The 143,848-nt window shown below is 45.7% G+C and overlaps 9 protein-coding genes across 11 annotated transcripts; 3 read left to right on the top strand and 6 right to left on the bottom strand.

Annotated features, from left to right (window-relative positions):
* Nucleotides 1-16,352: 16,352 nt before the first annotated feature.
* LOC135385182 (uncharacterized) lies at nt 16,353-18,395 on the bottom strand. Its single transcript, XM_064614375.1, has one exon. It carries the CDS (start codon nt 18,393-18,395, stop codon nt 16,353-16,355), a length of 2,043 nt encoding a protein of 680 aa, XP_064470445.1.
* A 14,705-nt stretch (nt 18,396-33,100) lies between these two features.
* Nucleotides 33,101-33,598, top strand: LOC135385174 (hemoglobin-3-like). The gene has a single exon (XM_064614362.1). It carries the CDS (start codon nt 33,101-33,103, stop codon nt 33,596-33,598), a length of 498 nt encoding a protein of 165 aa, XP_064470432.1.
* A 16,392-nt stretch (nt 33,599-49,990) lies between these two features.
* Nucleotides 49,991-52,141, top strand: LOC135385166 (uncharacterized). The gene has a single exon (XM_064614352.1). It carries the CDS (start codon nt 49,991-49,993, stop codon nt 52,139-52,141), a length of 2,151 nt encoding a protein of 716 aa, XP_064470422.1.
* A 6,019-nt stretch (nt 52,142-58,160) lies between these two features.
* Nucleotides 58,161-58,910, bottom strand: LOC135385160 (uncharacterized). Its single transcript, XM_064614340.1, has one exon. It carries the CDS (start codon nt 58,908-58,910, stop codon nt 58,161-58,163), a length of 750 nt encoding a protein of 249 aa, XP_064470410.1.
* Nucleotides 58,911-90,752: 31,842 nt separating this feature from the next.
* Nucleotides 90,753-92,418, top strand: LOC135368782 (uncharacterized). Its single transcript, XM_064602301.1, has 3 exons — nt 90,753-91,159; nt 91,232-91,453; nt 92,266-92,418. The coding sequence occupies exons 1-3, from the start codon at nt 90,930-90,932 to the stop codon at nt 92,411-92,413; spliced, it is 600 nt and encodes a 199-aa protein (XP_064458371.1). The 5' UTR covers nt 90,753-90,929; the 3' UTR covers nt 92,414-92,418.
* Nucleotides 92,419-106,988: 14,570 nt separating this feature from the next.
* On the bottom strand, nt 106,989-110,810 carry LOC135385146 (uncharacterized protein K02A2.6-like). Its single transcript, XM_064614323.1, has one exon. It carries the CDS (start codon nt 110,808-110,810, stop codon nt 106,989-106,991), a length of 3,822 nt encoding a protein of 1,273 aa, XP_064470393.1.
* Nucleotides 110,811-118,732: 7,922 nt separating this feature from the next.
* On the bottom strand, nt 118,733-124,138 carry LOC135378584 (uncharacterized). Of its 3 annotated transcripts, XM_064611644.1 has the most exons (9): nt 123,650-124,138; nt 123,473-123,559; nt 123,232-123,290; nt 122,750-122,905; nt 122,308-122,653; nt 122,048-122,251; nt 121,766-121,937; nt 120,772-120,857; nt 118,733-119,753 (listed from the first exon to the last, which is right to left on the bottom strand). In XM_064611644.1, the coding sequence occupies exons 5-9, from the start codon at nt 122,404-122,406 to the stop codon at nt 119,472-119,474; spliced, it is 843 nt and encodes a 280-aa protein (XP_064467714.1). In that variant the 5' UTR covers nt 122,407-122,653; nt 122,750-122,905; nt 123,232-123,290; nt 123,473-123,559; nt 123,650-124,138; the 3' UTR covers nt 118,733-119,471. The 3 variants fall into 3 exon arrangements, with proteins under 3 accessions (XP_064467714.1, XP_064467715.1, XP_064467716.1); XM_064611645.1 differs by having other exon boundaries at nt 122,308-122,905; XM_064611646.1 differs by lacking the exons at nt 118,733-119,753; nt 120,772-120,857; nt 121,766-121,937; nt 122,048-122,251 and having other exon boundaries at nt 122,454-122,653.
* A 6,826-nt stretch (nt 124,139-130,964) lies between these two features.
* On the bottom strand, nt 130,965-133,116 carry LOC135385140 (uncharacterized). The gene is made up of 5 exons (XM_064614316.1): nt 132,904-133,116; nt 132,644-132,847; nt 132,362-132,533; nt 131,368-131,453; nt 130,965-131,117 (listed from the first exon to the last, which is right to left on the bottom strand). Exons 1-5 carry the CDS (start codon nt 133,000-133,002, stop codon nt 130,965-130,967), a joined length of 714 nt encoding a protein of 237 aa, XP_064470386.1. The 5' UTR covers nt 133,003-133,116.
* Nucleotides 133,111-134,735, bottom strand: LOC135378585 (uncharacterized). The gene is made up of 4 exons (XM_064611647.1): nt 134,247-134,735; nt 134,070-134,156; nt 133,829-133,887; nt 133,111-133,502 (listed from the first exon to the last, which is right to left on the bottom strand). Exons 1-4 carry the CDS (start codon nt 134,469-134,471, stop codon nt 133,295-133,297), a joined length of 579 nt encoding a protein of 192 aa, XP_064467717.1. The 5' UTR covers nt 134,472-134,735; the 3' UTR covers nt 133,111-133,294.
* Between the last annotated feature and the right edge of the window lie 9,113 nt (nt 134,736-143,848).

The following is a 143,848-nucleotide window of genomic DNA, read 5'->3' as shown; positions in this document are numbered from 1 at the left end:
CTCCGGAATTCTCGTGATTAAATGTACTCCTTCAGATGTTCTGCATGGAGATACACGTATGTTTTCAACAAGAAACGATTATGAGGAAGACGAATCTTTAGTAAAAACACGCATGAGTCTCTACGAAATGACTCAGTATTCCACAATAATTTGCACGAAGCTCCGGAATTCGTGTGATTAAATGTACTCCTTCAGCTGTTCTGCATGGAGATACACGCATGTTTTCAACAAGAAACCATTATGAGGGAGACGAATCTCTAGTAAAGACACGCGTGAGCCTCTACGAAATGACTGAATATTCCGCATTAATTTTCACGAAGCTCCGGAATTCTCGTGATTAAATGTACTCCTTCAGCTGTTATGCATGGAGATACGCGCATGTTTTCAACAAGAAACCATTATGAGGGAGACGAATCTTTAGTAAAGACACGCGTGAGTCTCTACGAAATGACTCAATATTCCACATTAATTTTCACGAAGCTGCGGAATTCTCGTGATTAAATGTACTCCTTCAGCTGTTCTGCATAGAGGTACACGCATGTTTTCAACAAGAAACCATTATGAGGGAGACGAATCTCTAGTAAATACACGCGTCTCTAGGAAATGACTCAATATTCTGCATTAATTTGCACGAAGCACCGGAATTCTTGTGATTAAATGTACTCCTTCAGCTGTTCTGCATGGAGATACACGCATGTTTTCATCAAGAAACCATTATGAGGGAGACGAATCTCTAGTAAAGACACGCGTGAGTCTCTACGAAATGACTGAATATTCCACATTAATTTTCACGAAGCTCCGGAATTCTCGTGATTAAATGTACTCCTTCAGATGTTCTGCATGGAGATACACGTATGTTTTCAACAAGAAACGATTATGAGGAAGACGAATCTTTAGTAAAAACACGCATGAGCCTCTACGAAATGACTCAGTATTCCACAATAATTTGCACGAAGCTCCGGAATTCGTGTGATTAAATGTACTCCTTCAGCTGTTCTGCATGGAGATACACGCATGTTTTCAACAAGAAACCATTATGAGGGAGACGAATCTCTAGTAAAGACACGCGTGAGCCTCTACGAAATGACTGAATATTCCGCATTAATTTTCACGAAGCTCCGGAATTCTCGTGATTAAATGTACTCCTTCAGCTGTTCTGCATAGAGGTACACGCATGTTTTCAACAAGAAACCATTATGAGGGAGACGAATCTCTAGTAAATACACGCGTCTCTAGGAAATGACTCAATATTCTGCATTAATTTGCACGAAGCACCGGAATTCTTGTGATTAAATGTACTCCTTCAGCTGTTCTGCATGGAGATACACGCATGTTTTCAACAAGAAACCATTATGAGGGAGACGAATCTCTAGTAAAGACACGCGTGAGTCTCTACGAAATGACTGAATATTCCACATTATATTTCACGAAGCCTGGAATTCTTGTGGTTAAATGTACTCCTTCAGCTGTCCTGCATGGAGATACACGCATGTTTTCAACAAGAAACCAATATGAGGGAAACAGATCTCTAGTAAAGACACGCGTGAGTCTCTACGAAATGACTGAATATTCCACATTATATTTCACGAAGCTCCGGAATTCTTGTGGTTAAATGTACTCCTTCAGCTGTCCTGCATGGAGATACACGCATGTTTTCAACAAGAAACCATTATAAGTAAGACGAATCTCTAGTAAAGACACGCATGAGTCTCTACGAAATTACTCAATATTCCACATTAATTTACACGAGCTATGGAACTCTTCTGATTAAATGTACTCCTTCAGCTGTTCTGCATGGAGAATCACGCATGTTTTGAACAAGAAACCAATATGAGGAAGACGAATCTCCAGTAAAGACACGCGTGAGTCTCTACGAAGTGACTCAATATGTCACATTAATTTTCACGAAACTCCGGAATTCGTGTGATTAAATGTACTCCTTCAGCTGTTATGCATGGAGATACGCGCATGTTTTCAACAAGAAACCATTATGAGGGAGACGAATCTTTAGTAAAGACACGCGTGAGTCTCTACGAAATGACTCAATATTCCACATTAATTTTCACGAAGCTGCGGAATTCTCGTGATTAAATGTACTCCTTCAGCTGTTCTGCATAGAGGTACACGCATGTTTTCAACAAGAAACCATTATGAGGGTGACGAATCTCTAGTAAATACACGCGTCTCTAGGAAATGACTCAATATTCTGCATTAATTTGCACGAAGCACCGGAATTCTTGTGATTAAATGTACTCCTTCAGCTGTTCTGCATGGAGATACACATATGTTTTCATCAAGAAACCATTATGAGGGAGACGAATCTCTAGTAAAGACACGCGTGAGTCTCTACGAAATGACTGAATATTCCACATTAATTTTCACGAAGCTCCGGAATTCTCGTGATTAAATGTACTCCTTCAGATGTTCTGCATGGAGATACACGTATGTTTTCAACAAGAAACGATTATGAGGAAGACGAATCTTTAGTAAAAACACGCATGAGCCTCTACGAAATGACTCAGTATTCCACAATAATTTGCACGAAGCTCCGGAATTCGTGTGATTAAATGTACTCCTTCAGCTGTTCTGCATGGAGATACACGCATGTTTTCAACAAGAAACCATTATGAGGGAGACGAATCTCTAGTAAAGACACGCGTGAGCCTCTACGAAATGACTGAATATTCCGCATTAATTTTCACGAAGCTCCGGAATTCTCGTGATTAAATGTACTCCTTCAGCTGTTCTGCATAGAGGTACACGCATGTTTTCAACAAGAAACCATTATGAGGGAGACGAATCTCTAGTAAATACACGCGTCTCTAGGAAATGACTCAATATTCTGCATTAATTTGCACGAAGCACCGGAATTCTTGTGATTAAATGTACTCCTTCAGCTGTTCTGCATGGAGATACACGCATGTTTTCAACAAGAAACCATTATGAGGGAGACGAATCTCTAGTAAAGACACGCGTGAGTCTCTACGAAATGACTGAATATTCCACATTATATTTCACGAAGCCTGGAATTCTTGTGGTTAAATGTACTCCTTCAGCTGTCCTGCATGGAGATACACGCATGTTTTCAACAAGAAACCAATATGAGGGAAACAGATCTCTAGTAAAGACACGCGTGAGTCTCTACGAAATGACTGAATATTCCACATTATATTTCACGAAGCTCCGGAATTCTTGTGGTTAAATGTACTCCTTCAGCTGTCCTGCATGGAGATACACGCATGTTTTCAACAAGAAACCATTATAAGTAAGACGAATCTCTAGTAAAGACACGCGTGAGTCTCTACGAAATTACTCAATATTCCACATTAATTTACACGAGCTATGGAACTCTTCTGATTAAATGTACTCCTTCAGCTGTTCTGCATGGAGAATCACGCATGTTTTGAACAAGAAACCAATATGAGGAAGACGAATCTCCAGTAAAGACACGCGTGAGTCTCTACGAAGTGACTCAATATGTCACATTAATTTTCACGAAACTCCGGAATTCGTGTGATTAAATGTACTCCTTCAGCTGTTATGCATGGAGATACGCGCATGTTTTCAACAAGAGACCATTATGAGGGAAACGAATCTCTAGTAAAGACACGCGTGAGTCTCTACGAAATGACTCAATATTCCGCATTAATGTTCACGAAGCTCCGGATTTCTCGTGATTAAATGTACTCCTCCGGCTGTTCTGCATGGAGATACACTCATGTTTTCAACAAGAAACCATTATGAGTAAGACGAATCTTTAGTAAAAACACGCATGAGTCTCTACGAAATGACTCAGTATTCCACAATAATTTGCACGAAGCTCCGGAGGTCTTCTGATTAAATGTACTCCTTCAGCTGTTCTGCATGGTGATACACGCATGTTTTCAACAAGAAACCTTTATGAGTAAGACGGAGCTTTAGTAAAGACACGCATGTATCTCTACGAAATGACTCAATATTCCACATTAATTTTCAGGAAGCTCCGGAATTCTTGTGATTAAATGTACTCCTTCAGCTGTTCTGCATGGAGATACACGCATGTTTTCAACAAGAAATCATTATGAGGAAAACAAATCTCTAGTAAAGACACGCGTGAGTCTCTACGAAATGACTCAATATTCCACATTAATTTTCACGAAGCTCCGGAATTCGTGTGATTAAATGTACTCCTTCAGCTGTTCTGCATGGAGATACACGCGTGTTTTCAACAAGAAACGATTATGAGGAAGACAAATCTCTAGTAAATACACGCGTCTCTACGAAATGACTCAATATAGCACATTATATTTTACGAAGCTGCGGAATTCTTGTGATTAAATGTACTCCTTCAGCTGTTCTGCATGCATGTTTTCAGCAAGAAACCATTATGAGGGAGACGAATCTCTAGTAAATACACGCGTCTCTACGAAATGACTCAATATACCACATTATATTTCACGAAGCTGCGGAACTCTTGTGATTAAATGTACTCCTTCAGCTGTTCTGTATGGAGATACACGCATGTTTTCAACAAGAAACCATTATGAGGGAGACGAATCTCTAGTAAATACACGCGTCTCTACGAAATGACTCAATATTCTACATTAATTTTCACGAAGCTCTGGAACTCTTCTGACTAAATGTACTCCTTCAGCTGTTGTGCATGGAGATACACGCATGTTTTCAACAAGAAACCATTATAAGATGGAGACGAATTTCCAGTAAAGTCACGCGTGTGTCTCTACGAAATGACTCAATATTCCACATTAATTTTCATGAAGCTCCGGTATTCTAAATGTACTCCTTCAGCTGTTCTGCATGGAGATACACGCATGTTTTCAACAAGAAACGATTATGAGGAAGACAAATCTCTAGTAAATACACGCGTCTCTACGAAATGACTCAATATACCACATTATATTTCACGAAGCTGCGGAATTCTTGTGATTAAATGTACTCCTTCAGCTGTTCTGTATGGAGATACACGCGTGTTTTCAACAAGAAACCATTAGGAGGGAGACGAATCTCTAGTAAATACACGCGTCTCTACAAAATGACTCAATATTCTACATTAATTTTCACGAAGCTCTGGAACTCTTCTGATTAAATGTACTCCTTCAGCTGTTGTGCATGGAGATACACTCATGTTTTCAACAAGAAACCATTATAAGATGGAGACGAATTTCCAGTAAAGTCACGCGTGTGTCTCTACGAAATGACTCAATATTCCACATTAATTTTCATGAAGCTCCGGTATTCTAAATGTACTCCTTCAGCTGTTCTGCATGGAGATACACGGATGTTTTGAACAAAAAACCATAATACGATGAAGACGAATCTCCAGTTACGACACGCGTGAGTCTCTACGAAATGACTCAATATTGCACATTAATTTTCAAGACGCTCCGCAATTCTTCTGGTTAAATATACTCCTTCATCTCTTCTGCATGGAGATACACGCATGTTTTCAACAAGAAACGATTATGAGGAGGCGAATCTCAAGTAAAGAGACGCGTGAGTCTCTAGGAAATGATTCAATATTCCACATTAATTTGCACGAGCTCTGGAACTCTTCTGATTAAATGTACTCCTTCAGCTGTTCTGCATGGAGATACACGGATGTTTTCAACAAGAAACCATTATGGTTAACGTTTCAGTAATGATAACTCCTCTAGTGAAGCAGAGAGTTTAATGACCGTTCATTTTAGTTCAGATGGTGAAAAAGTTGGTGAAACTGGGTCATAATGTAGCCTTTGTGTTCTTGTGCTGTGCAATGGTTTTTCAAGGGATTCAAACTACAAAAACGTTAATAAAAATATTGACATAACTATTTATACCTACCTACATACATGTCTCGGACAACACATAGGAAGCTTAACAGAATATAAATGTTAAGAACAACAAGAATAACAGAATATAAATATTAAGTCATCATGATGTATGTAGACAGACTGAAACTGAAACAAATCCGAAGGGGAGGGCTGCGTTCCATGAATGGGCACTTGTTCGTTGCCTCCTCTTGAAACAAAAGTAGGACCGAAAGTCGCGTGCCCTTTCAGAGAGCACCGTAATCCCCTCAAGACCGTGCCATTTAGGCGCGCCCTTGTGTACCTCCATACAGAAGAACAGAAGGAGTACATTTTGTACAGAAGAATTCCGGAGCTTCGTGAAACTTAATGGGGAATATCGAATCATTTCGTAAAGACTCACGCGTGTCTTTACTAGAGATTCGTCTTCCTCATAATCGTTCCTTGTTGAAAACATGCGTGCATCTCCATGCAGATGAGCTGAAGGAGTACATTTAATCTGAAGAGTTCCGGACCTTCGTGAAAATTAATGTCGAATATTAAGTCATTTCGTAGAGACTCATGCGTGTCTTTACTAGAGATTCGTCTCCCTCATAAGGGTTTCTTGTTGAAAACATGCGTGTTTCTCCATGCGGAACAGCTGAAGGAGTACATTTAACCGCAAGAATTCCGGAGCTTCGTGAAAATTAATGTGGAATATTGAGTCATTTCGTAGAGACTTACGCGTGTATTTACTAGAGATTCGTCTTTCTCGTAATCGTTTCTTGTTGAAAACATGCGTGTATCTCCATGCAGAACAGCTCAAGGAGTACATTTAATCAGAAAAGTTCCCGAGCTCGTGCAAATTAATGTGGAATATTGAGTCATTTCGTAGAGACTCACGCGTGTCTTTACTAGATATTCGTCTTACTCATATCACCAATGAAAAAAAAAAAAAAAGAAAAGAACTGTGTGTTAAGTTCAAGAATTGGCAACCCTTGATCTTGGTTCAGTTTACCAGAGTTGGTGAAACCGGGCCTACGGAAGTCACCGAAACATTCATCACATCACAAACCAAAGTTGTAAAAAGAATTGAGTGCTGGCATGAAGTTTTGTCAATTGTGCGTAGCGTTTTAACTGCTGCCTATGTAGCTGCAGCACAATTACAACTAATTCAGAAAAAGTAGTACAAAATTTGAAGGTACCCTACTGTATCTTCCTCTGCATTGTACTAAAAACTGTGATCATTCCAAGTGCCCATCCTCTCGGCCCACATTCTGTAGCAGATTTATCAGCCATTTGTGTTCCTATTGGTGGTACTGTGGCAAACTAGCCACTTCACCTACATACGAACATTCCTAGGTTACACAGAACACGTAGTTATAATAGTGGGTTAAACCACCGTGCAGAAGTTGCAGGTGCTGTTCAGTAACATTATAAGAAATGGAGTGAATCGTTGCAACATCAACTTTATTTTGAGATGGACAGGGAGTTTCGTCGCCAGGGGCGATACTCTACCCCGTAGCATCCGGTGGTGTGAGGAAGGAAATAATGTCCCATGGAGTCCAAAATTGTCAAAAGAGCTTGGAGCGCAGGCATTCGTGGGCTCGGTTTAGCTATAGGCCAAGCAATTTTAGAGGGAGGGGCAGGAGTCCAGATTATTTAGAGATGCTGAATCTGATAATGCTGAAAGACCAAGAAAAGTGTGGACAAAAGAGTGGCTGCTGAAGAAGCAGTTTGGAACGCAAAGCCACCTTATAAAGTGCTTGTCAGATACGGACGCTTCATCCTTCCGTTCGCTATTGAGAATGAATGAGGATACATTCAACTTTATTTTGGAACGTGTGAGACACCGCATCGTGAGGCAGGACACCACAATGAGGCCCAGTATACCGCCTCAGGACCGGCAAATAGTTACCTTGAGATTTTTGCAACAGGTAAACACTGCATTAAAAAAAAGTGAGAGAAAAAATAATATGTTGTGTTTTGAGCGGACCCCATACAAGAGGAGGTCTGCACAAAACATGCTCGTAGCAGATTTAACACGCGGTTTAACATACAATTTATTTTTTCATAATACATTAAGCAAATTCAATAGTAACGAATATTTTCCAGGTGAAAGTCAGAAGTCTCAAAGCTTTCAGTTTAGGCTCGGCCACACAACTGTTGGCGAAATGATTTGGGATACCTGCAATGTCATATATTGAGGAGATCGGATACTTCATTAGGACTCCAGCTACAGAGCAAGAATGGAAGGAAAAGGCCGAGGAGTTCGAACTGCGATGGCAGTTTCCCAATTGTGTAGCAGCAATAGATGACAAACACATCAGAATCATGAAGCCAGACAACTCAGGATCACTCTACTTCAACTATAAAAAGACATTTAGTCTCGTGCTTTTGGCACTGGTGGATGCACATTATAGATTTTTGTACGTTGACACTGACTTTTTGTGCGTTTTTTCGGTAGGGTATCCAGACTGCGGTAGGCTCATGTCTACCTCTGGTGAGCTGGAAAACCACTTCAAGATTGTTCATCAACCACGCGGAAAAGCTAAGTGAGGAAAAGTGGAAGCAGGTCTTCAGGCTCTTGCCAAGAAGAGTAAGGAGTGGTGAAGGGCAAGACAATCATAGGCTTATCAACACGACAAAAAAGCATTTGTCAGACAATGCTAGGGTTTTGCTCGGGCTCGGGCCGAAGTTCGCGATTCAACCGAAGGTGAACGTTGTCGATGTACTGGGAATGGTCCACAGTGTGGCACAAAAAGCTGAAGAGAGAACCCGGCCGTCATGCGTCGAGGAGATCCTGTCCGGCTTAGGAGGGACCCCGGAGGATGAAAGGCTGGTCCGTGAAGTGTCTGGCACAGTGAGAGCTCTTAGGGAGAGAGGTGTGAAGCTCCTGCAGTCGGACAAGACCGGTGCCTTTGTGATCACAGAGGAAGCGGAGTACAACGAAAAGGCCAATGTTGCTCTGCAAAATAATTTTGTGCGCAGGGCTGATGCAGATCGCAGTGCAAGGGGCGCCAAGACTGCCGCGGTCAGGCTCTGCACGGAGCTTGGGCTTAAGAGGCTTTCTGCTAGGATTAAGGAGTCAGAGAGCCTGGCACCTCGGCGGTTTTTCACTGTGAAGGCTCATAAGGAAGGTCTTCCTTTTAGAACGATCGTTGAGGATAAGGGCTCCTGGCAGAGGGGCCTGGCGGTTTTTCTCCAAGGAATACTGAAGCTGCTGCCGGTAGACGACCCTTTTAGCGTCCATACATCGGATGAGGTTGTGGCGTTTGTGTCTACGAGCCAACCGGTCATGTGCTTCTCTATCGACGTTGTGGACCTTTTTTACAGCGTGCCACAAGGCGAGATCATCAGAGGTGTGGAACATTGTATCGACTCCTATGGTTCAGTGAGATTCATGAATGACTGTGCTTTAAGCGTGAGTGGTTTTTGACTCTTTTACGAACATACTTGGACTCTTTGTTTGTGGTGCACGGGGATGAAGTGTACACTTAGAGGGATGGGATCTGCATAGGTTTAAATATAGCTCCTGTGCTTTGCAACATGATGCTAGCTATGGGAGACAGGAGGCTGGCTGCCGCATTGGGGTCAGCGGGGGTCGTGAGATGTTTCCGATATGTGGGTGATTTTTCGGTTTGTTTCCCACACGACAGGTTTGAAAAAGGCTGCGTTGACCTGGTACTAAATATGTTTGGGGAAGCCCACCTGGGTTTACAGTTCACTCATGAGATGCCGTGCAACGGCGTCATTAAGTTCCTGGACATTGAGCTCGATTGTCAGGAAGGGCATACTTGCTGGATGTATAAGCCTAGGGTGGAAAAGGGCCTGTTGCCCTACTCGTCGAGGCACGCAAAACTTGTTAAGAGGGGAATTGCTGAGGGATGCATACTTCATGCCTTAAAGAAGTCATGTTTTCACAAAGTGCGTGTTAGTGTGTACTCCCAATGTGAGAGATTACAGAGGGCCGGGTATCCAGGGAGTCTTCTCATAGCGGTTTCGGAGAAGCTTTTAAAAAAGCTTCCTGGCAATAGACAAGAGGCACCCATTGAGCCAGAGGAGAGGAAGAAGCATGTTGTGTTGCCGTATACTCATGGGTTCACACACAGAGTTAAGAAAGTGGCTAGTAAATATGGAGTGTCGGTTCTGTGCTCAGCGCCATTTAGGCTCAAAGGATTGTGTAAAATTGTGAACGGCCGGGGGGCAGCGGGAGAAAAGGGTTCTGGTTGTGGACTCAAGCACAGGGACCTGTTTTTGCAATGTGTGATGAATGTGGTGTACCGCATCCCGCTGACATGTGGTAAGGCATATGTTGGGCAAACGGGGCGTCGAGTTAATGCGAGGTTAAGGGAACATTGTTATGCCTATTCAAAGACTCCTATCTGCGGCCACCTAGCTGCCCACTGCAGCGCCTGCAAATGCAAACCGTTGTTCGGTGACGCGACCATTTTGGGTAAGGCGAGAGATAGGTTAAAGAGGGAAGTGATAGAAGCTTATCATATCTGGCCACTTGGTAGCGAGCGGTGTGTGAGTCAGCCTTCCGTTGCACTGAGCGGGAGGGAGCTAGATAAGTTGCACGCGTTTTGGTCTCGCTAAGAGATAGTGGGGTGGGCGTGCCCACCAGGGTGAGCTGTGGTTGCCCCGGCGCCCTAGTGTGTGTTCTTTTCTTCATTGCATTAAAGTTGTTAGTGGCGCATGTTACTGTTTCGCCTACCTCTGTTCGTTTTGTAATACTTTGCAGCGTTTGTTGCTACTTGCTATGGAATACCAACTAGCCCAACGGTCTGCGTTATTTGACTTCCAAACTCACGTAAAACAGCACCAGCTGTGATTGTAGGAGATAATGCCTTCCCTCTGACAGAGTTCCTTATGAAACCATATGTACACATATCTCTTACACCGGAGGAGGAAACCTTCAATTACAGACTTTCACGGGCAAGGAATATTGTGGAAAGTACATTTGGCATTTTAGCAAGTCGTTTTCGGGTTTTTCAAACACCTATTTATGCAGCGCCTGAACATGTAAAGCTAGTTGTGAAGTCCCGCTGCATCTTGCACAACATTTGAATGAAGCACGAATCACCCGCAACACGGTACGTTGATGCTTCACTAGCAACAGGATCAGAGGGACAGCGACACTTCACTTCGATGCAGGCAACTCGTGTGCGGCACAGTGCAAGGGCTACTGCGGTTCGTGACGTGCTAGAGGAGTACTTCTCAACAAAATGAGCCATTCATCGTGATAGTGCAAATGTTGAGTAAAGAGTAAATGAATATTCGAATGTACGCCATCATAAAAATTGGATTGTTATAATTGTATCCGAATACACAACTTTTTTGTACGACTGCGAAGTGAATACATATTTTTTTTTGTAATTGCTCTTAGCCACTTTTTAAACTCTTCGACGCATTGTTGATTTAAGACTTAAGCCACTAGCTACATAAACTCTCATGCCGAAACATTTTACTCAGACATTACTTCTTCGTGTTTGCAGTTTAAAAAATAGTGCTTATTTCAAGGTCGAATAATCAGAGAACAGTCAAAGCTACAGTTCACTTTTTATTAGAAACAGACCTATTACACTTTTGTGGCCTAACACTGTTTAACTTCATTGGTGGCAACATGCCACACAAACAAAAACAAAAGACAACTATGCAGATAGAGCACTGCCCTTTTGCCCATACGACTTTGAAGTGGTCTAAGTTGTAACTGCAGTTCCTGAGCTGAAATGCTGAGTAGCTAAGTTTATTTCAAAGCTGCTCTCGGGAACGTATGTGGGAAATGTGCAAGTCCAAATTCTGTATTCATCTGTATTACATAGTAAAAAGCAAATGAGATCATGTAGTAACCTGAACACTATCAACTGTGCACAATAATTTGTGTTTCAGTGTTCACACAGAGGAAGACATACGTGGAATGTGGCATCTTTCTCAGGTAACGCAGTAGTGGATGAGGCAACAGATGGATGAAAACAACATGAGCCTCACAACTTATTTTCCGAATCATCTCTACTACATTACTTGAGAAAGATTCCGCCAGCCACGTATGTCTTCATCTGTGTGAACGTGAGAGCGGCTGGCAGCAGTGTAAGAGAGAATGTGTTGATGGGTGAATGCATGTCACCATCTTTCCTTGCATGGCTTGGTAATTTGAAAGGGAGGCTAATGTGGTTTATCTTGTAGCATCTCTGACCGCAAATCAGGGGGTGTGGGTTACAGTCCCAGCTGCCTTTATTCAATTGTTTCATGCTGTTGGGCGTTATGAGGCATGCGTGTTATTTGTCCCTCTATATTTAATTGCTGAAAGATGCATGTATATATTTGTCCTTTCTATGTGTTCCAGCCTCAGAACATCAATTGTTTCACATTTAATTGCCTCTGCCATTACTATGTAACTGGTTTAGTTCTGAAGCACGTTGTGAAAGGAGTCGATGCAGCGTAATATGATATTGTGGGTTGGGACAATGTTTTATCTGCATTATGTCTTACTGCGTGCAACCACAGAGGATTTGTTCAGATTAGAATAGGTTTATGCTATGTGGATGACTATGCATTGTTTCTGTCCAATTCTTCTTCTAATTCATTGATCGTTGGTGATCGTATACCAGAGGTCCAAGTGCACATATTGGTTTTTAATGTGGAGGAAAAGCTGTTCCGTAGCCTTCCTCAAGGTGACTTCCTAGAGTGTGTAAAAGTGCATCCTACCGCAGAGACACGGGTTGTGAGTGCAGAGTACCTCGAGAAGTGCATTTGTCTGAACATCGCAGATTCTATTTACCTGTGTGCAGTTTATGAAAATAGGGTGTTCGAATCTGTGTAACGCATTTGCGGATGCCCACGACATTGGAGGTTCAGTTCATTTACAAAACCTAGAACCTGCACCTCAAACCAACTGTGTAGCTTGCTGGGAATCTTTCGCATACGGCACTCCATCAGCTTTCCAAATGTCGCACACTCATCTGGCTGCTGTGCAAGTGCTTCCGCAATTCCGGAAAGGGCACCTGTTCTTTCATTTTGTTCAGTAGTACTTCTTCCAGTTTTCTTCTGCCTCCGTGGAACAGGTGGTGCAGGCTGGGAGGATGATGGCACCATTTTGGGCTCCTCCAGTGTACGGTCTGCTGTCGACGTGGCTTCACTTTCCACGGGAAGCAGATCAGTCAATGCCTGCCCGTCCTCCTTAGTGGGACACTCATTCTCTGTGCTCTCAGTCTGATCAACAGCGTGTGGCTGCAAAAAATAGTAGTGACAAAGCTTGCATGAGAGAAATATCACGATTTTGGTCTCCAAAAACAGAGTGTACTTCTCACTCAACTGAATAGTGTATAAATGTCTGAAACAGCAGCAACCGTGACAGAAGCAAGTTACAGTTTGCCATTTTGGTCTCCAAAAACAGAGTGTACTTCTCACTCAACTGAATAGTGTATAAATGTTTGAAACAGCAGCAACCGTGACAGAAGCAAGTTACAGTTTGCTCAGCCTAGTCTCGTTACCTGCTGCAGACCAAGAACACTGTGACGAACATCCGGGCAGCGGTTATCCAGGAAAGACAGTGCTTCAAAGTATTTCCACTTGCCGATGTACGTCACTCCTGCCTGTCCGCTTTTCGTAGCCATTTTCTTCTCTCCCTCCCTTCCCTCTTTCTTTTTTTTTGCAATAAACCTATATCCCCCCCCATTTTCTTCTTTCTTTCATCGCAATACTGCTTTATAGCAAAGTATCTCCTTACGTCACGTAAGAAAAACATATCGCTTGATAATGTTGCCTTGCAGGCGAGCTACCGACGCTAACATTAAACATGATAAAATGGTACTACAACGACAACGCGATTTGCTTAAAAGTATATCGTCAGCCACGACTCCGTTTTTAGGGTTGTGTGCTTCAGCAGCAGCGATAGCAAACATACTTTGAAAGACAATTTTATGACACCGACAAAGACCGTATAGTGCATATACGTTTTCGAGAAATCAAAGAAACGGATACTTATCTCCTGTAACTTTGCCGCCGTGCTTTCGCTGCAGATCCGTCGCTATGCTTTCCCAGGTAGCTGTCTTCAGTCGTACGTTCTTGTAGTCTGGTGAGTCAAGCTTCCAAAGACACACGTTCATCTCAACAGCGCTAAACAGGTCGTAAAAAAACGATCACTCCTGAACAGCTCCTGGGCAGCCGCCATGTCTTCTCCGCAGAGATCGGAAGAGATTCTGTGGGGAGCCGAGAGAATCTCTGAGGGGGCCCTCCGGCGTGAAGGATTCCGCAAGAAGCCATGACGTCAAGTCACGTGCACTCCGTTTGCTCTTGCGTAACTTCTGTCACCCTCGCGTCTCCGCGGAGACCTCGCCTCGAAAAGTCGCTCGTGCGTATACCCGGTGAAAAGTAGGAATACCAAGGGCACGGCTATCGCCGACGAATAAATGTATCTAATTCCGTGTGGTTCTCACGGTTTGGGGGTGCATGGGAGGTTCTTTATTTCTCAAGTACCCATTTCATAAAGTTGGCGCTGGGGTGGTCATAGTCGGCGGGGTGTTCAAGTATATCATGCTTCATTGCACAATCTCCGTTCGCCACCAGGAGTAGCCATTCGGACGGTAGAAGTCATTGTGTGCACACTAACGCCGAGGTTACCAAACGTTACGCTGTTGCATGCGCCACATGAGGATGCCGAAGGGCTCATGAAAGCGAAAACGGAGAGCGAGTGGTCCGCTGTCCGTCCTGTTCCCAGACTGCGATCTTCATATACCTGGACAAGAGTTGGGAGCGTCGTACGTTGCGAAGAGCTATAATTGCGGCAGTCTTTTAGGACAGATCCAATAAACAGAAACGTTCAATGCTCCTTGGGAATGATGTATATTGTAAGCGGTTGGTTCTGGGGCTACCACAGTAAGACGATAACAATAAATATATGTTTGCAGTAACTATCTCTGATCGATCCTTGGGTGCGCGTCAATCAATCTTATCAGCCCGTAATGTACTATTATTCAGCAAGAAAAAAAAAAAGAATAAGGGCACCATTGTGAGTACCACTTCGAATTAAAAGCTTCTGATCCCGAGATCGCGGGTTCGAATCCGGCGGGAACGCCAGCAACTTCGTGGCAGGTAAAGGTTGCTTTGACACGCCGTCTTCCGCGAGGGATGTTAAATGTGGGGTGCCGTGTGGGGAGCTTTCATCGCACGTTAAAGAACCCTAAGGTGGGCAAAAGCAATCCACAGACCGACCTCTGTGGCGTCGCTCACGATCTCAGTTGTCTCGCGACGTAAACCCCCAATTATTGTTATTGGATTAAACGCGACCAGGGCGACGAAAAAAAGTTCGGGCGCCCTGAAGTAATAAAATAAGCAAAAATTTTATTTTATAATATCAAAGAGCGGTGTCCAAAGCATGTCTCCACAAAATATAAACGATATTAAAGATGCCCTCTTTGAGAAAAACGGCCCTGAAAACAGCGATTTTCTGGCACCCCTTCGCGACTACGGCGTCACTGTAGACGGATGTTTCAAGGTATGATAACGCGCTATATACTGCCACGAATCATCATCGCGAAACTTTCGGGGCAGGCACGAAACGGTACATCTCATCCCGGCACATGCTGAAGAAGAAGCAAGAAGCTTCCAGACACATCGCCTACTCTCTGGCAAACGCACGTGCTGTTTCTAGTCTTGTCGGCGCGACGCTTAAATGCTTGTGCGCTCCGAGCTGGAGCATTCATTCTTTGGACTCAGTTGTGTTCAGAGAGCTATCACTCTTGTGTTTTGCTACCAAGTAGTCTAATAAACCGTTCGCTGTTTATTCGACGACTCGTCGACCCATTTCGCTTCGTGACATTTCTGGTGGAGATGCAGGGTATCCCTTGTCCAACGGCCTGGAAGACCAACTGCGACAAAGCAGAGGACAGCTTGGTCTGCCTGCAGAATTCGGTCCATTAGAACCCTCTAAACGCAAGAATAAGACGACTGCGGAGACCAGTACCCAAGTGGAGCAACCTGTTGTCACGCCCATAGCCCCTGCACGGTCGCCGAAGACATTCAGCGGGGAGTATTACGACGACGTGGACGATTGGGTCGACCACTACGAGCGGATCGCCAAGTTCAACAACTGGAGTGACGACCAGAAGCTCGTCAACGTCTATTTCTCCCTGGAAGGCACCGCGAAGACATGGTTCGAGAACCGGGAGACTTCGCTCACGTCCCGGGACGTCTTCAAAAGCAAACTCCGCGAGGCGTTCGCTTTTCAACAACGAGCTGAACGCGCTGAACATCTGCTCCAGAGACGGATCCAGCTGCCAAACGAAAGCCTTACAGGCTTCGTCGAAGATGTGTTGCGGCTCTTCCGGCGAGCTGACCCCAAAGCATCCGAGGAGAGAGAGAGAGAGAGAGAGATAATACCTGTTTATTTACAAACATTGGAACTGAGTGACACCCTTGAGGGGTCTGCTGCTCCATTTCTTGAAAGCGTTTCAATAACGCATGAATAAAATATACACACAGAACAGAAAACACATGCGACGACACACGCATACACACAATAAATATATACATGACATGGGATGTGAGGTACATCCCGGTGCTGTTGTGATTTGATTTATATAAGGGTTAGTAACGGGTGATAATACGGGAGTCTTTTAAATAGTTGCAGAATGCTGTTAATGCTGTCGTCTGATGCGATTCATTTTGCCAGGCTCCAATGATCTTCACGAAAGAGAGAGGTCGATCATCCAGCTTAGCGAGCGTGCTCTCAAGCCTTGATCGTTCTGTAGAGTACTTTTGGCACTGCATTATTATGTGTAGTGTGTCTTCAGTGGTGCCACACGTGGGGCAGTCAGTGGAGGCCGATGGTCTGTAGCGATTCACAACACTGTTGGTTAGTAGCACACCCAGGCGAGTTCGGTGGAGGGCTGTCTGTAAGCTTCGTGGTACGTTCCGTGGAGGCGTAAAGGCTAGGTCTGGGTCTATGAAGGTTAAGTAGTCTGATGAACGAAGATAGGATTTCCACAGTTTGACTGATTTTTCCTTAGTAGTTTGAGTGAGGAGACATTTCGCATCCTCTGGTGTGAACGGTATGGACGACACAGTTGCTTGGCTATGAGCCATTCTTGCTGTGGCGTCCGCAGTTTCGTTTCCTGGTATGCCACAATGGGAGGGAACCCACTGGAGCGTAACTGTTTTTCCACTATTAACTATATCTTGATGGGCAACATAAATTTTGTAGACTAGGGAGTTGTTCATGTCCGGGAATTGTAGCGATTGGATTGCAGGTTTCGAGTCTGTGCAGGTTATCCAGATGGGGTTGTCTGTTGTGCTGATATGTTTGAATGCCTTGTATATAGCGTAGAGCTCTGCGTTTGTTGAGGAGGTCCTGTGTGAGAGCCTATAGCCTTCTGTGAAAGACGCACAGTGTATGGCACTAGAGGATCCTGTGTCGGTACATGACCCGTCCGTAAACATCTCCTCAGCCTCTGAGTAAAAGTCGTGAAGATAGGCGATCGTTGACATCTTCAGAACAACTGCCGGTGTGTCCATTTTCTTTTTGATCCCAGGGATATCTAGAGCTGTTGGGACAGGTTGAAGTGTCCAAGGAGGAAAGGGTCGGTGGAAGTCCTTCATTCGATGTCTGGGGAGATTCTGAGCAAGGTCGTGAAAGCATGTGTGTAATGTTGAACGGTTTCGCTGTTGAAGCTTGGATACTAGAGGATGAGAACTATGTCTGGTGATCAGTCGAATGATGTGTCTTTGAGACTCCTGGTCGCGGAGAACTTTTATTGGAGGTTCCCTAGCTTCTGCAAGGACCAGATTTGTTCGCGTCAGTCTTGGTAGCCCAAGTATGGTGCGCTGACTTTGAGCGATGATAGACTGAAGCTTCTTCTCTTGAAAGGGCGAGAGACCATGTATGACAGGGAGGCCGTATGACAAGGTTTGTCTGATTAGGGAACGGTGAAGAGTGCGAAGAGCTGTGGTGTTTCCTGATCGGTATCCTCCCAGTGCTCGTATGATATTAAGATATGGTTTGGTCCGGATACGTATGCGCTCTATTTCGTCTGTCCAGGTTAGATTTCTATTAAGTTGTATGCCGAGGAACTTGTGTTTTGTTACACGCTTGACTGGCTTCCCTTGAAGTGTTAATTCAAACTTTGGCAGTCGTTTAGCAGTGAATGGCAGGTACACTGTTTTCTCCGGAGATACATCCATCGCTCTCTCTTCAAGGAAGAGCTCAATCGATGTCAGGGCGTACTGGAGCTTGCTCTTCAGGTGTCTTGCCTGTATACCACTTGCCCAGAAGCAGATATCATCTGCATATACCGTGCACTGTACTGTAGACGGCAGCACTTTGATAATCTGAGCCATCAGGACGTTAAAGAGAGTGGGGCTGAGAACTCCACCTTGAGGAACCCCCTGAGATGTCTGGTGGCGGTGAGAATCTCCCTTATTCGTTCTCATGAAGATTGTTCTCCCGGTCAGGTAGTGCTCAATCCATCGGATAGTTTTGCCATCGACTCCCAGCTCCAGTAGGGCTGCGAGTATGTGCGCGTGGCTGGCTGTGTCGAAGGCCCTTCGAATATCTAGGAAAACTGCTATTACAATAAGCTTATTGGCTTTTGCTTGTTGAACGTATGTGACTAAGTCTATCACGCAATCCATTGTGCACCGCGCTCGACGAAATCCAGCAAGTTGTTCTGGTAAGCTTTTGTTTTCTTCAAGGTACCATTTGAGTCGGTTATTAATGATGCGTTCCATGGTTTTTAGTAAACAGCTGCTGAGGCATATGGGGCGATATGATTCTGTCAGACCTTGCTGCTTCAGTGGCTTGAGGATGGGGATGACTGTTGCCTCGTTCCACTGTGGTGGAATAATGGAAGTCTCCCAGCTGGTGTTAAATATTCGCAAAAGTACTTTTGTGGCCTTGGGGCCCAGATTTGCTATACACTGATAGGTGATGCCGTCTGGTCCAGGGGATGTTTTCTTATTCAGTGATTGTCTAATTGCTTCTTGGGTTCTAATTGCTTCTTCTAATTGAAGTTCTTGGAATGTAAAGGGACAATCTAAGTCTTGATTTGGTTGTCCTGCTTCAATCCGTAGTTTTATCAGTGCCATCCTCTGTGAATGTTGATGAAGTATACTTGTATAATTTTTTGATTTGGCTGTAATGTCCGCGAGGAACCTGTCTGCAACCTCCACGTCTGATAAATTGTTGAGTATAGCAATTGATTTGAAGGGGTTCGTTTGAAGAGGTATTGAGCGCAGGCTCTTGACGACCTGCCACATGCGGGTAATGGGTGTCGAAACTGTGAGGCTGGAGCACATTTCTTTCCAATGAATGTTTGCGAGGCGTTTGAGATGCTTCTTGACGCGGGCCTGGGTAGCACACGCTTCTCTCCAGTGTTCGATGTCTCCTGTTCGCCGATATTTCCGTTCTGCGCGTCTTCTTATTGCTCGGAGCTTTTCAAATTGTGTATCAATTTTTGAGTATTTCATGGGGATAATTGTGGCCTTGGAGGTAGCTTTTAGATTTTCCTTGATGGTTTCTGTAAAATCAGAAGCGGTTGTCTCAGTCTTCAACGTCGATGTGTTCATCTTCCTGAAGGCCTGCCAGTTATATAGCATGGTGGTGCGTCGCAGTGTAGAGCGATGCACCTTAATATGGCTAATTAGGATCGGGATATGATCGCTACCTCGATGTTCCAGGTCAGTTGACCAGGTCAGATCATTTGCTAGATCCCGTGAGCATATGGAAAGATCCAAGACACTGGAGTATGAGGTGCCTCGACGGTAAGTCGGTGACCCATCGTTTAATATGCACATGTCGTACTCTGATGTTATGGCGTCAATAATTCTACCTCTCTGACTGGTTTTTGATCCTCCCCACAGTGGCGAGTGAGCATTAAAGTCTCCGCAGAGCAGATACGGTTCTGTGAGGCGGCTAAGAAGAATGTCTATACAAGATTTGTCTACCTTAGCTTTGGGATGTATGTAGATGCTCACAATAGTGAAGGTATTTCCCATTAGTGTGATTTTACAGGCAACATAATGAATTCCATTTGTTGAGTTAGAAGTAATCAGTACTTGAGGGATATCCCTCCGAATGGCCAGTATTGCTTTTGATGATGCCGGTGCCGAGAGGTGGATTTGATACTGTGATAGGCGGCAAGATGGGCCTACATCGGCTTCAGAAAGTGCTAATATTGGAATAGGTTGTCTGTAGAGAAAGTTTCTTATGTCACCAATTTTGTCTTTGAGGCCGTTACAATTCCACTGCAGGATACTTGTTTTGGTGTAGATGCTACTCATTCCGCAGTCTTCTAAGAATTTGCATTAGCTGTGTCTCAAATGAGAGCATCTGTTTTATTTATTTATTTTATTTATTTCATGATACTGCGGGCACTGCCCAAGCAGGAGGGGAATAACAAGAATATACAAAACTATCATTGTTAATCACACAACACGGAAACAGCGTCCTCAAATTGGTTAATTGTACAGTTGGCAACATCAAAAGACAACGAGTTCCATTCAGGTATCGTTTTCACAAAAAACGAGTTTTTAAAAATATTCGTACGAGCAAATAACGGCTTAAAGGAGTAAGGATGATGATGACGTGAGGAGCGCGCTTGCAAGGGAAGCAGAAACGATCCGGAATCTAATCTGATATTGCCCTTAAATATCTGAAACAAATATTTTAAACGAGCAATTTTTCTCCTTTTCAGTAAGGTTGGAATATTTGCGTTCGACATAAGGATGGAAGGAGAGTCCCGCCTTGAGTACTTCCCGAAAATAAATCGCACTGCTTTACGTTGAACCATTTCCAATTTTGCAATATCGGATTTCGTGTGCGGATCCCACACAATGCTAGCGTATTCAAGTTTTGATCTAATTAAGGAGCTAAAAGATAACATCTTCACTTCAGACGGAGCCTGTCGTAATTTTCGCTTCAAATATCCGAGCTTTCGCATAGCTGCAGAACACGTTAAAGATATATGTTTGGACCATTTTAAATCTGACGTAAAAGTGACGCCTAAGTATTTATATTCAGAGACCTGAGCAACTGTGGTGTTACCAATAGTGTAGTTGAATGGAATGGGTTGCCTTTTGTTGGTTACACGTAACAAAACACTCTTATTATAATTCAGCATCATACCCCATTCATCACACCACAAGGATACTGCCTTCAAACTACGATCGAGCAAAGCCTGGTCATCCATAGAATGAACAGAACAATATAATAAACAATCATCGGCAAATAATCTAATTTGGATACCTGGTTCAACCACATCAACAATATCATTTATATAAATTAAAAATAATAATGGGCCTATAACACTGCCCTGTGGAACCCCTGATGAGACAAGTAGACGCTCAGAAAAACTACCAGAAATATCTACAAATTGCATACGATCACTCAGGTAGGTCTGCACCCATTTGATGATCCATATAGGCAAACCAATGCGTATCAATTTAACAATAAGTCGGTCATGAGGCACCCTATCAAACGCTTTACTAAAATCAAGAAATAAAGCATCAGTTTGACCACCTTGGTCCATAACAGAAGCAAAGTCGTGCGCAATGTTAACAAGTTGAGATGTTGTAGAAAGTCCCTTTCGGAAACCATGCTGATAAGGGGTCAAAATGCAATTTTCATCAAGAAAAGCAGTGATGTATTTCACTAAAATGTGTTCTAATAGCTTACAAGAAGTGCACGTCAGCGAAATTGGACGGTAATTGTCCATACACAACGAATCACCCTTCTTAAAAACCGGTATAACACGCGCAATTCGCCAATCATCAGGAACAACAGAAAACTGAAGTGAAGCAGAAAAAATTTTGTATAAGAAACGACCCAGAGATTCGGCATACCTTCGTAGAAAGGCATTCGGTATATTATCTGGCCCAGAAGAAGTCTTATCTTTAAGATTAAGAAGTAGGGCAACAATGCCTTCGTAGGAGATAAAGTCAGGGGCAACAGCAACAGGTGATAGAGGTACGCTAGACAAAACCATAGGAGGAGTAAACACGCTCTGAAAGTGACTGTTAAAAGCATTCGCTATCTCCCTGCGATTAGTAACAATTCTACTATCAGCCTTTACTGATTCAACCACATTTTTCGACACTCCAATGTACCTCCAGAACTTCTGGGGGTCATTCTTAATAAAACTAGAAAGAGTACATGAAAAAAAGTTCTGCTTCGCCTCAGCCAGACGATTTCGAAACTCAGTTTCTAGTGGACGTAGGAGTGCTTCATTAACAGGTGATCTCCGACGGCACCGCCCTATCTTTCTTTTCAGGTGAATCAACTCACGATTCATCCAAGGATAGGGACTGTTTGACTTCTGGTAGGTTTTGAGAGTTGGGGATTGCTGCTACGACTGCCTTGAGCGCTGCCATGAGGAATGGAATGATCGATAGGACTAGTGATGCCTCTGATTGCTCTTGTGAGGCGAACGGTGGTGGCGGTGGTGGTGGTGTTTTGGGGGGCGGCCTTCGTGGAAGTGGAGGTGGAACTTCCTTTGGGGCATGGCCGGGCTGTGCGTCCAGTGTGAGTTGAGATGACTTTGTGGTCCTCTTCTTGGGGAAACGTTGGGGGAGTGGTGGATAGTCCTTGTAGTATGTGTGAGGCGCTGGTGCTGACTTTGGCACTGAGACAGATGACTTTGGCACTGAGACAGATGGCACTGAGATAGATGACACTGCTCGCGGTGCTTCAAGTTGATCTTTGAACACGGGAACTGTATCCCTCCTTTTCCAGTGGTCTTCTTCGCATGCTCCAGCCCTGACTGCTTGAACAGCTACGCGACGTTTAGGGCAGCCCCCATATGTGGCAGCGTGCGGCCCATTGCAGTTGGCGCATTTTCTTTCTCTTCGATTGGTGCATGTCTTGTGCACATGGGGCCCGGAGCAAATTTTGCACCTTTGTGATCCCCGGCAGTTCTTTGCTAGGTGATCATATCGAAGGCACTTGAAGCATTGTGTGGGACTGAAGAATTCCGACACTTGGTAAGTGTCGAACCCCAGTGTAACTGAGTCTGGCATTTGCATATCGGACCTGAACGTTATGATAACGTTCTGTGTATTCCTTGCAACGGAGGATCCATCCTCATTAATCTTGAAAAGCCGTTGCCTATGTACTTCAACGGCCCCCGCATCCCTCAGGAACTCTAGAAGTTGTTCATCTGTGTACGGTGTGCGAACTCCGGTTATCTTCCCGATGTTCCGCGCATATGAGTCTGGAACTCTCGTCGTGACCGCGACACCAGCGATGCTTGTTAATGCCAAGAGGCTTTTGGCTGCAGGTAATGATGATACTGTGATAATAAGCGAGCCATCTGTCGCGATCCTATGCGTCTTGATCTTTTCTTGGGCTGCCATCATGACCTCTTTCGCTATGGAGTTGGGGTTTACACGGATGAAAGAGTCGTCTGAGCGGACTGGTCTTAATATTACAGGGATTCCTGGCTTCCTGGATTTCTTATAGATTACTGTTGTGAATGGCTCATCAGCGTTCTTGTAGTCTGGTGAGTCAAGCTTCCAAAGACACACGTTCATCTCAACAGCGCTAAACAGGTCGTAAAAAAACGATCACTCCTGAACAGCTCCTGGGCAGCCGCCATGTCTTCTCCGCAGAGATCGGAAGAGATTCTGTGGGGAGCCGAGAGAATCTCTGAGGGGGCCCTCCGGCGTGAAGGATTCCGCAAGAAGCCATGACGTCAAGTCACGTGCACTCCGTTTGCTCTTGCGTAACTTCTGTCACCCTCGCGTCTCCGCGGAGACCTCGCCTCGAAAAGTCGCTCGTGCGTATACCCGGTGAAAAGTAGGAATACCAAGGGCACGGCTATCGCCGACGAATAAATGTATCTAATTCCGTGTGGTTCTCACGGTTTGGGGGTGCATGGGAGGTTCTTTATTTCTCAAGTACCCATTTCATAAAGTTGGCGCTGGGGTGGTCATAGTCGGCGGGGTGTTCAAGTATATCATGCTTCATTGCACAATCTCCGTTCGCCACCAGGAGTAGCCATTCGGACGGTAGAAGTCATTGTGTGCACACTAACGCCGAGGTTACCAAACGTTACGCTGTTGCATGCGCCACATGAGGATGCCGAAGGGCTCATGAAAGCGAAAACGGAGAGCGAGTGGTCCGCTGTCCGTCCTGTTCCCAGACTGCGATCTTCATATACCTGGACAAGAGTTGGGAGCGTCGTACGTTGCGAAGAGCTATAATTGCGGCAGTCTTTTAGGACAGATCCAATAAACAGAAACGTTCAATGCTCCTTGGGAATGATGTATATTGTAAGCGGTTGGTTCTGGGGCTACCACAGTAAGACGATAACAATAAATATATGTTTGCAGTAACTATCTCTGATCGATCCTTGGGTGCGCGTCAATCAATCTTATCAGCCCGTAATGTACTATTATTCAGCAAGAAAAAAAAAAGAATAAGGGCACCATTGTGAGTACCACTTCGAATTAAAAGCTTCTGATCCCGAGATCGCGGGTTCGAACCCGGCGGGAACGCCAGCAACTTCGTGGCAGGTAAAGGTTGCTTTGACACGCCGTCTTCCGCGAGGGATGTTAAATGTGGGGTGCCGTGTGGGGAGCTTTCATCGCACGTTAAAGAACCCTAAGGTGGGCAAAAGCAATCCACAGACCGACCGCTGTGGCGTCGCTCATGATCTCAGTTGTCTCGCGACGTAAACCCCCAATTATTGTTATTGGATTAAACGCGACCAGGGCGACGAAAAAAAGTTCGGGCGCCCTGAAGTAATAAAATAAGCAAAAATTTTATTTTATAATATCAAAGAGCGGTGTCCAAAGCATGTCTCCACAAAATATAAACGATATTAAAGATGCCCTCTTTGAGAAAAACGGCCCTGAAAACAGCGATTTTCTGGCACCCCTTCGCGACTACGGCGTCACTGTAGACGGATGTTTCAAGGTATGATAACGCGCTATATACTGCCACGAATCATCATCGCGAAACTTTCGGGGCAGGCACGAAACGGTACATCTCATCCCGGCACATGCTGAAGAAGAAGCAAGAAGCTTCCAGACACATCGCCTACTCTCTGGCAAACGCACGTGCTGTTTCTAGTCTTGTCGGCGCGACGCTTAAATGCTTGTCCGCTCCGAGCTGGAGCATTCATTCTTTGGACTCAGTTGTGTTCAGAGAGCTATCACTCTTGTGTTTTGCTACCAAGTAGTCTAATAAACCGTTCGCTGTTTATTCGACGACTCGCCGACCCATTTCGCTTCGTGACATTTCTGGTGGAGATGCAGGGTATCCCTTGTCCAACGGCCTGGAAGACCAACTGCGACAAAGCAGAGGACAGCTTGGTCTGCCTGCAGAATTCGGTCCATTAGAACCCTCTAAACGCAAGAATAAGACGACTGCGGAGACCAGTACCCAAGTGGAGCAACCTGTTGCCACGCCCATAGCCCCTGCACGGTCGCCGAAGACATTCAGCGGGGAGTATTACGACGACGTGGACGATTGGGTCGACCACTACGAGCGGATCGCCAAGTTCAACAACTGGAGTGACGACCAGAAGCTCGTCAACGTCTATTTCTCCCTGGAAGGCACCGCGAAGACATGGTTCGAGAACCGGGAGACTTCGCTCACGTCCCGGGACGTCTTCAAAAGCAAACTCCGCGAGGCGTTCGCTTTTCAACAACGAGCTGAACGCGCTGAACATCTGCTCCAGAGACGGATCCAGCTGCCAAACGAAAGCGTTACAGGCTTCGTCGCAGATGTGTTGCGGCTCTTCCGGCGAGCTGACCCCAAAGCATCCGAGGAGAAGAAGGCAGGCACGAAACGGTACATCTCATCCCGGCGCATGCTGAAGAAGAAGCAAGAAGCTTCCAGACACATCGCCTACTCTCTGGCAAACGCACGTGCTGTTTCTAGTCTTTTCGGCGCGACGCTTAAATGCTTGTGCGCTCCAAGCTGGAGCATTCATTCTTTGGACTCAGTTGTGTTCAGAGAGCTATCACTCTTGTGTTTTGCTACCAAGTAGTCTAATAAACCGTTCGCTGTTTATTCGACGACTCGCCGACCCATTTCGCTTCGTAACAATACTAAACGAAAGAATAAAAAAATCTCTTTCATCTCATATAAGTTTCGTCATATTCGGAAATTGAGGGACCCCGTAAGAAAGTGGCAAATTTGCTCTACGTACGTCTCGGGGGCGTTTTCGAACTTTCTTCGGGCTTTGCCACCGAATTTAATTGTCTTAAGCAAATTCTCACTACCCATTCTGCCAATGAAAAAAAAAAGATTTCAGAAGAGAGCAGCCGTTCGGAGGATCCAGCGCCACATTTGGAAAAGCTGGAACAAATCGCACTCATTTGTTTGGAGCCTCGCAAACCGAGAACGAAAACAGGTACATAATGAGCCTGACTCCCACGTGGGAAATGTGGAGACTACCAAGATCATTATCAGACATTGCAGATTGGAAGGTGTCTGACTGGAGAAGCTGGATGATTTTCTACTCTCCATCTGTACTAAAGGACCGCATTCCAAGACGACACGATGAGCGCTGGATGCAGTCTGTTGGCGTGATGCATTATCTGCTGGGACCTTCTGTTGCTTCGAACAACTTTCTAAAATTCGGGAGCAAATGACAACGTTTCTCATTGAATATGAACAGTTGTACGGGACTGAGTACATGAGCTACAGCGCACATCTTTTGTTGCACATTGTTGACAGCGTCCAAAACTGGGGTCCACTTTGGGGATATTCACTTTTTCCTTTTGAATCGATGAACGGCACTCTGGTACGATTTGTTCAAGGTACACGGTATGTACACTATCAAACTGTACAAAAATATTCCATTTTGCAAGCACTTTCACGATTGTGAACAAAGAAATCTGTAAAGACAAAGGATTGTGCTCTGGGAAGTGAGTTCAGAAACTTGGACAAGAGCTACGAACTCTGAAGAAATGTTGTACAAGTAAAATTCGTTCACCTTCTTGGTAAAGGTAAACAACATGCACAGGGAAGACTTCCAGAAAATGATAATCGGAGCTTCACGATTTTCTACAGCGCGTTTGGACAAACCGCAAAGAAAAAAAACTCTTATGTTTGTGCGAACGGAGTGTTTGGGCAGATTTTGTCTGTTGGTGATCGTATACCAGAGGTCCAAGTGCACATATTGGTTTTTAATATGGAGGAAAAGCTGTTCCGTAGCGTTCCTCAAGGTGTCTTCCTAGAGTGTGTAAAAGTGCATCCTACCGCAGAGACATGTGTTGTGAGTGCAGAGTACCTCGAGAAGTGCATTTGTCTGAACATCGCAGATTATATTTGCCTGTGTACAGTTTATGAAAATATAGTGTTCGACTCTGTGTAACGCATTTGCGGATGCCCACGACATTGGAGGTTCAGTTCTGGTATTTAAGGTGTACCCAAAAATAACCAGGAACTCTGCACATTTTGTAGTTACTGGAAAATGATGTTCTGAGCCTGGAACACCAGGTGAGAGGACAAGTACACTTTCATTGTAGTTACAGGTTGTACTGACAGCCTACCGAATGGCACTGTTTGACTTAAAGGAGCAATGAGGTGACATTTAACATAGCACGAAATCCTGCCTCCTCTGTCAAGCACCAGGGGTTACCATGCAAAATATTTTTACTCTGCATTGCGTTATAGCTCACAAGTAAATGTACAAAAAAAACTGTCAGAGGAAGCACTCGTGGAGGGATGGCACGATAATATCGTGACATAGTGGAGGCTCCGTGCCAGTGATGGGCAAAGTACCTCAAAATTATACTTAAAGTAAAGTACCAAGTACCTGGCATCATTAGTACTTCAAGTACAGTATAAAGTACCCAATTCCTAATGTACTTCAAGTAAAGTACAAAGTACGAGGCAAAGTACTTCAAGTACTCATCAAGTACATTGCCAATTTAATTTGTATCACTTTGCATTTCGCTGTTTAGTATCTGTGTCTTGCTTTTTTTGGCAAAACTTTAGCGAGCATTCTTGAAAAAAATTTCTGAAGCCATAAAGTCCTAGGTACCTGCGAATATGAACTTAATCAGATGGCATAATTTGCAGTTACATGTAGAGGGGTAATCAGCCAGCTCTGCTGTGATTATACAAAATAGTATTACACCCTCACTGATACAAGATCACCCGCGTAGTGTGGTGTGCGGTACTAATCCTGTGCTATAACAGGCTCGGAAATTTCAAGGGAAAAAAAAACTACAAGCCAACAGATATTATATATTTCTGGGCATTCCTAGCTGCTTTTTGAAATACAGAATGTTAAAAAATAATATGAAGAAAGTAAAAAGGATGAAGCACAATCTAAGCCTTAATTTTTATACGACTGTGGAATGTTCATCATGTAATGCAATCACACATTGTGATATAAAATGATTATTAATTGCCAATGAAGGAAACAATATAAAACAAGCATAGAACCCTGCATTGGGAGAACTGAAATGACATCTGACCTAGTCAAAATAAATAAATATATATTCCCCCCTCATTGTGCTACCGGTTGCAGAGTCATAATGTGTGCGTGTCTTTGCATTCCATTCGTATTACATAATCATAGAAGCAATGATACTTTTTCAACATTTCAAGCCTCTCAACAATAGATTTGCTTAAACAAATACGCTCTTTAAAAGCACAAAAATCCTTTTTGGTAAAATGTCAGACTGGGACTGTTGGTACTGCATCCCACTAAAAGCGCTAAAGTGATGGCATATTATCATTTTTGCGCTTTTAGTAGGGTGCATTTTTTGGGTACTTGAGTACTTGATGGGAAAGTACTCGAAAAAAGTACTCGAAGTACGGTACAACGTAGAAAGCTGTCCAATGCTGGTGTGGCGACGTTTGGGACTTATAAACATATGTTCAACGTGCAGCCAAAGAGCGTATGCTATTTTTCTTCATTTAATACTTTACTGGCTTCGCACTGGGCTTTCAGGGGTGAGTCACTCACCCTGACGGGAGGACATCACGTTCCACGTGACCTTCCGACGCCACTCGCTTAAACGTCGCCCACCTACGCATTGCTGATGAAGGTCCAATAAGGCCGAAACAGCTGTCCAATGCTGGTGTGGCGACGTTTGGGACTTATAAACATATGTTCAACGTGCAGCCAAAGAGCGTATGCTATTTTTCTTCATTTAATACTTTACTGGCTTCGCACTGGGCTTTCAAAGGTGAGTCACTCACCCTGACGGGAGGACATCACGTTCCACGTGACCTTCCGACGCCACTCGCTCAAACGTCGCCCACCTACGCATTGCTGATGAAGGCCCAATAAGGCCGAAACAGCTGTCCAATGCTGGTGTGGGGACGTTTGGGACTTATAAACATATGTTCAACGTGCAGCCAAAGAGCGTATGCTATTTTTCTTCATTTAATACTTTACTGGCTTCGCACTGGGCTTTCAGAGGTGAGTCACTCACCCTGACGGGAGGACATCACGTTCCACGTGACCTTCCGACGCCACTCGCTCAAACGTCGCCCACCTACGCATTGCTGATAAAGGTCCAATAAGGCCGAAACAGCTGTCCAATGCTGGTGTGGCGACGTTTGGGACTTATAAACATATGTTCAACGTGCAGCCAAAGAGCGTATGCTATTTTTCTTCATTTAATACTTTACTGGCTTCGCACTGGGCTTTCAAAGGTGAGTCACTCACAATGACGGGAGGACATCACGTTCCACGTGACCTTCCGACGCCACTCGCTCAAACGTCGCCCACCTACGCATTACTGATGAAGGCCCAATAAGGCCGAAACAGCCTGTCCAGTGCTGGTGTGGCGACGTTTGGGACTTATAAACATATGTTCAACGTGCAGCCAAAGAGCGTATGCTATTTTTCTTCATTTAATACTTTACTGGCTTCGCACTGGGCTTTCAGAGGTGAGTCACTCACCCTGACTGGAGGACATCACGTTCCACGTGACCTACCGACGCCACTCGCTCAGACGTCGCCCACCTACGCATTGCTGATGAAGGCCCAATAAGGCCGAAACAGCTGTCCAATGCTGGTGTGGTGACGTTTGGGACTTATAAACAATACTTGAGTACTTGGTACTTCAAGTACTGCCCATCACTGCTCCGTGCCTTAATTGTTTCTGTGTTTTTTCTTCGTTGTTCACACACTGGTTATACATGCTTGAGCTGTGCCACTGTCTGTGCTTGGTCACCTGAGGGGAGTAGCATACGTCATTAAGTCCCCTCGTTCCGCGATGCACTCTTTTCACAAGCAGCAGAATTTTTCAAAGGTTCGTTGTACAGAGCCCTTGCGCTCACTCTGTAGTGACCTACACTCATCGTTCTTTCGCAGGAACTCATTTTATCCGTTGGAGAACGCTCTGCACTTGAAAGCAAACATTTTGGGGGTCACCTCAGTGCTCCTTTAAGCAAGGTACACTTGAGGAAGATTTGAGTGTCCACTGCAAAAAAATTACATGACATACTTGTGGTTGTCCCTGGGTACACCTTGTATGGCACGATCTCAGGCCACCTTCTTTGTGCCCAAGGACTGAAAGCACATATGTCGACGAAGCGTGCAATAGAGACTTGTCAGTTTTGCAGTTTTTGATGTTGCATTATTTATATTTAAGCAAGTGTTTTCGGTTGACTGCGCTGTCTCAGTTTCAGTTTATCTTCATCTTTGGGGCCACCGTTAGAACTTTTGCTGTGAAAGGAGAAAAAGACATAGTACAGTAAGAGGTTGTTCACCTCAGAAGGTAGTTTGACGTGTGCAGGTCACAATGCATTGTAGAGAGTGTACACCAGGCATCCCAGTGTGTATAGGATAAGTATAAAGTTTTACTCATAGGTGTTCGATATTAAGCGAGGTTCTATATGCAGAGTGAAAGACTTGCTTTGGTCTGTTTAGTAAACTATGGTAAACTGTCTAACGACAAGCAGCATCAGTTTCTATCTATTTCCTATAAGCTGTTCACACGACTAATGTGCATTAACCTGTTCGTAATACGATATAAATAAAAGTTTTATATATGTGTGTGTACCATGGAAAGATGTACTGTTGCGTGCACGCGTCGCTTAAGTTGCACTTGTAAATGCCAGTGTATACAAAATAGATGAAATAGCTACTCTGAAATTTATCACAGAGGGATATACAGGCAGACAAACAAATTTTGTATTGAAAAATTTTGATGGGAAACGTGTTAAATTTCTGAAAAGTAAACTCAACACATTAAATATTCAACAGAAATTTTGCAGACATTTCTCAACAGAATATCTGTGAAGAGCTACACAATAGAAATTCTGTTGAGATCAAATTGAGAAAACGCAATTCAATTTGAAATTCTGTTGAATTTATGTTGACTCAACAGAAAATCAATAGGAGCTCAACAGAAAATCAAATGTAATTTTTGTAAGTAAGTAAACTTTTAGTCATACCGTGTGTTCAGCGGAACCCTTGGTATGAGTAAAAGTTTACTTATAGCACAGAAACGTGTTGTCCGAATTATAGCCGATGCCCCTTATGACAGCCACACCAAATAACTATTAGTAGACTCAATATCATTAAAGCAAGAAGCCTATATAATTACTTTTCGCTAAAAAGTGATATGGTTGCCATCAAGGGAAATAATATATTTCTTTTGTCGCTTTTTTCACTTCATCCCTTCACCAAGCGTACGCGCCGCACCGCAAGGTAGAACGACCCTAATGATTACGTACGCCAGTTACTAATTTACACTCTACCACACACAATAAACAGCTGGCGGTCAACTGATAAATGTGATTGGGTTTCCGTTGTCGTTAAGGAAATTATTGCCAAGTGGTGTATCCTCGTAATTCGCGCAAAGAATTGTATAATTAGTATAGTGCCAGTTGAGAACTTTCAGTTAATTTCTAATTATTTGTCGCTATACAGTTTCAATGTGCATGCATGCGTTTCCTCATTTTCTTTATGTGAGCTTGTTTTGTAATAGCTGTCGTTGACGTATGATAGGAGAGTTGTGCACTAGTCGAGCGCCTTTCTGCTGCTGTTTGGCCGCTCGACTCCATGCAATCCTGCGTATAATGACGGAATAAACATAAACACCTGTGATATATGTTTTTAAAAATGCTTAGTAACCATGCTACGTTGCGTAAACAATATTTCGTCAAATCTGTGAAGCTGGTATACGCGCCTTCATTCGCATTATCCATCTCGCCCAACGGGATTGTTTGCTTGCGTTATTTCTTCGTAGAGACAACCACATGCAGTAGGGTCCAAATAAATACCAGTTGCTCACTGAGAGGGATAACTACACGAATATGCCATAGACCAATACCGCTCCCACAGGAACTAACAATCCTACAGCTTCTCCCGCAGTCCCCTCCCTGCACGTGGATGCAGGGGGTGTCCAGTATTGAGAGTAAGGAAGGATCTGGTGCGCAGCTAAAATTATTGTCTGTATAAACGAAATACAACTCGCTCATGACAATCAAGAACTGAGATAGGAGTGCTACCTGCAGAAAGTACTATATGTGGAAAATAAAAGCAGTGCTGTATAACCGCAAATACCGACGCCGTGACCGCAGCGTTTATACGGTTTAGCTGTGACCGGCTTCTTTCGTGAAACTACATTGAGTTTACCTTCCGGTCTACATAGAAAAGATCCACTGACTTATCACGCGACAAGTTCTTTGCGTCAATATCTGCTACCTCGGTCACAAATGCAGTGGCTTCTGCTTGTTGTAATATGCGACCTTTATGTGGAAGTCTTCTAGCAGTGACAGTGGCTCAATGCACAGGGCATAAACGTTTTTATTTTTGCTATGGCCTATGAAAGTATGCTAAACAACAGAAAAGGCAAGATCACGGGTTTCATCCCCACCGAGGATTGTAGCAATGTGGAGAAGGTAACTATTGCTTCCAGCAACGTGTGTGGGGGATTTAAGGCACACTTAAGACATATGTCGGCCAAGTTCTCTTCGTCGGCCCAGGACGCAAATTCGCCCAGGGCGTCAGTCGTGACGTTGCCCACCTCTGTGAGGCCGATAACGGCGAGCCCCTTCACCACCACCACCACCAAGTCACACTTAAAAACAAACCAAAACAGGTGGTCGAGATTACACGCAGTCCTACCCCGCGGCACGCGTAGCATGTACGCACACAAGTGTGGGCTGACTCACACGTAAGTATATTCCTAGCTATTATTTAAATTAACAGAAAGGCCAAGGAATCTACAGCCCGAACAGTGAAACCGAAACTACAGCTTTGATATTCCTGGAATGGCCCAGCGCGTGCTCGCGCCACGCAGTCATGCTTGTCGCCACGAATATGCAGTTAACATCGTCATTCTCATATTGATGCAAACAGTGCAACCTTCTACTGCAGCCGGACCATACGGAGTCACGCACCTGCCAATAGTCTATGGGAAACTCTTTCTCCAGTGACATCAGCCAACTCATGGATCCCGATACTGGAATGACCATGGCGGAGAAGATGAGTGTGCGTTCTACATGGCTTCGATTCCGTTCCCGCCGGGAGAACGGCATCGACTTCTTCCTGGAGCTGTTCGCACTATACCCCGTTACCCTTCAACTGTTCCCTTTCGCCAACGACCCAGTGGATACACTGGCCAGAAATCCCAAATTGGTCGCCCACTCTGTGGCTGTGGTCGGTCAGGTGACTGCTATGGTGGATGCTCTGGACAACGCCGACCTTCTTCGACAGCTAATCAAGAAGAATGCCCGAATGCACCGCTATCGACGTGGCGTTCTTCCTGAGCATTTCGCCATCCTTGTTAAAGTGATGAAGACTGTGATGTGTAGACACGTGGACGGCTTCACGAAACCAAACTCTGCCAATGGCTGGGAGAAATTCTTTCGCCTTCTGATCGACATCACGGAAGACGTGTATGACAACTAGCCGTTTTCGAGAAACTAACTCTTACTCAGTATACTCTTTATGGGGAACTCATCGAGGAATAACCCACCGGACTCCTTGATCATACATGTTATTAAAGTGCACTTTGTTGATATGGATTTGAATCATGATGTCATTATAATGATAAGGCTTGTTGTCTTTGTGAACTGAAAATCCCATAGCGCTAAAACCACAGTGACTACCTAAAACATGTATCAGTGTTCAAATTGAAAGCTATGAAAGTTCTTAAAGTCTTTCCCTCGAGCGACGTCAAACGCTTTAGCCCTAAAGCCCCTAAGCCCTAAAAGTACCCGTTGTGTAGGGCCCAGTAAACAACAACCGATGTCCCCAAGATGTCCACATAATGTTGTACTCAGGACCATGTAAACATCCTAAGGACATCATGAGACATTTTTTACATAGTTGAGATAAACTCAAACAACAAAATAACTTCCGCGCGGGTCCCGAAAAAGTCCTTCGTACGTCAGAGCCGACTGTTAAAGGAACTGTAAAGTGAAGTTCAGTCTAGGGTAACCTTATGATTTTATGAAGCCTAGGAAGAGTACGTCTCAGTTACGAAATATTTCTTTTGGAATCCCTTTTTCTTTTAGTAATCGAATTTCAAATATTGCATTCGAGCGCAAGGCTGAATATTCCATAAGCAACAACGCGGGGTGCCCCTGTCTGCTATGGCTAGTCTCGCCTTTCTCATCCGCGTTCCGGTTTGTGGCGAAACCGTAATGGCCGAAATGTTTTGGCATGTGCTTTGGGGTACACGGCGTGTGATGTCGAATTTACCAAACCTGAATGCCCTCGAGAGCTTCGGATAGTCAGCAGTCCCGCCGGCAAAACTCATGTTCTTACGAGGGCACGCCGGAGACACAGCGTGACACGATGCCATCCGCAGAATCGTCGACGGAGGATGAATTGCCGTCATCATCGTCGCCTGGTCGCGTGGAAAACAGGCTTCATGTGTAATGAAAAGGTTGTCAGCCTCACAGCTGCAATATTGTATTGCTCCTTCAGTTCAGGTGTCCTTGCGGCAAATGCATGCCGAAGCCGACGGCAGAGGAATGATTTTGTTGCCGCGATATGAGACGTTACTGAAGCAGCGCAGCGGTTGCATAAATACTGTGGCTGGACACTGAGGTGCTCCAGGCGTCCTACTGCTACGTGAGAGAAAGCGACGACTACGCCCTTATCAGTAACAGCGAAGTAAAGAAGTCAGTTCATTAACGTGTGCCTTCAGTTTGTTATCCGTAAAATTACATATCATAATTATAATTTTACGCGGCCCATGGTACATGCAGGAAGTTTTTGTACGTTGCCTACAAACAATTTACCAGGTGGCTCTGGGGATCATCAGGAAAGCACTGCAGCAAAGTCCTGAAAGCATGTGCTGGACATGCGATAACGGAAAACTTTCCTCCTGGAGCATACAAAAGTCTTTTTTTTTGCCTTTTTGACGTTTGATGCAGTAGGTGCTGTCTAGCCATGTGTATGTTTATTCGCTTTTATTGAAGTGAAGCTCTCACTTTTCTTTCAGATGTTTGTTGGCAGCATTTAATGCCTGCCATCTTGACAGAGGTACACTGGATGGTTTGGTCGTGAACACTGCAAGATCACAACAGTATCCATTTCATGCACAATAAAGGTCTGGTATATACCCTTCTGGAGTAACCAGACAGCCTCTACACAGTAAAATACATTCTACAGATATCCGAGCTGGTATATATTGCTTTATTGATCACTGAGGTTATGAGTGAACATATGAGTGATATCAGTATACAAACAAGGAAGGAAGGAGAACATCCCCGTAGTGTGTTCATATCAATTTGCAGGTGCTTCACGTCCCACCAACCAGAAACGTAATGTATGCATGCTTCTTTTTCCTTTTCAGTGCACAGGTGTTTGCTACAAACGCGTTCCAGTTCATAAGCTCTAAGAGAACATAGGCTATCACCTTGCCTATCAAACATCCCATGGGCTCATGACTTCATCACTATAAGAAAGGCCTCAATTGGGTTCTCACTAGGGCTCGGGATCTAACACGTTTTTTTTTTTTCGAATTTCGTTCAAAACGTTTCCAGTTAAACGTTTTATACGCCGTTTAGATTAACGTATAGTTTAGAAAACGTTTCCTTATGAAACGTTTGTTTAATGCGAAACGTTTAAACGTTTTGTTAATGCGAAGCGGTTGAACGTCATGTCAAGGTCGTTTAAACGTCTTGCTAATACGAAAGGCAACGCCTTCCTAAACGGATAGCTATGTAAGCAACTTCTTATCTTTATTAATAGGAAACATGGACGCGCCAGGCATTACGGGGAGAGAGACAGAAGTTGTCCCCGTTATGCCTGGCGCGTCCATGGTTCCCATCAGTAATTACCAACTACGCCACTTTCTCACTGTCTTGTAATCAGCTTACTACTTCAGTTCATATCTGGCTTTCAAGCAACCCCCTATTTGTGTTATTTTCGTCGTACATTTCATTAGGAACCGACGTGTTTCACTATGGTTTTAAACATGTCGAGCTCGTAATGGAGGTGATGACGTTTGAATCTTTTGGGTAGTTTATACTAAAATTCCTTATTTATCTTCTTTACGCGAGTAGTATTTTGGTGAAAAGACCAACGCGGAAGATTGTCACCTTGAGCGACTACTTTAGCCTGAAGCATCTAACTTTTCTCTTTCCTGTTGGTTCCCACTATTACACTCTAAAACCAGAACATTTGCCAATTACACGTTAAGACCTATTCACTGTCCCGAATGATATCATTCTTGCGCCAGAGTGGGAAAAAAGAGATGAGCACGACGTTTGGACATGATGCGCTGACGCGAATTCCCACAAAGAGCCGTACACCTCTCGTTATGAACAAATTGGGATGGAGACAAGGATAACACCCACAATTGTAATTCTGCCGGACGATGTCGATGAGATAGAGCTCCGTTTTTGGAGTGTCAGCGATCCCAATGAAATGAGTGCACGCGGAGCGGAGTTGGGTGTACGCGCTGCGAACGGGGTCGTGGCAACTCTCTATTAACCACCAAGAAACGGAATAAAATGCCCCCTGCGCTGTGACTGTTCTTTATTAAACATAAGACGGTCACAAATGAGCGGGACAAAGTAACATGCCACTTTAACGATACCTTAAGGAGAGTAAGGTGTAGTGTTTAGAGGAGGAAAGAAAACGATTGAAAACGATTATGTAAAAGAAAACGATTAAGCGTCTCCTAGAAAAACGTTTATATACGTATACGTGCCGCCGTACGTTTATGCAAACGAAAACGTTTCAATACGTATACGTGTTGTTGAACGTATATCTAACAGAACACGTTTAGACATGTTTTAAGAAAACGTTTAATTTGTGAAACGTGTTACAAAACGCGTTTCTTAAGAAAACGTTTAAATGTTTAACATAGAGCTCTAGTTCTCACGCTGTTTTCAACAGAGGCTTCTCTACAGAGGCATGCCTATCATGGACTCCATGGCATGTGAAGAAAAATTTGAGACCTTTTCTGTGCACATCAATCTTTGTAACCCTTTCTCAATTTCTGGTTATAAATTTCCCATGTTTTTCCTCGTATCAGTTCAATTGCAGTCAATGGTGCGGGCCCAGGGCTTTTGCGCTTTGCTACTGTTTCACTTTAGCTCGTATGTTTGCAAGTTGTCGGTGCTTCACTCAGGACATCATCTACATCCTTGCCAAGAAATGATAATATGGTCACGACTAAGTGTCTTCCCTATGCTCTTTATATCGAAAAGTGGTTCCCCATGGCTGTCATGGATGTTGATAGCGTGCTGGGTCAAACCTAGACACATTATCCCGAAGTTAGTATACACTGTTTCCTGAATGACAGCTCGTTTGCATACGCAAGCTGGTACTTCTCCACATGCTAAGCAGAAGCTCTGTATTTCCCTCAGAATTTGGAATTTGGAACCAGTAAAGCACGGGACTTGGCTGCAGTTTCAAGCTTTATCTTAACCCTCTGTTACAAGATCCTCTTGTGTGCTACATGGCCCATAAGCATTTCCAAGCATGGGAATTGCATATAGCAATTGGTTATTATAAGTAACTACAAGCTAGTTCTTTTTACCTTCAGAACGGTAAAAAGGACTGCCAGGCACACAAAACACGAGAGTAAAAACCAGGACTAGCGTACTAAAAGAGGAAAGGACTGGGAAATCTATACTTGACATTTCGAGCGGACGCTCTTTATCAGGAAAAGGGGATAATCAGAAAGGGGATCATAGTTTTCTGTTGCCCCTTTGTCTAATGGAGAGCGTCGGCTCGAAACCTCAAGTACAATCTTCCCACTTTTTCCCCTTTTAGTACATTAGCCCCGGTTCTTACTTTCGTTTTTACCTTTTACGACATGTACACTCTCAGAAGAAAAAAAAAACGGATAGTAAGTGTAAAAAAACGATCAAATTCTTGACCTTTATTCTATGCGTCATTGGCTTCCACTTAGCGCTTTTGACTAGAGCTCTATTTTGAACGTTTTCTTAAGAAACGCGTTTTGTAACACGTTTCAGATTAAACGTTTTCTTAAAACACGTTTAAACGTGTTCTGTTAGATATACGTTCAACAGTGTTCAAATTGTAAATACCGTATTTAAAGGTACTGTAAAGCAGCACCGATCAAATGTCATTTAGTGTGGCTATTCGATAGTCCAAGCCACCAGGACAAAAACTGCGCATGTTTCATTCCAATCGACGCTGCAATTAATTAGAAAATTACAATTAAAGATTACGGGCAACACTGTACTAGGTATTCGAAATGAATCCGTACTCCTGACACATACGGCGGCAACCACATTGCATGCGTATAACTCTGGGCCCGACATAACAATCCACCATAAAATCCGCCCCTGCAACCACACAACGATCCGCATCTAAGGCTAAACGGATAAGCCAACTGAAATGAAATGCAGAGCCGTTGAAAAAAAAATGTGTCAGACGTTCAAGAAGCCAGACAGCGTCGGGACTTGTTTGTTCACAGAGGTTCACAGAGAGAGTTTGTTCGTTCGAAAGAGGCCGCGAACTGAAGGAGCGCGCAGGTGCAGCAGAGAAGTAGGGAGAGCCTCCATCGAACAGCGGCCAGCGCTGGGTTACTTCGCAAAAACATGGGTTAACAGGTTCAACTGTTAACAGGGGTTTCAGAATGCATAGGTAAACAGGAAAACTAATAATGTGATTACTAAAATAACGAAGTTCCAATGTAATAGTGTGTAATACCAATTTTCAGTGTTGCCGGCTGTACAGGGGGTTCTTTGACACCAGGCGTCGCACCGCTCCACTACGCCGCATCTTTCATGGCAAATTAAAAATATTTATAGCGCGTTGTCGGTCGTATGGTTCCGCATATGGTATTTAGAAGCAACAAAGTCTCTAGTAACATCACCTGCATATCATGCTTGTCTACTGCTTTACAGTACCTTTAAACGTTTTCCCAGGATACGTTTAAACGTTTTCGTTCGCATAAACGTACAGCGGGACGAATACACATATAGACGTTTTCTTCCTTAATCGTTTTCTTTCCTCCTCTAAACACTACAGCTTACTTGCCTTGATAGACAGTGGAGGGTATCGTTGAAGTGGCATGTTACTTTGTCCCACTCATTTGTGATCGTCCAATGTTTAATAAAGAACAGTCACAGCGCAAGGCGCATTTTATTCCGTTTCTTGGTGGTTAATAGAGCGTTGCCACGAGCCCGTTCGCAGCGTACACCGAATTCAGCTCTGCGTGCATTCAGGGCATTGGGATAGCTGACACTCCAAAAACGGAACTTTATCTCATCGACATCGTCCGGCAGAATTACAATTCTGGTTGTTACCCTTTTCCCCATCCCAATTTGTTCTTAACGGGAGGTGTACGGCTCTTTGTGGGAATTCGCGTCAGCGCATCATGCCCCTCACGAAGCGCGACGCACTGGTGAACTCGAGCACGTGGTGTATGACGCGCTCTTTTCGTTAACGTGACAAGGACGTAATCTCTCGGTCCAGTAACGATCACAGGAGATCGTTTGCCTTACGAGTGGGTCTACCCACTCGTTAGAATGTTAAACATCTTCGTTTGGAAATTTGCAGAAACAGAATTTCTACAGAAATGGATATGTATTGCTACACGACTGTGTACAAAAGAACATTGAAAAAAATGTCCTTTTGTCTGTCCCTTTCTGTCTTTCCCTTCGTGTACAGACAGAAAAAACGTCTGTCCCTTTCATGGTATTCACACCAGTCGTTGCATGAGCACTGTGAGATATTGTCGAGGAGATGCAGACCTAAGACGGGAAAGAAGACGAAGAAGTGACGACGACAAGCCATAGACAAACCATAGATAAACTATGCGAGCTATCCAAACAAAATTAAACAACCCAGTTGTTCGATGTTCGCCCGAAGCCTTCGTCGCTGCGTTGGCGTTCCAAGAATGGCTGAAACACGGCAAGTCCTTGCTGAAGCTGATGATCTCCCGGTGGACGTCGTCCGTAAGCGGGAAACAGTTCGACACTTTCTACGTTTGCGTGCGAACGTTCCCCGTCACCCACTCCTCCGGAAAATTCGATACCGTCCTGAAAGTGATTTACATTGCGTGGCGCAGAGAACACGCCACGCTCTCATCGGCTTCACACCTAGGACTGTCACACCGCCGAACGCCCCCTGGTCTCTGCCTTCACACGTTTTCCTGACCTCCAGGTCTGCAGTGCCCAGGCTCCCCCTCAAGTCCTTGGAGCCCATTTTTATGCGTATGCTCTCGTAGACGCGAAGTTTTCCACCTCTATGCCGCTTACATCGATGGCGCATCTCGAAATGGCAAGTCTGCGTCAGCATTTGTCATCCCCGGCGAAGGCGTTGTTCAAGGACGTCGCCTTTCGCATTGTACATCATCCACAGCTGCAGAACTCTACGCCATACTTTTCTTTTTGCAGCGCATCGTTCCATGCCCCCCCCCCCCTCGGAATTGGGTGGTATTTACTGACTCAGCATCTGCGCTGCAAGCAATTGAAAATTCTGGCGTCCGAGGCTCCTCCGCACCGTTGGTTATGGATATGTTAACCGCTTACAAACGTATCTACGAAGCAGGACATAGGCTCGCTATCCAATGGGTTCCCGCCCATTGCGGTGTCGAAGGCAATGAAGTGGTGGACAGCGCCGCCGAAGCAGCTCTCTCGTCTCAGACACGGACGCGTATTGCACTGCTGAGAGGCGATCGGCGGTCCATACTTCAAAGCCTTGTGACTCCTCTGGCTACCCGCCAACGGACCGCCGACATACTACCCCCCACCATGCTGAGCAGAGTTGACCCAGCGCTCGCTTTCCGCATGTCAGCACATATCTCTCGTCAAGACGCCGCATTAGTTCACCGAATGCGCCTCGACGTGGCGTTCACAGCACAGTGGCCCTACCGCTTGAGACAAGTTAACTCTCCCCACTGCAGTAACTACGGTGCTGTTGAAGATCTCGAGCACATTCTTCTCCATTGCTCACACTACCACCCTTCCCGCTCCGCTCTCTCCGCCTCCCTCAACGAGCTAGACTCGCGTCCCCTTTACCTCACGAAATTGCTTGGCCCCTGTCCGCATTCAGCTCACCAACGCTCTGTCCTCAAGGCTCTCTTCGCATGTTTGGACGCCACAGGACTTAGATCCTCATTGTAACGGGACCCATTCCTTCATTCCCCGCTTCATCTCCACCTTGCAGCCTGGTTGGCAGCCGTAGGTGCATTCTTTTCGCTTGCACCACCTGCACCATGTCTGAACTGGGCTATTTGCGTGCTGCGCTTTCCTGTTGAAAAGAAAGGCATTACTAAAAAAGTTCCTTTCAGTTGCAAAGTGCAGCTCCCGAAAACCCGTCTTGCGTGGAGTCTAAGGTAGTACAAGCCAGTCTAAGGTAGTGCAAGTGAAAAGAATGCACCTTGTATTTCGTTCAGGGCACGTAAGGGCTCCTAACGAGCACGATAGCCTCAACGAAGAAGCTAAACGGGAAGCAGAGATTGTGCCACAGCAGAAGGTCGATAAGGTTCTTCGTTTCGTTATTCCTAACGACTCGCTGACGTTGGAGCTGCCAAAGAAAGATGGCGGAAGGATTCTTCGCTTGGGTGATGACACAAGCGGCTAACTGTGCCCCATGGACGTGATGGCGTCGGGATGCCTTTCAACAGGACGAGACAAATTTTGTAAGGTTGTTCCGTCCCCCAAGAAATGCTGTCCGCACCGCTTGCGAGGACTTGCGACCGCATACTTCACGCCGTCTTGATAGCTACGAGTGTTGTGAAGAACAACAAAGGCGAAATGTATGGCTATAGTAGTTTTCGAATTCTTCTCTTTAATAGTGCATTGCGGACACAGTGTTGATGTTATAATGAATGTGAAGAGCAAAGCGTTCTGTACATTTCCTGAGGTAGATTGTCTTGAATAGTTCCATAACATTATCTTGCTTCGCGGTGCTAACACGGAATTAAAACGGTTCACTAACGTTCTGTTCAAGCTCACTAGAAAAACGTTTTATTGCACTGCGAATTTATTTGAAGTCCACTGTTTATGAAGCATGACAGTAAGGCTGCGCGTTGTACTTCGTACTTCTATCCTTGAAGGAAAAAAATACATAAAGGTAATCAAATAACTGTATACGTTGAGAAGAAAGGGCAGCCTCCTCCTCTTTCTTCTTTTGATACTTCTGATACCAGTACGTCTGGCCTTTCTGGCCTCGGACATCCATGTGCCCTAGAACTCAGCACACACTACTTCTCGTGTCATACTTAAGACCATTCTCACCCGACACCATCGCCAGGGCAGGAATATGATTTACAGTTTTTTGCGTATTGCACGACGATTATCCTTACAGTGACGTACTTGTTTGTTCATTATTTTCACACGACTAGCGAGCCATATATTGAGACGGAAAGAAAAAGAAGAAGATGATGAACAAGCATGAAAACGAAAATTGGAACGGAACGAGCATGTATGAGAATGCGAGCTATCGGCACAAATGAAACAGTCCTGTTGGTCGGAGAAAGTGCAGCCTCCCTGCATACTGTTCAACACATCCAGCATCCCCATAGTGATTTTTATTTTCATTTTAATTTTCTGGTGTTCTACAGCTCATCCCTGCATAGACTTCACTGCATATCCGAATCTACAGTCCTGTTTTTCCTTCGTTTTCTTTCTTTACTTTTTTTTTACGGACCTGCGTTAGTTGTGACTTTGCCCGCCTTGCGAGGCCGACTACGGCAAGCAGTTACGCCACCACCACCACCTGCTCTTAGCTCAGGGCGGTGACATCACAACACGTGAGCGCTCGCAACGTGCACAATAACCACAAAGCAGAAGCTTCACGAGGAGCAGAGCTTGTGACCACAGCAAAGCATCCATATGGTAGCTCGTTTCGTTAGCCTGAACGACTCGTTCAGCTGTCTCGTGTCGTTAAGTTTGACGTGTGAAACGATTGAGCCCCCAGACCAGGAGTTCCACATGCTTCCAGAAATTCACAAACCCGGAAATTCAGGCCCCCCAATAGTGTCACGCAATGGGACTGCTACCGATAAACTATCTAGCTTTGTTGGCTACCTTCTGAAGGATATACCGCCGCAACTGCCTCCTTACATTAATACCAGAAACCATTTTCTCAAATTACTAACAGAGTGCGAACCTTCCCCTTCGAGCATATTAGTTACGCTAGACGTGTCCTCTCTCTACACCAACATCCCACACGACGACGGCATCCTCGCAGCAGAGGAGGCATTCAAAAAATACCCAGGTCATGCATTTGACTCCATTGTTCTTTCCACTTTTCTCAATCTAATTCTCAAAAACAATAACTTTGAATTCGATGACAAGCACTACGTACAAGTTAACGGAACGGCCATGGGCACTAAGATGGCGCCGAGTTACGCCAACATTTTTATGGGATCCGTAAAAGAAGATTTTTTGTCCAAACGTGAGAAAAAGCCAACCTTCTACAAGCGCTTCCTTGATGATATTTTCATGATATGGCCGCATTCAGATGATGGCCTAAATGAATTTATTAACGACAGCAACCAAGTTCACACTTCCATCAAATTTACTCAACAGTTAAAGGGACCGAAAAGTGAAAAATTGGGTTTCGGGTTCAGGGCCCCCAGGGATTGGTCAATCGTTACCACGTGAGTTAATTTTGTAGAAAACAAAGCTGACGCACATTATCTTACAGCTAAACGCCATTTTAAGAATGACGCTCATTTCCATAGTTTCTACATTGATAAGGCATTAATAAAGCATTCAGCTACTTCCCCGCTACGAGCTACGATCCGCCGCGCCATCTGCAAAGCTGTCTGTGTGTTATCGCGTTTATTGTCTACTTCATGGGTGGTCGTGTTGGTCGCGCGAAGCAAAAAATGGAAGTGAATGACATGTCTGTGGCTACTGTGTCACGTATTAGAGAGACCTACATATGCCTGGTGTAGTTTTGGTGTTCGGGGATGCAAAAATCATCTTCATTCATCTTCGACGACGGACGTGTTCTAGCACAAGATTCCTCAGGACAGTGCGCGAAAACGAATGTGGTTCGAAGCACTCGGCTATTAGATACAGCAGTCGTGTCGTGTGTGCTGAGCTCCAAGGTGACGTTGTCCATGGCCTCGTGAAACTTAATAGCCTTGAGCAGAGGCACGGAGTGGAAAGTGAACTAGCATAACGTCTTCTCTGCTCTGTGCTGGTCGGGCTGTCCACAGCCTATCGGTAAGCTCTACACTTATATTGCAATTTTGGTGTGAATAAGTATGCGTTCTTTCTTTGTAACCTATTTTATGTTCGTATTTTTACTATTTTCAGCATACCAGTGAGCTACTACTTTACCAAGTCAATAACCGGCGACGAACTTTACGAGCTCTTACTCAAAGTTCGAGGGTCATTCCACGCCAAATGATCCAAAGGTCCTGCTCAACCCCCCGCCCTTCTGGACCAAAAAATTATCGCGGATTCCCTATGGTATGAATAGACATTCCCCAAAGTTTTACTGGGGAATATTGACCCCCTGTCGTTTTACGCGGGGTCAAAGTTTTCGGTAAGCACGAAAACCATATTATGTTCGAAATAATTGGGCGGGTGCATCGCTCGCTTTAAACACATAATTATGGCGCTGAAAGAGAGGACTGGTTCGAAAAATGTGCTGAAGAAGAATTTTTTCGGAACTTTCAACTTTAAGTGCCCTAAATGGCCCCGGCAATCGGCGATTTTTCTTCCAACTTTGCGAATTTTGAAATATACTTTACGTAATAGCTGCAATTCCGGGAAACTTTGTGGCCGTTCACGAGGACCCATTCTACGAGCCAGCTGGTTTAGAAAGCTTGGAATGCTTGAACTTGAACTGCTTGGAAGCTTGGAATGCTTAAAACTGGCGATTTTCGCAAAGTTTGACATTTTTACGGCCAATTTTGAAAAGGAAGCGGTCGTCATAGAGCAATTATTTGGTATGCATTATGTAAAGGAAACCCTCAACCAAAACATATAAAATAACTAAAGAGGTACTTTTTGATAAGCGCGAGAAAATATTTTTTTTTTTCGCTGAACATGCTACGCGGAGGCGCGCGTACTCCCATGCGGAGGAAGAGCGCTGGTGAGCGTCACGGGCCAGGCGCGCTGCAACGCGACAGCACAGATACGCCGCTGCCTGTCGCGCGAATGCAAAAACGGTAATTTGGACTTGTGCGCACCGGTCTAGTGCATGCAAAACTTACTACCAATGTCGTGACAGGAAGGCAAACTGCCTACCATAGTATAGCAACGCGAGTTGGATATTTTGAATTACAAACGCGACCGAAACGTATAGCCGCGAGAAAACACTATTAGTTACACCTTCCTCTTATCATTTTCATGCGAGTTGCACAAAAGCAAAACGTCTGCAACACAAATAAATGGTCGTGCTCAGTACCCCAGTATGCGCAAGTAACCCAAGATGACGTCCCATAATTGCATGCGTTATATACCTAGTCTACAAAGCTGAAAATTTATCAGTGGAAAAAGGGTTGCTTTCCTGGTCCTCCATTCACAGTTGCCTGTTTTTGTCGAAAGCAGCTTGCGGTGCAGGTGGCGGCATGCCACAGGCTCTACACTCCGTTGGTCAGCTTGGCATGTGCCGCCAGTTTTTTGCGCTTGTAAACGACAAATAAATGGTAAGATAGGAATATTTTAAAGATACCGTCTTTAAGGAGATAGAAATCTCCTCTCTGGGATGCAAATCCCAACGCCACGCGAGCATACGTGTACTGCGTTTTATTACTCTGTGGCTGACAGAAAAGACCCTGTCGTTATAGTATAGGCAGCAAACTAGTTGTCGATGAACACTGCTATTACATAGCTCTGCCGTCTTTAGTGCGGTTTATTCTAGATTTTCAGTTTATTTTCAATTCGCTTTAACTTCGTTCTTCGTGCATCCTATCTCATTTTTCGAGAGGGATGCAGTCTGAACATCAGGAGGCTACTGGTGAAGGAATGCTCACGTGGTAAGTTCTGTTTCTATCACAGCATGTTGTATGTGCTTCACAACATAGTGTCCAGAGCAAATACGCTCTATTTCCTTTGTGTAAAAAAATCCACTTTGATGAAGGGCCAATCTCAACACGTCTGCACACTGGAGGCAGTTGTTGCTGATCTTGCCGTAGCTCACGCGAGGCATTATAATGTACCAGGCCGGCGTTGCCGCTGCTTCCTTTTCCATTCCCTTCTCGTTCTGTATTGTTGAATGTGTATATGAGTCCTTATAAAATGTTTACTGTCTCTGCAGCACACGCCACCTGCTACCTTGTCCTTTGGGACCCTCTAGCTGCCACCGAACCTGCTACACTGAGAAGCAAAGAATAATCGGCTTTGAGGACTTGAGTTTACTCGATCAGAAAACAATATCACTCCGGGCACGTAAAGAATGGGAAACGATCAAGACAATCTGCAGTCACCATTTTACCCTCTACATGCACAAGTACAGTTCCCACATCGCATCGAAGAATTCCGTGGACCCATTCGGCGCCCATGGGAAGGGACGTCGTGGTACCAAGGTAATAACGTGGAATCTCTCTACAGGCGCGCCCTCGCTGAGGCTGGTACCAGGGGACAGATTGTGTGCACGATGTGTTATCCGCATGAATGAGCTAACCAACGCAACATTTGAAAATATCGGACAGCCGTGTAACATGGACGAAGACGACGGAGCCCATCCGGAATCTGCTCTGGAATCTGTAAATATCTGCCTGGCTGAGCTTCATGAAACGCCCATAAGTCGAAGGAGGAACTTAAAGGACCGCGAAATCTACGGGAAAAGAAAGTTAGACCGACTGCAAACTAAAGCGAGAAGATGCCTGGAGTATCTCTCGAAGAGTCACACGGCTGCTGTCCCTGCTGTCGGAGCTCAAAGTATAGTATTCGACGGCACAACCTCCCGTGCGAAAAAAAGATCGATCATTGCCCTTGTACCATTGACGTGGAGCCGAGAAAAAGTATGCAATTTCTTTGGAACAATGACCGCATGGCAAGAGAGGCAAGATATCTAAGGGAGACACGGAGACCACTCAGTGAGCCAGAACCGAAGCGGACTACAAGACTACCTGACGATTTGAAAACAGCGGTCACGAGCTTCTATCAAGACGACAGATCGTCGTTGAACATGCCTGGAAAAAAAGATGTTGTGTGTGGACGACAGAAGCGGCTGATGCTTGTAAACCTTTGTGAGGCCTACGAAATGTGGAAGACAGAAAACTCGTGTCGTAAATTAAGCTTCTCAACATTTGCGTCCCTCCGTCCACACTGGTGTGTACTGGCAGGTGCACCGGGCACACACGTCGTGTGCGTGTGCCCGTACCACCAGAACATCAAGCTGATGCTGACTGCATGCGACGTTACGACCACACACCACGAACTATTGCAGATGATGGTCTGTGACATCAACAGTGAAGCTTACATGCAGAACGATTGTTCAAAATGTCCGGGAAAGGAAGCGGCGTCTGCTTATTTGATGGAAAAGAACATAATCAGTGTGGACGATGATAGCCCAGTGACGTTCCAACAGCGGGTTCCTGGAATGCGATGCACCCTTGAAACAACCATACTTCCGCCTGACGACTTTTTAGATCATTTGACGCATAAATTGGAATCATTGAAATACCACCACTACGTGGCAAAGCAACAAAGCAACAATCAGAGTTCTTCCGGCATCTAAAAGATATCCCCCCTCCTGAAGAAGCTGTCACCCTCATGGATTTGGCCGAAAACTAGTTTTATCGTACCGGACTCTCCGCAATCTTTCTATTGGGATGAAGGACAGGCCACCATTCATCCGATGGTGTTTTACAACCGCTTCTCTGGGGATATGAACTTGCGTAACCGTAGATTCGTTGTGATATCAGATTCCTCACTGCACGACAATGCCGCGGTCTATACCTTTCAAACAGAGCTCATACGCAGAATAACAGCGGACTATCCCCATGTAAATAAACTTCACTACTTCACAGACGGCGCAGCTTCGCAATACAAAAAGAAAAAGTGTTTCATCAACCTCTGTCACCATTACTCGGATTTCAGCTTAAGTGCATCATGGCACTTCTATGCGACCTCACATGGGAAAGGGCCGTGCGATGGAGTTGGAGGGACTTTGAAGAGGCCTGCTGCTAAAGCCAGCATTCAGAGACCCTTAGAAGGTCACATACTGAGACCCATGGATCTGTATAGCTGGGCACAGGCAAATCTCGACGCCATTACATCGATCTGGGTGCCGGAGGAACAGGTAGTGTCGCAGCAAAGGGCGCTGAAGAACCGCTACGACAGCGCAAGGGCCGCGCCTGAAACAAGGAGGTATCACTGCTTCGAACCCATTAGTCGCTCTGAAATCTGTGTGAAGACAACATGTTTTTCCCAACAACATCGGGTGTTCCGGGTGTTCAAAGAATAGCCATTGCACAGCCGACTTTAGTTCATCAACTACTGAACGTCATCTTGAGCGCCTTCACCGTGCTAGTGTGCTGAGCATGGTCATTCATGTGTGTTACAGACGTTTTGTTGTTGTACAACTCCTTTGAAGATGATTATAAACGTGTTATTAAAAATGTTTTCACGCGGATTTACGTCTTGGTCTCGTTTGTAATGCAAAGTATCCATCTCACGTTGCTATACTGGTGGGGGAAGTTTTCTTTCCTGTAGCGACATTGGTAGTAAGTTTTCCACGCACTAGACCGGTGCGCACGAGTCCAGACGACCGTTTTTGCCATCGCGCGGCAGGCAACGGCGTATCTGAGCTGTCGCGTTGCAGCGCGTCCGGCCCGTGACGCTCACCAGCCTCCACCGGAGAGTACGCGCGAATCCGCGTAGCATGTTGAGCGAAAAAAAAAAAATATTTTCTCGCGCTTATCAAAAAGTACCTCTTTAGTTATTTTATATGTTTTTGTTGTGGGTTTCCTTTACCTAATGCATACCAAATAATTGCTCTATGACGACCGCTTCCTTTTCAAAATTGGCCGTAAAAATGTCAAACTTTGCGAAAATCGCCAGTTTTAAGCTGTATTATGGCGAGAACTACAGCATTGACAGCTTTCTAAACCTGCTGGCTTGTAGAATGAGTCCTCGTGAACGGCCACAAAGTTTCCCGGAATTGCAGCTATTACGTAAAGTATATTTCAAAATTCGCAAAGTTGCAAGAAAAAGCGCCGATTGCGGGGCCTTTTAGGGCACTAAAAGTTGAAAGTTCCGAAAAATTCTTCTTCAGCACATTTTTCGAACCCAGTCCTCTGTTTCAGCGCCATAATTATGCGTTTAAAGCGAGCGATGCACCCGCCCAATTATTTCGAACATAATATGGTTTTCGTGCTTACCGAAACACTTTGACCCCGCGTAAAATGACAGGGGGTCAATATTACCCAGTAAAACTTTGCGGAATGTCTATTCATACCATAGGGAATCCACGATAATTTTTTGGTCCAGAAGGGCGGGGGCTCGAGCAGGACCTTTGGATCATTTGGCGTGGAATGACCCAGCAGTGGAAACAGCAGGATTTAGGGTATGCCGATTCGTTGCAGACAACCTCTTTGCAAACTGCAAGGCATTTGCACGCCTCTCCTGGGGGGAAATTGCTCCAGTAATTGAACACCCACTCGACGAGCAACGGCCACAGCGGATTCTTTTTGTCTCGTTAGACTACTGTCACATTATAAAGAACATCCGATCACAGGTACATACAGTAAAATGATCTGTTTGGTTTTTTCAATTACCAAGGGTACACATAAATTTCTTTTCAGTTTATAGACAGCTCCCGCCTTCTCACTAACTGTGGGCAATACATCAGCCCCAAATACGTCTTCCCATCCTGAAACCCGGAAAATCACCTCACGACATAGACTCCTTTCGGCCGATAGCCCTCACTAGCTGTGTGGCGAAGACCATGGAGCGCATGATTCACGCACGGTTGAGCTGGTACTTTGAAACCACGAGGTACTTCCCCGAAGCCATGGCGGGCTTTCGGCAGGGAAGATCGTCCATCGACAGCGTGGTTGATGTTGTGTCTAGCGTTCAACAAGCACAGTCTGAAGGCCAACTCACAGCCGCTGTTTTCCTGGACGTCATGAAAGCCTATGACAGCGTCCTCCACAGCGCAGTTGTCGCAACGCTGCAAGAGTCGGGTGTCGGGGCCCGCATGACGGCGTGGATCCGCGACTTCCTGTCAGATCGGTCTCTATTTGTGCGCACCACGCAAGGTGACACAGCCCCGTTCCCTGTCCATCGCGGTGTACCGCAAGGCGGTGTGTTAAGTCCGCTCCTATTCAACCTCATCATGGCTTCACTCCCGATGCACTTGTCTGAGCGTACCAACATTACAATTTACGCTGACGACATTTGCATATGGACCTCTGCCATGCGACGTGACGCCATTCAACATCGCCTACAAGACGCCCTCAACACCATCGTGTTATACCTTGCCGATAGGGGACTACGTGTCTCCCCGAGCAAGACAGTCGGTATGGCGTTTACCGGGCGGTCATTCGCCCGCTACCCTCTTCATGTCTCTGGAACCCCTCTCCAATTCGTGCCGCACTGCAAATATCTCGGCGTAATCATTGACAAACGCCTGTCATGGTCCCACCACATCAAGGCACTCTCGGCCAAGACGTCCAACTTTGCGAACGTCCTGCGACGGGTCTCTGGACCGTCGTGGGGTCCGTCTTGTGACGACCTGCGCCGAGTACACCACTCCCTCGTGTTAGGCCTGCTGCGCTACAGCCTCCCGGTGTTGCACGGCCTGAGTAGGACTGGCGAGCATGAGCTCCTAAATATCCAGGCCCGCAGCCTTCGAGTGTGTCTGGGCTTGCCTAAGACGACCGAAACATACTCAGTCCTCGCGGAGGCACGTGAACCACCTGCAAACATCCTGCGTGACAGGGAGACCCTTCGAGTCTACACGCGGATCCTAACGCAGCACCCCTTCCACTATCTCCGACTCATAGGAAGTGACTGCCCCGACTCTGCCTTTGGTGGCGCTGTCGACCGCCTGCGTGTGGTTGTACCCCAGCCCTCTTCTACCGTGTCCTTTGCCCCTCCTCTGTGGGCCCTCGACCGGCCCTTCGTGTGCTCCACTATCCCCGGCCTTGGGCGAAAGAATGACACTCCTTCCGTTGTCGCACGTCAGCTTGCCCTGGAGCACCTCTCCACGCTACATGACCAGCGGCTAGCAGTTTACACCGACGGGTCGGTCGTACCTGACAGAGCGAGCGCAGCATTTTATGTGCCCCACGAGGACATCGAGCGCACCTTTAAACTTGCAAACGAGACGTCATCCACGGAGGCTGAACTCTTTGCCGTGTACGCGGCGCTTGAGCACATTTCCATCTCGCCACAGGGAAACTGGTCCATCTTTACAGATAGTAAGGCAGCGTTGGAGGTCATCAGCTCACACGGATCCCAGACGATCAACGACCTCCACGCAATGACTATCTCGTCATACAACTCCGTTCTCGCCTCCGGTCATACCGTCTGGCTCCAGTGGGTTCCCAGCCACATAGGCCTCCCTGGGAATACCCGTGCCGACGCTGCTGCAAGGCGCGCACATAGCTGTGACAGCCCCATCGCAAACCTACCGCTCACGGCATCAGCTTGCCACCTTAAAATCCGTCGATGGTCTGCCTCTGAAACCCGCCACTTAATTGCAGACGCTATTCGATGCAACACATTTCTCCGAGCCATCGACCCCGCGATGCAACTTTACCCCTCCCAACACCTTACCAGGGCCGAGGAAACCCTCCTTCATCGCCTCCGCCTTAACGTCGCCTACACTCCGTCACTCCTGCACAAGATGGGCAGACGCGGCAACGCAAACTGCGATGCCTGCGGCGCCATCGCTGACGTAGCCCACCTCCTGCTAACGTGCCCGACGTTCTCGGCGCCCCGTGCCGCCCTCGCCCGACGCGTCCAAGCCTTGGGCTACCACCCCCTCTCGCTCGCTACACTCCTCGGGCCTGTCCCGCGCCCTGGGCAGCGGGATGTTACCAAGGCACTCTTCGAGTACCTCAAGGCCACAGAAATGATGACCGCCCTCTGAAGCACAGGCGGCAAGCCTCACCGCCTGCAGCACATCGTTCCCATCGCGGCTTCTCCCGCACCTGTTTTTTCCTCTTTCTCTTTTTTTATGGAGTAGCAAGCCGGCACTTGCCTGGCTGACATCTCCCTTGTGTGAATAAACATATACCCCCCCCCCCCCCAAAATACGTCCGCAGCCTGCTAGATATTTTTATTTATTTTTTTATTAATCCAGGACAAACTTCCACCGTAGTTCAAGCCGGTGAAACAGCTCCGCAGGAAGCATGTCTACCGAACCAATTTTGAAAAAATGAATGTAAAGGCAAAGCAAGGGCACTGGGTTTGTGTGTAATATAAGTCTTATCCATGCCTTCACTGTTATCAATTTGCAAAGGGCTGTAAAAATCTTCGCACCTCACGTGACTGGTGCACTTCAGTACCTCACGGACCATGGTGCTGAACTCAACATGCCTGGCTTTGACGACAGTGGTCCGACCATTCATTTCATGAGGCTGATATACAAGTGGTTCTGTCTTCACAACATAAAGAGCACTACCAGACACATCATCCGTGATGCCTTCAGGATGCCTTTCTACGGGGCAAATGATGAAAAGTAAAATGAAACTGTGATTATTGGTGTACAGTGTCTTACTTGGTTAATTCAACAGGCTAGCATTGCAGGGAAGGTGAGTTCTTGGACTACTTCGCCAAATGCGCCAGGCACTCCCCTGCGAAACGAGCATTCCAAACGGACTCCACATACGAGGCCCTTGTCGTCACTACCCTCTCAACAGTTTTGTACACAAGACACCTCCTGGACTGTGGGTTCGGGTACGTGATGACACGAAAATTTTCTGTCGACTCTGTTGAATAGCTGTTTTCATGTGTGCGACAGATGAATGGTGCTAATGACAGGCCAGATGCTAAAGCAGCCTTGTCGGCTTTGCACAAGGTCCTTGTAACTGGAGTGATCCAGGGACCGCAGCATGCGAATGTAAAGACTTATGGCACTCCCTTGGTGGATCATGCAAGCTTCTAGTCAGACCTCAGCTGAAGTCTACTAAGGGGGGGAATGAACCAGAGGCCGGCAATGAAATTTTTTCTACCCAACTGACTCGGCTCAGGAGCTCTGGTATGTACCCTCTGCTATAAGGTTGAAGAATAATCATGATGCATGTAGCGTTCACTTAGGATAAACACAAATTCCATGCATCCTACTCATGTTACAGCTGAACCTCAGCATGGGTTGCGCACTGCAACGCTGGCCCTTCTAGCCGGCTACCTGGCAAGAGTTGTGAAGGAGAAGATGGAATGCACTGGGTGCCTATCGGGAATAGAGGCAGCTGGATCTTCATCCCGGATTACTAGACTCAGCTACCTTACCGCTAGATTTGTGGGATTCATCATGAGCTTGGAAGCGGTCGCACAGGAAATTCTTCCAACCATCCTGCAAAAGCCTCACCCCCTTAAGTGTTTTATAACGTATGTCGGTGCTATGGACTATCAATGCTTTATTACAGCGCCATATTTTCTTTGCAGGATTGCACCTCCAGAAGCAAGAAAAAATGAGCTCTTCCAGTGCTCTGTGAACCTATCTCACACAGACACACTTGTGAAGCTGGTACTATTAACCAAGTTCATGAGGGCATTCATCCCAAATGCGTGCAAAGAAAACACGAAGGAACAGGCAAAGGAGAAAATTATTAGAGAAAAACCTCAGTCAAGGAAAGTGTTAAAAGTGAACTGATAATGTTAAAGAAATGTGAATAATGAGCTCCTTCCTATGAACAATGTACATGAGGTCACGGGTTTCGAGGCAAGTTAACCTGTAAGTAACATGTAAATACTGTAAATATGGGTGTTGTTTTCATGTTAGTTTTGTTTAAATAACAATGTTTATGTAAATGCATTAGCAGCCATGTTATATGTGAAAGCTTTTTGTTTAACTGTGAGCTCTGTCTGTAAATAATGTATAAACAAGTAGTGTGGTCATATGAAAATTGATGTTCTGAGGCTGGAACTGAGAAGAAAAGACAACACACAAGCCTCAAGTGCCTAAGAACAATGAAAGAAGGAAGTCACTGAAAAGGTTAGCCAACTGTAGGCCTCGTACCCACATCTTCTGAATGGAAGGACAAAGTTGTCGTACGAAATAGACCATTAATTTTGGACTAGCTTGGCGACTCCTGTTTTCATTACATCCACACTCCTTTATATCACGAAACAGACTTCATCGAATAAACGAAATACACCTCCGCTTCGTGCCTCACATGCATGCTATACTAACATATTTGAGCGAATCCCGTTCTCATGACAATCATTCAAGAATGACCATCGTATAAAATAAGGTCCCTACAGGGCTTGGAAGGATAACTAAATCGCAAGGCTTGTGCTCCTGCTGATTTTTTCCCGCATCGGAGGCATTTGTACTGGATAGGCGAATACCTCTACAACAATACCGCAATATCACGTCCTCCAAACGTCACAGTCTCGCCTTGACATGTGGTAGAGCCTCATATAGTGCTGCAGGTTTCCTAGCATGTTCACATATTGCAGGAAAAAGCAGTGTATTACCGAAAAATTGATAAATTAGCAGTCGTGCGCCCCATACGAACACACCACAAGCGCGCTCGGTATGGCACGCTATTAGCGGCCCCACGCGGCGCGAGGCCTCAACGCTCCGACTTCCGGCGCGGACGGAAGTCCCATATGGCGAGAAGCAAATGCGCAGGTCGTGAGTATCTAGTAGGTCGTGGTTTAAGTATGCGGTTTACGTCCGGGGCATAAACGTTGAAGCTAATAGTGAGGCTTACTGAAGAACTCTTATCGGCTCGGGGCTTTCCTTTGCTGTGTGGAATGAGTGAGGCGTGTGACCGTTCAGGCTGGAACAACTTCGAGAACTGACTCGATCGTCTTTTATTCACGCACCGGCCGGGTAGCGCCCTTCGTCTTCTTCGCCACAGTAGCCGTCCCTTCAGAAGCGACAGGGTCGCTCCAAGACACGTGATTGGGTTGGTGGGAGGAGGTGGTGAGTGTGCAGCTGTCAGAACTTAAGGGAAAGGACAACGGTAGGGAGACCGGCTCGATGAAGGCAGGCTTGAGCCTGTCGATAGAAATAGTTTCCCGGCGTCCGTTGCAGTCGAGAACGAAATATTTGCGAAGGCGCTCTGAAACGTGGTATGGTCCAGTGTATGGTGGTTGTAGGGACCTCCTTATGCGTCCGTCCGTACGAAGACTTGGGTGGCGGACGAAAGATCTGGGGAGACGAAAGCTGGACGAGTCTGATTTGCTCTGGTTGGTGTCGGTTTGATAAGAGAGAAGTGCCGGCGAAGCTTGTCAATAAAGTCGACGGAAACCGAACGGGTCGGGGTATTGGAAGCGGAAGCGTCGAAGAAGTCGGCAGGAAGTCGAAGACTGGTGCCATAGACCAGCTCGGCGGACGTGCAGCCGAGGTCCTCCTTCCACGAGGTGCGAAGCCCCAGCAAGATTAATGGAAGGAAATCATGCCATGCAGTGGGAGGGATCTTTGTAGACCATAATTGCAGACTTCAGGTGCTTATGCAACGGCTCGACGATCCCGTTGGCGCTAGGATGGTACGCTGCTGTGCGACAACGAGTTGTACCGAGGAGCTCCGAGAGCGTTGTAAAGAGCCGGGACTCGAACTGCCTGCCCCTGTCTGTTGTTATCTCGGAAGGAACGCTGAAACGCGCTATCCAAGTGAACAGGAAGGCGCGCGCGACGGTCTCGGCGGTGCAATCTTGCATAGGAACGGCTTCCGGCCAGCGGGTAAACCGGTCAATGCAGGTTAAGAGGTACCGGTTGTTGCCTGAGGGTAGTAGCGGGCCGACGATATCGAGATGGATGTGGTCGAAACGGCAGTTGGGTACTGGAAAAGCCGATAGAGGCGAAACGGTGTGTCTGTGCACCTGGTCTGTGCACCTGGGCTCGTTGGCAAGGAACGCAAGATTTGGTCCAGTTACGGATATCAGTGTTCATCGACGGCCAGACATAGCGCGCAGCGATGAGGCGTCGCGTCGCTTTCATTCGACCGAGAAAATGCCACGTCTCAGACATCCTGGCACAAAAGGACGTTCCATGCCTGTGGAAGTGTCGCAGCAGACGGGTGCTGGAATCCCGGGGAAGTCAATTTCCTGGAGCGCGAGTGACGAAGCGCGGTTGGATAGAATACGTTGTAGGTCTGGGTCGGAGCGCTGCTGGCGGGCAATATCTGCGAGATCGACAGTAGTTTGCTCGAGCGTGGAGATCCGACTGAGAGTGTCAGCAGGTACATTGTCAGCCCCCTTGACGTGCTTGAACTGTACGTTGAACTCTGTCAGATACGCGAGATGCCGAAGTTCTCGGGGCAAGTAGCGACAGCTTCCGGAATTGTAGGCGGAGACGAGAGGCTTGTGATCTGTGAAAATCACGAAGGTTTTGTCCTCGAGGTAGTATCTGAAGTGTTTGACAGCCATGAACGCGGCGAGAAGCTCTCGAGCGAAGGTGCTGTATTTTTACTCCGTCGGGGAGAACTTCTTGGAATAATAGGCTATAGGTCGCCAGTGGCCCACTACGTGTTGTTGGAGTACAGCGCCCGCAGCGCGATTCGAGGCGTCAACCATCATGGAGGTGGTGGCCCCGTTGATCGGATGGGCTAAGGTTGCCGCTGTCGCCAAGGCCTGTTTTGCTCGCTCAGAGGCTGCAATAGTGTCGATGGACCAAGGCACGCTGTTGGGCTTAGCCGTTTGAAGCAGGTCTTCTTATGGACGTAGAATGGCCGCGCAGCGCGGGACAAAACGCCTATAAAAGTCAATCATGCCCAGGAAACGGCGCAGCTGGGTCACTGATGTGGGCAAGGGGAAATACTGTATTTTGTCGACCTTGCTCGCAAGGGGAGTAATGCCTTGGGCATCAACACGGTGGCCGAGAAACCCCAAGGCAGTAACTCCAAACTCGCACTTATCAGAGTTGATGAGCAAACCATGGTCGGCTAACCGCTGGAACAAGGCGCGGAGATGGGTTAAGTGTTCCTCCTGGGAAGCACTGGCCACGAGCAGGTCATCCAGGTAGGCAAATACAAGAGGTAGCCCTCTTGTGATGCTGTCAATAAATCGCTAGAACGATTGTGCCGCATTTCGTAGCCCGAAAGGGATGCGGAGTTATTCGAATAGCCCAAATGGGGTGATAATTGATATTTTGGCGATGTCCTCTTCCGCCATGGGTATCTGGTGATAAGCCTTCATTAAATCGATTTTGGAGAAGATGGGAGCGCCAGACAAACCCGCGGTAAAGTCAGAGATGTTGGGAAGCGGGTAACGGTCGGGAGTAGTGGCCAGGTTTAACGCGCGGTAGTCGCCGCAGGGCCTCCAGTCACCTGTTTTTTTAGGAACCATGTGAAGGGGGGAGGCCCATGTACTCGACGACGGCCGCACGATGCCCACTGCGAGCATGTGGTCGAATTCTTGTCTTGCAATGGTTAATTTTTCCAAACTAAGGCGGCGTGCTTTGGCGAAGACTGGTCGGCCCTGAGTAATGATTCGGTGGACGACGGGATGTTTCACGGGCTGGGTCCAGTCACACGGGGCGGTTAATGATGGAAATTGACCAAGTAGGTTTGCGTCACTGCTGTCTGGAGGGCGCGGAGTTGTTATGCCGGCTGAGCGCACGCGCGTGGCAACGCCATTAACCGCCATACGTGTAAAATGGTCGAGAAGCCGATGTCGGGCGACGTCTACCAAGATCTTGTTGTGGCTGAGGAAATCGCTGCCCAGTATGCAGTGCTTGGTGTCTGCGACCAAGAACACCCAGTGGAAAACCCTTCGTGACCCGAAATCCAAAGGCAAGGAACGACGGTAGTAGACAGGAATGCGGGAACCATTTACTGCCGTTAAGTACATGAGCGGGCTGTGCCTTTTGCCTTGCGGTGTGGCGGGTAGCACGCTAACCTCCGCTCCGGTGTCCACTAGAAAGTTTTCCTTGCCGCAACGGTTTTTGACGAAGAAAATGCGACGCGGGTTCGTAGAGTGGGGATCCTGGGTCGCCGCTAGTAATCCCCTTCGGCGTTTCCCTGCCAGTTACAGGGTGATTCGCAACGGCGAGCTCGACGGCCGGAACGCTTATGGAACCAGCAAAGCTGGCGACGCCTGGAAGGTGGCGGAGTCGGGAAACGGCTTCTAGCACGGCGTTGGTCCGGGCGACGGGAAGAGGGTTGGTCGCGGGAAAGGGAGCCATCCAGCAGGTCCGCTAAGCGGCGTATCTCATCCCGCAAGGGGGAGAGGTCGGAGTTGTCTTGAGACTGCGCGAGCGACGGCTGGCAGTGCATAGCGTTGCTTGATACGGATGCCAGGTTGGTAGAAAAGCTGGAATCCGCGTACAGCTCCATGGCTTTGTCCGCACGGGATGCCAGGGCTGCTAGATTCGTGGCGTCTGCGGCAGAGAGGGCAAGCTGGACGGTAGGAGGTAACTTCGACAAGAATAGCTCGCGGAGGAGCTTCTCGTCGAATGAGGCATTTCCGAGGACTACCTGCATGTGCCGGAGCAGGTCAGAAGGCTTGCGGTCCCCCAAAGCCTCGCTTGAAATTATCTCTTGCAGGCGTTGTCGGTCAGAGGCTTGGGATCTGCCGATCACGGCGGCCTTGAGGACGTCGTACGGTTCTAGCGCTGCAGGGGTGCTTAGGGTGTCCGCGATTTGGACTAGGACGTCCTCAGGCAGCACTGATAACACATGGTGGAACTTGATTATCTGCGATGTAATGTGGCCCAGCGCAAACTGTGACTCAGCTTGCTGGACCATATCTCTGGCCTCGAACGGAAAAAAAGGGGGCAGTCGAATTGCGAAATGCGCAACGGACGCTGTCTGCAGGGGCGCAGCAGAGGTTGGGGGTTGTGCATCAGATGACCTTTGCATCACGTCCGGGTCACCACTGTGGAATGAGTGAGGCGTGCGACCGTTCAGGCTGGAACAACTTCGAGAACTGACTCGATCGTCTTTTATTCACGCACCGGCCGAGTAGCGGCCTTCGTCTTCTTCGCCACAGGTGACCTTTGCGGTCGCCTTGGCGCTTGGCCAGTGTGGGCGACATTGGAGACATCGGTCATCGGCGTGCTCGCATCTTTTAAGTGATGTCCAACACGCAGGTACTAAACTCGCCTTTCTTTCGCGCAGAGGGGAGAGGGACATGTTTATTTAAAAAGAAAGGAAAAGGCAGGGATTTTCTTGACTAGACTGCAAAAACATTGAAAAGCCCAGGAATTTGAAGAATACAATTTTGTTGACATCCTGATATATAGTTGCTAGTTGCTTTTTGTAAGAATTTTCCTTTCAGATGTTCCCACTATTCTGTAGTGCACCATTTCATTTTTACCAAATTCACAACCTCCTCGGACTGGTTCCCTGCATGGACGTACGATGGACGCTATGTTCCGTCTCATCACATTGCTTATGTTGTAGATTATTGTGTATCGTTGGTTTCTCTTCTCATATTCAATTGGCTTCTCATTTGTTCCATTGGTGGCCACGAAATATGTTCGATCTCTCTTTGATATCTTGTTTCTGATTGACACTCTATGCCAATTGCTTCAATTGGTTTCTTATTCGATGTACTGTTGCACTCTCTGCTACAGAACATGTTGAATCACAGTAAGTCAATTGGAAGTCAGCGTTTCACCAATTAAGCCAATTCATTGAATTTGTTCCATATTAAGAGGGTGCGGTCTTGTCCCACAACACGGTGGACCGCGATGCCACGAAGGGAGCTTCCCTCCTGATTGTCACCTGATACCGGAGCCGTTTTCAGAACAAAAATTCGTTCGATAGACCGTCCGCAAAAAAATCGTGAAGGAACACCTTTCCTTCTTTATTTCTTTCCTTGCGCATCTTCGGAGACGCGTCTTTCCTTCACCCACAATGTGAGAGAGTCAAAGAGTATGTAGAGGAGGTGGTGTTCCTCTACATGAGTCCTGACCGGCGATGATGGAATGCCCCAGCGGGCAGATGGACGTGGCCTCACGCTAGGACGGTGGCGGTAGAACTGGCGTCCAGTGCCGTAGCGCGTGGCAGGAGAGGCACGTCTTCATCATCACACACGAGCCGCCACATCACTCCACCCCTTGGACGCGGAGCGGTGTAGAGCTAGCGGTTGATGTCCGCTCCGCGTCGATACATGAAGAGGAGGAAGACGGGCGACACGTGGAGCAGGGACGCCTGGACTTGCGTCTTGTGCTCAGTGGGTAGAAGTGGCGTGATGAATGGTGCGGACAAGAGCTGGCCGGGAGGGTTCCAGGAGCGAGCCGAAACGGAGAGCAGTCAGGTGGGCCAGTGTGTTGCAGAGAGGGCGGCAACTGAACCGCGACCGGCTCTTGAGCGGTAAGCTCGTAGTGTTGTCGCGAAGGAGAGTGCCGGGGAGGACCATCGCGAAGCACGGGGAGACCGGGAGCAGAGCTCAGTGGCCTCCGTGCGGGTCCCCGGTGGAACGTTGGCACGATGTTTCTTGAGCACCATTGGATGGGCTGCCAGCACCCTGTATCGAAGCCTGGTGGGAAGACGAGGCGGGCAGGGTTCTTGGGACTGGCATGACGATGAGGATGGGGCAATGCAGTCGCCAGCGGCGTACCGCGACCGGTATGGGAGCGTGATGCTCGTGAAGGTGCCGCTGGTGAAAGCCCGAGGAGTGCCACCGCGAAGCATGTGGCGACGTGACGCAGAGTGAGAGACCATGGCGACATGAGCTGGGTAGATGAGCGAGCTGGGTAGAACCATGGTGTTGCGCACCCGGCCGTTGCGATGAGTGAGGCCGCGGTGGATTGATGTCGTCGCCTAGCAGTTCCTTGGTAGAACGATGCACCGGACCTTCAGTGATGGCTTCGAATGCGGTCTTGCGGAAATTTGGGATGGTAACGGGCCGAATTATGCCGATGAAGTCTGTCCAGGTAGAGGGATGGGGATGGGTCGGGAGAGGGCGGCACGAAGAAGTCGGCTGGAAGACGCAGAGCACAGCCATACACAAGGTCAGCCGCACTTCACCCGATGTCATGTTGAATACCAATGGCAGATTCGGAGCGTTTCCACAGCGAGTTTTGTTGCTCCGCCGAGAGCAAGTCTGTTCCATTGGCAGATTGGGAACAGTTCTGGAGTGTTCCAATGGGAGCTTCGGAGCGGCATTCGAGCCAAGGTCGCTCCAGGGAGCAACCCAGACTGCTCCGCCAAAATAGGCAGATTCAACCGGAAATCTACGTGACGTCACTTGTCGCTCGTGCTTCCTATTTCCTGTCTCTGCTTCCGCAACATGGCCGCTTCCCGACGCGTCTTCGCCGTGACTAGTATTTCGCGTCGTACGTTAGCAATTTTGTTTCTTGAAGAAAGCAATAAGCCAGACATCACCAGGGCAACGTTAGGAGATGAGGAAGAACTTGATGTTGCAAAACATGGCTTTGTATTGGAACTTGAGTACAATCTTCTTCTTCTTCTTCCTCCGTCTCTGGCCGCCATCCAGCAAGGAAGATTGGCCAGGGCTAAACCCCAAGTTGGGCGCAAGTGTTCCAGTCGCAGATTCGGATCACTTGCTCTAGGCCAGATCAAGCCGCTCCACTGCGGAGTGTGCCACTTGCTCCGACTCTGCCATTGGAATTCAACATCAGTCTTGACGGCTGCGCGGATGCCGAAGAGCACCAAAGGCAGGTGGAGTACCCAGTGTGCCCTATCTTCGTGGACGACGAGGGCGGCCTTCAAGTGGCGATGAAGGCGCTCTACGAGGCCGTCTTCGTCATCACACACGGGCCGCCACAAGTACACTATCGCCTCTTGCGTCCTGGAAAAACAGATTAAAGCAAAATAGAAAATGCAACCCAAGATAAGGGCACTTCCCATAGAGTCACCGGATACATTTGCTTTTGCTTTGTTTGCGCAAGTTGAAGCTCATCTTCGAGGCATGAGGCGGCACTGTGCTCCTTCACACTCTCACATTGGGAGTGAAGGGAAGTCGCATCTCCGAAGATGCGCAATGAACAAAATAAAGAAAAAAATGGTGTTCCTTCACAAATTTTTTGCGGACGATCTATCGAACGGATTTTTGTTCTGAAAACGGCTCCGGTATCAGGTGACCGAAGGAACCGGATGTTCTCTTTGAGATAACTTCGTAGCTTTTATAATTAAAAAGTTAATTATTGAAAGTTAAGACATTGCCTTAGGAGTTTGCTAATGTCCTCCTAAGGAGCGCCACTCAGCGTATGCTTTATTCCAATTGACTTCATCTAAAAAAAAGTGATATAATATATATATAAAATATATGTTTGCATTTAGCTGGGACACCCTGTATAGTTTTGCGTGTTCTGTTCTACACAGAGATACTACAGGAAATGTCTGGGAGCTTGCTGACCTTCCTAACTACCTGTACGAGTACTACGACACTGGGAAGCGGAAGCTATAGACTTTTGCAGTTCTGAGAAGCTTAGACCATGTTGGCAATTTTGGCTTTATAAATTTAGATGAATAATTTTGATGCCTTGCCACTCTAGTACCACTGTTAAAACTTATACTTGCCCGCTTAGTTTCTTGTTATACGCTTTTAAATGTTCTTATAAGCCAGCAGAAAAATAATTAGTATAGAAAATACGCCAGCATTTTACTTTTAAATCAATATCTGATCGGTACAGAATTTCGCAAAAGCAAGGATATCACGACCAGATGTCCTGTTACACAACGCTAGGATGTTTTGAATGACGTCTTTATTTGCACCAGCAGGACACTTCTTAGGGACCAGAAATTAGGGATCATTTCAGGATATCATTGGGACATCGCTTTGAGTATGAACTGGAATGTGAAACCGTGCATATGCAAGATGGAGACTAATGCTATGTTGAACGAGCGGTCTGTATGCCTAGTCTGGACGGAGGTCGGAGGCACAGAAGAAGGAAAGGGAAAGGGTTTCTAATGAATCACACACGCGCGGCCTGTTTGAGGGCTGGAAAATAGTATGATGTCTATACTCACAATACTACTTGTTCCACAAGTCTTAAAATTTAAAAATCACAGGAAACAACTGTCACATCATCCTGGCCGGCATTATGTCGTAAATAAGTTGGGAAGAATCTTCTTTCGAGCAGCATTACCGTTCCATGGTCACATAATCATCTGTCAGCAATCGATCTGTGGTAGGTAGGGCCGCGATCCTATCTTTCCCACTCATTCCATTACGTCCTCGCACGCAAGACCGAGAACCAGCTTTGCGATATCGGGCTACAGAAAGCTGAGTGTGCCGTGCCGTTCCCTAACTTCTCCCGACGCGCTGTGCTACCTGGATTAATGCAACCACGATGCCTCCGACTGGATGATAAACGGATGATAATCATAAAGCACATCGACTTTGACGGGAGGGGCTGCCCATGTACGTGTGGTTTCACTTCGAAAGGACGCCACGGGCACACCAACAGACTCGTGATTTATTCAACAGACTTAAGATTTATTCATGTGCTCTCCGAGATAGCTGTATCACTACAAGCACCTGTACGAGCAGGAGCTTTAGTTTTGAATTCAAAATGTGAAGCGCCGTTTCAGTCACTGCGCAGGGTTCTAACACCCCCACCGATACTTGGCCACTCCAACCAGACAGCTCCAACTACTGTCGCAACAGATGCATTTGCTGTCTCTGATGGAGTCGTCCACTATCAAACTCAAGAGAACAACGTGGCTGTAATCGAATATGCAAGTCGTGCCTTGACAGCAGAACAAGCATTGTTGAATATATTGTCGTAGAAGACGACATGGAAGTACGATATACCACACGAGCATTCTGTATCACTTGTCTGTTCTTCTTTGGCGCTTCCATTAAACATTGCCACCTCTGTTTCCTCGTTGTACTGTCTTGAAATGGGAGAAGTCTAGCACTCGCAAGTGAATAAAATAAGTATCTAAAGAGATTGAAACATTCATTTTACTAAAAAACAGGCTTTCGGACGGAGTTCGTCCTTTATCAGGTGCAATGAAGCGCACCTGATGAAGGACGGATCCGAAAGCTTATTTTTCAGTAAAATAAGCGTTTGAATCTCTTTAAATACTTATTTGTATTGTATTCTGCAAAGTGGTGCCGTGACCAGGATCCGCTTCTTTTCTGCCAATGATTTTGAGCCCGTGCAGTCGGGCGTGGCATGCTCAGATGTGTCGCCAGAAAAGGCATATTTAATCTTTCTTTCCCCTTTGGATGATAGCTTGCAGGGTGCTCATTGGTTGATTTGTGCGTTGAAAGTTACGCGTCGTATAGGAGCCTGAAGCGGTAGATCCTGCGTTATGGCTGTCGAAGATGCGCTGAGAAAGTTCCTCACGATATGTGATACCCTTTCCGAGGAATGTCAGTAGTCATTGTAAAGCTTCCTTGTGGAAGATGCTTCCCGTTGCAGTTCTCACAGCCTGTGACATATTATCGTCGAGGACAGTGCCGGATTTAGGGGAGGGCAGACGGGGCACTTGCCCCGGGGCCCCCAGCACAAAGGGGCCCCCACCAGTAAAGGTCTTGTCCAAGGGAAATCTGTTTTACATGCCTGAAACGCATCCCTGAAACGGAAACTTGGTAAAAATCTGTCCTCCGTGCACGCATATCGACCCCGAATTGGATAGACATAGAAGACACGATGGAGCCCCCACAGCACAGTGCCCCTGGGCCCCCACCACTGCAAATCCGGCACTGGTCAAGGAAACAGTTGAACTGCAATGCCATGTCTGCTGCGCGTAATAGTACAGGATATAGCATAGTGCAGTAGGAGTCCGTCATCGTTCCCAAACTTTACAGTTCTCTGATTCGTGCTTTCACGGAGTCATGCACTGCTCGGATTTGGGAACCTGTCGAGGAGATTTAACGAGCTCAGTGTACGCTAAGCTCCTGAGATGCTCCTGGATGAGTAAGTTGGTGTTCCCATACCGTGAACGAAGAACGTTGATCTCCGTTTCGTAGTTTACGGAAGCGAGTTGCGGGCCTTTCACCGCGTTAACTGCTTCACCTTGCAAGGCTGCCATCAAATAGCTCTTCTTGCTATACTGTCCGATAAAGTATAGTTGGTATGCATGGTGGAATGAAATTCATTCCAGAATTGCTGTCATTGGTGACGTTTGCCATCAAACTGCATCAAACCCAACTTCGGCAATCTTACAGTGTTTTGCTGCGTCCGAAATGTGGTAGTTTCTGATTGATCCGAAGAGCGAGTAGGCTCAGTAGCCTTGCAAGCAGTCACTTATCTATTCGCTTTGAAGACGATTGTACCTATCTTGGTTTGCTATTCCAACTGCCGCGCGAATTCTGTTTCGAACTCGTCTTCGGTTAGCAGTGGTTCGATCTGGCTGTCCAGTCCTTGAAGCGAAGATTTAAACGTCTGTAGACGGTCGATCTTTTCCTCCAGTTCCACCAGGTGTTGAGACTCTGTGCTTGTGATGTGTCCTTCGAGATCGTTCTGGAGCGTCGTCAGCTGTCCGCGTATAACCTTTCGCATCTTGATCAGTTGTAATCTCTCCATTACGTTGAATATCCTTCCGCAGAACTCTCTAAAATCTTCTGGTTCAGCGTTGCATAAATGGCAGTCGATTCGAGTGAGCAACGCGAAATGCAACGAGGTACAGTTATATCTTGTAGATATTACCTTTCGTCACGCCATGTAGTCCAGTTGTCATTGAGCTCCTTGGGTAGTTGACTGTCCCAATCCATATTTTCGTTCCATGTTCGTTCCATATTCGTCGTTTCCATATTTCTTGAAGCAGCACTTCTGCTGATACTGTGTACGGCAAAAGGAATCCCATGGGGTCATAAATTCTTGCAAGTGACTGTAACGCTTGTCACTTCGTTAGGCATGTGTTGGCTTCTTCTGAAGCCGCCGGCAGAGGAATGGTCAGTGTGTCGGTTTCCTGAATCCACGACATGCCAAGTATCTTTGTGACGTTCCCGATCAAGACAGCGTCAGCGTCGGTTTTAAATTTCTTGCGCATACGATCACTGTTCGAACCCCGCTTTTGGAGCTTCATTGATGCCTCGTTAAAACGGTCTTGGGCCTGAACGTATAGCTCATCAGCTTCCTGTACGTCCTGTGCTCCGATGATGACGTCGTCAACGCATATGGAGTTTTTAAGCTGGTTTGCAAGTTGTGGATATCGCTGTGCGGCATTTCGAATGTGGTGCCTCAAAGTTGCTGCGAGTAGAAAAGTGCTTGGGGCTGTGCCGAACGTGACCCTGGTCATACGCCACGTTGCAGCAGTGGCTAGTAGTTGGCCTTCTGTGGGTCGTGACTGGTACCACAAGAGCCTGAGTGCGTTCCTATCTTCTTCATGTAGGAATATTTGCGGAAAAGCCTTCTACGCGTCTGCAATCATTACGATAGGATGGAGGCGTATGTCTGGTGCCATTATGTCTGGGTTTAAGTTCGGCCCCAGGTCCAGATCGGCGTTGAGTGATTTGATGCGAGCTTCATGACAGGAGGCATCAAATACTATCCTTATCTTCGTGGTGATCCGATCTTCTCGAACAACTGCGCGATGTAGCATATAATAAGTTGGCCTTATGTTAGATGACTTGTCCATTTCAGGTGTGACTTTCTCGGCGACCCCAGATAGAAGATATTCGCGTACGGCTGTATCGTATTTGTCGAGCAGTGCGGGGGAACGCACCAGCCGTCAAGTTACTTGACACAAACGTCGCGTAGCGACCTCCTTCTTGTTGCCCATGAAGACATCCGCTTTTCATGGAAGTGCAAGGATATCCGCAGAATAATGAAATTTCTCCAGCGGGTATCCTACGGATGTCCACTTAGCCGGGCTTCGAACTTCCTACGAATGTCCACTTTGCGGATATAGCCAGGAGATACGGACGTAAGCACGAGCTCTCTCGGATGCAGTATATACAGGGTGTCTTTTTTTTTTTTTTGCGATACAGATTTTTCATTGAACAACTATAAGGGCTATAGACATGCTGCTTTCACTTCTATCGTCTCTGGGCCGGCGGACGTTCTTGGCCATATGTTGCTCAACCGTCAAATGACTAATTACCTAAAAATCGTTAATTAAATTTTTAATTATAAAATCTACGAAGCTGTTCCAATGAGAACATATGTTCCTTTCGATGACCTGATATCGTAGCCGTTTTCGGAACACTCAGTCGTTTTAGTCACTCTGTCGTGACAGCAGCAAAAACGAACAACTTTGATGATTTTTCGCAGAGCACAAGGTAACGCCATGTTATAGCTCCTGTGAAAATAGTTGTATAAATTTGTGATGCAAGTCTAAATGTGACCAACATACGACAGGCTTTTAGACGTCTAACAGTAGACGTCTACAGCGAAATATCTCGGCCATGTCTCGTAGACCACCCCTTTTAGACGTCTAAGTAATGGATAGCGTTATGGACAGCTTCTAGATGTCTAAATTTATCGGTATCCCAAGTTATTCCATCTTTAGACGTATACCGGCGCACCATGTGTTACCTGGGTTATCCCAGCAAACGCTTGGCAGTTTGCACACGGCACCAGATACGTGCACGCGCTCTCAGAAGTCATGGCCCGTATAACATTTGAAGAACAATATGCGCCAATATAGCCGTAAAGAACTGATATTGCGATGCAAAACCTCACTTTATCCGTCATAAAGAAAACTTATGCGTCAGAATATAAGAGTAAATTGTATTCCCCGTGGCATTTACGCATAAAACTCCGCTCTTTACGCTTACAGCGGACACGTTGACGTGTACCAGGAATGAAACTCAGCTTGACGGATGTACACTCAGCCGTTTTGTTGAAATTTACGCTTAGTAAGGGTAAAATTGGGTGTAAGCGTAAATTTATCCGTTTCATTCTGAGAGTGTACAAGACATAACTATACATCGCTGCTATTTCACCAATATAAATACGTACGAACGGCCGCAGCTACACTTTTTCTCGGATGCCAGTCCCATTGCGTATGGAACAGCTGCTTACCTGCACCTTGAGGACGGAGCGAACGGACCTAACGCTCGACTACTGGTCGCCAAATCGAGAATCGCGCCCTTGAAACCGGTCACGCTTGCCCGGCTCGAACTTCTTGGCGCGTTAATGTCGTCTCGCCTCGTACGGTAACTACGGGAGGACTTCAAAGGGACCGAAAAGTGTATATAAACCTATCGACACTTTATGTTCAGCGAAAAGCTTGAACCTTCAAAAGTTCAAATATCAAAGAACTCCGCTGAAATCGCTGTAGTTTTTCTGTAATCGAATTTTCCATGATTACATGTCCAGGGACCTAGTAGGAAACCGAGCAGTCTGTCAACAATTGCATGACCCCGCGCCATCTGTCGAGGACGCATGTAATACGCGCACTTCCGGGCGCTAATCCGGCGAAAACGAAAATGGCAGTGGGCATTTGTGACCACTTTCTACGTCGAGAATGTCGAGCCTCTTGAACATGAGTGCGCTGGAATTCCACATTCGATAACTGTCGCTCACACAGAACTGCTGTTCGTGCGTTGGCGTGCTGGAAAGTGTGTTCTTCGCAGCAGCAGATTCCTCGTCCAGAAATTAATCGGAGTCACATTCGTCCTCAGCAGTAGCTCACCGTGCCGTGAACATGGACTGCTTTGTGAAATTTCCATGTATCAGGGAGAAGAACTTGTGTAAGCCGAAACAAGCGTTGTTTTTTCGTCGTGCAGGTGTTCATATGTGAAATGCAAACCGACGGATACTACGGATGGATACTACGGTTTTTGCTGCCGGGAGGTAGAGAATGCATGTGAAAAGCAGACAGACAACTGCATCAGAACTAACGAATATTTCGAAATACTGTGCCTTGCCACCGAAGTACTGCAAGTGTCTTTTACATACATCCGAGAAACCGAAGAGCACGGCAACATACACGGCAGCGCCGTGTGGTCTTTACGCGCTACTTGAACGGCAAACTGGACGTAAAACCCTTATTTCTGCAGGAAATTTCGTTATACCACCTGTCGGCCATTCACAAGAAGGATATGGGGTGCTCCGAGAAAATACAATAGAAAGTACTCCACTGGATCTCGATCTGCGTCGTGCATGCTATTAGGGATGCTTTCCCCTTAGTGCGCAGACTTGTAGAAATGTTGATGTCAGCATATTTTCATTTCTTGCTTGCTGCAAGTTTTTCTCATTGCTTTTTCTTTGCTGTCACAGCATATTATAATTACTAGTTTGTTCCTGGAGGGTTGAGTAACCTGTGGGCATAGATGTATTTGTAGGTTATACTCATGTCTCAATTGTATATATGAGGAGTAAGTAAGATAATTTTAATCAGTGTCATTCAGCTGAACTGTGTTCAGAACCTTTTAGTATACTTCTTAGTGACCACGTTTTCAAATGTCAATTAATATTTGAACCAAGATTGGGATTTACACTTAATTAACTCTGTTTTGCTAAACGGAGTACTTGTAACTGATTCATTATCTCGTCACCAACTAACATTTGTAAAGCAGGACTTGAGGGCTGACTTCAGGTATTATTAACCCTTGATCTGGGTTCAAAGTTAACCATGCACCATTGGTGTTCATAATACTCCAAAATGGCTAAATAATTTATTGCATAAGTTCTCTGTTACTGTAATTGAGATGTACTTTTGTAAAGTACTTTTAACAGCCCCGTAAACTGCAACTGGCTTCAGTGTGCATGACAAATGCATCGTAACATTTAATTGAAATATAATATAAGAGCAGAAGCAACATTTTGTCACAACTCAAACTATATCTATCTTTTTTATTGTCCAGAGATTTAGGAAACAGAGTAGGGCTTCCTGCTCTCTAATGTTTCGACGTACTTGATAGAGCTGTAAAACCTGCAACAAAATAAACAAGGGAAGTATAAACAGTTTCTTCTTTCGCTTTTGAATTTAACAAGCTAGTTATATTTTACCATTTGTTCACTGTTGTATTCTCTCTTGGTGAAAAGATTACAGGAACAATAATGCTGCAGATCAAACAATGACCTGTCATCTTGATGAAGATGAGAACATTTCTTCAGGCATGCTAAGTGAGACAAAAGAAATGTACAATGAAGGTTGTTCAAAAACAGCATCTATCTTTCACAGCAAATCTCCGTCGACTAAAACTTTATATATGTGGATGTTACCACATCGTGTAGTTTCCATCCAAAAGTAGGACTAGGCAAGGTTGTTTGGTTGTTGTTGGTAGGTTGTTGGCATGTTGATGTGCTATACCGTTATAGCACATCAATATAGATGAGGGGCAAACACAGAAGACAGCGTGATGGCTGCAAACTCAAGTGAAGATTTATTCAACAGAACAAGAAACCGAAAGCATGAGTAGAAAAAGGCAGTGCCCATGCAGTGTATGGTGAACCACATTAACCTCTGAGAAGGTGGGATCGGAAGAGCAATAAAGAGAAATGACAGTTGCGTCCGAGATAGGGGAACTCTGCAAATTTAGGACCAATATGACGTGGTAACCTTGCATGGCTCACTGCAGCTCTGACACACATTGAACAATTCCAGTAGTGGGGCTTCAAAGACAATGAACTTTTGCTGTTTCATTGGACATTCAAGTGTAGAGGATGCATCTCTAGATAATTAATTAGCCTTCCTTAGTCATAACTACATCTCAGCAGGAAGTATTCTTGTACCCTTCAAACAAGCTAGTAGCTCTCATCGGTTTCTTCTCCTATTGTTGACGTCATACTAATGTTCTGCACCTGTCCAAAGACTCCAAAAAATGTCACAAAGTCTGCAACACGTAACAAATCTAATGCTTCCATCTGTAGACTTTGCATACCTGCTTTCAGCTGTTTCTGTCATGTCAACTTGAGTGCCTGGATCACACACACACGAAGCAGTCTTGCGCCACTTCAACACTGGAAGGCCCCTAAAATTAAATTTGTTGATGTTGACAATGTTGAGTACGGGACAAGTAGGATAACATAAGTTAAATGGAATACGTCATCGCTATATTATAATTTATACATGCGTGGCGCCTGTACAGGTTGGAGGTTTCAAGATGGCGCCCAGGTTGGAATCATGCGCTGTTTGCTCTGTGAAGATTCCCAGTAAGCAACAGTCCCTGCGTTGTTCCGAGTGCGCACTGTGTTTTCACGTGACATGTTTAAACCTTCTGAGCACCGAATATGAAGAACTGTCCGCCGGTAACGCACCATATGTCTGCGAAACTTGCTCTACATCGGCTTCCGACGTTAGGGTTAAGAATGCCCCGACCCCGAAAGGTTCTGCCGCTGATGACGATCTTCGCACCTTGCTGTTGGATCTCCAAAAACAGATGTCGTTCCTGACCGATGAAGTGATCTCCCTGCGCGAAGAGAATCGCACGCTCAAGAAAGCTATGACTGAAGCATTCGCGGCGACCACTATACAGCTGAACGGTGTCCGGCGTGAAATCGGCAAGCTGCCCCCGGCAATGCAAGTGACCTTACCCCAAGGGAGTTCGGTGCCTTCCTCTAAACCACCGATGTTGATGCCGAGACAACCCGCCGCATCTGAGGACCATCGAGTCCTGCCCGAAGCCAGTGCTTCAGCCTGGAACAGCCACCCCTCTAACGACGATTTCGGTCGCCCGCAGCATTTTCCGCCATTGAGGCCTCCTTCAGTGCCGTCTATTCCTCCTGTCGGCCATTTTTCTGTACATCCCAATATGACCCGCCAACGTGAAAGGAAGGAGGTCACACGAGGGAAGGCCACCGCCTCGCTACTCAAGGCCGCATCCCCAGCCAGCGCACACAAAGGTAAAGCGGTCTTTGTCACCCGTCTCTGCCCGTCGACTAGTTCTGAAGACGTCGCGTCCTACTTGCGAGACAGTGTAGGTGTAGTGTCTCCCGTGTGCACCAAGTTGATTACCCGCAGCCCGGCCTATGCGTCATTCCACGTTACTTGCAGTGACGCCGACATCACGAAGTTGCTGGATGAGAACGTCTGGCCAAGCGACTGTCTATTCCGTGAATTTTCTGGTGTTCTCCGACCTACCATGATTCAAGCGGCTCCCCGCGATGACGCAGCCACCTCCCCTCAACACAATGCAGTACCTGCATAACGGCAGAAATAATGTGTTTGACTGCACCGTATATTATCAGAATGTCCGCGGCCTTCGTACGAAAAACGTTGAGTGCTTCCACAATGTCATTGATCTTGATTCTGCTGTCCTTTGTTTGACTGAGACGTGGCTGTGGCCAGGCATACCAAGCTCCTCGTGTTTTCCAGAATATTACACTGTCTTTAGGTCCGACCGTTGTCAGACGCAAGCCCAAAGGGGTGGCGGTTCGCTTATTGCTGTGCGATCCCGTTATAGCTGTCGCCGTCGTTCCGATCTTGAGCTAGTGCCCGATTGTGTTTGGGTTGAGCTCATCCTCAGTGGCAATGACCGTATACTAATAGGCGTGCACTACTTTCACCCTGGATATAGCCCAGATGCCCTTGAAAGGTACTTCCTACTTCTGGGAGAAAAATTAATTCGACTACAATGTAAAATATTAATTTTGGGTGACTTCAATGCTCCTGGTGTCGACTTTACTAGCAATAACGTAACAGCGCATAGCTCCTGCTCAGTCCGTTTCAGCCATTCACTTCTTGACTTTGCTCACTTTCATCAGCTCATGCAACTGAATAATGTCCCTAACAAGGACGGTTACACGCTGAACTTATGTTTTTCAAACTTCAGTGCCTCTGTCGAGCGCTCTCTCTCGCCTATCGTTCCTATTGATGGTTATCACCCCCCTCTGTCCATTGTACTCCAACACGTACGGGCCCATGTCACGCGTCCCCAGTCCTCGAGGTTGGCTCTCAATAGAGGAGACTATGTCGGCCTCTATCATCATCTTGATTCGTGTGACTTCTCGTCTGTACTTAGATGTTCTGACCCCAACGACGCCGTATCCCGCTTTACCGAAATTTTTGTTGACAGCATTACTAAGTATGTTCCGCAGTATACGCCTCGTCGTTCAAAGTATCCACACTGGTTTTCCCCTGAATCGCGTCGCTATCTCAGTAAGAAAAAGTATTTTCACAGGAGGTATAAAAAACATGGGAACGCGGCTCACTACGAACAATTTGTTATTTTTCGCGCACGTTTGAAAAAAGCCGTTGTGCACGACCGCAGCCTGCACTTGAGCACCGTCGAAGCGAATGTAAATGATAATCCTCGTAACTTCTGGAAGTGGCACAAACTTCAGAAACGCGGTCCGGTCATGTCGCCTTCTCTCAGTGACGGTCACGCCTTGTACTCTGACCCCCCAACCGTTGCAAAGATGTTTGCTGCGCAGTTTAGTTCGGTAGACGACGGTACCAGTAACACTACTGCTTCCGCTGATTTCAAGACCGCACCGTACACTGATGATTTGGCTACATTTGTTATCACTAAGAGTGATGTAAGCGACGCGATCCGCAGGTTGAAACCCACAACAACACCTGGCCCTGATGGAATTCCAGCTATTTTTCTGAAAGCTTACTCTGATGTTGTTACACCTGTACTATCGTTTATTTATAACTTGTCACTGAGATGCAATAATTTCCCTAGTCACTGGAAGTCATCCGTTGTGATTCCTGTCCACAAGTCAGGAGACCGGCACATTGCGACCAACTACAGACCGATCAGTATTCTATGCGCGCCTTCTAAGGCATTTGAGCACATCATATATACGCACTTGTCGTCGTTTTTCAAACGCAAGCTCGTTGACTCTCAACATGGCTTCATGGCAGGCAGATCTACGGTAGCAAATTTGGTATCCTTCATGTCTTCCGTTGCCCCTGTCGTCAGTGCTCGCGGTCAGATTGATGTTGTCCACTTCGATGTGTCAAAAGCTTTCGATCTAATGAGTCACGGCCTCCTACTAGATAAGCTACGTACATCCGGTGTTTCTGACCCGCTTGTTGCATTCTTCGAGTCATACCTAAGTCAGCGTTCCTGTTCTGTTTTTGTCTCGGGCACGTACTCAGATGCATATGTTCCCACATCTGGGGTCCCTCAGGGATCCAACCTAGGTCCCCTGCTTTTTAATATCTTTGTGAATGACATGTCATCCTGCCTCAAACATTCTACTCTACTTCAGTATGCGGATGATTTCAAATTAATGAAAGCGATCGCTTCGGTTTCCGACTGCTTACAGCTACAGGCAGATATATCCAGTATACTGTCATGGTGCAGTGCCAACGGTCTCAAAATTAACAGCGCAAAGACGAAGGTTGTCTCGTTCACACGCAAGACAAATATCTCTGTGTTTCGATACTTCTCCGACATTTAAATATGTCGTGTTGACAGTATCCGAGATTTAGGAGTTATTTTTGATGCCAAGCTGCTATTCCATGAACATGTCGCAGCGGTTCGTTCTTCCGCTCTTCGCACGCTGGGCCTCCTGTCATACACATGCAAGGAGTTTCAGACTCCTGCTGTCTTCGTTAAACTTTACAAGTCCTATGTTCTTCCCAGGCTTGAATATGCCTCTGTTGCTTGGAACGCACTTTCAGGTACTGATACAAAGCGTCTTGAGGCTGTACAAAAACGAGCGCTCCATATCATACACAATGGCTTTTTACGAAAAAAGTTATTGTATGACTATGACACACTATTACAATATTTTCACCTTCACACACTGGCCACACGTCGCTCTATCGCCGACGCCCTATTTCTGTACAAATGTGTCCATGCCCGTGTTGATTCGCCACTCCTGCTGAGCCTCCTAAACTTTTGTATTCCTCGCGCGGCTTTTCGTAATCCACCAGTCTTCTACGTTAAACGCTTCTGCCCCAGCGATCCAATTACCCGATGCCAAATTCTTCTGAACTCGCTTCCCCCCACATGTGATATTTTCCACGCCTCCAGCGCATCCCTTAAACGCGACGTTATTTCTTTCCTTCATCAGTGAATTTTCAATCGTGATATTCTTTCCTTTGTTTTGTACAGTATATCGTCTCATTCCATCTTATAACTTATGTGCTGCGCGTAATCTATGTATTGTAGTTTTGTTGCTGATATTTCATTGCATGTACTGCCTGGTATACTTGTCTGTAAATATGTAAGTACGTATGCGTCTCATGTAGTTTTGTTGCTGATGTTTCATCGCGTGTACTGCGTGGTATATTTGTCTGTAAATATGTAAGTACGTATGCCTGTTATGTTTGTAATGTACCTCTGTTTGTATCCCACTGTATATGTATTATATATATGTCTGTACATAATTATTTGTGCGTTTATGTCTGTATTGTATCCACTTTGAGTTATGTGTATTGTGTGCGCCAACACCAAGGCCTTAGCGGCCGTTCTTGGGCACTAATAAAAATTATTATTATTATTATTATTATACCTATGACGTTGTGTTGAACTCGTCACCTCGGTGAAGCAAAATCACTAGTTACTGAACATCAGTGTGCTTCGGACGTCTTCGCAATTCGCCTTCTACGGCATCTTCGTAGTCATCGGCAGCAAAATGAGCTCAGCACACACGACACGACTGCTACATCTAATAGCCGAGTGTTTCGAACCACATGCGTTTTCGCGCACTCTCCTGTAGAACCTTGTGGTAGAAAACGCCCGCCGCCGATGGTGAACGAACATGATTTTTGCCTCCCCGAACACCAAAACTACACCGGGCGTATGTAGGTCTCTCGAATAATCGACACAACAGCCACGAACATGTCATTCACTTATACTTTCTGGTTTCTGCTTCGCGCAACCAACATGACCACCCACGACGTAAACAATAAACGCGATAACACAGATGGCCTTGCAGATGGCGCGGCGGATCGTAATTCGTAGCGGCGAAGTAGCTGAATGCTTTATTAACGTAAAAGCTATGGAAGTGAGCGTCATTTTTAAAATGGCGTTTAGCTGTAAGATAATGTGCGTCAACTTTGTTCTCTACAAAATTAACTCTCACGTGGTAAGGGTTGACCAATCCATGGGAGCCCTGGACCCGAAACCCAAGTTGCTCTTTTTCGCCGTTCGCTGGCAGCACCGTCCATGTTCCGGCAATCTTCAAAATATTTATACGTAAAAAATATGCCGAATTGAGAAGTAATGCTTTCTGTGTCTTATCAAACAACGATGTTGTGCACGACAGTGGGCAAAAATATGGGGGTTATTTTTCACTTTTCGGTCCCTTTAAGCTTGCGTACACTGCATTTTTCTGGACGGCACCACTGTACTGCACTGGACGAGGCGACCCGCTTGACCCAGCTCGTACGCAACAGAGGCTTGGAAATTCCGGACAAGACCGACAAAGAAGGATAGCGCTACGTACCGACGGATAAAACCCGGTAGAACTGTTCACGAGAAAATGCGGTCCTAGACTGCCATTACAGACCGAGATTTGGTAGGCGGGTCGTCATGGCTAAAGGCTACAGCTGATCGATGGCCGGACGCCATTCCTAACCAATTGCTAACCTTAGAAATCGGAACGTCGACGACAAGTGCCGACATATCAGTAATTCAGGTCACATGCCAGCAACCAGTTATGTGTGTGCAAGATTTCAGTCCCATAAAGCGTCTTCACCGAATAATGGCATGGTTCTTTCGGTTCGTAAAGAAGGCAAGAGGGCAGCATAAGCAAAGAGGGCGCCTTTGAACAACCGAAGTCGTGTCAGCTGAACGTTATTGGATCTGACAGGTACAACTTTTAGCCTCCATGGATAAGATTCGTGCTCTAAGAAACAACAAGCCGGTTCCTCAAACCTCGAAGATTCATGATCTGCGACCATTCCTTGACGAAAATGGAATTCTATGGGTTGGGGGACGGATGACATCAAGCCCATTAGCGTTCTCTCAACGTCACCCTGTAGTAATTCCGGCACACTCGCGCTACGGCGAGCTTTTGATTACACAGTCACACCGTCAGGTACTTCACTCTGGAGTGCACGACACCTTAGTACAAGTCAGACAGAGATTTTGGATCCTACGGGCGCGTCAACAAACCAAACACGTTATACGACGTTGCGTGACATGCCAAAAGAACGATGCGAGACGCATTACGCAGCCTGACGCGCAAATGGCAGCAGACCGTGTAAATATGGGCCATCCGTTTCAGGTTGTAGGGATAGACTTTGTTGTCCCGTGATGATCAAAAAAGAAGAGGTCATACGAAAAGGCATACATTGTTGTCTTCGTCTGTGCCTTGCTAGAGCGATTCACCTGGAGCTCTGCGAAGACATGTCCGGGGTCAGATTTGCACAAACATTTCGAAGATTCACCGCTCGCAGAGGCGTCTGCCAGACCGTATATAGTGACAACGCAAAAACATTTAAAGCGGTTGCCAAGAACCTACGAAAGCTGAAATGTTCTCGTGGAGCCAGTCGTACAGGACTGCTGCTCGACAAGAGGAATTCAGTGGAACCGAACGCGAATTCAGGAATAGCCGAACGGGCTCCGTGGTTGGGCGGGTTTTACGAAAGACTAGTAAGATCTGTGAAGTCGACTATCAGAAAAACCTTGTCAAGAAATATAATCGACCTCGTCGGGATGCAGACATTACTCACCGAGGTTGAGGCGATGATCAACTCACGACCCCTAACGTTTACAACGACGACTCTGAACCTGTGCCACTGACTCCAGCAAGCATGATCATTGGAAGACGTTTGATTTTCTACCCGATGGAGTCACACCCTCCTGCGGAGGAGATCATGCATGCCGCCCAGTCGAGGGCCTTGTTTCGAGGGGCATGGGAGAGGCAGATGGAGTATCTCGAAGCGACATGGAAAAGATGGCACAAGGAATATCTCAATGAGCTACTTTCCGTATACTACTCAAGGGGAACAAGGGAATGCGACAAAAAGATTGGAGACATCGTGCTCGTGGAAGAGCCCAACTGTCCAACACTTCAGTGGTAGTCAGCAGTGGTCGAAAAAGATCTTTCCGGTACTGACGGCAGGGTTAGGGTGTGTCTAGTAAGGACCCTTAACCGCACAACAATAAGGAGAGCAATACAGCGCCTTTACAAATTGGAGGCGTCCGAAATGTCCGCTAAATCACCTCGCGGCGGGCAACCTGTTGAATATATTGTCGTAGAAGACAATATGGAAGTACCGCATGAGCATTCTGTATCACTTCTCTGTTCTGCTCTGGCCCTTCCATTAAACATTGTCACCTCTGTTCCTCCGTTGTACTGTCTTCTACAAACATAACACATTAAAAATTACAAAAACAAAAAATAGTTCGCGTTGTGTTGGCCATGATGTAATCTCAACACTATTGTGTTGCGACTCACTATGTTATCGGCTTTACGCTGTCAGTAATTCTATATTTGAGGATTCAGTTCTTCCCAGTGAACTTGAAATTGTTAGATTGCACCGCTGTTTAAAAAGGGCGACATGCTTGATAAACAAAATTTATTTCGACCAATCGCAGTCTTATCAGTGATCAGTAAGGTGGTTGGAAACCTATTGTTGAAGAGACTTCAAAATTTCTTTGACTCTGGAAAGTTGCTTTCTATGTCACAGTACGGATATACGAAGAGGAAACCAACTGCACTTGCAGTAACAGATATAACGGAGGAAATTGGAAATAACACAGTTAAATTTCTTGGTATACCTGTTCATCTCAGTAAAGCATTTGACGTTTTTCAGTATATACGACGATTGTATGACGATGTATGACGATTTCAGTATACTGTGCTCGCTGAACGGGTCAATTTCTAACATTACTGCAAACTCTCATGACATACTGCAGGGTTCGGTATTGGGCTCTTTTATTTTTCAGTTTGTATAAATTCAAGGAAAAAGCATATTATATGCGGATGATATCAATACACGTGTGTCCGCTGCTCGGCAGCAGGTGTTGCTTAGTAGAGCCAAGGATGAGCTTCGGACATTTTCTAAGCGACTGGAATTGAACAACCTTATTCTAATCTTAATGTGTCGTGTTAGATGGTATTCCATCCCAAACAAAAGAGACATTCAGATCAAATGACTGACTTGATATTTAGTAATACGGCATTACAAGAAGTTAGTTCCATTAAATACCTCGGCATAATTCTTGATAAATATCTTAAATGGAAACTTCATGTCCTGGAGCTTAGGACGAAGATTTCCACTGACATCTTTGCTCTCACCAAGCTCAGAAATATCCGGCCTCTCAAATCCTGTCATTCGCCTACAGCGCTATGGTCCACTCACATTTGTCGTATGCTCTTGAAGGATACGGTCTAACATACAATAACGGCAAGCTACCTCGACACGCCCCCCCCCCCCTAACATACAATATCATTCAGTTCTAAAACCGATTTACCTGCTTCTAAGGAAAGCACTAAGCATTTCGTATCTCCATTAGAGAATGTGTTGCATTTGCTTTTACACTCTTTTGTGTCAAACCATTTTTTTGGGTTAGGTAGGTTTCACATACTATTGGTCATGTGCAAGCTAGTGCATGGTTAGTAGTTATGAAAACACTATCTGGAAGCGACCTCTGACGTCACACACAACGTCTCCATTATCTGGGAGCATCTCTGACGTCACATGCGTGCCCGTGCTGACGTCAGATCACGTCACTGCTACACACGCCGCACATCACGCTGGCGTCACGCGCGCGCGCTGGGACTGTGTTCAACAGATGGCGCATCAAGATAAACTTTCCTCGACGTTTTCCATAGATGGCGCGACTGTGCGCTAAAATTTGATTGTCACTCCAAAAACCATTTCACGTTGCTGGATGGTGCCACAATAAACCACGCTCGGACGCCATTTTGCCTAGCTTTCCTAGAGTCCAAATACCATTATGCATGAAACTCAAAGAACGGTATGATTTTCACGGGAATTGATAGTGAGTTTTAGTAGACCGTTACGCAGCGAACGGAAAGAACGCTGTTCTCCACGTCAGCAAGAGCGCATGCACGGGAACGGAAACGTGGCATCCGCGTTCCACGTTGGAACGGTCGGCTCATCTTTTTGCGTTCCGTCCTCTACGTTGTTTTGGTCGCAGAAAACAACATGGCTGCCAGCAACACCTCGTCGACTGTCTCCGAAGTGAAGACTACGAGACTGCGCTTCAGTACGAGGGACTCCAACTTCTTCTGATAAGAAGTCGTATACCATTCGAAAACACGAACTTCTGGTCTCTGGATGTTGCCAACCAAGTCCGAGTGAGCAGCAGCGTCCGCCATAACGGCGGGTGATAGCGATGAACTGACTGGCAGGGAGTGTCCGTTGTCCTTTCGTTTGTTGGTGGAACAACAAATTAATTTTCAAACGAAAACAAAACAAGAACAGAGCACGAAAACGTAGTTATATTAGGCAATTCGTTCAGAAACAGATGCCTAGATAACTTGGGAACGGTAGTTCATGTTATCGCCGTTGGATGGCAACACAGTTCTTATACCGTACGTTCGTAGCGTTGCCTGACGATCTGCTAAAACTCTCTTGCTATCCGTTTGACGGTAGCGAAATATGTACACTGCGTTAACGTTCCGTGCGTTACGGAACGGTCTACTAAAACTCTCTAATATGTCAAGCATATGGTCTTCCAACACTGTGTGTACGGACTGCTATTGGTGCACCTATGCCATTCGCCATGTGTGGACTTCTGCGGTGGACGTATGGATGCTATAAAGAGCGTGCACAGACCTCTATGACAGCCGTTGAAATTTCGTAGAGCGAGTGTGCGAGCCCCTGTGGGCGGCCGTGCAGATGCCCATACGGCACGTGTGTGCGCCATGGTGTGCATACGGACTCCATAGATCGTGCGTACGAAATTTCCCAGCAGGCAAAGATATATGAAATCACTCTTATCTTGGAAGGACACCTAGATGTAGAATGTACGAAGGTATGCGTGCGTCACACTATCATAATTGCTGCTGCGCATATGGCGTAACAATTCGATCATTATCAGATGATTTTCCAGATGTAAATGATTTGTTTAGTTTGGTTATACAGTACCTGATCAAAGCACATGCAATCAAGCTCTTTGCACGGCTTACATAACACAATGATTGAATTCCTCGTGTTAGTCATACATTTGAAGAGTCAGTACCATGGTTCATTAATTTATCAAAAATGGGCAGATAGAACGCCTTTGCACACGTGAACCAAATAGTTGATGTTTGAATATTTATTCGTTGACACATGATAGAGAACAGAAAATAGGCAGACGGTCAAGTAACAGGCGTGCTATACTGATCCTTTGTTCAATCACACTTTTCTCCGTTTCACTAACTGTAGCGATTGGATTCACGAAGTTGTCCTTATTGTGATTCGATTTCATTCGCAATGCCTTCAAGTGAACGTTCCATAATTAGACACACAAAGCGCATTCTTTTCACTTGCACTGGACTGCACTACCTCGGACTCCACGCAAGACGGGTTTTCGGGAGCTGCTCTTTCCAGCTGAAAGGAACTCTATTAGTAATGTATTCCTTTTCAACAGGAAAGTGCAGCACGCAAATAACCCAGTTCAGATCTGGTGCAGGAGGTACAAGCGAAAATAATGCACCTAGAGATACATGCACATAATGGGCCTGTCACTTTCCCCGAAATGGTGTTTTCATAACACGCAAATGTAACAGAAACCGAAACAAACTGACCGGCGTTGCTGGCTTGAGAATGACGGTGGTCGTCATCGTATGGCGCTCTGGTGAATATTATACATTGTTATTTAATTTGAGAGGAGTAGTGCATAAATCGTTATGTAAAGCTGAAAATCAGCAGGAAATAATATTTAAAAATCACTCGCCAGATACACTCTACTCGTGGGTCTACGTGTGCTTTGTTTGGTTTTAAGGTGTTTTTTTGCGGATGATCGTGAGGCTCGTTGTTTCCGTGTGATCAATAGACGATTTCAGAAATTGCATGGATGGCCCACCAGAGAGCGCCGTGTTGCGAAAGCCCCGCTGCACCTTGGGATTTAGTTTTCATGCGTCGGAGAGAAGAAGAACAGCGCAAATGGTTTCGGTTTTCTTTCTCCTTGACCTCCCGCAACTTCGAGCAACAGGCAGCGAGCACGAATGTAAACCATTTCCCACGACGCATTGCGCGATGCGCGTGACTTGGGCGACGGAGGGCCCCCGTGCGGAGCACAAGGGCAATATCTGAAATCGCCTATTGCCTTTTTCAGCGAAACCTTTCTTGCCCGCACTACGTATCCTAACCTGCGTGCAACGTGTGTCTCTCTTGAAATATGCAGACAGTTGTTTAAGAGTGAAGGGATGGGCACTTCCATCGAAGACCTGTGGTCGATTTTAACCCATAAGTTGTTTGTGCCTGCTGGCGAAGAAATTATCGATTATTATCCCGCAAAAGTGTCGATAGTGGACAGTGAACACAAAAATATTCGTTATGCTGCGATTATCAAGCGATACGAAATGTTGTATACGATTGCTAAATGCATGCGTGAAGTTTCAAAATCCGTTGCGAACTGTTCAAACACAGGAACGAAACCCGCTAGGGCTAGCAACAAGAGCTTAGGAGTCAAGACCCGGCTGATTAGACTTTGGAATAAACATTCAAATTGAATAATAACCGCCATGGCACACATGGATCGGTTTCTGATTGATGGATCGGTTTCTGTCGTTTGTGATGCTTCATTTCGTGGGGCGCCAGTGCGTTGGGAGATTACCTGTTTGTGTCGTCCGTGTGTGAGGCGTGCCTCAGCTAATTCTCGTCGTTTAGGTCATTACATGTTTGAGACACAAGTGTTGTAAGAGTAATATGTGATTCATGTCGCTCTGGAACGCAAGAGCCCTGCCCTGTGGACATGCATAATAGCTTTCGCAAAAATTGTGAGACATTCATCTTTTAAAAGATCTTGTTTTATCTTGCCAAACCATGAAAGATTAAAGTCACTGAAAAGGTTAGCCAGCTGTAGGACTCGAACCCACATCTTCTGGATTACCGGTCCATGGCTCTAACAATTGAGCTAACCTATCACGCCTCCTCAGCGACTTCCAGGGTGCGTCTTCTGAAGGGACAAACCAGCCACTCCCTCACTCATCCTCCTTTCACTCTTACATTGTCGCTAACTCATACACACATTCATACGACGGGATCGACGGAGGCAGCAACAGTTGAACATGAAAGAACTGATGTTTGAGGCTGTGTATGTATTTGTCGCTTCTATGTTGTTCCAGCCTTAGAACATCAGTTTTTTTCACTGCCAAACCATTATTGCTGTCATGAAAACCTCTGAGGGCAATGAACACATATCAATTTCTCACAACTAAACTTAGTTGGAAATGTGAGCAAATCATAATTCAATTTTCACAAAAGCAGAGTAGGTTATTAACTAGCATATGTCACACGTCTTTTCAACATAAACGTGAATGAGCCGAGGCAGGCTACATGTATGGACGACACAGACACTCAAGCTTCCGGCGCCCAAGTATCAACGAGTTCGAACAACTCAGAGAAAAAGGTAATCCCCGGAAGGGGCACTGGCTTAGGCCATTGCTTGGTGAGTAGAGCCACCACGGTTCCCGGCCTCCAGTCCCAAGGTGTTACCTACCGTGCCAAGGGGATGCAAGGAGAAGGGTAGAAGCCTTGAACGGTGGCGGTAGGGGTCTTTGTCAGGCTCCAGCCGACGGGTTTTCCAAAAATCCTGGCATCTTCTCTCGTGTATAGACCACTTTCTGTTTACAAACATGTGGCGTCCCGAGAAGACCGGTTCCAGGTTATATTTTGCTCTGGTTGGCAAGAAGCGGGAAAAACGCGTCTGCTGATAGGCCGAAAAGGCTGATAAGGTTGATAGGTGCCCACCAGCATGCTTTGCGCGGCGGCCAAACGTAATCGATGACGTAGGAGTGCAAGTGGTCTATAGATGTGAAGCACGAATGACAGGTGTGAACCTGGTATGAACTGCTTGGACATTCAACAAACCAGTGTACGGGTAAAGATTATTAAGTTTCAATGATCGAGGGTGCTAAACGGCCCCGGATCGAGGTTTTGAAATGAACTTCCAATTTCGTCTGTGTAAACTACATAGAACTCTCTGCCGTTCCGTGTGATGAACAAAACAGCATGTCTATCCGAAAAATGACGCCATTTTTCTTTGAAAAGGCAGGGCTTCTTTGTCAAATAACATTGCAGAGATGAAACGGTTAAGGTCAAGGGATCTCCTAGTAAGGTGCATATTTCAGGCAGATTGTGATAGGATTCTGAACATGCATGAAATGTTAGTAAAATGTAGTTAGGCGTCACTTCGGAAGTCGTTGAGTACGTGAGTACGTGCCGTGGAGTGATTGCAGTCAGCGAACTCATATAGACGCGGCCGTGGAACAGATACGGGACAACCTGAAAGTACAGCACGTCATCAACGCCTGAAAACTAAAAATAATGAAAAACAACAAATATATAACAACTAGGAATGCTGCACTACCCTTGGACCTACTTGGCATGACAAGCTGAAGGTGGGATACTTGACTGCAGAAAGATACCATATACTCCAAACCCTCTCCGTTGCTTCTATTGTAACGAATTTGGGCATGCTGTGGAGCCGTGCTGTCGCTGCACTTGTTGTGCACGGTGTGGCCAGTCTGGCCATGAGACTAAGAAATGTAAAAGGCCCGACTGCTGCATCAACTGCTCCCCAGACCAGCCGTGTTGCTTGAGATCCTGTGCGAAGTGGAAGTATGAAAAATAAGTCTTGCATGTCAAAGTAATGCTAAACATCAGCTCTTCAGAAGCCAGGAAAAAGGTCTCTCCCACCTTTTTTGAAAAGTGATTTTCACAGCACTGAAACAGACAGCAGAACTACTCACACAGTATACACTGAAAGAGTCAATGGTAACCACACAGTCAAGCACAAATGAGGAACAAGGGGGCGAAGGTACTCGTCAAGCCCCCTCCCCCGAACTCCCGTCGTGCCACTGCCATCGACACCACTTCAGGGCTGTGTCATTCTCAGTCTCTCGCTTCTTCTGCAAATTTTACCACATGTCGTACTGCTGAGCACAAACAAGTGAGATGTTTCATAGAACAAATTGATGGCGTCACCTCATGCAATGCAGACATAGTGAAGAAATGCTTGTGATTAAAATAGTGAAGGAATACATTTAATCACAATAATTCTGGTGCTTCGTGCAAATTAATGGGGAATACTGAACCATTTTGTAGCCGCTCACGCATCTCTTTACTTGAGATTCGCCCCCTCGTGATAGCTTCTTCTTGAAAACATGTGTGTATCGGCAAGAAATTTGCCAAGTAAAGGTCACATTTTTACCCCACCAATGCATGTCTAAGCATCTCTAATTTACTGAAATTAATGATAATTGACAGGGGTATTGAGGAGATATCCCATCAGAAAAAGAAAAAGCCGAACATCATGCTCTACGGAGCTCCCACAAGATTGTGCGCGACGAAATTTTCAGTGCAATCGTTGTCAGTCCAACGAAAGGAGGTTGGAAACCCAGCCCACCCTGGCATCACAGAGAGAGATAACAGGCATGGTTTATCGCGGTCCGGCGGAGGAGAGGTGTGTGTATCTGAGTAGAGGGCACCACACATTTTGTGCTACAAAAATGAGAGAATATGAATCGTAAACATGTCCATCGCGTTCTACTACAGGGTGTTGATGTAAATAACTCTGCAGTAGTAGCTGCAGTCTCTCAAACTTCTTCGGTTACCTCCTCAGCAGAGACGTGACCTCCATCATCACTACCCATGGATTGTGATGACGGCATGAGCTCGCAGTGCTTGTTCACGAGCGTGAGCCTCAAACCCCAAAGAAACCCCAAAGGCAGCCTTGTGGGGAACACCCTTTCACTCCCCGATATATCGTCCAAGGAATTGACGGCTTTTCGGAGGAAAGTTCCCAAGAAGCCCGTGACAGCCGCAAAGAAAAAATAATGAGAGTCTGCTTGCGCAGCACACTCTTGCCCATGACATGCACACCTTTTATGCACATATGTCTCATTTTTTTTATTATGATGATCCTTCAGTGGAATTTCTGGGGACTGATTTCTAACCTGGAGGACGTAAATGATTTTTTGGACGACTATGATGCTGTCGGTTTTTCTCTTCAAGAGACCAATCTTAACAGGCAGCACTCCAATCGGTTCTATCTCTGTAAGATCTTCAGAAAGAACCGTAACGAATCTTCACGTGCCTTTGGTGGCACATCTCTAGCTGTGCCACAATTGGTACATGTAAAAGAGGTCGCACTTCGGACAGATTTGGAGGCTGTTGCTGTCCAGTTGTCTTTGGGGCGAATAATCACAGTATGTTCACTATACTTGCTTCCATAAGTGGTAATCAACTAAAGAGAATTTGAACAATTATGCGACTCCCCCTGCCCCCCACTCCTTCCTGCTGTCCTCTCTCCATCTGTGCACATCTCTACGCCGCTCATAGCCGCAGCTGCTTCGCGGCGCTAACACGCAATAAAAAAAATCATGCGACCATCTCCCTGATCCATTTATTCTTTTAGGAGATATGAACGCTCGCAACTCTTTGTGGGGTGGCTCAAAGGTCGACATTCGTGGAGGAATGTTGGAAAGGGTTCTGCTTTCAAGATCCCTTTGCATGCTTAATACTGATTCACCCACATATGTTAACTCTGCCACGCTGACTTTCTCTACATTAGATATCTCTGTATGTAGCCCGTCTTTCTCCCAAAGTGTTGAACGCATAGTGGAAGCAAATTCCCGTTATACCGACCGCTTTCCTGTAGTCGTGAAACTGCATAACCCTATATATAACGCATAAGAACCCCAGGAACACGTCCACCTGGGTGGAAATTGTCACAGGCTGATTGGAGTCTTTTCAAGGAAGAAGCCAATCTCTAAACACAATCTTTCCAATATTTAAGTATAGAAGATGCCAATGATCATGTTACAGACATCATTATAAATGCCACTGAACAGTCAATCCCAGAAACATCTGGTCGCCTCCTTAAGTGATCCAAGCCTTGGTGGAAGAGTGACAGTCAAAGTAAACCAAAAGACCAAAATCGAGCGTGGTGTACCTATCGAAGCTCCCCGCTACACCAAACTTAGTCGTATTCAGGAAAGCCCGTACGGAAGCATGCTGGACACAAAAATCGGCAAAAAAGAGTCTTGGAGAAATATTGTATCTTTTTTTATATTGTAACACTCATATAGGTTAGACTAGAGAAAATCATAGGAGACTGCACAAGCTTCTCTGTCACGTTACTGCAGTTAAATGGCATTGTTTGTCAGAGCTTGGAAGAGCAGGCCAATGCCCTTGGGGGACATTTCCAACATGTATTCAGCTCATCCCGCTACAGCAGAGACTTTTTGAAAATAAAATTATCTGCCGAGAAACAGACTATTTTAAGTGGGGGCTGTGAGGAGTACTCGTAGAATTCACTCTTTACGATGACAGAGCTACGAAGGGATCATTTCATGAGTAACTGTAACTGAGTTACAGTTACAGTTACTCATGAAATGCAATTCAGTTTCTCTTCAATTACTTCAGGTTACCGAAGTTTACAAGTAGCTGTACATAAAGCGTTGCTCCCAGACAATTAAGAACAGATTATTTATTGAAACAAATGTTATTACAAATTAAATATGTGTATATCACAAGAAATAGTGACTCTAACAAGAACTTGTTCCTGAAGTGTTGACACGCTCACAAGTTGTCTGCCGAGCTGATAGTGCCCGTTAGTTCTCAAGACTAAAACATCATACAAACTTCCCCTCCTCTTCCACATTATGAAGTCACCAATGCTAGCAACTGTTCGGTTGATGCACAACTGGGCAGTGACGTGTTGTATTTTACGAACACTGGTTATACATGGTGCATGTCGTTCAGGTAATCGAAACAGGAGGTCGTAGGCATTGAAACATAGCTTGCAAATTCTTGCTCCCATGGAGAGGAAGATGTGATGTGATGTAATGTGATAAAGAAAAAAAATGAAGATGTAAGTTTCGACGAAGTCGAACTGGCTACCCAGTACACTTACACACAGAAAGAACAAACAGATGATGAGATGATGAAAAACAGAGATGGTGTCCAGAGAAGAACAGAGATGATAATGGACTATGTAGGTCAAAAATTTCAACCAGGTGAGAGTAAAATGTCGGAATCGCTGGGGACACACACAGGACACATCACACATTCAGCGTGTCATAGAACGTCCATAAGCCCCTTTGTATGCAGAATGTCTTCAAGTGCCCTTAGCGCCTTCTCGGAGGACAGAGGAAAAACAGTTTCGTGATGTCGAAGGCTCGGGAGTCCACACGAGAGAGGCCTGTCCCTAATGCCCTTCGAGCATCACTCCTCGAGTGTCACTGTTGCCCTGCTTCATACACGGCACGAAACGAAATCTGGGCGACAGATGGAAGATGAGGGTCACTGAAAAGGTTAGCCAGCTGTAGGACTCGAACCCACATCTTCTGGATTGCCGGTCCAGGGCACTACCAACTGAGCTAAGCTAAGACACCTTCTCAGCGACTTCCAAGGGCGCGTCATCTGAAGGTCATCTCAAAGGTCACGTCAAAAACGGCTTGAAAAGTAACTTTCCTTCGAGTACAAGTTACAACAAAAACGTAATTAAGTTACAGTTGCTGTTACACTTTTTAGAAAGGTACTTAGGTACAGTAATTACTAAAAAGTTATTAGTTACAGTAACTTAATTACTTGTAGCTAATTACCTTACAGCTCTGGTCCTCACCTACTTCCTGATCCAGCACGTATCTTCCACATCTTTAGAGTCGCTTCTTGATTTCTTTAGTCTTGCCTAGCGAGAAGGTTGTCCCCCTTCTGGTTGGAAGGTGGCAGCCATAGTTCCACACCACCAAGTTGTCTTCAAAAACTTCTGAACGCATGGTTAATGGTCGTCTCGTGTATTACCTTGAAGAAAACAGATGTCTAGCTCAATTCCAAAGTGGTCTCTGAGCTGCATGATCTACAGCAGGGCACCTGTTGCGTCTGGAGACTCCCATCAAGGAAGCATTTGTTCAAAAGCAACATTGCGCATCTGTGTTTTTACCTCGAAAAATTCAACGATACCACCTGGCAATATGGTATTCTGCAGGATTTCGTCGCTCTGGGAATAAGCGATCGTATGGTTCGCTGCATTACCAACTTTCTTCAAGGACGATTATTTTGGATCCGGGTTGGATCGACTTTTTCTCGTCCATGCATGCGATAGAATGGTTGTCCGCAAGGGTCCGTCCTAAGTGTGACTCTGTTCATCGTAAAGACAAACTCCATAGCAAGGTCTATTACTCCCCCAGTCATGCATTTCCTGTATGTGGATGATTTTCAAATTTCTTTTGGCTCTTCCAGCATCGCCAGGTGCGAATGTCAACCCCAACTTACAATATACAAGTTTGTGAAATGTCCGCACGACAATAGTTTTCAGTTTTCCCCGGAGAAGATCGTCTGCGTCTCTTTTTCAAGAGTGCGAAGTATATGATATGATTCCCGAACACTACACTTAAAATGGGCAGCCACGAAATCGATGTAAAGCTTGCACTTTTGGGCCTTACATTTGTCCTGAAACTGACTTTTCTTCCGCATCTCAAGCATCTCAAGGTAAAGACTCTTAAATCTTAAAAATCTTAAGACTTAAAAGTCTTCTCAAGGTACTTTCTCACCGGTCCTGGGGAGCAGATCGTGACGGGCTCAAGAAGACCTTCTCCACTGCGCTTTCAAAACTGGACTGCGAATGTGCTGTGTGCGGTTCAGTACGGCCATCTACGCTCAAAATCCTTGATCCAGTATACCACCAAGGAATACGTTTAGTTTCCGGAGTTTTCAGAACTTCTTCAATAGAAAATCTATACATAGAATCAAAGCAGTGGTCCTTAGAGAGACGCAGGTTTTACTTCACTACTTCATATGCATGCAGTAAGAATCATAACCCAGCATATCGATTTGTGAAAGATATACAATTCAGAGATCCCTTCTTGAACAGGCCTTCGGCTGTACCCGCTTTTAGCATACGAACGTCACATACAATTGAGCACTATCGCTTTCCAGAGTACAATTCTATGATCGTTGGATCAAGCAAACAATTATTCCATGGCACCCCCTTCCAAAATGTAACACACCCCTCTCCAGATACAAGAAACGTGAAACTGCTGGCACTCTACTGCAAAAGGAATTTGAGGTGCTAAAGGATAGCTTTGGAAGTCATGTAGAATTGTACACCGATGGTTCAAAAACAGTGTCTGTTTCCGGAAAAGTTCTTGTTTCAAAGGATGTTTCGGGGGGTATCGTGTGCCATGGTCACTGGCAGAGTTACAAAGTCACACAGTTTGAACGTCACCATATGTGTCTTTGCAGGAGAAGTGTATGCCATAATTTTAACCCATCCTACAAAATCTTATCAGATCATCAGTCGTATACAGAGATTATTTCAATTCTGTACACACTATCTGTAGCATTCATTACACAAAAGGCCCCAGTGTCCATCGTGCAAGGGGCCTAGCAATCCCTATAGCTAACAGGGCATATCGGTTATTTTTCTGCTCGGTACCCAGCCGTGCTGGTATACCGGATATGAAAATGCCGCTCGAGCAGCCGCTGCTGCCCTAACAGACGACAGAACTCCCTTCCCCATTCCACCACAATATCTCAGGCTATGTTTAAAAAGATGTATCAACAGAAACTCGCAGACCTTTTGCGACCAACAGACAAGCAACAAGTTACACACTATAAAGCCTAAGATAGGCGCTCGTCCGTCATCCAGTCGAGCGTATGAGGTTCTGTACTGTCGGCTCCATGTGGGCACACCTTCTTAAAGGGACAGTCGCATTCTCCGACGTCAATTTCGAAACTAATGCGAATTCTAATTCCTTGCCGAGCACTGAAATGGGCCCGAAAATACCATTTCGATCCGCGGCGTACTTTTCGCGCAATCCGATGAAAAGGAAACCGGAATCCTTGCGCCCTCGCTCTCTAAAAGTGGGAGCAAACGTCACCCGGATAAAGCCAATCAGCGCGCGCCCTGGGTAAATGCGAGCCGCGCGCCTGTTTGGCGATCGCGAAGCGAAGGTAGCAAACATGGAGTCTGAAAACGAGAGTGATGTTTCTCTGTCTGGGGGAGATTCTGACGAACATGTAAGCGGTAGCGGCGACGAGTTAATGCTGGATGATGACCCATACTCTACGGACCCAATGCCTCTGGAACCCGCCGACCATGCACGAGATGTGGCTGCGGCTAACCCGCGGGATGACATTTTCAGGTGACGTATCTCTTTGCATGGTTGCCGTCGGATGTGCGAAACAGTTTAGAATGTTGAAATTGTTGTCGGCAGGTGTCTGTGTGGAGTCTGCGACCCACAGGAGCCCGACGAGCGCCTGTGTTGCCATTCTGTTGCCAGGGTGGTAGAAATGTGCAACAGTGCCGCCGTGCAGTGCATAACACAACACCCATTACTCAGGGACATCTGCCTCCGTAGGGAGCTTCTAGTGGTGTACGCGCCTCAATTCTGCCGCTATGATCAACATTTTAGGCGACTCAATCCCCAGGACCACAGGTAAGCCTGCTGCAGTGCTCTTCCGTTTGCTGTGATTACGACCGTAATGATTTTTTCTGTTTAAATGACCTCCCATCAAGATTCGGAAGGGTAAACTCGGGTGTTGTTGGTAACGCAAATTGTCGAACCTAAAGTGGACAGGGGTTGTATAGAAAAGGGGCGGCTATTCTCAGCAGCTTTTTGGCCTACACAAGTTTGTCCCCCATAAATCATAAGCGTGGCCGACAGCCGTGGAACGACCCAGAATCCTGGTCCAACAATTCCATTAGGAAAAGTGAAGAAACACAGTCGCCTCAGCCAGTCTCGATATGCTCTCAATTATGTCAGTTAGCCATGGCCTGATTGGCAACACAAAACTCTGATTGACAGATATCCAGTGGGAATTCTGAAGGATAGTCTTACAAGTCTGAAAACAGAAGCATTTGAGGTGCCAATAAAGGGGAGGGGGGGGGAGCATGTTACTGAAGAATGTAAGAGTAATATATTTTGGGAGAAATTGGATTTTGCCGGAATTGGAGGGAAGCTGGTTCGGGAGGGAGTTAGCTGTTGGAATCGGGTTCATCCTGAAAGAGGCGGACCATTTTTCTGTTGTACTATGTTGCACACCTGCCAACCTTCCACATTCAAAATGCGGGAGACCCCGGAACTAAGAAAGGAATGCACAGGCTTTGAACTCCAAGGTTGGGATAGTGTCTGTTCTTCTGTTCTGGCCATTGTTTTCCCAACACTGTGGGAGATTTGGCAGGTATGCAAATGCCCACAAGATATAATGCTAAACAAAAAGAAATGTCATGTGGATTTGTCTTTTCCAGGTGCCTGAGGTTCACGGCATACTCGTCATTCACGAGATGGGTCTGGGGATACCTTGGTCCAAGGAACAGACGACAGGTTCCTGGATGCGTTGTCCGAGCCATCAGGAGGGAGTTCCCATCTACGTCCTATCAAGGCTATCAGCGTTAGGACCATCGAAGCAAGGGTGTCCTGACAAGAGAGACAAGCTGGTGCATACTGATGGCTGGAACTGGAGACATGTAGTCGCAAGACAAAAATTTTGCTGACATAGGCACACTTGGTGTAAATGAGCCCTTGGTCATCCCCCTTGCCTCCCATCAGAGGTTTTGGAGGATACTATAGGCGTGTGGTGTACGGATAGGTTTATCCGTACACCAGACACCAATAGTATCCTCCTAAACCTCTGATGGGAGGCAAGGGGGATGACCAAGGGCTCATTTACACCAAGTGTGCCTATGTCAGCAAAATTTTCGTCTTGCAGCAATCTTCGTCTTTTCGTCATTGGAGTGTGGGGGATGTTTTGTCTTGTCACTCTGTATCTCCAGTTGCAGTCAACAGACTGTCTACCCGTCTGTACAACAAAAATTACTACACGTGGCAGTATTAGCTCTGGCATCAAATCCAGACTGTACTGCACTAAGCTAGTGCCGAGATGGGAATATTTTGAATTCTGTGCAGATTTTCAATGCGGTGTAGTGACGGGAATAAAGAATGACCCTATAATTGTATCGATTTATTGTACAGTGGAGTATGACGGAGTGGGAATAACGAAATAGCATAGGTTTATTTGCCTCCCATTATGTATGGGAGGCAAATAAACCTAAGCTATTTTATTATGTTGTGCTGTGGTTCTACATTAATGTGGTGTGAAGTCTGGGCGGTTACAGGTACGCTGTCACAGGGATGTTAGGAGGGTTCATGTTGGCAGATCCATATCTGGTGTACTCATACGCTATGCAAGTCTGTGTCCATTGTTTTCCTCTTCCTGGAATCGGGACGACAACCCCCTTGTGAGATGCGCCGTGAAGTGGGTCCCCAGCACTTGCTTCAGCCATGACCTCCACATCTGAAATATGGCCTTGAGTGTTAACACTCAAAAGAATATGTTGAGGGCCTAGCAGGTACAATAACAAATATAAAAATTACTATGCAAATAAATCTTCCCCTTTGCGGTCCCTATTTCACTGGCACAGTTATTTTCCTGTCGACATTACGTTATAAACGCTGGCTGCTGCATCACACAAGATTCCTTTCACAGAACTCTACAATTTTCAGAGCTCGTACATATCCATTATTTTGTGGGACGTGCAAAAAGAATTGCAATATTTTCGTGGCTTGACAAAACATACCAAATCCAGTTGATTCCGTTGACGTGCTTGCTGCCGCCTGAAATAGAGCCAGAAATTAGCAACAAGGCTGCAGTAGAATACTGATGCAAGTGTCTCGGACGTAGCCAAACACAGATTGCGATGCTTTCACATCCCTGAATGCTACCATCAGGCTTACACTATGAACTGTAGAAACATCCACTAGCTGCAATAAGATTAGAATAATGCTGTCATGTGGGAGTGTTACGTTACTCCTGCATAATACTGGCAACAATTAGCACAGCAACAACACACCAATCTTTTTTCTCTAGAGTACGCGTACTATTGCGTCAGGATGCTGCAATCATTGTAATAATTTGTGTACATTAGTAGCCGGTGTGAATGTGACGTTACAATCGGCGGCGAGGCCAGGTGTTCGCGATTATGTTTACTGTGACAACTGCCATTTTTCATCGCAGCGTATAGCTGTGACCACGCAAAATTGTCACTTACCTCCGTTACTGGTTCCTGCCCTTGTTCCTGATCGAATGTGGTAAGGGTGGTAGGCACTGCGTCAATCTTCAGCCGCTTCTGTTTCTGCCGTAGCCCAAGCCGAACTTGCAATACATCTTCATCAAAATAGGCTTCGTCGGCGAAATGACAGGAACAGACGCGTGAAACATTCAATCCTTGGGCCACACCACAGTAGTGGCTGGCTATCGCTGCCTCCCACTTTCGTTTCGTTTAGCCATTGCGAGGTGGGTGAAATGTAAGCTCGGGATTTGCGTTATAAGTCTTTCTGCACCCGAGCACGTAGCACCGGTTTCCTGGCTGTGACATCGCACGTCAACGGCGTGAAATCCTAGGCCACACGCTATGGTTCAAAGTACTTCAAAGCAAACGCGACAAGACAACAAGAAAAAGGGGCAGCCGCACGCACAGACACACACAGAATCTGCGGCGGGAAGGAGCGCCTCCTGATGGTTGGTTTATCCGGGTGACGTCATCCAGTGTCGGCGCCTTGCGGGGATTGCCGTGCGCGCCGGAAGCGCGAACATTTAAAACTCATTTCTGAGTCAACCAAGTGGATTTGTGCGGAGAAAATTTGCCGGCGTACATTATGAACGACAGGGAACATGACCATAATAGTTCCGGAACACGCTTCCGGATGCGACTATCCCTTTAACACATGGGTATCTCTTACCAGAGGAGGACCCTCCTGAATGCAGTCACAGTGTGGGATAACTCTCAATCCTTCACATCCTCATTCTATGCCCAGCATGCCAGTGTTTTCGGCAACGTCGTATTGTATCATTCAATAGAAACTTCTTACCACTGCACTCAGAGTTTTTGCTGGCGATGAAAGTTTTGTACCCTTTGGGAAAGTGTGCATGCCTTTTAGGGATTCCGGGTTTTTAAAAGATCTATGATTCTAATTCCTATCTAGCATTTATCTCAATTATAGTGAGCACACAAATTTTATATAGGTACAGCTTCGATTAGTATTTGGCGCATTATGGCCTTAGTCCATAGTGTGCCAGTAAAACCGAATCGAAAAAGGTAATAATTTTGATTGCTGGAGTCAGCACCCGTTTCCTAAGTTTTGCGATTACCTTAATCACACACATGCATGTGATCGCATGCTTTTCTATCATATCATTTTTTTTGTTAGCACGTGAACTACGCATAACCTTTCTCTAGTGTCACCAGGTACTAGAGGTGCCTATGTGCATGTCTAGCTTCGCTGTTATGTGGTACAGTTTTATGAGAACCCTAATTTGAAACATGAATTTGGTAGGCTTGCCTACTTACCGCATGCAGAAAGCCATGATTCGTTTCTTATAAAAACTATTTCTATAAGTCACAAATATCTCCTGATATATATTATACCAACATAATTAGGGTATTGCATACTGTTTTTTATGTTTTGGGACAACAGTAGGAATATTTTTTTTTTCTACCACTTCTCGCATGCCTTCGGCCTGGTGATGCAACTTCTACATATCTCCTTTCATGCTTCAAGAGCACTCCATGATGGCGAATAGCAGCAAGAAAACCAGGATATAGATAAAAGTAAACATATACAGGATTGTTCCTATTGGTCATGACCACTCTCGCAAAACGAAAACAGCAAATATGCGTGTCAGTGAATGGCGCCAGGCTCTTGAGGTTGTTGGAGCAGAGCGGGAGACCGCTGTTCCAGACATAATTAGCAGAGGTTTGTGTATTTCTTCTCCCTATGCATGCTGCTTTCCCGCTAACTAATTCTCTACATTTGCATTCCTGACATTGTTCATGAGCCTCTGTTAATATACACCAATCAAATAGCCAGAGTTTAAGGTATGGCTTGAGGCTGCGCAGAACACTACATGATGGAGCACACTGCCATGTTAACACATGGCACGTGACATGAACACGTGAGATTTTTTGTTGTTGTTGTTGTTGTTGTCTCAAGGTTTGGAAATTTGAGGCAGCTACAGGGTAAATGGGATGTGTGCAAATGAAATATAGACAAATATGTCTAGCAGCACCTGCACAGAACTTTACAGCAACAACAATGGCAGCGACGGCCTAGCCCATTTAAAATGAATCAAGTCTAAACTTTCGTCTTTGTTGATTTCATTACTTCCAGTCTAAATTTGTCACTTTCTGCAGTTTTTCTGCATTTCTTCTGTTTTTAGGGTACTTTTCTCTCCTCTGAAGCTTGGCTAGCCCTATTGCTGTCCTAACCGATTTTAACGGCCCTTCAAGGGCCCTCTTTGTTAATGGCCACTGGGCGGACCGTCCTCCGCCGAGACCTTGAAAACCGGGATGGACCTCCAGACTGGTTCTGCCCAGCACGGATTGACAGGAGCCATTCGCCGGTGGATCGGCGGCTTCCGAGCGCAATGCGCGACGACGACCCGTTCCTGCCTTCTTCGAAGGATTGAAATGCACTGCAGAATTGGTCCGATGCCACAGAAATTGGGGACGGTGAGTTACCGTCAGCGGTTACCTTCTCTCCTCCTCAGAATCGCCCTGTGACGCCACCGCCTGATATGGAGGGTGTCGAAGATGGGAAGGACTCTTTCACTCTTTTAACATACCGCAAGAATAGAGCAAAGGGGATGCCAGTTTTTTTCAAGCCCCTTCGGGAATATCTGTCATTTTGGAAGGTGAATCCCAACACTGTGGCAAAAAAGATATGTTCTGTAGCCCAAGAGGAAATCCTGAGTCACCGTTTTAACCGTGACGGAAGCATGTGTGTGTGTATGTGTGTAACTTCTGAAGGAGCAGTAGTAAACCTCATGGGCCTTGAAGGGACCAAACACTGAAAAATAATCCCCATATTTTTTCCCACTGTCGTGCACAACATCATTGTTTGATAAGACACAGAAAGCATTACTTCTCCATTCGGCATATTTTTTACGTATAAATATTTTGGAGACTGCCGGAACATGGACGGTGCTGCCAACGAACGGCGAAAGGGAGAAACTTGGGTTTCGGCAGTTTCCGGTCCAGGGTTCCCAGGGATTGGTCAACCCTTACCACGTGAGAGCTAATTTTATCGAGAACAACGTTGACGCACAGGATCTTACAGCTAAACGACATTTTAAAAATGACGCTCACTTCCATAGTTTCTACGTTAATAAAGCATTCAGCTACTTCGCCGCTACGAGCTACGATCCACTGCGCCATCTGCAAGGCCGTCTGTGATATCGCGTTTATTGTTAACGTCGTGGGTGGTTATGTTGGTCGCGCGAAGCAGAAAGTGGAAGTGAATGACATGTTCGTGGCTGCTGTGCCACGTATTCGAGATACGTAGGTAAGCCTGGTGTAATTTTGGTGTTCGGGGATGCAAAAATCATGTTCGTTCATCTTCGTTTTCTGCCACAAGATTCTATAGGAGAGTGCGCGAAAACGAATGTGGTTCGAAACACTCGGCTATTAGATGCAGCAGTCGTGTCGTGTGTGCTGAGCTCATTTTCCTGCCGATGACTACGAGGAAGATGCCGTAGACAGCGAATTGCGAAGGCGTCCGAAGCAAACTGCCGTTCAGTAACCAGTGATTTTGCTTCACCAAAGTGACGAGTTCATCACAACTCTTTAGGTATGTACAGGCGTCACACATGTATAAATTATTATATAGCGATGACGTATTTCATTTAACTTATGTTATCCTGCTTGTCCCGTACTCAACATTGTCAACATCAACAAATTTAATTTTAGGGGCCTTCCAGTGTTGAAGTGGCGCCAGACTGCTTGGTGTTGTGTAATCCAGGCACTCAAGTTGACATGACAGAAATAGCTGAAAGCAGGTATGCAAAGTCCGGAGATGGAAGGAGTAGATTTGTTAGGTGTTGCAGACTTTGTGGCATTTATGGAGTCTTTGGACAGGTGCAGAACATTAGTACGACGTCAACAGTAGGAGAAGAAACCGATGAGAACTACTAGCTTGTTTGAAGGGTAGAAGAATACTTCCTGTGGGAAATGGTGCATATAGTTACGACTAAGGAACGCTAATTAATTTTCTAGAGATGCATCCTCTACACTTGAATGACCATTGAAACAGTGAAAGTTCATTGTCTTTGGAGCCCCACTACAGCAACTGTTCAGTGTGTGTCACTGCTGCAGTGAGCCATGCACGGTTACCACATCATATTGGTCCTAAATTTGCAGAGTTCCACTATCTCAGACGCAACCGTCATTTCTTTTTATTGCTCTCTCGATACTACCTTCTCAGAGATTAATGTGGTTCTCCATGCATTGCATAGACACTGCATTTTTTTAGTCATGCTTTCAGGTTCTTGTTCTTCACTTGAGAGTTTGCAGCCATCACGCTGTCTTCTGTGTTTGCCCCTATGTATATTTATAACGGTATACCACATCAACATGCCAACAACCTACCAACAATAACCAAACAACCTTGCCTAGTCCTACTTTCGGATGGAAACTACATGATGTGGTAACATCCACATATATAAAATTTTAGTCGACGGAGATTTGCTGTTTTTGTACGACCTTTATTGTACTTTTCTTTCGTCTCACTTAGCATGCATGAAGAAAAGTCCAATGATTCATTAAGATGACAGGTCACTGTTGGATCTGCAGCATTATTGTTCCTGTAATCTTTTCACCACCAGAGAATACAAAAGTGCACAAATGGTAAAATATAACTAGCTTGTTAAATTCAAAAGGGAAAGACGAAACTATTAATACTTCTCTTGTTTATTTTGTTGCAGGTTTTACAACTCTATCAAGTACGTCAAAACATCAGAGGGCAGGAAGTCCTACTCTCTTTCTTAAATCCCTGGAGAATAAAAAAGAAAAAGATAGTTTGAATTGCGACAAAGTGTTGCATGTGCTCTTATATTATATTTCAATTAAATGTTACACAGCGTTTGTCGTGTGCACTGAAGCAAATTTCATTTTACAGGGCTGTCAAAAGTACTTTGCAGAAGTACATCTCAATTACAGTAACAGAGAACTTATGCAATAAATTATTTAGCCATTTTGGAGTACTATTGCCCACACCAATGCTGCACGGTTAACTTTAAACTCAGATCAAGGGTTGCTAATACCTGAAGTCAGCCCTCAAGTCCTTCTTTACAAGTGTTAGTTGGTGACATGATAATGAATCAGTTACAAGTACTCCTTTTAGCAAGACAGAGTTAATTAAGTGTTAAATATCCATCTTGGTTCAAATATTAATTGGCATTTGGAAACCTGGTCAATAAGAGCTATATTAAAAGGTTATGAACACAATTCATCTGAATGACACTGATGAAAATTATCTTATTTGCTGATATATACAAGACATGAGTATAACCTACAAATACAGCTACCTTTGTATGTGCTTGCGCGCTAGGAAGACAGACAAGGACATTGCCAGGACATTGCCAGGAATCTGTTGCTGCGTATGATGCATCATTCCTTACTGGCATTGTGACACAGGTACTGATAGAATTGGAGTTAAAGGCGTGAACCACAGGATAAGACCAAGGCACACCGCTTGAGGAAAGCACATGAAATGCAGCGCAACAAGACCCGCGACGAGCACTCATAAAAAAGCCTGCCCAAAACAAGGACTTCACCAGGTTCGCGAGACAATTCTATTAAAAATACTCGTCCCATCCTACAAATTGCAATACAAACGCGATAACCCTTATTTCTTAAACGAATATTTCACGCAATAGTACATAAATTTATCACTCGAGTCACACGAAAAGGCAACCACAAAGAACTTGCTTGTCAAGTCGGATCCCAAACATATCACTCACTGGCATTTTTCACATGCACACGCCACGAGCGAATACCAAAAAGTATCATCACGACCACAAAAATCCGTATTATTTATCGAAGTCAATAATTATCCAACCATCGTCAAAACGCGGTACAGACATATATACGAACGCTAAACAATAGGCCTTCGTTCCGGATGTAATAGGATATCGCCAGTCGGCCGTCGAGAACCTAAAAAGAAAGCGCATCAGGAATGCATGTTGTCTATACATCGAAGAAAATACGGTGCCGTGGTTTTGCGAAGCAGGTATATTACTCGATTCATTTCATTTTACTTTGATTCGATTCCACCCATATATTTTGCAAGAATACGTACCGTTGAGTGGAACGTGTACGCTATGAGAACATATATGTATGAGAACATCATACGCTACATGCCGAACCTCTCATCATTTTTAAACCAGACCACTACCCTTCACGATGACCATTCACTAAATAGGTGAGTCGCTAATGACTCAAACAAAATAAAATAATCATTCCAGCATCACTGACTGCAAGCTTGGGTACCCAACAGAGCAGTGCGCGACCATCAACACCACGCCTAGGGCTCACCTTATACACCCTAAGCCTTTCTGAATACATTTTGCTGGCGCTGGAATAAAAGACTTACCGCGAGGATAACCACCTGCTGCACGTCGTATTTTTATAACAGACACCAACAAAGTATCACTCACGTAGGGAATGACAACAACAACAACAACGGCAGGGTATTTTATTATTATCTCTTTTTTGTAGTGATTTTGTCAGTTTCAAGAGTTCATTACTTTCTGCGAGTGGTCGAAAACTACAATATCAGCTCAGCTGCTGTTTAAGTGATAAAACAGTGTGCCAGAACCGCGTCCCCACGCGAGCCGCACGTGGGCCCGTTTTCGCGGGTTGGACACGCTGACGCAACGACGCGCGCGCGATGCGTTAACGATTCCCCTGGTGAGCGCACTGTTTTATCACTTAAACAGCAGCAGAGCTCGAGCACAAGGGCGTGTAATTTTTCGCTGCTCCTTCCTCCCGAGAAAGCCGATTGGTACAGCTGAATAGTGTTCTATCAGGAGAAGTGGGTTTGTATGTTTGTTAGATGTTGCTGGGTGCTCGATATGTTGATGAAGTAAGCTGTTTGTAGGTATGGGTATTTGAGCAGAAATGCTGGTATCTGAGCATGGAGTAGAAATTCCTATAAAGCACGTCTCGTTGTGCATCCCTGAGCTGGTGTGTGTGTTTTCTTCTTTTTTCTGATTTGTGACGTCATCTTTGCATGTCTAGACTTGTTTAGCAGTGTGTTCCTTGTTGCAATTTTCACCCGTAAAAATTCTGCGTACCTCGTATTATGCTGCCCGAGTAGAAGTAATTTTTCCGCGTCGCTTAAGGGAATTTGTGTGTTCTTGTCTTGTGCTTTGTTCACGCAGGAACAATGCAACTGTGTGTGTCGCACTATGCAATAATTTTCTTATAGCAGAAGTGAGTATGTTTGTCTCACTTTATTAGCATGTGCTTCCGTTTTTTGCAGTCATAGCTTTTAGAGCAAAAGTGCGTGTAATTTTTCGCTGCTCTTTCGTTCTTTCACTGCTTTTATGCGGGAGAAAGCCACTTGGAAGAGGTGAATAGTGTTATATCAGGAGAAGTGGGTTTTTTGTTTGTTAGATGTTGCCGGGTGATCGATATGTTGATGAAGTAAGCTGATTGCAAGTGTGGGTATTTGAGCAGAAATGCTGGTATCCGAGCGTAGTATAGGAATACCTAGCACGGCACCCTCAGTGTAAATTAATTATTTTGGACGTGAGTCTGCTTTACTGCATGACAGGATCCCGTAGGCTGAAATGGGAAGAGAGAAAAACTTGGAGCGCTTGATCGATAGTAATCCAAGTAATAGCGCAATTATAGAACATCTTCCACAATGAGTAGAATTTTAAATGCTCCTCAAATTATAGTTGAGCAGAGTAGTACGGGTTTTTCGTGATAGTTTTTTCTAAACTGCAACGCAAGTGTGAAAATTAATATTGTAGGAATTCAATCACATCATATATCTGTCCCCGTAACGGCGTTCTGTCTAGTCCTCCGTCGAGCCCGAATGGAACTTTGCCCCCAGGCTTTCGCGCCTCTTTGCTCGCAGGTGTAACCTCAGACAATGAGCATATATGAGCATAGAAAAGGTTGTGCTTCATGCATTACATAACCCCGGTGATAATGCTGAGTGTTCCAGGGTCTCAATCATTACTTTAAACAGCAGTGGTAGTTTACTGCTGTTATGATTCTAATGATTGAAAGTACCAAGGGTGTTTTCTGAGAAGTCTTTGGGGTGAAAATGCTTGTAGAGGAGGTGGTGTCCCTCTACATGAGTCCTGACCGGCGATGATGGAATGTCCCAGCGGGCAGATGGACGTGGCCTCAAGCTAGGACGGTGCCGGTAGAACTGCTGTGCCAGCGCCGTAGCGCGTGCAGCAGAGGCACGTCGTCATCGTCGTCACCGTGCCGCCACATCACTCCCCCCCTCAGACGAGGAGCGGTGCATGCGGTTCAGATTCGCGTCGATACCACGAAGAGGAGAATGAATGACGGCTCGTAGATGGTGGACGGCTGGGCATACGCCTTGTGCTTGTGGCTGTTGATGCAGCAGCAGCGGGGTGGCGGGAACAAGAGTGCTGCGATCCGGGCGGGTTCCAGTGATGAGATGAATGATGAGTGCTTGGATGCTTGAGTCCCTGCTGAGTGCGTTGAGCCCTTGTTGAGTGCGCTGGGTGCTTGTTGAGTGACTGCTGTCGAGCGTTGACTGTTGCTGTGAGTGCTGATTGTTGCTGGGTGAGTGCGTTGCTGAGTGGGCGACAGTACCACGACCGGTACGACAGCATGAATGCCGGTTGCCGCCAGAGAAGTGCCGGGGAGGATCATCATGAAGCAGGTGGAGGCCGGAAAGTCAGCTTACTGTGGTCTCCCTGCGGGTCCCCGGTGGAACAGTGGTCCCAGTGCGCCTTGCCTGCTAGAGGGTGGTTCGCTGCTGGTTCGCCGAAGAATTTAGGATGCTGAGTGGCCGAATTACGCCGAACATGATGTTCGTTGTTCGGGTCACCAAATGTAGAGGAGTGTTAGCTTCCCTCGGAGACAGAATGGCAGAGACTGGTCGATTAGGGATTGCTAACTTTAATTAAAGAAAGAACATCATACAGAGACGGTCCAGGGCACGTCTACCCCACCCTGAGGTGTCTTCCAGTGTTGTTTGCCGCTCGTTCGCATCGCTTGTGCGTCCGTAGAACCAGTTTCGGTTTCGATTTCGTTTGGTTCTATTACAATTCGGCCATCCTATTCCCGATCGTCCCGATCGAACGGATTGTCTTCTGAATCACTGTCAAGGTCATCTCCGACCCATCTTTTTAGTTTATCGATAGGTGCGACACCAGTGTAGTAACGGCTTGTCCGCTGATTTTCTGGCAAGTCTTCAATGCGGTAGCGGTCATGAGGTAGCACCTCGGATACGATGTAGGGTCCCTTGTATTTCTCGGACAACTTTGTTGATTCTCCACTTGGAGGAGGATCTCGCTGTACGACAACCAAATCGCCATGCTGAAGTGTATCCGCCATTCGCCTTCGCAGGTTGTACGCTTTTCTCTGTCTACCCTGGTCAGCCCGGAAATTTGCAAGTGCTGCTTTTCGTCGCTGCAGTATGTCGTCATCAAAGGTCTCCTTTAGGCTGTCATCAAGCGGATCGCCGTTGAATCGTCTAGGACGAAAGTTGAACAAAAGTCCAAACGGCGTTCTTCCAGTCGCCTTATGGATGGTGCTATTAACTGCATACTGGACCTCTAGCATAACGTCATCCCAGTCCTTCCTGTCGGTGTCTTGACATGAGCTAGCCAATGAGGAAGTGATTGTACGGTTCACTCGTTCAACTTGACCGTTTGCTCTTGGCGTTGCAGTCGACGTTTTAATGTGGCTGATACTGTGTTTCTTACAGAAATCTTCGAACACTTTCGCAGTGTATGAGGAGCCTCGGTCTGTAATGACACGATGAGGGGCGCCAAAAAGACCAACTATGTCCTGGAGAAACTGTACAGCTTGTCCTGCAGCTGTGCTCCGCACTGCGCGTAGGACGGTGTACTTTGTAAATCCATCCACGGCTTCTATGATGTAGCTGTTCCTTCTCTTGCTACGAGGAAACGGTCCCAAATGATCCATGTGGATCGTGTGAAAAGGTTCGTCGACCTTTTCGATAGAATGGAGGTAGCTCGGCTTCTTGCCAGAAGGCACTTTGTGGTAGAGGCATTCGAGACAGCATGCCAAATACCTCTTGACGTACCTCTTCAACCGCGGGAACCAGTACTTCTCCTTTAGCTTCTATAGAGTCTTATCAAGCCCAAAGTGTCCCAAGTCATGATGGCATCTTTTTACGACCTGCCATCGAGCGTGACTAGGTACCACCCATAGCAGTTTCTCTGGTTGATTCTTCTCGTTCACCTTTCGGTACACTCTTTGTCCCTTCAGAGCATACTCAGAATGCACTGTAAGGTCACTTTTCGAGAGATTATCTCTCTTTTCTAACTGTGCCTTAAGGTCTCTGATTCTGGAGTCGGTCGCCTGCGCCGCTACTAACCAGTCGTCCTCGGTTATCATTGTAGCCAGTATCATTCCATTTACGGGCTGCAACGTCTCTGGATCTCCGGTAGGCGATCTACGTAATGCGTCCGCATGGGCCAAAGGTGATCCCGGTCTGTGCTCCGTGTCAAACTTGAACTCCTGTAAGCGCAACCACCATCGTCCAATGCGTGGCAGCAAACTGCGCTTCGTCATGGTGCACCGGACTGCATTACAGTCAGTCACCACGGTGAACTTGATTCCAAGGACATAGACGCGAAACTTCTCTAGAGCCCAGACGATTGCCAAGGTTTCGAGTTCATGAGAATGGTAATTTCTCTCTTCTGTTGTGGTTCGTCGGCTAGCGAAAGCCACAGGATGAAATCTCTCATCAGTTTGCTTTTGCATGAGAACTGCACCCAGGCCGTCCTGGCTTGCATCAGTATGGACCTCAGTCTCTGCATCCTGAGCGTAGTGTGCGAGAACTGGTCGTTCTGTGATGGCTAACTTCAATGCTTGGAATGCTGTTTCCTGTTCGTCAGTCCATTCCCAAGGTACATTCTTCGCCGTCAGTTTGGTCAAAGGCGCGGCCACGGTAGCGAACCCCTTGACGAAGCGTCTGAAATAGCTTGTGAGTCCAAGGAACTGTCTCACGCGATGAACATCGTTCGGTCTCGGAAAGTCTAATATGCTCTCCAACTTCCGTCTTCCAGGCCGAATACCACTGGCAGAGACTTCGTAGCCAAGATAGTCTACTTGATCTTGAAGAAAGGAACACTTGCCCAACCTGAGCGTCAGTCCTGAGCTTTGTAGCACTTTCAGTACTTCTTCGAGATGCTGAAGACCCTCTTCAACGCTAGTGGACGGAATAAGGATGTCGTCCATATAAGCCAGTGCTATTGAATAGCGCATAGGCCCCAAAACACTTTTGACCATTCGCTGAAAGACTGCTGGAGCGTTCGACAGTCCAAAGGGCATTCGGACAAACTCATAATGACCATCCGGGGTCACAAACGCCGTCTTCGGCTGCGACTCACTTGTCATTTTGATTTGATAGTATCCCGATGCGAGGTCTAAGCTCGTAAAGTAGTACTGTCCTTTCAGCCTCTCTAACTGATCATCTATCAGTGGCAATGGGTAGCGATCCGGTTTTGTGATTCGATTCAGTGCGCGGTAGTCTACACACAGGCGATAGTCACCCGTCCTCTTCCGCACGAGCAGAATGGGACTCGCATAAGGAGAGGTGGAATCCACGACGATCCCTGCACTTCTCAGTTCCTCTACAAGTTCCCTCACTACCTCTCGCTCAGATGACGACAGTCGATATGGTCGAAACGTAACGGGAATATCAGTTGTGAGCTCCAATTTCATTTCGACTGCATCCGTGCAACCAATCTCAGACACCTCCACGGCAAAGCAATTTCGGTACTTTTCAAGGAGTGTTAGCAGGTTGTCACGTTGCTTCGGCGGTACACATGGTCCGATGTTGACCTGTGAAAAGTCTACCAGGGATCTTTCACAACACAGGTTAGACTTCAGTTCTTCGACGGGTTCTCTTGTTTCTGTGCAAGAGTCTCCTCTAACCACCACTTCGTTCTGACGTATATGCAAGTCCCGTGCTGATAAATTCATCACTGGCACACAGCTTGAATGTGTGTCATCGATACTGATCACGCATCGAGGAATACAGCTTTCAGAATTAGCCTGTCGTCGAAACTGAGCCTCTGTAAAGACGTCTCCAGCCGCTACGTCTGGCGGTGCTTGTAGCTGCACAAAACCTACGTACCCAGATGGTATAACGGTTGCCTCTGCTGACCACAAGTTGACACGTCTTTGAGGAAGGTCTGGAATTTTCATGTTCATCAGAGATTCTTCATCTGCGTCTAGATTTTCTGTCAAAGGCTCTTCGAAAACCCTTACAACGTTCCTGCGGCGGACAATCGTGATGTGCTTCTGTTCGATAAATGGATGTCCTATCAATAAAGGTATTCTCTGAGCGTCATCTGACACTATATACACATCTACTGCTGCAGTTGCCTGGTCTACTTCAAGGGAGACGCGTGTTTCCCCGAGAGGCACGATCTGTCCTGAGCCGTAGCCGTTGATCGTATATGGCTTGTTAAGCTTCTCGTATTTCAGCTGCATGCGACTGGCGTCACTTTCACGAAGTGTAACGCACTGGCTACCCAAATCAAGGTATGATCTAACGCTGTTCCCATTTACCTTAGCTTTCATAAAGTACTTTGCGTTAGACGTCTCGCTGCCAGTCTCCATGATGTGCTGAGCAACATCTTTACCCTTCGCAACGCTAGCTTCCTCTGGGCACTCCTTAGTTAGATGTCCAGGTTTGTTGCAATTTCCACATCGTTGCTTCTGTCACACGTGGTGCAACTCTTTATTCGTCGTCTTTCTCTTTGCCATCTCGCGAGCCTATACAGAGCGCTCGTCGTCGTTAACACCATTACATCTCCCCTTTCTCAAGTCAGTCTAAAAGAACCCAGTCAACATTACACAAAAGATATTTTGTCCTAAAACTCAAAACCCAAACTCTTCCTTGACTCTTCTTGAAATGTCCTTGCATGATACGGAGCCACAGATTACTCTTCTAGGGGGTATCTCCGAGGGCTTCGACGTTGTCTGGTGCTTCGACGAACTGGTACTGACTCCGTGGCTGGACCCGACCGTGGTTCGTTCTCGGGAGTGGAAGCAGGTTGCTGCTGCTGACATTGCGATGATCTAAGATGCTCCCGAGTACGACGAAGCTCAGCACCGTCGCTCGTCCTTATGATGTAGGACCTTGGTGCCCCGGCGGACCCCACAACTGTTGCTGGTGCCCAAGTCTTGACTTTGCTGTTGTAGGCTGTCACTGGACTATCCGGCAGCAGTTGAGGCAGCTGTCTAGTTCCTCTGTTGTAGTAGACCTGCTGACGTTGGCGGAGATGCTGAAGCCGTGATACCACATCCTTTGGCTGTACCAGGCTTGGTTGCAGACATGCTGAATGTACCGGAAGAAGTGTCCGGGTGCTCCTTCCCATCAAGCGTTGTACTGGTGATTTTAACACCTTGTCCCGCGGAGTATTTCTCCACTCGAGCAGAGCAGTCTTGAATTCTGTGCTCTTATAGTCGTACTTGCTTAGTAGTTTCTTCGCTTCCCTCACTGCTCGTTCAGCCATGCCGTTAGACCTCGGGTAATGAGGGCTAGAAGTAATGTGCGTGACTCCGAGGAACCTCATGCCTTCTCGGAACTCATGGCTGCCGAAAGGTGGGCCATTATCGCTCAGAAACCTTACTGGAATTCCATGCGTGGTGAACACGTCTGTGCATATGGCTACCACCTCTTTCGCTGTAGAACGCTTTAGTGGTTTGACTTCGTAGTAGAAAGAGTAGTAGTCCACAAGGATCAAGAACTCTCTTCCACCCTGGCTGAAAAGGTCAGCGCCGATAACCTGCCATGGCAACTTAGGGAGTTCATGGCTTATCATAGGAAGTCTCTCGTTTCGTGGTCGATGCTTCTCACATAAAGCGCAGTTTCTTGCTAGTTGTTCAATCTCAGACGTGATCCCGGGCCAGAACATGACGTCCCGCGCTCTCTCCTTCATCTTTTCTTCTCCACAGTGTGAAGCATGCAACAGCTTTAGTGTGATTTGCCGCATTCCCTTTGGGATGATTAGTCTGTTGGAACGAAACAGCAGACCATCCTGCGCGTGAATTTCTTCCTTGTAGGTCCAGTACTGACGCACCTCGTTGTCAACTTCGTTTTTATTGTTAGGCCATGCTGTTTCGACGTATTTTCGGATCTTCTGCAGCTGGCTATCACGTTGTGTCGCTCGCGATATTTCCGCTATTTTTTCGTCGGAAACATCGAGGTATTGAAGTACGTTTACATAGAAGTGCTCCTCTTCTCTCAGGCATTCCTGCTTCGGAAAGCGTGATAAAGCATCTGCAATGAACATTTCCTTTCCAGGTTTGTATACAACGTTAATCGGGTATTTTTGAAGTGCGAGCCTCATTCTTTGTAGACGAAGTGGACATCCGTGGAGAGGCTTCTTGAAAATGGCTTCCAACGGCTTGTGGTCGGACTCGACCTTTACGCTGGGTTGTCCGAAGATGTACTCGTGGAACTTCTCGCAGCCGTGTACAATGGCGACCATCTCCTTTTCAATTTGTGCATATCTTTGTTGAGTCTCCGTAAGGGAACGGGAGGAATACGCAACGGGATGCCCTTCTTGTGTTAAGACAGCTCCAACTCCATCCTGGCTAGCGTCGACTGAGAGCGTCACAGGCTTGTGTGCTTGAAAGTACGCTAAAACCGGTGCCTTCGTCAACGCTTCGCGTAGCTCTTTGAAGCTGTCTTTGTGTCTGGTTGACCATTCCCAAATTGTATCTGTTTTGAGCAGTTCACGTAGCGGTGCCGACACTTGTGATGCATTGGGGATGAATCTTGACACGAAGTTGATCATGCCCAGGAAGGTACGAAGTTCCTTGACATTTGTTGGCTCAGTAACGGCGAGAATATCCTCGACTCGCCTTGGATGCACAGCAAGTCCTTCTGACGTGATCATTTGTCCCAAGTACCGTACTTGCTGTTGAAGGAAACAACATTTCCTGATGTTTAGTTTGAGGTTTACATCCCTGCATCGCTCCAGCAGCCTCATAAGGCGTTGATCATGCTCAGCCTTGGTCCCTCCCCAGACAAGGATGTCGTCCATTACGACATCGACACCGTCGAGATCCTGTAGGACCCTGTGCATAGCTCGCTGGAAGACTTCAGGAGCTGTTGAAATCCCAAACGGCATCCTTAGGAAACGGTATCGCCCAAACGGTGTGCTCATAGTACAGATGTATGAGGAGTCCTTGTCGAGCTGAATTTGCCAAAAGCCAGACGATGCGTCAAGTGTCGAAAAGTACTTTGCCTTTCCCAGACGCGGCGCGATATCTTCGAGTGTCGCCATGGGGTAGTGTTCCTGAAGGAGCGCCTTGTTGAGATCTGCGGGATCAAGACAGATCCTGACCTTATCTTTCTTGACCACGACCACCATGTTGCTCGCCCACTCGGTAGGTTCCGTCACCTTGGCGATTACTCCGTCGGCTTCCATGTGGTCGAGTTCGCGCTTGACTTTGTCTTTCAGTGCAACGGCAATCCGCCTTGCTGGTTTTACAACTCCTTTTGCATGGGGTGTTAACTTCATGTGGTACTGTACCCCTTTTAGCTTTCCAAGGCCTTCAAAGACGTCCCGATAAGGTTGTGCTGGTCCGTACAAGTGATGTTCGTCGCTTGTTTTTGTAGCAACTGCCGAATGCACAGTGCGCTGGATCAGACCTAGTTCTTCCGACGCTTTCCCACTCAGGGTAAGCGGTACCTCTTGTGGTACGACGAAGAACAGCACCTTTGTGCTTTGGCCGTTACATGATGCTTGCAGAGGAATCCTGCCTGCGGCCTTTTGCTTGAAGCCAAAGAAGGTGTTCAACGTAACGTTGCATTTTGTAGTCTTCTTGTTAGTGACTTTTCTCAACTGTCCGGCTGAGATTACGGAACAATTGGCACCAGTGTCTACTCTGCAGTTTAGTTTCACGTTCTCGATCGTAACCTCAGCAGACCAGAGATCGCTCGATGCGACGTTATTTACGGACAGCATTTGCAAGAAGTAAGTGTCTTCTTCACGTTCCACTTCAAGGACCTGTTTTGCCTTCGGCTTCCTTCTATATTTCTTTCGTTGTCCTTTGCTTCTGCACACACTGGCGAAGTGGTTAAGTTTACCGCAACTCTTGCATTCTTTACCTTGCGCCGGACATGCATCTTTATCGTGCGTATATCCACACTTCGAACAAGTTCTCGTTCGCTTCGTGACCGCGTGAACGTCCTTCACTTCATCTTTTTCCTTCTGGATATCCTCAAACTGCTGCTTGCTGAGCTCTCTCATCCGACATGTTTCTATAACCTTCTCACATGACGGATTTTCCGAGATCAGCCTTTGCTGAAGTTTCTTGTCGCGAACTCCAAGGATTATGCGGCTACGCAGCATGCGTTTTTCCAAGGTCCCGAACTCGCAGCTAGCAGCGAGTATCCGAAGCTCTGTCAGCCACTCGTCAAATCGCTCCCCTTCTTTCTGGTTTCGCGATCCGAACAGAAATTCGTGGTACGTTAAATTGAGCGTCGGTTTGCAGTGCTCTTCCAGTTTCTGGATAAGCTTGTCGACATCGTCACGGTCCGCTTCCGTTTCAAACTGTAGCGTATTGCATATCTTCCTGCCTTCTTCACCCAGTATAACCAAGAAGGTCGCGGCCTGAACTTCCTTTGGCTGCGCCTTTAGATTTGTCGCTGTAGAGAAGAGTCTAAACTCGCCTTTCCACAACTTCCAAGCTTTCCAAAGATCGCCGGTAACATCGAGTGGCTTGGGCGGAGGCAGGATACTTGTCATCGTTGCTGGTACCAACGTTGAAGTCATCGGCGTAGTAGTCGTTTCCATTGCGAACTTCTGCCAGCTAGGGCTAATCCTTTCGCTTCGAACGCTGGCCACGTCGTTGACGTAACACCGCTGCCACCATGTCACACGTGGTGCAACTCTTTATTCGTCGTCTTTCTCTTTGCCATCTCGCGAGCCTATACAGAGCGCTCGTCGTCGTTAACACCATTACAGCTTCTTCGAAGGTTGTGGGCATTTCGAAGAAGTATGGCCAAAATCATTGCAGTTGTAACATCGCGGACCTTTCTTCGTATCGGAAGCCTGAGTTTGCGACGCTTCATCAGAGCCAGTCACATCTTCTCGCTTTTTCGTCGGCAGATTTGCTTGCTTTGGGCCAGCCGTAGACTTCATACCAATTAGCCTTTCTTCGATGCGCTTCAAAGTACAAAGCAGGTCCTCTGGACGGTTAAACGTGCTCGCGCCCAAGGCTGGGATGCTGTCTTCTTCACCAAGTCCTGTTATAATGTATTCAATACAGGCGCGGTCATCAAGCTTGCAACGTCGCGCTTTTGTCAGTTTGTCGTAGTAGTACTCCTCGAGGGATTCATTTTTCATCTTCCTTCGGGACTCCATTTCTCGAAATCTGCGCTGAGCACTCGCGGTATCGGGGAATGCTTTGCAAAGTTCTTCCTTCCATTCATCCCATGTGTTGAAGGGTGATGGCACCCCATCGTATCAAGTTTTTGCGACACCTTGAAGTTTCAGAAGAGCGTAACAGCATTTCTGTTTGTCGTTCCAGTCGTACGCTCCTGCCAAGTCATCAACTTTCCGAATCCATTCCTCGGCTGTAAGCGAAGTGCTTGTTGTTGGGTTGAATGCCGGTACGAGCCTCCCGCTTTCCGCAGCTAGGTGTCGGGTAACCGGATCACCCTGCGTAGTGCGCTCAGTTACATTCACGCTGTTTGCGACTTCTCTCACAGCAGCCTGAACTGCAGCTTGCACGGCTGCGACGAAATCAACAGTCTGCAAGTTCATGTTGGATGATGTGACTCCCGAAGCTGCTGGAGGATTTCGAACGTCGTCATGCACCTGTGAAACGTTCGAGGTCGGTGCTTCGGCGCCGCGTCTGCTGTCGGGTTCAGAGTCCACATCCGTCTCTTGTGTGCGAGGTTTCCCTTTTGATGGCAGAGTCCAAGATGATCGCAATTAATCGGAACGTACGTACAGTTTGGTGACTTGTTGATCCCACTTCTGAAATGTTAGCTTCCCTCGGAGACAGAATGGCAGAGACAGGTCGATTAGGGATTGCTAACTTTAATTCAAGAAAGAACATCATACAGAGACGGTCCAGGGCACGTCTACCCCACCCTGAGGTGTCTTCCAGTGTTGTTTGCCGCTCGTTCGCATCGCTTGTGCGTCCGTAGAATCAGTTTCGGTTTCGATTTTGTTTGGTTCTATTACAGGAGGTGGTGTCCCTCTACATGTGTCTCCCAACCGGCGATGATGGAATGTCCCAACGGGCAGATGGACGTGGCCTCAAGCTAGGACGGTGCCGGTAGAATTGCTGTGCCAGCGCCGTAGCGCGTGGCAGCAGAGGCACGTCGTCATCGTCGTCACCGTGCCGCCACATGCTTAATCGCTACGATCAGATGTCATGCATGGTTCTTTTTGTATTTGAATTTTAAGAGCGAGTATCAGAGCGGGCGTCTCGTACGAGGAACTGCCGTCACGCCGGAATAATCGTCACAGTGAACCTGCCACCTGCTCTCCGCACCGTACTCCCCAACGCGTGAAATACGTAAAAGGCTCTCCTGACCTAACCTTTGTCAGTGTCGACGGGTGCATATTCTACATGAACTGACGCGCTCCCCAACGTCTGAAATACGTAAAAGGCTCTACTGACCTAATCTTGATCAGTCTCGACGGGTGCACATTACATGAACTGACCCTCAATCACGAATGATTTTTATTAGTGCCCAAGAATGTAACCTCGCAATCAGTGTTCCGGCGACGAACCGCCCCCCTTGACAAGTGCCCCGGTGACAAAAGGCCCTCGTACAAGAGGGCCGGTGTGACCAATTATCCTGTGACGAGTCTTCCGGTGACGAGTGTGATTGTGAGGTGCGGACCGGTTCCCTTTTTCTGCAATAGTTTTTTTGTTTCCTAAGCAATCATTATAGCAGAATAAAGGAAATAATTTTGGGATAGTGATTCAATAAATAACAGGTCGCCTGTCTACAGCGTACATGTCCTTGAACCATGCAGCTGCATGCCTGGGTGATGACGTCAAGCCGCGGTACTATTGTTTCAGGTGGACCTTGTCCAGGGCAGTTGGGTTGGGCATTAGTCGAAAAAAAAAAACAGTGTAGCCCTGAGACAATAGGATGATGTCACGACCAATGAGCAAGGCCTGCAGAGGGTGCAAGGATTCACTTCTTTCTTAGACTCTCGCGGGTACGGACGTGTTACTGATGGACGGCACGCGTCGTTGATTCTGTTTCTGGCAACTGCATTGGCAGTTAGTGGAAAAGTGTAGCCTCGGTGGGATTCAGTTTGCCTCTGACGGGGCACTGATGTGTGGCTCTTTACTGGTCGATGGTGTGCGATTTCATGGACGGATTGACTATGAGGACTGTTTTTGAATAAGAGGAGTGCGTGTGTTTAGAAATAGTTGGATGCTGGAGAGAGTCTTTTCCACTTTGTTCAAGTGCTTTCTCTGTGCTCGCTTTCCTTTGTTGTCTAGCAGTCATGCAATTTTTCCTGGTGTGACAGTGCTCGTTGAGCAATGTCCTGACGTGCCCAGACCTGTTCTGTCTTATGATGTATGCTTTCTTTTTGTTGATGCTCTGTATTTTTTTCTTTTTTGACCAGAAAGATTCTTGTTGATGATTCTTGTCTTGTCGATGACGATAGTGCTGCCGAACCCTTCATCTGGACGTGAGTTGCACTGGTATTATCCTTAATAATTTTGCAATTAAATAAGTTCCAAAAGTAACCGCAAGGGGGATAGATGTGTGACTTTATTCAGGGGAAGAAAGCATCATTATTCAGTTCTCTGCCAGAATTTCGGATGGAACGGACACATCGTGTTGCGCTCTTTGTTACCCATGCTCTGTGTTGAATTTTTGTGTACCTAGTCCTCGTTATTATTCACTGATGGTGCTCCTTGTGGGCTATTTTGTTATTTCTTGATTTTGCTAAGTCGCATTTAGTAAGTCATTGGGATAAGAACGCTTGGTTTCATGCATGGTGCTCTTCTGCAGTAGGTTTTCTGTTTTTTAGGCAATCATTATAGTTGTATAAAGGAAATAATCTCGCGACAATGATCAAATAAATAACAGGTCTCCTGTATAGAGGGCAGCCGTACGTGTCCTTGAATCATGCAGCAGCATGCCTGAGTGATGACGTCATGCCATGGCTTCATTGCAGGTCGACCTTGTCCCGAAGAGTTTCGTTGGCAGTTAGTGAAAAAAAGGTACTATAGGCTGGTGATAATGGGATGACGTCACGATCAATGAGCAAGGCCTGCAGAGGGCGCAGGGGTTCACTTCTCTCTTAGCCTCTCGCAGGTACGGTTGTGTTACTTTCCACTGGTGGTCGCCGGAGGTGGCGCTAGGAGCGCCCGCGCATGCTTAGCACCCGTAGAGTGGCGCTTGCGTCAGTCCAGCGCTGGCTCTCGTGGGGAGATGACGTGCGGTCGGTCGCTCCGCTGTCAGCGCGCCACGTCAGTTGAGCACTGGCTGTCGACGGAAGCGGACACTCGGTCGCCGCGAGGGAAAGGTGAGTGACTTGCAGCAGCGATTAGGCTTTTTCCCCGATGTGTCTGGTCTTCACACACTTCTACTTAGCTCTTTGCTCGTCTTAAGCCTTTTCCCCACATGACCAGTGTTTTTGTATGAGCTCCCGCATGTTTAGAGTCGATTAGCAGTGTCTTCTTGCATTTTTACCCAAAGCTAGTACTTTTTCTGTGTTCCACGTAAACCGCCATGAGCCCAAACACTGCGGTTAAGCCTAAGCACCCGATGCCTAGCTCAGCGCTCATCTTAAGCCTTTTCCCTCCCGATGAGCAGTGTTTTGTACGAGATCTCACTTGTTTAGCTGTGCCTTTCTTCTCGCCATTTTTACCCACCGCTAGTATGTTGTTCTTTCACGTCTTATCGACATGACGGTGGCGCCATCTGGTGTGATGCCTTGCAACTTGCTTGTCACCTGTCTCTGCAGCTGTCGTGCCCAAGGATGTCCATCCGCCAGTACCGGAGTGATTTCTTCAAGATTACATCGTTGATTTTCAAATCAATTATTTCTCTCTGTGTGCTCCCTTTCTATTTAGTTATTTTTTCCTAGAACCCGAGTTTTACATAGAAAATCCACGACAAGTATTGCATTGAGTCAGATTTTGCACTATTTTAAAATTTTAAACATTTAAAAAATTAAAATAATTTAAAGTAATTTTAAAGTAAGAAGTGCAATAGTTGCCATAGATTTTCTGTGTAAAACTTGAATGGCTATGGTGATGGTTGAATGATTACTGCTTCAGCGTATACTGCCTTCGGGATAATGACTAGGTTTGACCCGGCGCGCTATCAACATCCATGGCAGCCATGCGGAACCATGTTTCGAGATAAAGAGCATAGGGAAGATACTTAGCCGTGACCATATTATCATTTCTTGGCAGAGCATGTAGACGATGTCCTGAGTGGAACACCGACAACTTGCAAAGATACGAGCTACAGTGAAATAATAGCGGCCTGCAAAAGCCCTGGGCCTGCACCAATGACTGCAATTGGATTGGTACGAGGGAAAACATGGGAAATTTATAACGAGAAATAGAAACCGACACTGAAGATTTTTGTTTAAGTTTAATTTGTACATCATTTCGCGTGGAGGTCCACGCTGTGGTGACACACATAAGTACATATAGTATAGACATATACACGACTAAACACACTGCTGTACAAAGAAAGGGAAGTGGAAAGGAGATATGATGCCACATGTCTGTGTACAATGAATTGCTGGGCAGACGGATAAGTGACCTGTAACAGTTTAAGAACAGTAAAAGGTGTTATTGCGAACAAAAAGGCTCGCCAACCCAGTTTCGCGGAAGGGGGGTCAGGAGTATGGGAAACGAGTGGCCCAGAATGGACAAAAGGGAAGGTTACGGATTATCTGACTGAGAGCCAGACGATCACTGAAGCGAAGATTCAAGACTTGTGCACAAATAACTATAGATATATAACTATTACATTTACATAAGCATTTATTTACATACACGTTTACATAAATATTTCTCTAATTGTGTTGGAGGTTTCACCGATGTATTGTGAATTGCACTTGCAGCATAATATCAAGTAACAAATATTTCGTGAATTACAGTGGAGTGAATGACGAATTTTCCAAAAGAAGTCACCCAAAGTACTACGGGCATTGGTGGACGGCGCGATAAATTTACAGGTCTGGCACCGTGTACTACCACAGGGATAACAACACGGCGAGCGCTTCATCATGCATGATGACGTGAGGATATCGCGCAAATTTTTGGATCTACGGAATGCTACTAATGGGGGAGTCGGAAAAATTTCCTTTAATTGCTAGTCAGCATGTAATATATTGAGGTGGCGTCTAAGAATGGAATTGGTATTGACAAGTGATTTATGATATGTGGTGGATAAAACTACATTAGTTAAGTCTTTTTTGCGTTTCGGGGTGAATAAGGACTCTCTGGACAGGCTAGATGATTTGGCAAACGAGTCATGGATGAGTTCACATGGGTAATTTCTTTTTTGGAAATCAAATACCATTTGGTGAGCATGTTTTACAAAATTAGTCTGATCTGAGCAGAATCTTTCAGGCGCAAGAACTGACCATATGGAATACTTCTTTTCTGGTGATTAGGATGATAGCTTCCATAGTGGAGATATTGACGTTTGTCCGCCATTACAAAATTAAATTTACCTGTAACTATTCAAGGTCATCCATCAACTTCCTTGATGTGACAGTGTCATGTAAATCTGGTAGGCTGACCACTGAACTATACAAGAAACCAACGGACAAGCGTCAATATCTCCACTATGAAAGCTATCATCCTAATCCAGCACGGCATTCTCCTGCCGTAGCTATCTTCGTAACACTGCTGATACCCAAGATCTCATAGTAAACATGGAAGCCAGAGTCTGTAGCGCACATTTTGAGTCGCTATAGATGACCGAGCTCGCAACTGAAGATCGCGAGTTGGTAAAACTTAGTGCCAAGAAGAAATAAGACAACGTTCTGTCTAGATAGCTCGGGTAAGGGAAGAGTGGTGACGTCTTATAATGGATAGAAGCTGAGGATGGCGATGATGGCGCTTTGCCAACAGGACGCAGTGGTGGAACGTCTCTTGCATCCTGAGAGCAGATACAGGTGGTTCCCGTGTTTCTGCCATGGCTAAGGCGTTTAACATCGCTTGAAGGAAGGACTTTAAGAACTTTCATCGCTTTCACTTTGAACACTGATGCAGGTTTTAGGTAATCACACTGTGGTTTTGGCGCTATAGGATTTTCAGTTCACAAAGACAACAGGCGGTGGTAGCGAAACGCTACTAACTGCATTATGATATAATGACACCATGAATCAGATTCATAGAAGCAAAGTGCGCTTTAATAAACTGTATACTCAAGGAGTCCGGTGGGTTATTCCTCGATGAGTTCCCGATAAACGGTATACTGTCTCTTTAAGAGTTAGCTTCTCGAAGACGCCAAGTTGTCATACACGTCTTCCGTGATGTCGATCAGAAGGCGAAAAAATTTCTCCCAGCCGTTGGTACAGTTTGGTTTCGTGAAGCCGTCCACGTGTCTACACATCACAGTCTTCATCACTTCAACAAGGATGGCGAAATGCTCAGGAAAACGCCACGTCGATAGCGGTGCATTCGGGCGTTCTTCTTAATTAGCTGTCGAAGAAGGTCGGCGTTGTCCAGAGCATCCACCATAGCCGTCACCTGACCGACTACAGCCACAGAGTGGGCGACCAATTTAGGATTCTTGGCCAGTGCATCCACTGGGTCGTTGGCGAAACGGAACAGTTGAAGGGCAACGGGGTATAGTGCGAACAGCTCCAGGAAGAAGTCGATGCCGTTCTCCCGGCGGGAACGGAATCGAAGCCATGTAGAACGTACTCGGGATCCATGAGTTCGCTGACGTAAAGGGAGAAAGAGTTTCCAATAGACTATTTGCTGGTGCGACCACGTCGTATGGTCCGGCTGCACTACAAGGTTAGCTTGCTCGAACACTGTCTGCATCAATATTAGGATGACGATGTTAGCTGCCTATTCGTGGCGGCGAGCATGACTGCGTGGCGCGAGCACACGCGTGGCCATTCCAGGAATCTCAAAGCTATGCTTCCGGTTTCACTGTTCGGGCTGTAGATTCCTTAGCCTTTCTGTTAATTTAAATAATAACTAGGAATATATTTACGTGTTGATACATGCTGCGCGTTCCGCAGGGTATAACTGCGTGTAATCTCGACCACCTGTTTTGGTTTGTTTTTTAAGTGTGCCTTAAAGGGACTATGAAATTTTTGTTCTCGTTTTCATCAGAAAGAAAACCCTTTTCCGAGTCTACACTCTAAACTTTTTTACACCCTTTAAGGTGTAAAAAGGGTGGTTCAGGGCGCGCACCCTTTAAGGTGTAATTTAACACCCTTTAGGTTTGAAAGGGTGTAAATGAGTTAAGGGTGTAATCTAAATAAGGGTGTAATATGCTGTGCAATATCAACAGGAAGATATACAGTGTTGCTTTTTTTCTACTCAGAGTGCTTCATAAAGGGAGCGATAAAAGGAAACCGGAGGCTGTCTTTGTGGTACTTGTGTAAGAAACACGGGCTACTTTTGATGTAACACCTGTTCCTAACAGAAGTACACAACAAATACAATATCCAGTTTCTTTTTATCGCTCCCTGTATTCAATAGAAAAACAGCACACTGTACGTAGCGTGCAGAAATATACCATAACCCAGGCTGGGTCTATGATGGCATGTTTGCTGCAGCTAAACTCTTCTCATTGATATCACACAGCGTGTATATGGAAGGTAATACTTTGTGAAAAACAACTGAAGACTTCTTGTGTGAAAACAAAGCAATGTTATGCAATAACTTATCAATGGCTACATAGAATTATGGTGACTTGGTGCCACTGAATATACATAACGTCAATAATACCAATGACTATTGCACCGCTTGGTGCTGAGCAGGCAAAGAGCTGACTTTTGTTGCACACAGTGGATACATATGCCATCAATGGGCATCAATGCTCAGAGGAAGCTTACATCACAGTCCAGCTCTGTACTGACTAGAAAAAGCAATGACTGACTAGAAGAAAGTTTCTTTTTTCTCCCTCTGAATGAAGTCACTGGCACAGTCTTCTCCTCCATAGGATCAATGTCACAAAGGCGGTAACATGTATTGAGGTCACGGCCTTTCATTAAGATTAGCAGTTGGATTAACAGGGATAATACAAATAACATTATGACAACAGGTATAAGAGCTTCCTGCTCTAACGCAACCCCCTCTCTCCCGTTGTGTAACAGGTAGCCTTCACTTGCACTTCAAAGAAAAAATTCCCCGATCTTTTAAAGATGCTGTGCGGAGTTGCAACAGTCATCCTGTAACAGTTCCTGCACGTAAGCTCGGGTCATGCAGGGCTATGGGTTATTCTTGTGCTTGTTGAGGAATGCTTTAACTGGAGGTTGAAGAGGAGTCACTTCAAGTCCAGTTGCACGTTCAAAAAAGGTCATCATATTAAGATGATTCGGGCAGTACACAGCATCAAAGATCCAGTATGCAGCTAGAATTGCAGAAATTCCTTCGACGGCCTCAAGGACATGGAATAGTGGAGTGCTTTCCACTACAAGCTTCAGTATTTGTGCGTCCTCCAATGACGTTCCGCTGTAGCATACGTGTGGGGTCGCTGGGAATGCATCAGCCTGGGGCAAAAAGATGAAAAATATGTCAAGAGCACCCACCACGTTCATAGCATGCTTTCAACCTCCAAATTCCTTTCACATCACAAGCACTCCAATTGTGTGCAATGAAATATGGTGTAGCACATAGAAACAATGGTTATTCCAACATTTCAGCTAAAGGACAACCCCTGTTTCAAGTTTGATACTTTGCCTGTGCAATTTCTTACTCAGTTTTCAGTGGAAAGAGTCCACGAAAGGTTACTTATAACACATGCTGAATGCACAATTTAGCCGTATTCCATTTAGCATTTAACTACCTTGCATTACGCACCGAACTCTGCATGTTGACACATGTAGTACAATGATGTGGACTACCGCGGATTTCTGATGCGGAGTCCCCAGTACAGAGCTAAGTTCGCAACTTTTTGCAGGATATTTGCTCCTTGGAGGTTTGCCACAAAGCATTTCCGGTAGGATTCAACATGTGAGAGGGATCAGCAGCGTAGCATGGGGCCCCCCATTTCCTGGGGTAAGAGGTGTAACAGCACCTCATCACCCACTTGTTAATTCGTAACTGGGAACGTGTATTTTTTTATGCTTCTTCATTTTTCTTCTTTTCTTAAGGAATAGCAAGTCAGCCTATGCCGGACTAAGTTTTCCTCACTTTCTTTTTTCTTCCAATAAACACATCCCTCAACTACCTTTTATTGTTTGAGGATAGCATGCACTACTTGCTGCGCTAAAATAAATCTTATGCATATAAAAGGAAATACCGTGCATGATTTTCTTTAAAATCCCGACCATGTCACCCAATACAACGTTATTTTGTGCAAACATAACTGGAGATCTTCTGTGGAGCAGAATCTAACTTCTCTGTTTCACATCAAAGCCGGCAGTACTGTTCCCCACTGACATTTTGTGGCCCACAATTCCGTATCCTGAATCACTGCCCCCAAGGTTCCCAGCATGATACGCCACTGAGGGGAATACGATATGCATGTCCACGGTTAAGTGAGCACAAAATGATAATACTGCTCACCGGCTCATGAAGAAATAAAGTGTCCACTGCTTTCTTCTCCTTGAAGATCTCACTGAGGACCCTCAGGGCCTGTATGCAACGGAGGTCTGAAAGTGAATTAATGCATTGAAATTTCTTGACTTCACTAGAGTAAGCCAGCCTGAGGAAAATCATTATTGCATGATGCGTTTCAAGCATTACGTGATCATACAACCTCATGCTGTTGCTGAACTCCACTGCTCTTGCAAGGCCTATTCTGGATTTTTAGTTTCTTTTTGAGAAATTTCGCTTTGGATCGCTATCCGTAGAACATGAGATTTCGTACCCTAGGCTGGGTCTTGTTTTCTTACATGTGCTGTTACCAGTGCGACTACCCCTGCGAGTGCAAGTACCCTACTTATTCTAATTTGTTTATTTTATGTGTCACTCAAATAGAGTACACAACAGTTAAAACCATATGACAGGGCCCTTACTGATTATTTTTGCATCACTGAGACTAAGTTATTTTTAGGCTTTTTCACATGTCACGATGAATGTCAGCTGCAGTCACACAATCCTTTATTCACCTGACAAGAATTGAAAAAAAATATGCCAATAAGGCTACTGCCTCACATGCCTGCAAAGTAGAAATATTGGTCACTCCAGATCAAACGTCCAAACCCAGTGGATCAATAATGAGGGATTTTTATAGGGATTTTTATTATGTTCCCTCAATGTACAAGGGAACATAAGCAATATTTCTGGTTTATTTTTTATTTTGTCAAAGAGCTTTAAATTTTGCACTGGAAAATCATTCTCATTGCTCTATTTGTATTATCGTTTCGCTTTGCTGTGGTTGTTTGTTGTAAGACTTCTATTTATTTTGGGCAAGGCAAATCCTGCATGCGCCATCATCCTGTTATATGCATGAATAAATACATTTGAAACTGCACAAAATACATCATGATTGATTCTGGAACACACCAAAAATTGTGCACCAAGCTCTGTTGACAAATGCATGAAAGGTATGACATACGATTCTTTCGACGTTCACAGTTGTTAATTGTGCGCCAGGCAGCTACACCATCTTTTGCCTCCTGGCTGCACCGTACTTGCTTTCTTGTCACCATGTTCAGCACATCTTCATTTGCAGCTTCTACACCTTTAGAAGCATCCTTCTGAGTCAACAGCTGGAACTCTTGCATGAACTGAAAGCAAAAAAAGGAAAAAGAAGTGTGCAGTTTTCCCGGGTGTGGGTTTCTGTTCTCTTTCTTAGGGCACGGTTCCTACATGTTTCCAAACAGGAAGGCTAACTCACAAATCTGAAATCAATCAGGTACGGAAACTCCTTCAGAGAGGCAGCAACTGTGCTGGATTTCATTTTCTGTGACCTCACTTGAAAGGTAGCTCGCAGCCTCTCCCGCATTTGCTGCATATCTGGTCTTTGCTTTTTATATTCGTTCAAAAGCCATGATAGGTCCTCTTGAGCAGTACCAGTGCCGGAAGGGTTCAAAGGATTGTCCTGCCATGAAGAATGACAAACTTTAAAACACACAAATGAATCCACGTGGAACTTACAGGAAGCCGTGGTGTTTCGTTCCGTCTCATCACTGCTGTGTCAATCCTCTGCGAAGGCTTTCCTTTCGTACCAAACTTTGACCGTGATTCGGCGACCATCTCGTTTGTAGTGACCTTACGCCTTTCATTTTTAAATTTATTGCGCAAACAAATGACCTAAGAGTCCTGAAAAAAAAAGAACGTGCAGAAAGAAGACAGTCCATCAAGTGCCAGTTTACATAGCATAATGAGCATAGTGTAGGGATGTAAGAAACTCACGTAACCACTGCCATTTGAGTCAGCTAGGCCACGGTACTGTGATACAAGCGTGCTCGCAACCTTCCCGTAAAACTTTGCGGAAGGATACCTATACAATATAATAGAAATCCACTGTTGTGAAATATGCCATCACTAATTTGAATGCCTGCTATAAACTCCCTGATAACAAGGCAAACACACATACAGCGTGCAGCGGACCATTGATTGGTATAGTTCTTCCACAATCCTTCTGTGCATTGATGCCGACAGTGACCCTTCCTCCATCTTTTCTTTCATTGTAGTAAAGTCCGGCATTTCATGGTCCCTGCCATCACGGTCACCAGGTTCGTTGTCACCGTGACTGAAGATGTGTTACAATATTAGTACCCTTGTCGTCGGCAGCCACATTTTATTTGTTCATAGTAGTAGCTTATCGAAGTAAACTTAAGTGAACCCTTTGTGAAGCGAAGTGAACCTTTAGTGAATTTAGTGAAGCAAAGTCAAAACAAACATGAAGCAGTGGCATCATTACAAAGCTTAAATTTTTAAATTTGTAACTGTGCTCAGGTGTAGCACAGCTCGTTAACGCCTGTGGTAATTCATTTCATCCCTAACATTCCACTGTAAGAAAGCAAATTTAAAGCAATTATTTTTCGCACTGAAAGGTTTAAACCGCCTGGTACTAACCTTTCAGTAACAACAGATGAGTGGATGGTTTCAGGTATTTCCACTGCGGTTGGACGCACCTGGGACAGTAAAAATGGCCTCATCGTGGCAAATTACATCGTAAATCAGTCGCCGTTAAGACGGAAATACAAACTACGTGCAAGTGAGTTGTACATGAAACACCATGAAGGGCTTGGTGTTACGTATGAACGCATCCCTTTCATTAATAATGCAACGCGTTTGAAAGCAATCAGCAACTCACAGCAGTCAACACAAACACTTGAGACTTGTCAGCGATGAGATCCTCGTCCACTACGTCTATGTTCCTTTGAAATACTTCGTCGAAGACCTGATGAAAGAATGAGTTCCGTGACAGTATGCTACTTATGTTACGTTTTACTGTAACTTAGAAAAACTGTCTAAAGTGCAATGTTATTACCTGAAATCTGTCCTTGTCTACGTTCACCACCGGCGACAGCAATGAACATTCTTGAACTGCTGCTTTCAACGTGCTGAGACGCGCGTCACTCAACGTGAACTTTCGTACAATATCCGCGCTTGAGACAACAACCAAGCACGACACCGATGCCATGGCTGTTGCGCACAAAACAGCAAGATGTAATCGCGCAATGTTGAAGCCAGAAGTGCCGATGACAAACTTCATAATGGAAAAAACAAATTCTAAAACCGCGCTACGCTACCGATCACCATGAGGTTGTACTGAAAAGGAGGCACGGCAGCGAGCAACATAAAGAAGGCCGCCGCCATCGTGAATAGCGCTAGTGACTTGTTCGCATTTACCGTGCAAGAATTAACAAGTAAAAAAGCCCAGCCTTCGTCTTTTGCGGTCTATCGCTTAATCACGATATACGGGTACACCCAATTGTTCCACGCAGTTTTTATCCTTCTAACGCAGTAGTAAACAATGGAATTCCCGGTGTTGCTAAACCGAAACTATACTTTATGATGATGAGGTCAGGACTTATCAGGAGGCCCAATGGTGTGCACGGTGTTTCTGTGATTATGTTATCGGTTTTGTACTGAAGCTGTAAAGCGCGCGGGCTCAGAAGGGTGTTGCGACTCTGCGAACTCAGATGAGCAGCGTAGCTGTTCACCCGGCAATGTCATCGCTGAACCGTGCTGCATATATGTAGGGTACGTACCGACGTTAAAGCTCAGCTACGCCGATTTTCGAGTGTTACAGAATGGAATGGTACTCACACGATGTGTTCATAAGGGAACACTGATTATGTATGCAAAATAGTTATCCCAAACTCCTCGTGGTTTTCCGAAAAAGTGAATTTTTAGTTTCACTGACATCCCGTCTTGTGGCCCGCAAACCCTGTGTCGACGACACATTCGTGGTCTGAACGCGCTCCGGCTTGGCATGACTTTTGGCTTGGTTTCTTCCGCCAAGCCGGCCAGTTTCTTCTGCCGAGCCGTCTGCTGCGCAGATTCACATTAGGGAAGTGATAAACAGTTCGCTATTAGGGAGCCAGTATATTTCTGGACTTCACTAAACCCAGGAGGAATGTGAGTTTTGCTTCCTTCGACTGCAAAGCATTTGGTAGGCCAGTACAGACTTCCTGGTGTCATTCGTGTTTTGTGCTGCGTGCCGAGAATGCGTGAGCGTTTTGCTCCCGTCTGCAAGAACACTTCAGTATGCAGTTCCAATGTTTCAAACCACAATTTTCCGAAAGGCGAAAAAGAAATATATTGACTGCAACAATCGGTTACAACTCCGACTGGGTGCCACCTTCGAAAGCAGTGATTTGATCTGTTCATCTGGCTCATACGAATGTTACGGAAGCAATGCGCAACTTGTTTCACAAGAAGCTGAAGATGTCTCGTCCGGGATGCTGTGCCAACCTTATCTGCAGCAGGAGATTGCAGGGGCAGGACTAGGCAGCAGATAAAGGTAAGACGCGTAATGTTAGACAAGTCAGTCATGCGGTATAAATTGCATCGCGTAGAAGAGAAAAATACGCTATCTGTCAGTTACTGCTTCATCCTTTAGAGGTTACGCCGCAGCGGGTGTATTCTCAGTACAGATTTGGAATTGCCTTATTTTTTAAATGATTTCGCAGGCATTCTGGCACCACCGAAAAGCTTGCACTCCACTTCTCAACTATCACCGTCTGGGTTTCAAGCTGAAGGCTTTCACCAGTGCCAACCAGACGCCCTTCAAAGTTCATATGTTTTTGTTGTCGGAACAGTGACACCTGGTACTGAGACATTTCATTTTCTGATTAATCAAGTGCATTCCATCACTTGTGCTCGACTTCTTGTGTTCGTATACCCTTGCTGTTGCTCGCTAGCTTAGAGCAACCATGCCTTAGGTGCCAGCGCTTTCAGAGTACATTTAAGCAGTATCATCGTATCATATGCACGGCAGCACATCTTGTGTATTTTGAGTAAGGTATAAATTCAATGTTGGCTCAGCTGTTGTATTTTGGTCACCAATAAGGTGTTCCTCCAGAGCGCTCAAGGGCAGTTCAAGAAGTTTCATGTGTGCAACAGCACATACTTTTTCTCAGTTTTGACTAAGGTAAATCGAAATCTTCCAGTTGATGTCTTTCGGTCATAAATTATGTTTTTCGAGACATTCAAACAGCATCATATGTGCAACAGTACATACTTTTTCTCAAGTGAAGTAAGGTAAATCTGTCCGCCGTGGTGTTCTGGCAGTGCAGCAGAAGCTTGTGCTGCATTCAAGTGGTATCATGTATACAAAAACTGTTTTATGCCTTTCTGTAGCTGCTGTACTAATATTGTGAGTACAGAGACATTCCTGCATAACATATCGGAGCATCTTGTGTGCTATTGTTGGTATGATCTGCAGCAGTATATTGATAATGTTAATTATTCAATGACTTCAGCTAACATTTACATTCTTACTTCCAGGTAAACCTGTCATGCAGATGCCCTACCCCTTGGTATGCATAGTACCGAAGATTGCAAGATTGAAGTATGCAAGATTGTACCGAAACAATCCACATGGAGCATTACGACACACCACATACTGCATGTCTATGCTGCGTGTACAATGCATCAAACCTATTCTCAGGTACAGGCCAGCTGGTACGCAATTACAACATGAAACAACTGACACAGGGACCGTAAAGTCATGCCTTTCCTCCGCGCCTCGGGTTTCATGTTATTATCCTCACATGCAGCTCAATTCGCCTGTGCTGTGCAGCATGAGCAAAAGCATATATTGTTTGTGGTCACATGACACGGAACATAAATACAGTGAAACCTTCCTATGTTGGACAGCCGCGGTGCAGCCGAAGCGTCTCCTACTTATAGAGGTGTCCGAGTTACAGAATACGACAGCAACAAAAAATGGAAGAGATCGCAGCTGTGAGAAATGTCCCCCTTCTTCAATTTAAGGTCCTTAGTGGTACCTGGTGGTGGTGCCTGGTAGTGGTACCTCTACCCACTCACTGATAATTATTACTGATTTTAGTATATGCAATTCCGTTCAGATTCTAGTCAATGGCATTACCTCTGGAGCCTTTCGAGCAGCAAGGACTTGTCTCTGAAGCGTCAGCCTACTTCTCATAGCTTTGGTGCAGTGCTCGTTCAAAGGTTCTAGACAAACTGAAGACAAGTGCTCACATAAAGAATTACAATGTAGACTGACAGCACTTGTTTTTGGACTCTAAAAACTAAAGCAACAAAATGCTGAGACCAGTATAGGGGAAAAAAGGGGCAAAAGTCAAGGCCACTGGCTCATTTTGGGTCTTTTTGGTGCAAAGATGGGCCAATATTGAGGTAATTTGGCCAGGGTCCGACTTTGCAGGGAAAACCCTATCCTACTTCCAAGATAGGGAGGTGTCCGACATAGAGAATTTCGTCCCCATGTAGTTTCAATGGGAGCCTGCCCGTGCAAGGAAATCATGGGGAGTTGTCCGAGGTAGGGAGGTGTCCGACTTTGGAGGTTTTACTGTACTACAGAGCATTCTACATCATGTAATCTAACAATTGTTCACGTTTGGATATTTTAATCATGGAATTCACCCTGCATGCACCATACCATGTCCAAACACTAACAACTGCTAGAGAGCAGCACGTACTGTTTCCGTATAGCACTTATGGCTTGCGTCCTGTGATCGGAAACAGTGGTGTCTTTTTTCTGCTACAACCAGTAAACTACAGTAAAGATTTAGAAATACTGTGTCATACCATAAAGCACTATGGGAAATGGCAGTTTGAAAAACTGGAGAAGACTGTCATTAGAACGGGGGACATGTTCTACGGTGAAATTTTTTACAGTGTGTGCTGCACCACGTAATGCACTGCAGGCCTACCACAGTATGGTAACGCTCTGAATACCGATTTGCTCAAAAAAGGAATCTGTGCGTTTCTTGTACTAACTTCCCCTTATGCAAAATAGTAGAAAAATGTTTTCAGCCAATGGGGAGGGAGAGGACATCATTCTGGAGTCTCGTTGACCTACAATGTGTCGTGTGTGAAGGTCATTTTGAAGAGTGTAGGTGGTACAAGACTGTGTTCCCACGTTCTCGGCAGTGTTGACTAATAACCATAATAAAGTAGAGGGTACATTTGTCGCTTCATATATTTGTGTCATGGCAAAGTATGTAGAGATACATCTGTCTCAACATGCAGGTGACCAAACTGCTTTTTATGCCTAAACTATGACAAATAGTTGTCTGTTCAGCACCACTAATCATGTGCCGGCCTCCATGACATGTCTGTGACATTCCAAAGTGATTAACATGTCCCATAGATGTGTGCAATGCTGAAGATGACTGTGTACCTTCTATGGATTCTTGATTCAAGAAAAGTACCGTGTGATTTGCTAACAGCGCCTGGCTGTACCTCCACAATTCTACATAAAAATATGTAAAGTTTGCCGAAGGAAATATCATGAAGGTCCATAGCGAAAAACCCTCAGACGAGGGATAGGAAGGGACATACACAATGTCTCAACATAGCTTGTTTATGTCCCTTCTTGTATCTCCTCTTCAGGTCTCGCCATCATGGACACTATCACCAGCTAGCTTGCTGTTTAACCGTTCTTTCAACGATAAGGGTCACTTTCATGGACTGGATGGCAGCCAACATGCTGTCAATAAAAAGAATAATGGAAGGAGCTCAACATGATCCTTAGGCTGTGCGTGGTCATTGCTTTCTGACAAATGGTGACTTCGAATTTCAGGACAGTGCCTGCAGTGGTAGTATTCTTGTGTTCTCACCCTTGACGCCCATTGTGTGTCATCGGTCACCTATAATCTGCTAATATGCACATAGCTAAAACAAAGTATATTTGTATTTCTTTGAATACAGTTGGTACAGCACATTGTGTTTTACATGTTCTTTGGAAAATATAAATAAAAAATTCTCTACTCTGCAAGTCTCCTGTCAGCTCTACAGAGCAGCTTCGAATTTCACTAGAAGCCACGTGTGAAACCTAGACCAAACTAGTGGTGAAGGTCCATATAGGTCATAGATAGATACTATTATTATTATTAGATCATAGGTCAGGCTTAGGTCCTGGTTGGTAGCAACGCATTTGAATTTTATTAAACATTGGTGCAGGAGGTGACCAACATAACTAAATACACCAACTGACTCTCACAAATTTTGTGGTGTTATACTTTTGAAACAACATTAATACGCTGCAGTGGTCTTTTCTCCTTTTAACCTAGAAATATTAGGTCTTCGGCATCACCAGCCTTAGTTGCTGAGCATGCAGTTATTTACGTTGAGCACTGCAGTTTCATATTTGTTTCTCTGGACAAGCAAGCCCGCTTCCCCATTTTGATAAGAGTCTTTCAGCTTTGACAGGGCATTTGGGGACAAGGAAAACATTTGGACTATTGTGTATTTTGCTATGAAGTGCACCGCACAAGGCAGAGGGCAACATCAACCATTTCCACTAAGGTTATTAAATTTGTGATAAAATACATATACCTTTTGTCACTGACTAATTTGGTGGCAAAGTTACTTGAGTGGCAGTCGTCCAATTTTAAGCACATGTTTAAAAAAAAATAGGATATGGGAAGTGCTGACTGGTTGAACATGTGGAGTACCCAATATAATAATTGGGGGTTTACGTCACGAGACAACTGAGTGTGGAATACACAGCACAGTGTAATGTTCCTTACTCTAGCAATGTTAGCATGGCTCAAGAAGTGGGAAATGTTGCACTACCCTTAATAACATCTGTTGGGCCCAGCAAACAGGGTACACATACCCTGATCTGAAGACACTATGCCTAACTCAAAAGCAATATGAGATCTACCCGTACGTGTTTATTTGCGAAACTATTATGAATGAAATATGGCCTGTGTGGTATAGAACAATGCGCACACTCAAGTAAACATGCAAAAATACGTGTAAGGGCTCTCGACCTACATGCCGCGATGCGCTCTACGAGATAAACAACACACTACAAAACTACATCCAACACTTTTTGTGCGGGGCAACTCTAATGAACACTTTCATATAACCGACGAATGGGTCAACGAATGCAGTTCGAGTGGTCACGATACATTCGTACGTCGTTCATTGCAGTCGCGCTATGATGCTGCACAATATATGTATCTCGTGTAACAAGCCTGGCAATCGCACGATGTGCATGGGCAGAAATACGGCCCTCTTTATTTGAAGACCAGTCCTCTGCAGGTATATGCTCAAACGATCACCAAGTCTCACGTTGTTGCTCAATCGCTCCCATTCCTGCACTTGTAGTAAAAGCAGCAAACGGGTTGACGTGAATGGCTGCCGAACGGTTGAACTGCAAAGTTCTCGAGCACATAATCACAATTTCACGCCGAAAATGATGTTGAGGTGAGTTCGCGGTTGTTGTTTCCATCGTTCAATAGTTATCGGGATTACGTCGGACGAAACGCTCATCGTAGCCGGCGGCCATAACTGGATTTCCTCGCAAACGGGAGCAGACGCCAGGGAAGTCAGAGAAAGCCTCAGCTTTCATCCAATCAGACGCACGATTCTCTATCTACGTAGATGGAGCAGGTTTATCCCATCTACGTCACAAAAATGGCTGCGCCCATGGCTTGTTTTGGTTTCTTTGATGAATTAATTTTCGTAATAGGAAGACAAAATTGAGAAACGAAGGTGCGTTTCGGGGGCAGTTGGATGTGCTCGTTCTGAATATCACAACCGTTTCAACACATCGGGAAATCGGCGTAGCTGACCTTTAAATTCCTTTAATGCTAATCTGACCAAATGTTTCACAGTTTGTTTTTGTACGCATGTGCTTGTATGTGTATCTATCTTTAAAAAGAAAAACATTCTGAGTGCCATTTTGAGTGAAATGTTATGGCCCATTTTACTTGAATCCTTTGTGCGGTTTGTAGTATATCTAAATAAATAAATATTTTACAGTGTGCTTTGCGCAGTACATAGCGCTTCACAACGAGAGCGATAAAAGAAAAAGAGACGCTCTGCTACTTGAGTTACAAGCAGGTGCTCCGTCAAAGGTAGCACCTGTTTCGAACACAGTGCCACAAAGACACCCTCCGGTTTCCTTTTACTGCTCTCCTCGTGAAGTGCTCTGTACTTAACTTAAAAAAAAGTGTATAGTGTGGGTCTAACATACCAATGTCGTCATATTACAGATGCCTACAGCCAGGCACTTCCGGTGTCCCCGTTGTCGTCACGGGGCTTTCACACTGAAATCGCTCCTGCGTCACCTAAGGTCATCCCACGGGCACGAGCGGAATTGGAAATGTGATTTGGGAAACTGTTGTGTAACATTTGAGTCATTCCCTTCCTTTCGTCGTCACATCCTCACGAGACACAGTGACGAGGACCCACAGAATGTACCCGCAAGTATTCCACATCCTAATGTTCCTCAAAGTGTTGACACAACGCACCATAGTGAGTATGAGAATGTTGACAGAAGCATCAGCCCTCTGCAACAGGAGAGTGAAGCCGAAGTAGCAGACATCACTCCAAGTACAAGCAGCAGAGCCTTGGAAGCAGCAGCGGAGGACAGTATAGGGGAAAACTTTGCGCAGTTGTTACTCAAGTGGAAAGAGGGGAAAAAACTTCCGGAGTCTACCATAAATGAGATTGCAAATGACACGTTGTCACTGCTTCACAAGTTAGGAGCACAGCTTTCAGAGCTGTCTTAAGTGAGCACAAAATGATAATACTGCTCACCGGCTCATGAAGAAATAAAGTGTCCACTGCTTTCTTCTCCTTGAAGATCTCACTGAGGACCCTCAGGGCCTGTATGCAACGGAGGTCTGAAAGTGAATTAATGCATTGAAATTTCTTGACTTCACTAGAGTAAGCCAGCCTGAGGAAAATCATTATTGCATGATGCGTTTCAAGCATTACGTGATCATACAACCTCATGCTGTTGCTGAACTCCACTGCTCTTGCAAGGCCTATTCTGGATTTTTAGTTTCTTTTTGAGAAATTTCGCTTTGGATCGCTATCCGTAGAACATGAGATTTCGTACCCTAGGCTGGGTCTTGTTTTCTTACATGTGCTGTTACCAGTGCGACTACCCCTGCGAGTGCAAGTACCCTACTTATTCTAATTTGTTTATTTTATGTGTCACTCAAATAGAGTACACAACAGTTAAAACCATATGACAGGGCCCTTACTGATTATTTTTGCATCACTGAGACTAAGTTATTTTTAGGCTTTTTCACATGTCACGATGAATGTCAGCTGCAGTCACACAATCCTTTATTCACCTGACAAGAATTGAAAAAAAATATGCCAATAAGGCTACTGCCTCACATGCCTGCAAAGTAGAAATATTGGTCACTCCAGATCAAACGTCCAAACCCAGTGGATCAATAATGAGGGATTTTTATAGGGATTTTTATTATGTTCCCTCAATGTACAAGGGAACATAAGCAATATTTCTGGTTTATTTTTTATTTTGTCAAAGAGCTTTAAATTTTGCACTGGAAAATCATTCTCATTGCTCTATTTGTATTATCGTTTCGCTTTGCTGTGGTTGTTTGTTGTAAGACTTCTATTTATTTTGGGCAAGGCAAATCCTGCATGCGCCATCATCCTGTTATATGCATGAATAAATACATTTGAAACTGCACAAAATACATCATGATTGATTCTGGAACACACCAAAAATTGTGCACCAAGCTCTGTTGACAAATGCATGAAAGGTATGACATACGATTCTTTCGACGTTCACAGTTGTTAATTGTGCGCCAGGCAGCTACACCATCTTTTGCCTCCTGGCTGCACCGTACTTGCTTTCTTGTCACCATGTTCAGCACATCTTCATTTGCAGCTTCTACACCTTTAGAAGCATCCTTCTGAGTCAACAGCTGGAACTCTTGCATGAACTGGAAGCAAAAAAAGGAAAAAGAAGTGTGCAGTTTTCCCGGGTGTGGGTTTCTGTTCTCTTTCTTAGGGCACGGTTCCTACATGTTTCCAAACAGGAAGGCTAACTCACAAATCTGAAATCAATCAGGTACGGAAACTCCTTCAGAGAGGCAGCAACTGTGCTGGATTTCATTTTCTGTGACCTCACTTGAAAGGTAGCTCGCAGCCTCTCCCGCATTTGCTGCATATCTGGTCTTTGCTTTTTATATTCGTTCAAAAGCCATGATAGGTCCTCTTGAGCAGTACCAGTGCCGGAAGGGTTCAAAGGATTGTCCTGCCATGAAGAATGACAAACTTTAAAACACACAAATGAATCCACGTGGAACTTACAGGAAGCCGTGGTGTTTCGTTCCGTCTCATCACTGCTGTGTCAATCCTCTGCGAAGGCTTTCCTTTCGTACCAAACTTTGACCGTGATTCGGCGACCATCTCGTTTGTAGTGACCTTACGCCTTTCATTTTTAAATTTATTGCGCAAACAAATGACCTAAGAGTCCTGAAAAAAAAAAGAACGTGCAGAAAGAAGACAGTCCATCAAGTGCCAGTTTACATAGCATAATGAGCATAGTGTAGGGATGTAAGAAACTCACGTAACCACTGCCATTTGAGTCAGCTAGGCCACGGTACTGTGATACAAGCGTGCTCGCAACCTTCCCGTAAAACTTTGCGGAAGGATACCTATACAATATAATAGAAATCCACTGTTGTGAAATATGCCATCACTAATTTGAATGCCTGCTATAAACTCCCTGATAACAAGGCAAACACACATACAGCGTGCAGCGGACCATTGATTGGTATAGTTCTTCCACAATCCTTCTGTGCATTGATGCCGACAGTGACCCTTCCTCCATCTTTTCTTTCATTGTAGTAAAGTCCGGCATTTCATGGTCCCTGCCATCACGGTCACCAGGTTCGTTGTCACCGTGACTGAAGATGTGTTACAATATTAGTACCCTTGTCGTCGGCAGCCACATTTTATTTGTTCATAGTAGTAGCTTATCGAAGTAAACTTAAGTGAACCCTTTGTGAAGCGAAGTGAACCTTTAGTGAATTTAGTGAAGCAAAGTCAAAACAAACATGAAGCAGTGGCATCATTACAAAGCTTAAATTTTTAAATTTGTAACTGTGCTCAGGTGTAGCACAGCTCGTTAACGCCTGTGGTAATTCATTTCATCCCTAACATTCCACTGTAAGAAAGCAAATTTAAAGCAATTATTTTTCGCACTGAAAGGTTTAAACCGCCTGGTACTAACCTTTCAGTAACAACAGATGAGTGGATGGTTTCAGGTATTTCCACTGCGGTTGGACGCACCTGGGACAGTAAAAATGGCCTCATCGTGGCAAATTACATCGTAAATCAGTCGCCGTTAAGACGGAAATACAAACTACGTGCAAGTGAGTTGTACATGAAACACCATGAAGGGCTTGGTGTTACGTATGAACGCATCCCTTTCATTAATAATGCAACGCGTTTGAAAGCAATCAGCAACTCACAGCAGTCAACACAAACACTTGAGACTTGTCAGCGATGAGATCCTCGTCCACTACGTCTATGTTCCTTTGAAATACTTCGTCGAAGACCTGATGAAAGAATGAGTTCCGTGACAGTATGCTACTTATGTTACGTTTTACTGTAACTTAGAAAAACTGTCTAAAGTGCAATGTTATTACCTGAAATCTGTCCTTGTCTACGTTCACCACCGGCGACAGCAATGAACATTCTTGAACTGCTGCTTTCAACGTGCTGAGACGCGCGTCACTCAACGTGAACTTTCGTACAATATCCGCGCTTGAGACAACAACCAAGCACGACACCGATGCCATGGCTGTTGCGCACAAAACAGCAAGATGTAATCGCGCAATGTTGAAGCCAGAAGTGCCGATGACAAACTTCATAATGGAAAAAACAAATTCTAAAACCGCGCTACGCTACCGATCACCATGAGGTTGTACTGAAAAGGAGGCACGGCAGCGAGCAACATAAAGAAGGCCGCCGCCATCGTGAATAGCGCTAGTGACTTGTTCGCATTTACCGTGCAAGAATTAACAAGTAAAAAAGCCCAGCCTTCGTCTTTTGCGGTCTATCGCTTAATCACGATATACGGGTACACCCAATTGTTCCACGCAGTTTTTATCCTTCTAACGCAGTAGTAAACAATGGAATTCCCGGTGTTGCTAAACCGAAACTATACTTTATGATGATGAGGTCAGGACTTATCAGGAGGCCCAATGGTGTGCACGGTGTTTCTGTGATTATGTTATCGGTTTTGTACTGAAGCTGTAAAGCGCGCGGGCTCAGAAGGGTGTTGCGACTCTGCGAACTCAGATGAGCAGCGTAGCTGTTCACCCGGCAATGTCATCGCTGAACCGTGCTGCATATATGTAGGGTACGTACCGACGTTAAAGCTCAGCTACGCCGATTTTCGAGTGTTACAGAATGGAATGGTACTCACACGATGTGTTCATAAGGGAACACTGATTATGTATGCAAAATAGTTATCCCAAACTCCTCGTGGTTTTCCGAAAAAGTGAATTTTTAGTTTCACTGACATCCCGTCTTGTGGCCCGCAAACCCTGTGTCGACGACACATTCGTGGTCTGAACGCGCTCCGGCTTGGCATGACTTTTGGCTTGGTTTCTTCCGCCAAGCCGGCCAGTTTCTTCTGCCGAGCCGTCTGCTGCGCAGATTCACATTAGGGAAGTGATAAACAGTTCGCTATTAGGGAGCCAGTATATTTCTGGACTTCACTAAACCCAGGAGGAATGTGAGTTTTGCTTCCTTCGACTGCAAAGCATTTGGTAGGCCAGTACAGACTTCCTGGTGTCATTCGTGTTTTGTGCTGCGTGCCGAGAATGCGTGAGCGTTTTGCTCCCGTCTGCAAGAACACTTCAGTATGCAGTTCCAATGTTTCAAACCACAATTTTCCGAAAGGCGAAAAAGAAATATATTGACTGCAACAATCGGTTACAACTCCGACTGGGTGCCACCTTCGAAAGCAGTGATTTGATCTGTTCATCTGGCTCATACGAATGTTACGGAAGCAATGCGCAACTTGTTTCACAAGAAGCTGAAGATGTCTCGTCCGGGATGCTGTGCCAACCTTATCTGCAGCAGGAGATTGCAGGGGCAGGACTAGGCAGCAGATAAAGGTAAGACGCGTAATGTTAGACAAGTCAGTCATGCGGTATAAATTGCATCGCGTAGAAGAGAAAAATACGCTATCTGTCAGTTACTGCTTCATCCTTTAGAGGTTACGCCGCAGCGGGTGTATTCTCAGTACAGATTTGGAATTGCCTTATTTTTTAAATGATTTCGCAGGCATTCTGGCACCACCGAAAAGCTTGCACTCCACTTCTCAACTATCACCGTCTGGGTTTCAAGCTGAAGGCTTTCACCAGTGCCAACCAGACGCCCTTCAAAGTTCATATGTTTTTGTTGTCGGAACAGTGACACCTGGTACTGAGACATTTCATTTTCTGATTAATCAAGTGCATTCCATCACTTGTGCTCGACTTCTTGTGTTCGTATACCCTTGCTGTTGCTCGCTAGCTTAGAGCAACCATGCCTTAGGTGCCAGCGCTTTCAGAGTACATTTAAGCAGTATCATCGTATCATATGCACGGCAGCACATCTTGTGTATTTTGAGTAAGGTATAAATTCAATGTTGGCTCAGCTGTTGTATTTTGGTCACCAATAAGGTGTTCCTCCAGAGCGCTCAAGGGCAGTTCAAGAAGTTTCATGTGTGCAACAGCACATACTTTTTCTCAGTTTTGACTAAGGTAAATCGAAATCTTCCAGTTGATGTCTTTCGGTCATAAATTATGTTTTTCGAGACATTCAAACAGCATCATATGTGCAACAGTACATACTTTTTCTCAAGTGAAGTAAGGTAAATCTGTCCGCCGTGGTGTTCTGGCAGTGCAGCAGAAGCTTGTGCTGCATTCAAGTGGTATCATGTATACAAAAACTGTTTTATGCCTTTCTGTAGCTGCTGTACTAATATTGTGAGTACAGAGACATTCCTGCATAACATATCGGAGCATCTTGTGTGCTATTGTTGGTATGATCTGCAGCAGTATATTGATAATGTTAATTATTCAATGACTTCAGCTAACATTTACATTCTTACTTCCAGGTAAACCTGTCATGCAGATGCCCTACCCCTTGGTATGCATAGTACCGAAGATTGCAAGATTGAAGTATGCAAGATTGTACCGAAACAATCCACATGGAGCATTACGACACACCACATACTGCATGTCTATGCTGCGTGTACAATGCATCAAACCTATTCTCAGGTACAGGCCAGCTGGTACGCAATTACAACATGAAACAACTGACACAGGGACCGTAAAGTCATGCCTTTCCTCCGCGCCTCGGGTTTCATGTTATTATCCTCACATGCAGCTCAATTCGCCTGTGCTGTGCAGCATGAGCAAAAGCATATATTGTTTGTGGTCACATGACACGGAACATAAATACAGTGAAACCTTCCTATGTTGGACAGCCGCGGTGCAGCCGAAGCGTCTCCTACTTATAGAGGTGTCCGAGTTACAGAATACGACAGCAACAAAAAATGGAAGAGATCGCAGCTGTGAGAAATGTCCCCCTTCTTCAATTTAAGGTCCTTAGTGGTACCTGGTGGTGGTGCCTGGTAGTGGTACCTCTACCCACTCACTGATAATTATTACTGATTTTAGTATATGCAATTCCGTTCAGATTCTAGTCAATGGCATTACCTCTGGAGCCTTTCGAGCAGCAAGGACTTGTCTCTGAAGCGTCAGCCTACTTCTCATAGCTTTGGTGCAGTGCTCGTTCAAAGGTTCTAGACAAACTGAAGACAAGTGCTCACATAAAGAATTACAATGTAGACTGACAGCACTTGTTTTTGGACTCTAAAAACTAAAGCAACAAAATGCTGAGACCAGTATAGGGGAAAAAAGGGGCAAAAGTCAAGGCCACTGGCTCATTTTGGGTCTTTTTGGTGCAAAGATGGGCCAATATTGAGGTAATTTGGCCAGGGTCCGACTTTGCAGGGAAAACCCTATCCTACTTCCAAGATAGGGAGGTGTCCGACATAGAGAATTTCGTCCCCATGTAGTTTCAATGGGAGCCTGCCCGTGCAAGGAAATCATGGGGAGTTGTCCGAGGTAGGGAGGTGTCCGACTTTGGAGGTTTTACTGTACTACAGAGCATTCTACATCATGTAATCTAACAATTGTTCACGTTTGGATATTTTAATCATGGAATTCACCCTGCATGCACCATACCATGTCCAAACACTAACAACTGCTAGAGAGCAGCACGTACTGTTTCCGTATAGCACTTATGGCTTGCGTCCTGTGATCGGAAACAGTGGTGTCTTTTTTCTGCTACAACCAGTAAACTACAGTAAAGATTTAGAAATACTGTGTCATACCATAAAGCACTATGGGAAATGGCAGTTTGAAAAACTGGAGAAGACTGTCATTAGAACGGGGGACATGTTCTACGGTGAAATTTTTTACAGTGTGTGCTGCACCACGTAATGCACTGCAGGCCTACCACAGTATGGTAACGCTCTGAATACCGATTTGCTCAAAAAAGGAATCTGTGCGTTTCTTGTACTAACTTCCCCTTATGCAAAATAGTAGAAAAATGTTTTCAGCCAATGGGGAGGGAGAGGACATCATTCTGGAGTCTCGTTGACCTACAATGTGTCGTGTGTGAAGGTCATTTTGAAGAGTGTAGGTGGTACAAGACTGTGTTCCCACGTTCTCGGCAGTGTTGACTAATAACCATAATAAAGTAGAGGGTACATTTGTCGCTTCATATATTTGTGTCATGGCAAAGTATGTAGAGATACATCTGTCTCAACATGCAGGTGACCAAACTGCTTTTTATGCCTAAACTATGACAAATAGTTGTCTGTTCAGCACCACTAATCATGTGCCGGCCTCCATGACATGTCTGTGACATTCCAAAGTGATTAACATGTCCCATAGATGTGTGCAATGCTGAAGATGACTGTGTACCTTCTATGGATTCTTGATTCAAGAAAAGTACCGTGTGATTTGCTAACAGCGCCTGGCTGTACCTCCACAATTCTACATAAAAATATGTAAAGTTTGCCGAAGGAAATATCATGAAGGTCCATAGCGAAAAACCCTCAGACGAGGGATAGGAAGGGACATACACAATGTCTCAACATAGCTTGTTTATGTCCCTTCTTGTATCTCCTCTTCAGGTCTCGCCATCATGGACACTATCACCAGCTAGCTTGCTGTTTAACCGTTCTTTCAACGATAAGGGTCACTTTCATGGACTGGATGGCAGCCAACATGCTGTCAATAAAAAGAATAATGGAAGGAGCTCAACATGATCCTTAGGCTGTGCGTGGTCATTGCTTTCTGACAAATGGTGACTTCGAATTTCAGGACAGTGCCTGCAGTGGTAGTATTCTTGTGTTCTCACCCTTGACGCCCATTGTGTGTCATCGGTCACCTATAATCTGCTAATATGCACATAGCTAAAACAAAGTATATTTGTATTTCTTTGAATACAGTTGGTACAGCACATTGTGTTTTACATGTTCTTTGGAAAATATAAATAAAAAATTCTCTACTCTGCAAGTCTCCTGTCAGCTCTACAGAGCAGCTTCGAATTTCACTAGAAGCCACGTGTGAAACCTAGACCAAACTAGTGGTGAAGGTCCATATAGGTCATAGATAGATACTATTATTATTATTAGATCATAGGTCAGGCTTAGGTCCTGGTTGGTAGCAACGCATTTGAATTTTATTAAACATTGGTGCAGGAGGTGACCAACATAACTAAATACACCAACTGACTCTCACAAATTTTGTGGTGTTATACTTTTGAAACAACATTAATACGCTGCAGTGGTCTTTTCTCCTTTTAACCTAGAAATATTAGGTCTTCGGCATCACCAGCCTTAGTTGCTGAGCATGCAGTTATTTACGTTGAGCACTGCAGTTTCATATTTGTTTCTCTGGACAAGCAAGCCCGCTTCCCCATTTTGATAAGAGTCTTTCAGCTTTGACAGGGCATTTGGGGACAAGGAAAACATTTGGACTATTGTGTATTTTGCTATGAAGTGCACCGCACAAGGCAGAGGGCAACATCAACCATTTCCACTAAGGTTATTAAATTTGTGATAAAATACATATACCTTTTGTCACTGACTAATTTGGTGGCAAAGTTACTTGAGTGGCAGTCGTCCAATTTTAAGCACATGTTTAAAAAAAAATAGGATATGGGAAGTGCTGACTGGTTGAACATGTGGAGTACCCAATATAATAATTGGGGGTTTACGTCACGAGACAACTGAGTGTGGAATACACAGCACAGTGTAATGTTCCTTACTCTAGCAATGTTAGCATGGCTCAAGAAGTGGGAAATGTTGCACTACCCTTAATAACATCTGTTGGGCCCAGCAAACAGGGTACACATACCCTGATCTGAAGACACTATGCCTAACTCAAAAGCAATATGAGATCTACCCGTACGTGTTTATTTGCGAAACTATTATGAATGAAATATGGCCTGTGTGGTATAGAACAATGCGCACACTCAAGTAAACATGCAAAAATACGTGTAAGGGCTCTCGACCTACATGCCGCGATGCGCTCTACGAGATAAACAACACACTACAAAACTACATCCAACACTTTTTGTGCGGGGCAACTCTAATGAACACTTTCATATAACCGACGAATGGGTCAACGAATGCAGTTCGAGTGGTCACGATACATTCGTACGTCGTTCATTGCAGTCGCGCTATGATGCTGCACAATATATGTATCTCGTGTAACAAGCCTGGCAATCGCACGATGTGCATGGGCAGAAATACGGCCCTCTTTATTTGAAGACCAGTCCTCTGCAGGTATATGCTCAAACGATCACCAAGTCTCACGTTGTTGCTCAATCGCTCCCATTCCTGCACTTGTAGTAAAAGCAGCAAACGGGTTGACGTGAATGGCTGCCGAACGGTTGAACTGCAAAGTTCTCGAGCACATAATCACAATTTCACGCCGAAAATGATGTTGAGGTGAGTTCGCGGTTGTTGTTTCCATCGTTCAATAGTTATCGGGATTACGTCGGACGAAACGCTCATCGTAGCCGGCGGCCATAACTGGATTTCCTCGCAAACGGGAGCAGACGCCAGGGAAGTCAGAGAAAGCCTCAGCTTTCATCCAATCAGACGCACGATTCTCTATCTACGTAGATGGAGCAGGTTTATCCCATCTACGTCACAAAAATGGCTGCGCCCATGGCTTGTTTTGGTTTCTTTGATGAATTAATTTTCGTAATAGGAAGACAAAATTGAGAAACGAAGGTGCGTTTCGGGGGCAGTTGGATGTGCTCGTTCTGAATATCACAACCGTTTCAACACATCGGGAAATCGGCGTAGCTGACCTTTAAATTCCTTTAATGCTAATCTGACCAAATGTTTCACAGTTTGTTTTTGTACGCATGTGCTTGTATGTGTATCTATCTTTAAAAAGAAAAACATTCTGAGTGCCATTTTGAGTGAAATGTTATGGCCCATTTTACTTGAATCCTTTGTGCGGTTTGTAGTATATCTAAATAAATAAATATTTTACAGTGTGCTTTGCGCAGTACATAGCGCTTCACAACGAGAGCGATAAAAGAAAAAGAGACGCTCTGCTACTTGAGTTACAAGCAGGTGCTCCGTCAAAGGTAGCACCTGTTTCGAACACAGTGCCACAAAGACACCCTCCGGTTTCCTTTTACTGCTCTCCTCGTGAAGTGCTCTGTACTTAACTTAAAAAAAAGTGTATAGTGTGGGTCTAACATACCAATGTCGTCATATTACAGATGCCTACAGCCAGGCACTTCCGGTGTCCCCGTTGTCGTCACGGGGCTTTCACACTGAAATCGCTCCTGCGTCACCTAAGGTCATCCCACGGGCACGAGCGGAATTGGAAATGTGATTTGGGAAACTGTTGTGTAACATTTGAGTCATTCCCTTCCTTTCGTCGTCACATCCTCACGAGACACAGTGACGAGGACCCACAGAATGTACCCGCAAGTATTCCACATCCTAATGTTCCTCAAAGTGTTGACACAACGCACCATAGTGAGTATGAGAATGTTGACAGAAGCATCAGCCCTCTGCAACAGGAGAGTGAAGCCGAAGTAGCAGACATCACTCCAAGTACAAGCAGCAGAGCCTTGGAAGCAGCAGCGGAGGACAGTATAGGGGAAAACTTTGCGCAGTTGTTACTCAAGTGGAAAGAGGGGAAAAAACTTCCGGAGTCTACCATAAATGAGATTGCAAATGACACGTTGTCACTGCTTCACAAGTTAGGAGCACAGCTTTCAGAGCTGTCTCCCGAGAATGTTGGGCCCTACATTGATCGAGAAGTTTCACACTTGCGTACGAAGGCGGGCCGTGAGCGCTTTTGGGAGGACATGTTCAGTTATGTCTCACCTCTCAGCGTGTCCCTAGATGAAGCAAGTGGAGCACGTGCAAGCTACCAGTACGTGCCAGTCTTGGAAGTTCTGAAGTGCTACCTCGAATGGTGTAGTGCATCGTTCACAGATTACCACACTGACAGTAACAGCATGCTGAACTCGGTATTTGATGGGACCGCTTTTAGAGCCCATGACTATTTTTGTGGTGATCACCAAAAGCTGTGTATCCATCTCTACACAGACGAGTTTGAAGTTTGCAACCCCATAGGTGCACAGAGACAAAAACACAAACTCATGGTAGTATACTACACAGTTTTCAATGCACCAGCTCACCTGCGGACACACGTTGCCCACATCCATTTGGCACTCATATGCAAAGAAAAATACATAGAAAAATATGGGATGGATAAGGTACTTGAACTGCTGCACCGGGACGTGGAAAGCTTGGAGACAGAAGGGATAAGTGTGAACGGTAGAAACGTCAAAGGCAGTGTGCTTTGTCTCTCAGGTGATAACCTTTCAAGTCATCGTATTGGAGGGTTCAAGGCCAGCTTCAATCATGGACACATCTGCAGGTTCTGCATGGCGCTACATTGCGACATAAGCAGCAAGCATCGAGAGCAGGACTTTGTGTTGCGCACTCCGTCACTACATCATTACCACTTGGACATGTTGAAAGGCGGTGTGGCAACGTTGCTGCTTTTTGGGATAAAAGCACCCAGTGCATTGCATTTCAGTGGATTCCACCCCACAGAGCACCTTCACCCAGATATTATGCATGACTTGCACGAGGGTATCCTGCCATTTGTTTTGCGTCATGTCGTAGCAAATCTTATCTCAAAGAGATTTTTCAGCCTAGACGAACTCAATGAGTGCATACGTAACTTTGCATATGACAAATGTGACGCAAAGAACAAACCTGAGTCAGTCTCACCCAAGTTCTTGTCCAGTGGTGGTGTAATGAAGGGAAGTGCATCACAGAACTTTTGTCTATTTAGGAATCTCACATTGTACATAGGCAACAGAATCCCTAATGATGACGAAGTTTGGCAGTTGTACCTTTCACTCCGTGAAATCGTTGATGTCATAATGTCCAGACGCATTCCACTGGTCTATGTTCCCTACCTTGAGCGCTGCATTAATTTGTTTCTGAACAGTTTTGCATCATTGTTTCCGCACGTTCGGCTTCCTTGCAAAATGCATTACCTTGTGCATTATCCGAGATTTTTAAGGATGTATGGTCCCCTTGTGGGCATCTGGTGTATGCGATATGAATCCAAACACCAATATTTCAAGGACATTGCCAGGAAGGTTCGTAACTTCAAGAACATTGCTTTCACTTTGGCAAGACGACACCAGTTGTACCAAATGTATGTGTGGTCTCAGCCTCACATGGACCATGTCAGAGCTACCACAGGAACAAGAAAGGTTGCAATTGAGGGTGTTCCTGACAACTTTAGGGCTTATCTCTCACAGCACAATGTAATTGCTGAATCTGTAGAGTATGTGAGCAGCATTACAACTGATGGGCAGACACTGACGGCAGGCTGTGTCATTGTGAAAGAAATACCTGTTGATGACCTGCCACGATTTGCTGAAATATCGGGAATCTATGTAGTGAATGGAGTACTATTTTTGCTTGTGAAATTGCTATTAACAGTTGAATTCGATGAGCATTTGCATGCTTGCATTGTGTCTAGAACTGATGAGGAGTTTGTTTTCAGCAACCTTGACATTGGATCAGACATGTTAAACCTCCATAAGCTCGCAGATGGAAGGCTTGTAGTGAACCCGCGGCATGCGCTTTTACAGTGATTTTTTTTATTCAACT

The sequence above is a fragment of the Ornithodoros turicata genome, chromosome 1 (genome assembly GCF_037126465.1).
Source record: "Ornithodoros turicata isolate Travis chromosome 1, ASM3712646v1, whole genome shotgun sequence".
NCBI lineage: Eukaryota > Metazoa > Arthropoda > Arachnida > Ixodida > Argasidae > Ornithodoros > Ornithodoros turicata.
The sequence above is the reverse complement of the archived record's forward strand: the minus strand, read 5'-3'. Positions and strand labels throughout refer to the sequence as shown.

Excerpts from the sequence above, each read along its gene's own strand:
- LOC135378584 (XM_064611645.1), bottom strand. The coding sequence starts at position 122,406 with ATGGTCGCCGAATCACGGTCAAAGTTTGGTACGAAAGGAAAGCCTTCG. Across the intron at positions 121,938-122,047 it reads ACCTGATTGATTTCAGATTT|TTCATGCAAGAGTTCCAGCT; the intron begins GTGAGTTAGCCT and ends TTTTGCTTTCAG. Across the intron at positions 119,754-120,771 it reads CTTTATTTCTTCATGAGCCG|GCTGATGCATTCCCAGCGAC; the intron begins GTGAGCAGTATT and ends TTTTTGCCCCAG.
- LOC135385182 (XM_064614375.1), bottom strand. The coding sequence starts at position 18,395 with ATGGATTGCGTGATAGACTTAGTCACATACGTTCAACAAGCAAAAGCC.
- LOC135385160 (XM_064614340.1), bottom strand. The coding sequence starts at position 58,910 with ATGGTCCAGCAAGCTGAGTCACAGTTTGCGCTGGGCCACATTACATCG.
- LOC135368782 (XM_064602301.1), top strand. The coding sequence starts at position 90,930 with ATGCGAGCCGCGCGCCTGTTTGGCGATCGCGAAGCGAAGGTAGCAAAC. Across the intron at positions 91,160-91,231 it reads CCGCGGGATGACATTTTCAG|GTGTCTGTGTGGAGTCTGCG; the intron begins GTGACGTATCTC and ends TGTTGTCGGCAG. Across the intron at positions 91,454-92,265 it reads CTCAATCCCCAGGACCACAG|GTGCCTGAGGTTCACGGCAT; the intron begins GTAAGCCTGCTG and ends TGTCTTTTCCAG.
- LOC135378585 (XM_064611647.1), bottom strand. The coding sequence starts at position 134,471 with ATGAAGTTTGTCATCGGCACTTCTGGCTTCAACATTGCGCGATTACAT. Across the intron at positions 134,157-134,246 it reads TAGACAAGGACAGATTTCAG|GTCTTCGACGAAGTATTTCA; the intron begins GTAATAACATTG and ends TTCTTTCATCAG. Across the intron at positions 133,888-134,069 it reads AAGTGTTTGTGTTGACTGCT|GTGCGTCCAACCGCAGTGGA; the intron begins GTGAGTTGCTGA and ends TTACTGTCCCAG.
- LOC135385140 (XM_064614316.1), bottom strand. The coding sequence starts at position 133,002 with ATGGTCGCCGAATCACGGTCAAAGTTTGGTACGAAAGGAAAGCCTTCG. Across the intron at positions 131,454-132,361 it reads CTGTGAACGTCGAAAGAATC|ACCTCCGTTGCATACAGGCC; the intron begins GTATGTCATACC and ends ATTCACTTTCAG. Across the intron at positions 131,118-131,367 it reads CTTTATTTCTTCATGAGCCG|AGGGCTGATGCTTCTGTCAA; the intron begins GTGAGCAGTATT and ends CTCCTGTTGCAG.
- LOC135385166 (XM_064614352.1), top strand. The coding sequence starts at position 49,991 with ATGGAGCGCATGATTCACGCACGGTTGAGCTGGTACTTTGAAACCACG.
- LOC135385174 (XM_064614362.1), top strand. The coding sequence starts at position 33,101 with ATGGGAAACTCTTTCTCCAGTGACATCAGCCAACTCATGGATCCCGAT.
- LOC135385146 (XM_064614323.1), bottom strand. The coding sequence starts at position 110,810 with ATGACAAGTATCCTGCCTCCGCCCAAGCCACTCGATGTTACCGGCGAT.